The 144,179-nt window shown below is 37.7% G+C and overlaps 2 protein-coding genes across 4 annotated transcripts in view; both read right to left on the reverse strand.

Annotated features, from left to right (window-relative positions):
• Nucleotides 1-20,545: 20,545 nt before the first annotated feature.
• On the reverse strand, nucleotides 20,546-105,956 carry LOC129765521 (melatonin receptor type 1B-A-like). Of its 2 annotated transcripts, none has more exons than XM_055765921.1 (4): nucleotides 104,603-105,956; nucleotides 32,650-33,249; nucleotides 26,327-26,499; nucleotides 20,546-25,864 (listed from the first exon to the last, which is right to left on the reverse strand). In XM_055765921.1, exons 2-4 carry the CDS (start codon nucleotides 33,044-33,046, stop codon nucleotides 25,145-25,147), a joined length of 1,290 nt encoding a protein of 429 aa, XP_055621896.1. In that variant the 5' UTR covers nucleotides 33,047-33,249; nucleotides 104,603-105,956; the 3' UTR covers nucleotides 20,546-25,144. The 2 variants fall into 2 exon arrangements, with proteins under 2 accessions (XP_055621896.1, XP_055621897.1); XM_055765922.1 differs by lacking the exon at nucleotides 104,603-105,956 and adding an exon at nucleotides 65,948-66,060.
• A 19,868-nt stretch (nucleotides 105,957-125,824) lies between these two features.
• LOC129771308 (uncharacterized) overlaps nucleotides 125,825-144,179 on the reverse strand; it is a 267,638-nt gene continuing 249,283 nt past the window's right edge. For both annotated transcript variants that reach the window (XM_055774829.1, XM_055774828.1), the window contains one exon: nucleotides 125,825-127,382. In XM_055774829.1, the coding sequence (XP_055630804.1) occupies nucleotides 126,453-127,382 (930 nt within the window). In that variant the 3' untranslated portion in view covers nucleotides 125,825-126,452. The remainder of the gene's footprint in view (nucleotides 127,383-144,179) is intronic.

Here is a 144,179-nt window from a genome sequence, read left to right on the forward strand (position 1 = left end):
ATCATGTTATTTGATTACTCGAAACACGTGTTTCTAACTTTCATTCAACCATATGGCTAAACAATTCCAACATTGTTGCTGAATTTTTTCGTCGTAATATAGAGTTGTCTTCATAAACAATTTTCGTATGATACTTTTTCGCCACCTGCAAACAAAAATGTTTTTTTTCACGCTCCCCTAAACTAGTAAACGAAGCTCAACGCCGCCAGCGCGGATACGTCAAAGTGTTGTTTTTAAAAACATTTAACTGATCCGTGGACACAACAAGTACAGGATGTTCATACGAATTTTATTTTGTTTTTGTTTACATGAAAAGTGGTGACGCGAATGCTAGATTGTGACTGCAAATCAGCAGACTGCGTCGGGCGAATGTTTTAGTGCAAAACGCAAGCAATGACAGCTGATGAGAAGCAACGCACAACCAAGACGGGTGGTACTAGGTGAGGCCGTTTCGACACTAAGTTGGTTAGGGGAGCGGTATATGAAAACAGTACGGAAGAAAGCAGAAGGGGAATTATTTGCTTGTAGCGTTAAAGAGACAGACTGATCACGAGCGAGCTTCGGCACTAGCGTATTGTGTTTTGTTTACAAACAAAACACAGTAGACTTCCAAGATGGCTGAGGAGTGGTTTTAGCAAGTTGGCCCACCTTAGGATATACTTTTAGGCGCCTTGCGCACAAAGAGGCATTCTGTTTTCACCTTTACGTTCACGTTCAAGTCGAAGTTGCCGTTGCCGGTGTATGTGAATATTTTCATAAGAATTGCATGGGAGAATCATTGACGTGAATGTTTATCTTTGGGGCTGTCCACATACCACGTGGACAACTTTAGGAGGGGTTGGGGGTATCAGAATGTCCACGTTTGTCCACGGAGAGGGGGGAGGGGGTATAGACTATGTCCACGTGGACACGAAGAAAAAATATTTTTTTTAATATAATCACCGATACACTCGAAATTAAATAAAAATCGTTCCGTATTCAAGAATTTCAAAACTCCGCCCAACCTGAGTATTCCATAATTATCAATAAACTGATTGAGATGAGAGTCAGATATTTACTGAGAGACCGGGCTATTTCCTATGATCCTATGACTTTTATAGTTACGGGCTATACATAGACGTTCATAACCCAAAACTATAAAAATTAAACAATTCCATAATGGTTGAGTTTTCATGATATTACGCATATGGTTTATTCATCAAATATAATTTTCTATAGATTTTTCTCTAACTCGAGAACAGTTAGTTTAACAATGAAAATGTCTGTATAGTTTTTCATGCAAAATTACGTGTAAAACCATTTTTTTGTATTACTTTTCTTGAAAAGTAACAATTTTTCAAAGTATTGGAATTTTTCAATTTCTAGGATATATTTACATTTACGAAAGATGATTTATGCACCACTAGTTGACATAATTTCCTATGATCCTCTTATCTCTCCACGCTAATAATCTTTTGTTTACACCGAGTACCGTTATCTATTATCCATAGAAAACTGCGTTTTATTGCATGATCAAATTCACTAGACATTAAAATACGTACATAAGTAGTGTAAATTATTGCATGCGGTTGGTGGCTGAAAACAGACATACGACCGCAAAAGGTTAATGAATTGCAGAATGGTCGATAAGGATTTGAAAAATAATAGCATATTTTGATACGCTTTCAATACCCTAATTTTCCGAACTATGGCGGAAAAGGTTTCGTATTGAGCTACAGACTAAAGGTGAATCGGAAATTCAGAGTAATGATGAATCGGTATTTGCTGTGATCGATCATATTCCGGAGTGGGCAAAGATCTGCACTCAATAAAAAAAAATAAAGGACCAGAATGCAACATCGAAAATGTTGAGTGGGTTTTGGAACGCTGTAACTGTCATAAAACGATGCATTTGTCAAAGCAATAACTGGGTCTTGTATAGAACATTTCAAAACTGTTCATCGATTTGCTGTGCGATCGTTATGTCATTAAATGTTTATAATCCAAAATGAAAAAATAATTTTTCGTTAGATTGAGAATATCTCTGTGAAAAAAATTCTACTGGAATTCCATTTGAATCGAATGAATGCGAATCAACCAGGTTAATTGGATTATTACTGGATTTTCAGATGGAATAAGTACACTTCTGAAATAAAGCTGTGTTAACATTATTGAACTTAAATTAACATTATTGTATCTATGTATTCTATGTTTTTTAGAAAAAACCTGAACTAAAATTGTATTTGAAAATAATTTTAAATCCATTTTATTTTATTCGATTGGCGTTTGAAATCACAATTAGTAAATCTCCAGATTAATCTTCGAAGTTGTGTAGTTTATATTCAGATGCGGATTGTTCCTCACCTGGTCAACTGTACATTACTAGTTTCCGTGTTGGCAAACTACCCAGCAAACATTAAATCGCATAACAAGCGTATATATAACATCATATGCTCTAAAATTTGGTCGGCATATAATGCGCTTAACTGGCATATGCATGCAAAAGTGGAGGCCATATACATACATGGCAAATGCTTATCGAATTTATTTGGATGAATATGCAACTTTGACCGGCTATAATAGCGACTTTTGCCATACTCATATACGATTTTTTACAGACATAGAAAAAAAACAAATGGCGCAAAATATTTTCGTGAAATGTTTATTATAGCCTCACGAATCGCCATTTTTATATATGAGTATTTATGTTTGTAGAAATAATAATTGTTTGATTGACTTGTGTTGGGAGTGGAATATGAATGTTTGAAATGGCACAGATTGATGTTTGGTGAAAACTGCTCCGATGTGGGTTCGAACTCCGGTCGTCTGGATTATCATCCACCATCTCGCGCGGCTTTCTGATATTTAATTCAACAGCGGTTAAAACTTCCGAGTGCATCAGCATTTCATTGACATTTCAATATGATGTAATATGTTCTTTATTAGGATCTAATAGGATTCACTGTTTCATGATTTTCTTCAGCATGCAACACAATTCACTACAGTACTGAATCGATTTAAATTATACGCTTATACGACACACAAACTGCATCAGCGTAATATACGCATATGATGCGGATTAAATATTTTTTACGACAATGTGCATCATAAAATTGATGTTTATTATACCGAATTGCGACTTAATTTGATAATGGTATTTAAAATCGAGTTTTTACATCTAATGCGATTTCAAATATACACGATACATACTTTGATTGATATTATATGCGATTATGATTTATTCGGTTTTCTTGTAAGACTTGGCACGTGCAAAATTATACGATTTAATGTTTGCTGGGTAGATAGCCTGCATATCTTCGCTGATAATGGAAAAACAAAAAAATGTTTACTCACAAGTATTTTAAAATTAAATGGAACATGTGCTTTGTTATGCTACCCATTTCTCTACCGTAAAACAACAATGAGCCACAGCAAAGCTGGTACAGCAGGGTACAGCTAGTAAAACCTGAAATAAATTAAACTTAAATGGAATTTAAGCGCGATTCAGACATTTCCTTAGTTATTTTAATTAAAAAGAGAAAATGTCCACGTGGACAAAGGGGGGGAAGGGGTATGAAAATGTCCACGCTTGTCCACGGAGAGGGAGGGGGGAGTCTAAAATCGTGCTTTTTCTGTCCACGTGGTATGTGGACAGCCCCTTTATGCCCTTATGATTTTGAACGCTAGCATTAAGGCCATCCACACACTGGACAACTTATGTTGGAAATCAACTTAACGAATATCACAAAAAAGTTAAGAGCAAAATTTATTTCAATAAAGTGAACAAATATATATTGCGTAACCACGAACTAAATTTTATGAGTTTAGAAATGGTTATTGACTTGACAAACCGTTAATTGAGTGAATATCGCCCGATTTCTCCGTCAAAAACGGAACTGTGATAAATGTTCTATGAAGGTGGGTTGTACGAAGATTCAAATGCCAAAAAATAGAATGGATAACTCTGATTTGTCAATTGTTTTTTATAAATAACTCAAGTTGTTTATTTCAGCTTTGAAGTTTTGGCAAATTATCGTGAAACGGTATGTAACTGGAAAATCTTCGATTGTGTAGTGGTCGTGAAAAACAAGCGAGTGAATGACACCGAGAGAAAAAACTCTCGGCCAATTTTATGAAAATAACGCGAGATGGTGGAGCGCTCGTGAGACACGACCCGCTCGACGCTGTGGCTGAGCCACAGTTTCTCGTGCTGCTGATGCTGGTTGTCTTGGTGAACAATCATATAGCGCCATGAGTCTCACACTGTATGGTTGTACCGGTCGGAAGGTTATGTTAGTAAATAAATATATCACAACTATTCTGTGTGAATCAGACATTGTATGCAAGTGGCACGTTATTTACACCAAACTGCGCAGAGGCGTCTCGTCCGCCTGTTCAAACTGTTCACAGGACACATTTATAACATGAATGAGGAATTATCGATGGTATTTTTTTTTTGTAATTTCTATATTATCTCAAATATCCTTAGTATATTATTCATTGTGGTGGTACTCAAACGCACCGTGAAGAATGTAATCTGATAGCTATACTTAATTACATCACTCAATTCGTGCGCAACACAACCTTTACGCTTCGAAATAAGCACTAATGTCTACCGGGTTCAAACCTTTCATCTGAACCTGCCGTCAACCAAACACAGGTTAAACACAGTCAACTAGGTATGAAACGATTACTACTACTAATTTGCGTAACAATGACGTTTCAGGTTCAATGTTGTCTGCTGAACAAAACCGATGAGAACGATGGAAAATACTCACCACCGCTCTTCAGTGTTTGTTCGTAGTTGTCATCGTTCCGCTTTCTGTTTCTCTTTCTGCTTCTGACGTCATTGAAATTTGAGAGAGACCACGAGACTGCGAGAGTACACAGCACCAAAAACCCCGAGCGAGCGTGATGTAAACAAATAAACGAACAAACTCATTCAAGATTTCTGTGGATGTGGTGGTATTCTTTCGTTGATGGGTGGATTGATTTCAAGCGTTTTTATCGATTTTGTTCATTCGACAACTTGAACCTCAGCTCAGTTGGTTCAGTTGTCTGCTTACGTTTCAAAACCGCCGCTGCATTGGTCGGACATGTGGGCAGAAATAGCTGCGTACTTTGGTCTTAATACTGACAAAATTGTGGCCCAAAGCTATGATGGCGCTACTGTAATGTCCGGAGATAAATCTGGTACGCAAACATTGGTGAAACATCGGTTATTCACTGGATATATATTATCACTGCCGCGCACACGTATTGAACATGGTTTTGCTTCACTCGTGCACAAAAACAAGAAAACGTCAAGGTTTTCAATACGATCTCATCTTATGCGGCATTTTTTTCGTAGTCATCAAAACGCAGCGAGACATTGAATCAATTTATGGAGACCAAAATACCACATGTTTGCAAAAATAGTTGATTTGAATTATGCACCTATCAATGAATGTTTGGGTGAGATTTACCTTGGCGACATATGCTGAAGCTTTTATTACAATCAGAGGTCTCCACTCGTTGGACAAAACCGGCATCAAACCTTCTCCGAAATGGCTGGTCAGAATGATACTGACATTGTCTAATACAACGGCATCCGTTGAAAGAACTTTTTTTGTTGTTCGACGGACCAAGAATTATTTGCGGTCGAGATCTGACCAGAAACGATTATTCGGAATTATGATGATGACTGTGGAAAAAGATTTCCTTTATGAGATAATGCAAATGCCTTCATTTATGAGGAAATTATTGATAAGTTTGCGCTCATAGTTGATCGCAGGATTCTTTTGTTATACAAACAAACCTCAAACACAATTTGAAAAAAACTTTTTGTTATGCGGTGGAAAGGGACCGCATAAAAAAAGTTTCCTTAAGAAAATAACCCAAATCCTAATGCTTCCATTCGTGATCAACATTCGATTTCCTTTTTTCATTTTAATATGTCTTTGTTTCTACTGACACCTTGAAACAAACAAAACAAAACATAAAAATAGGAATTAGCTGACACAGTCCCTATGTAGAACGATGAAATACATATCAAAGATGGAAAAAAGACCGATGGCTTCATTTTTTTTCAAATACCGTACAAACAAGTCGCATCAAAAAAATCGCACAAAAATAATTCGCATAACAAATCACGAAACACATTTTACTGTATAGATAAATGTTGAGAAATAAAAATGTTAAAACATGTCATCGCAATACTGTTGTTTCAATGTTGCAAATGAAATTGAACAGATAGCTCAGTCGGTCACGCGTCGCCTCTGAAACTGCGACTCAATATGCGCTCCACCACGCTACGTTTGTGGCACGTATGAACCGTGTTGATAGTCTCGTGTTCGCTTACGAGCGCTATACGCTTCTCAATTTGCGCCTAGCCTCATACTGGAATGTCTTCACATACTTCATATTGTCTTCACGAAATCAAATGTCTCCACAGTAAATTAACACGTTTTTTCTTGCTGCGCATTCCATTCAGCGCGCATCAACGTTTGCACAATATCAGTGTCGGTCCCAGTTCCCAAAGATACTTATTGTATAAATAGAAAATAGTCAGCAATTTGATCAGAAAGTAGTAAATTTTGTAAAACATCCGAAAACAAACCTATATATTTTTATTTTATTTTTTTGTAACTGTCAGTCCCGGTCAGTCAGCACTTTCCTACCAAAAAGCTTGACCTTGGCCCCTAGGCACCGGCGCTGGACTCAACGTGTTAAACGCACGCCCCGGCTAAGAGGATTTGATCCGCGAGTCAAGATGTGCTGCAAATTTAGCTGTCATTGCCAAACCTATCAAACTACTCAGTGAGCTCAAGGCAAATCTATAATTGTCAAATGCTGTGTGCTAGTATATGGATGCCCTAAGGCTGGTTGAATGTCTTCAAAATGATGACATGTCTTTGAGCCTGGCATCTCTGGCTGTAGCACTTTCTTAAGAAGTACATCCAGGAATACCATACAAACATATTTTTCTGTTATAGTGCAAATTGCGTTTCAAAGGTTCCGTTTTGATTCCGTTGTAGAGTTTTAAAGAGTAGCGCATACATTCAATTTGATGCGTTTTGCAAAATTGAATACTTTTGTTTTCTAATTTCAGTCGTGTTAACAAAAATCTCGCGTAAAGTTGTTTTTTTTCAAAAACGTTTTTCATAAATGGGCAAATCAAGTGGTGAGCGGCTCAGAGCCGTTCAGCTCATACAAGTGAGCTGATCATTTTGAACGGCTCTTCAGCTCAGTTGAATTTTGCGGTTGTACACATAATTGTAACTGAATCGTAACTACCATGGGACATTGTAAAGCGTATGTTTTCTTGATAGACAGAAAGGAAACAGAAATAAACGAATTGTATTTGTAATTATATACAAAATAAGACTGATACGAATTCTTATAATATAATATACAACAAATATTGAATGTTAAAATCCAACTTTGGAGATGCTGAATTGAAACAACGGAAGAACCAGAACCAGGTTTTCCTCATATTCGTCTTCCGCATATTTCCTCCTTTCCATATTTTATTTCTATCCTGTCCTTCCAGAAATATAGTCCGGAGCAATGTTTTTAGATAAAAACTACAGAGAGAAACTTTTTTTTTACATCCACACTCGCAAGGATAATATAAAAATGTTTCCACCAATAGGCACAACGTGAAATAATTATTCACTATGTCAAAGATCACATGAAGACAGCAAATGCGAAGATAATAGTATTTGTTTTATTCTTAAAGTCTGTTTGTTTTTTTTAATATATTTCAAAATGAAAAAGACGGGTGGGTAATGTCGGGGACATAACCGGAGTGACGTAGGACTATACAAAGGGGACAGCTTTTGTTAAATATATATTTTAAATATATTGTTTTATTTTCTTCTCCTACGTGAATACCTACCTATCTACCTGAAAAATGGATTAGTTTACTGTTTACTCTTTATGAATATGTTGATGGTTCTGAAAAGAACCTTTGGTGTTGTGTTTTTGTTATCACTCGATATTCCCATCTTGTTCGGTTAAACCTTCCTGTTTAGCTATTGCGTTTGCCACTCGCCACAGCTTTCACAGTTGGAAAATTTCTTCCCATCCAGCTTGTGACATGTTGTTCAGTAAATTACATTTAATGCGACGTGCCGGAGAAACACTTTGCCACTCACTGAAACTAATTGTTGCCTTGATGAGCGCCGAACCGAAGCTGCTCTGTTCTTGATGCGGGTTTTCTGATTGTCGTGAGCAGCTTTGCAAGCCAACTCGAGCACTCCGACGGCCGAAACTCTATAATCGCTGTTAGGTATACTGGTGCTCCGGCACCAATCCGTTCGGCCTAGTTACCCTTGCGGAGCAATCAGTGAATGCGACCAACAGGGAACTGGAGACCTGCACGGTTCGAGTGAGACTTTGCCTTTCCCTTAACTTGTCCTCCTTTGTAACGTCCACGATGCCGATGCCGTACAACCACACGGGTTTACGGTTTGAAAGAAAATAAGATATTTTTTTGGGGTCCGCGTGTTTTATACTCTAGCGGTACACACTCACAGGATAGAGACAAATCGGCAGACTCAGCCAGAGGGGCGAGTCCAACGAGACGAACGAATGAGCGTTAAAAGGGAGCGATGGCAAAAAAATACATTCATTACGATTTGTTCGCTCGTTGGATTCACATGCAGGCTAAAAAGGGTCCTTTTCAGGATCACAAAATTATCTTCAATCTAAAGAGTTTATTGTTTTGTTATCACTCGATATCCCCATCTTGTTCGGCTAAACCTTTCTGTTTAGCGATTGCATTTGCCACTCGCCACAGCTTTCACAGTTGGAAAATTTCTTCCCATCCAGCTTGTGACATATTTTACAGTAAATTACATTCAATGGCACGTCAAATTACCACCACTCAGTATCGGATTGGAGGTAATTTTAACCTGTAATTGAACATTTGCGATGACAGTGGTACAGTGTCGACTTTCAATGTGGGGTCATAATTTGGACCCCGAACTCTATGTTTACAAAAATGTCCAACTAAATATGTCGCATTGCAGGTCCGTCCAATTAGCTAAATGTCGAGAAAAGTGTAAATTACTGTACTTTCAATCTAGAAGCAATTTAAGAATTGGTGAAAATCAATAAGCTCAGAACAACTGCCAAATTCACATACTCATCATATCCTGGCAAACAAATTATGAAAAAATCAATTTGTGTTTTATTATTATTTTGGATATTGTTTTAGAAAGCATTGAACTGTATATCCTAAACTCTTTTTTGGAAGATTTAATGGCCCTGAAAAGCGCCTTGTTTTATGGAATGGTTCCAATTTAGAAAACTTAGTACTCGTGGTTTTGAAAGAAACCATTTCGAACGCCCTCGATGCCGCCTTGTTCTGGATTTGCCACCAAAGCAGTTTGTATAAAGAACAAACTTTTTTCTTCTGCTACCTGATGCCGTTTTGCGATTGCGTTTGCCACTCGCCACTAGCTGCAACTGCCTGTTGTTGTCTTGATGTCCACCGAACCGAATGTGTTCTGTTCCGAATGCGGATTTTCTTTTCGTCGCGAGCAGCTTTGCCAGCTAACTCGATCACTCGATCACCCTTGCGGGGAACTCCAGATCAACACGGTTCGAGCGGGATTTTGCTTTACCTTCACTTTTCCTCCTTTACCATGTCCAGACATGGCTGCTTGGGTTGGTTTGTTGAAGTGTTGTGATGCGAACCGATGTGGTGTACGGTTTGAATGAGAATGATCGTTACGGCAGCGAAGCGAGGATTTTTAAGCTGACTGGCTGGCTCGAGAATTACGCATGTGTGAGACTGCGACCAATGTTTCGTTCATTTTTTTCTTTATCCTTTCCAATCGTGCTGCTCTGGTTGCCCGTTTTGGTCGGTACGATTTGAGGAGCACAAACTGGACCAATCAAAAATGGGCACATAATGCATTTTGACAATGCTTGATATTTCACAATTATTCAATTATTTATCTCAAGAAAAATGAAATGTTATTCGTTATGATAGATGCGTAGATATATTTCCTATCAATTGATGCAAAAACCTTTGCGATCTATTGAGAAATGCTCGAGTTATAAGCGTTCCAAATCTTGCATTTTTTCCTACTTGTTCAGTGCCTAAATTTCCATTTCACCCCCTTTATCTTCCGGTTAGACGTAGTCCTACGTCAAAAATAGTTTTAATGATAGGTGTGATAATATAACCACGCCAGAACAAACGCTCACCTGCTTCGCTTCCAAGACACATTTATTATGCCCTCATCAATAGCTACCACAGATCTATAACAGACTAATCACCACATCTCCCCTCGTTTTAGAAACAAAGACTCAAAGATTTCAATGTAATAATGATCTAAGATGTTAACAATTCAATATTTAATATAAGTCACTCCATGAATCGGCTTGGACGTTTAATCACACGCTTGGGACGAAGGTGCTCTGTTGACTTGTCTTCGATAACAGATTCCGGTGAAGTAAATCGATTTCCATCAATGTTTGTCGGTCCAGTAAAACCCGCATCGTTCTGCTTCTTCGGCTCGCCGTCCTCCGTGTTTACAGTAGTTTCGTTGAAGGACTTTTCGTTAGCATTGTTGTCAACTCTTTTCATATGACTCGAATTCCTATCATAGACTTTTCCAGACTCTTCACATTGGACCGTTACTCGTGGGCCTTGCTTACCTACAACGGTTATAACTGTGGGGTTGATGGTAGTGGCAAGTTTGTTGGTAGGCATGGAATTTTTCATTAACACTTTATCGCCCGTAACAATCTGTGATGATTTGGATTTTCGACGTTGATCCTCGGCCATCTTCCCTTTTTCCTTGATGTGCATGTCTCTATCCCTGTAGTCTGAAGAAGGCAACGCCGTGCCTGTGCTGACGTCATGTAACGATGGTATTTTAGTCCGTATAGTTCACCCAACATCAATTCACTCGGAGTTTTTCCAGTAGTGCTGTGGGGTGTGGAATAGTACATGGAGAGGTACGTTCCTAAATCAGCCTTCCAATAACTGAGCTGAGCTTGACTAATTTTAAGTCTTTTTATTAAAGGGTGTGTCACATCAAATTGCATCACGGAAAAAACGCTGTAGAAATTTAATTTTTAGGAATTATATCTTCAGCTTTCGCTTATAATCAGATCAGAGTGTATAGATCACGTTGGCCATGCTTCACTGTCAATTTTTCGTAAATTTGGAAAAATGTCGTCGAACGAAACAGAGCGTCGTGAATTAATCCTGTGCACTCATTTCGAGAATCCGGAGTTGTCACATCGGGACATCGGTAAGATGAGGGAATCGCTGCTTGCAATATTGATCAAAGTCACAAATTGTCTTCCATTATCGAGAGTAATAGTTCTCGGATATCCTAGTCTAACAAATATTTTTTCCAACCGCTCAGCTGTTGGAGTCAGCTCTTTCTAAGTATTTCGATTTCCTTGTACCGACTAAAGTAATCGATGATCAAATAAATCAAATAATCTCCTTATAGAAGCGGCCCGAGAAAGTCAATTGCCACGTCCACCCATGGCTTGTCAGGCAAAGCTCTTCTAGTCATAGGTTCTGGTCGATCTGGCTGGCTTACTAGTCTACATCCTGCACAACCATCAACCATTCGACTAATAGAATCGTCCATTCCAGGCCACCAACAGTTACATCTCAGTCGCTGCTGCATTTTTGTCTTTCCAGGATGTCCTTCATGGCCAAGTTCAAGCAATCTTTGCCTAAGACTTTTAGGTATGACTAGCTTGCTACCTCTAACGATCATATCTCCAATTGTCCCTAATTCAGCTCGAAATGTATGGTAAGGCTTCAGTATATCATTTGCGTAGTTCCATACTCCATTCTCTATACATTCTCTCAATGCTTGCGTTTCTGGATCATTAGCCGAAACTATCTCAACTTCCTCTATGTCAACAGCTGTATGTTCAATGACATTCCGGATATAAACATCGGAATCAGGATCGAATTCTTCGTTTTCCGTTGGACGTGATAATCGCGACAATGGATCTGCGATATTTGACTTCCCTTTACGATATACAATGTCATAGCTGAACGCTTGAAGCCTTAAGACCCAGCGCTCAATCCGCAAGCATGGAGATGAAGTTGGCGTAAAAATAGATTCGAGAGGTTTGTGGTCGGTTTCAAGCTCGAAACGTATGCCAAAAAGGTAAATCTGGAATCGCTCCACAGCCCAGGGCTAAAGCTTCCTTCTCCGTTTGTGCGTACCGACACTCCGTGCTCGTTAAACTCTTGCTGGCATATGCGACGACCTTAGGATGACCTTCTCGGAACTGTTGAAGGACTGCTCCTAATCCAACTGGGGACGCGTCTGCCACAACTCTAGTTTTAAGTTTTGGATCGAAATGAGCAAGTGTCTCAATGTTTCCGACCAGCCGAATGAGTTCGTTGAAAGCCTTTTCTTGGTCTTATTCCCAGATAAAAGTTGAAGTATTCTTGGTCAGTTCACGTAATGGAAACGAGATAGTTGCTAAGTTTGGAATAAACAAACCCACGTAATTTACGAGTCCTAGGAAGCTTCGGACTTCTTCACAACTTTTCGGTGGACGAAAACTTTGTATGGCTGCTATCTTGCTTTGAGAAGGTATCATTCCATTCTGATTGAATCGCTGACCGATAAATTCAATTTCAGTAAGCTTGAAAGTTCATTTAGATTGATTCAGAAGAACCCCGTATTCACTGAGGTTCTTAAGGACCTTCTCCAGAGCCATATCGTGCTCCGTTTCTGATCTGCCTGTCACAACAATGTCATCTATAAAATTTGCCGTATTCTCACAATCCGCCAAAATCTGTTCTAGAATTTTCTGGAACATTTCCGGTGCGCAAGAAATCCCGAATACCAAGCGCTTATACCGAAAAGTCCTCGATGGATTATGAAAGTGGTCAAATGTTTGCTTTCATCGTCGAGCTGGAGTTGATGAAAAGCGTCCTTTATATCAAGTCGAGAGAAATATTTGGAACCATTCATTCTCCAACGTATCTCCTCGATCGTCGGCAGCGGATGTGTTTCTCGGAGTATAGCTTTATTCAGTTGTCGCATATCGATGCACAGTCTAATGTCTCCACTGTCTTTGACGACAATGACCATCGGTGATACCCAACGGCTCGGTTCAGATACCCTCTCGATAATATCTTTGGACAGCAAATCATTCAGCTTTTCATCTACTTTTCTCAACATAGGTAACGGTAAACGACGGAGACGCTGAGCTAATGGTTCCACCGATTTATCTACGGGAATGTGTATTTTTACTCCTCGTATGCAAGGAAATGTCCGACACGCTTCTATCTGATGAATTGGTTCACGCTGACTAGGCAATCCAACGACTAAAACGCCCAGTTGCTTAGCTGTATGCTTACCCAGAAGAGGTTGTGGTCCGTTTTTCGCAACATAAAATCGTGACACAGCCTTGAGTTGTTTGCACCCATCCGGTTCGACAATCTCTGCGTCAAACATAGCAATTACTTTTAAGCAATCTGTTTGAGCGTACGCTTTGAATCTTCGATCAGAATCACGAATCTCTCCGATCACGTCCACTCCATTTTTGTTCATGGCTTCCCATGTGCGGTCATCAATGATGTTAGATTTAACCCCGGAGTCTATTTGCATCTCGACCAGTACACCACCTACTTTGGCCCAAATAAACTCATCTGAATCATTCCCAGACGAAACCATTTCAACGAGTTCAAATTGTTCCTCCTCATTTTCATCTTCAATTGCATGTATCTTCCGAGCGAATTGCGTTGGTTTCCTCTTCGTCACCAGACCCGAACCGGAAGGAATCATTTGCTCGTAAGTCCTTTTGAAGGAATTATGTCTGTTCGAATTGTTGCTACTGTTTGGTCTGCTTGATGATGAATAGCAAACCAAGACAAAATGCCCACGCTTCCCACATTTCGCGCATGTTTTATCTCGCGCTGGACAAGGTTGTTGTCCGTGTGAGCGACCACAAAATTTGCATGATATCGCGACGTATTGAAGGTTATCTGCAGACCTAATCGCTTGCAACTGAGTATTTTTTCCACCCATCTGATCGTTGGCTACACGTGATGTTTCAAATACATTAACTTGTTTAATCACTTCCTCTAGTGTAAGATCTTTCTCCTGGAATAATTTTGCTCGTAATTGATTGGGCACAAACTGCAGCATCTTGTCAACAATTGCAATGCCGCAACTCTCCGTGGCTGAGTTTCCGAAATTAAATATGCTTGTACACGCATCAGAAACTTTTCTAGGGGCTCATCCGGTTCTGGTTGCATAGTCCAGAATATAAATCGTTCATGGGCCTCATGGCGTTGGGGGGCGAAATATTCGTCTAATTTCTGCAATGCTACAACATATGGATCGATTCCCTGATCTTCATCGGCAGTCACGTCTGCTCCTGGGATACCAAAGAAAATAGTTCGTAGTTGAAGTTCGAACGAACCGCACGCCAAAAGCATATCTTTCTTCTCTGTTCCATCTGTTATTTTCGCTGCTCGCATACAAATTTCAAAACCTCTTTTCCATGTGATCCATCTGTTCCTGCGATCCGTTGATGGGACTCCCACAATCGATAACGGAGGCAGTTTAGAAAAGATTTTGTTTTCATCCATCGTTCCACAGCCGTAATGTACTGATCACTGCTGTATATGTTTATACAGCAAGTCAAATTAGCACAATACACAAATATATCCGAATTTTCTGCTTACCAGACGCAACGCAACAAACTCAACAACTTCGAACGTAAGCTGGCTTCTGTTCTCTTGACACAGAGCTGCTTGTAGACAACTGCCAACGATTAGCAAACCTCTCGATTTTCCACCGCTATCTTGACGCGGGCTATTCTGTTTACAAAACACAGAGTTTTGATCACACTATTTTTTTCACCGCTGCCTTGACGCGGGCGCTTCTGTTTACAAGACACAGAGCTTATATTTTACCTTCTTCTCGATTCTCCACCGCTTTCTCGACGCGGACCTTTCTGTTTGCAAGACACAGAGCTTTTTTTTCCTCTGCTTTCTGGAAGCAGTACCACCTCGCTCTCTCTCTCTCTCTCTCTCTCTCTCTCTCTCACACAGAGATTGTACAAGCCTTCTTCTCTGCTTTCTAGACGCAGTGCCACCTCTCTCACACACACCTACAAACAAAACGATATGAGCTTTTTCTACTGACTTGCTTTGCTGCCGAAAATTGTATTCCATTCCTTTGTCAATTATTCACTTTTACTTCCGTGAAAACTTACCGTTATTGAGAATTTGTATATGAAACGCAGATTATTGCCACAAAACTGAGAAAAAAAATCCTGTCCTCGTCGCCAATTTGTGATAATATAACCACGCCAGAACAAACGCTCAACTGCTTCGCTTCCAAGACACATTTATTATGCCCTCATCAATAGCTACCACAGATCTATAACAGACTAATCACCACAATAGGTATACTGCACATAGACGCATATTGTGCGATTCACATAGAACGTTACGGAAAAGAACGTCTACGTTCCGTCAACGTCTCCACCAATTCACACATGCAGTCAATACTTGCACCAGCACCGTCACGTCAAATGTCAAACGAATGATCTATTCAATGTTTTTCGTGGTGTCGCCATCTACAACAATTTTGAATTGCAATGCCCTCTTTCAAATCAGCATACCTAGAATCAGTCCTAAATTAAGAAAAAAAACAGGGAAAATCATTGAAATATATTATTTAAATGCCTAAAACCTGTAGTCCCGACCCTTTTTTAACAATAATAATATATAGACTGTTTTTCTCAGCTAGTCGTGAATTGATTTTAACTGAGAAATTTGAATCTGGGAGATATGTTGGCATAAAAAATGCAGCCAAAATCAAAACAAAAGCCGAGACACAAAGCCCAGACAAAAACCCAACGAGCCGTCCGTCTCCGTCAATTATTCTTTTCTACAAATCCTGCCGGTCGTTTTCGTTGAACTTATGCTGACGGGTCGTTACGTTGCCGGTGTATGTGAATGTTTTCATATGAATTGCATGGTAGAATAACTGACGTAACGGAACGTGACGGGGCGTGAACGTGACGTGGATGTTGTATGTGAATCGCACTTATAAGTCGCCACAGCAAGCCGAGAAAAAAGCCGGTAAAAAATTATTTCACCATGAAACTTTCTGGATGGAACAACCTAGTTTTGGTATTTTTCATATTGTCTGAACAAAATAGTGATTTATCTTACACATTTGAATTTGCGGTTGTTTATAATCAATTTTCAGGGGTAACAGGATGAAAAAAAATGGATGAGAATAGTCAGGAGGATACACAGGGATTGGATTTCTTATACAGTAAGTTACATTCAATTCGATATTCCGAGGCAACACTCAGTGTCGCATTAGAAGCGATTGCGACTTGTAATTGGACTTTTACGATGACAGTGGTACAGTGTCGACGTCTGGTGGCGACTTCCAATCTGAGGCGAAAATGTCCAATTATTCGTGTCGCATTTCAGGTATGTCCAATTAGCTAGATGTCGAATTAGATGAATTAGAATTAAATAAAATTTCTGTCTGGCGCATATAATTTCGCTGTTGCTCTCGTTGCGCAAGTCGGAACAATTTGAGGAGCACAAATTGGACCAACCAAAACGAGGCACATCGTGCTTTTGGATAATACTCAACATTTCACAATTATCCAATTGTTGATCTCAAAAAAAAAAAAATTAAATAAAATGTTATTCATTGTGATAGATGCGTAGAAATATTTCCTATCAATTGATGCAAACATCTTTTCGTTCTATCAAGAAATGCTTGAGTTATAAGCGTTCAAAATCTTTCATTTTTTCCTACTTGTTTAGTGCTGAGATTTTCATTTACCTCCTATATCTCCCAGTTGGACGTAGTCCTACGTAAAAAAAATTATAGCCTTACTTTTAACTTGAGAAATGGTTATTTGTTTTATAATCGCCGCTTATTATTCCATGTACTCATATTTTGATTTTGCATTATTCGATACAAAATTATTCGATTATAACTCCAGATATTGGATTATCCGAAATTATCGAACGATTAACCGACATCTCAAAGCACAAACTGGGCCAATCAAAATGTGGGATTTAGCGATTTCAGATAACGCTTGACATTTTAAAATTATTCGATTGTTTGACTCAGAAAATATAATTTTTGTTGTTATAATAGATATGTAGAAATATCTCCAATCAGTTGATGCAAACATCTTTGTAATCTATCAAGAAAAGGTCCAGTTATGAGCTTTAGAAATTTTCCATTACATATTACATGTTGAGATTTTTGACGTAGGACTACGTCTTTCATTTCTATACCGGGGTGTAAAATCAAAGTTTCGAAAACGAAAACGTTACGCCGGAGACCGAGATTTTGAGCGTTAATAGCTCCTAAACAACTGAACGAAATGGTATGATAAACACTTCATTCGAAAGATAAAATGTCTACGCGTTCTATACTTGATACTTTTTGATCCAAAAACTTGTTTCAATAGTCTTAAAATTGCTTCCAAAACAGGCTATTGAAATCACCAATCGGTATATAAGCGAGCGCCGCTCGGAAATCCACTCAGTTCTAATTGAACAGCGATTGGAGCATGTTGTCGCTGTTGTGGTGAAGCTCTTCGTTTATCATGAAAGCGCGGATGAACGGTGTCACCAAGAGCCTGTTTGTGCACCATAGGCGTGCACACTGTGACCAAATATTTTTCAATCAAATACTATTAACAGGTGGTTATCGAGTTAGTATTAACCAGGCTTCCAGTATCGAGGAAAATGTGGAAATATCTAATCGTTACTGAAAATAATCTGCCAGTTCCTCTGGGAATTTAAAAATACATTCATGTGAAAGAGTTTATTTGAATGTTTTCTATCCATGTAACACTGTGACCAAATACATTTGGTTTTGTGATTTTTCAATCAATCGCAATTAACAGGATAGCTTCAGAAGATTATTCTTCCCCATCAGTAGGATATTTCCGTATCCAATATTGTATGCCCCCGCAATCGATTATTGCTCAGTCGCCGAAAGTTCCGAGCTCAGAGAGTTCATTCCCCTCTAGTTTGCCTTCCAAATTGCCATTGTAAACCACACCTTCTCTCGATTCAATCACACACAAAAAGCATACTTAAGCGATATTCTGGTAGTGAGACACATTCATTTTTCGTGAGGACATCGACAAGACAACATCGTTGCCTAACGTGCTGGAGGAGGTGGACGGCGAAGGATCGACACATACACGCGCAGAATTCTTTCCGTTTGGATGCCATTCAGCATCGAGAAAGTTCCGGAAAGATCTAATCATTGCTGGAAAACAATCTGCCAGTTCCTCTGGGAATTTAAAAATACATTCATGTGAAAGAGTTTAATTGAATGTTTTCTATCCATGTAACACTGTGACCAAATATTTTTCAATCAAGTACTATTAACAGGTGGTTATCGAGTTAGTATTAACCACTGGTGGGCTTCCAGTATCGAGGAAAATGTGGAAATATCTAATCGTTGCTGGAAAGTAATCTGCCAGTTCCCCTTGGAATTGAAAGTTACGTTCAAGCGAAAGAGTTTATTTTAATGTTTTCTATCCATAAAATATCCATATAATACATTTGGGTTTGTGATTTGTCAATCAAGTACAGTTAGCAGGTAAGCTTCTGAAGATTATTCTTCAGAACAAGGTTTTTCGTATCCTATATTGGATGCATAAAACCTTGTGCCTCCAACGTAACGCTCTCGTTTTCGAAGTTCTCAAAATATTCATTCATTCAGAATGAATTCAGATTCAACTTCATATAAATGATCTCTAAATCAACGATAGTCCTACGTCACCCTTGCGGTTATACCATAGATATAACCCACTTCCTGTTTTTTATTTTCATTTTACTCCTCATATCTTCTTGTTAGACGTAGTCCTACGTCAACGTGAGAACATACAGTATTCTCCAATTCAGTCAAAATTGATGTGATATTATCAAGTACATTTTTTGAAACATTCATGGAGTTTTCAAACATTTAATCAATATTTTCTTTCCAGTTTGTTGGTTTTCTTGTATACAACATTTGCTTGGGCCTTAAAAGAATGTTCATGTTTTTTTACCGTTGCCGTTGAAATATCCGTAAATATTTTATTGTTCTTTTGTAAACATTTTTCTGGTCTCTTACTTTCGTTTCCATTGTTTCCCGATCAAACCGGGTGTCAGCTTCATCCCCTATAATTTGTCACGCTTTTAGGTAAAATACATGCCCTCCTCATTGTATGTTTGTATACGTGTAGTATAGATGAATTCAGTGATGATGATGACTACTACACTTCGTACGGTCTATTACATATTCGATCTTCTCAACGTTTTTCTGTTCTTTGATCATAGCATTTTACCTCACATGTTTTTTTTGTTAAAACATCACAGTTATTGAAAAGGCAATGTTAAATGAGAAAAATTGTTACATTTCAGAAGGAGGAAAACTTCAAGGACGACAGCCACAGTTGGGTGTAGCCTTGTATTGAATAGTAAAGCTACGCTCAATGTTTTTCTTCCTCCGGAAACATTGTGTTCACATTGATATTTATTTATTTTCTACTATACACTTAGACAAATTCCTTTGAAGGAATCTCAAGGGTTTTCCATATTCATTATTCCAATGGCGTCACTTTCGCAGATATTTCCTTTTGTGTATGTGAGAGTACACCAAATTGATAAATTATTCGCCCCCTTCCATGTGGTAGATAGTTTGTAAGAGGTTTTCTGCACATAGAGCTACTCAAAAGAAAACTGAATTGTCCCAAATCACTAACAGGTTAGCAACTAATTGATGATGGAATTCAGCATATATCGCAAGCCGACAGTATTTTTCGTGTAATCGAAAAAGTAGAAGATGAACACTGAGGATGTATATGAGAAAAAAAATAGTCATTCAGTGATAAAATAATGCTCCATGTGCAGACGGTTTAAGTGTTCCAACTCTACGGTACGAGTAAAACATTACACGTTGTTCATCTCACTAGCTAGAATTTGTTTTATACATTTACATTATTCGTTAGGTAAATACAGAGTGTTTGCTTACATAATAAATATTGGTTTATTGTTTTGTTTCAGTTTGCTTTCAATATCCAACGTTCGTCCGTTGTAGCGTTGGGAAGTATGGGTATAATGTTCAAACAAACAAAATCCTCTTCTCTACAGTGGTAATGAAACACGATTCGTGGTGTATGGATGCATGAAACTGGATTAGAACATTTTTTGAACGAACAAGACGTTTGTTCTCTCGTCAATATATATTTTAGGAATATTGACGGGCCTTTCGTTATTCAAATCTCCTCTTCTGCTTAAAAATGTTGCTCGTGTTAGAGAGTTGTTTTGCTCGTTTGGTATCCATTCTACTCAAGTATGATTTGATTTAGTTTTCACATCAATACACTTATGTTCTTATTGTTTGATACATTTACATACAAACCGCCATATCCGGCCCCCGATGAATAAGACGCATAAGGTTCGGTAGTAGGTTCCGTGTTGCTTTTTTGTCGTCAAACTTTGTATTTCCATGTTTGGTGATCAGTTGCTTTCGAGTAATTTCGTTGGTTTGGTTTCATTTCCACAAGCGGATGTACTTTCTTTTCAAATTAACAAAAAAAAACATTTTCAAAGTTTTATTAAAGTTTGTTGAAAACATCTTTTATTCCAGTGTATTTACTGTCCGAATTTGAAGGCTGTCTTTAGTAAATTTAAGAAAAGTTTTATTTTTCGTTCATTTTTTCACATTGATGGCTGATATATAATAATTATATGAATTAAAGGGTGTGCTAAGTTTCGTTTTACAGATTTGTGAAGCATCAAAGATAATAATGGATTTTCAGGCGGAATGAACACACTTTCAAAATAAAAATTATGAATGCTAATTAAATTCTCCGTATCAAATTAATATCCTATGTTAATGAAAAAAAACTTTTTTCTGTGGGTTGATAAAATATCTAATACGAAAATTCTCTGCTGCCTGCAGATAATTATTTATTATAACAATAAGTTTTAGTGGGAATATCAAAAAATGTATGCAAAATAAGTTAAGTTAGATCAAAAAAACATGTTTTAAGTGATTAAACAACGCCAAGTAAAAATTTTCATTAAAATTTTAGCAATTCTAAATTGCCACCGGTCTGTGTATTCTGATAGGTTTTAGTTTGCCTGTTAAAATCTTGTATCCGTACTGTACGTGCTGTACCGTACTGGTACTATTATGTCACCACGGAAGTTTATATTTCCTGTACATTTACCACTTAGGTTCATGTCAAACTGAGCGGTTCTGCCCATGCGTTCACCGCGAGAAAAACCACAGCGACGGCTCTATAATGTTATGTGATAGCCACCTAAAAGCGGTTTCACCAAGAGGCAACTAAGCGGCCATCTTTTTGTAGCATACAAAATAATAATCATAACCTAAATTTAAAATGAAGTGCTTCGTGCGATCCTGCAGCAGTGATTTTAATTGCAAATCGTAAAATAAACCTTCCGGATGGGTATCCAAACATTAAACAACTATCCAACGGAATCATTGGTTACAGACCATTGCAAATGCTGGAAATGTTTGCATTAATATTGTCTCCAAAAGTAAAACAATGCGTGAGCCCTAGCTTTATGATGCCAACCAGGAATGCCAGGTGATTTTTCAAATGTCTTCACATGGTACGAAAAATGTCTTCAAATGTCTTCACAATCATATCGGAGGAAACTAAAACTCATAACTAACAAAGTTTGATATCTTATTCAATGTTTGTTTCAATTGGTATTGTTATATAGCGCATTTTATTAAAATAACATTGAGCTTTCGAAGTTAATTTCAATAAATGTAAACAAAGAATATATTACGCAACTGCGAACTAAGATTTATGAGTTTAGGAAAGATAATTGGCTTTATAAACCGTTGATTGAGTGAATATAGTCCCAGTTCTCTCACAAAAAAACGGAACTGTGATAACTCAATTTGTTTATTTCAGCTTTGAAGTTTTGGTTGTAGATGAAACTATTTCCATAAAACTAATAATTGAAACGATATGTGACCGGAAAACCTTCGATTTGTGAAGTGGTCGTTTGAAAGATCAAGGTCAATCTATTGTATAGTATAGGGCCTTCTTCTTTTGACGGTATTTTCGACTTACGCGAGACACAAAGAACTTTCTCCTCCTAGTAAAAATCAGTGGTGGCACAAACTTCCCGGACCCATGGAAGAATTTGTTGTTTGTGTTCCATTTTCTCAATACTTGGGAGTTTTTAAAAAAATATAGGAGGTTGTGTTCAAAACACGACCGCATTGTTGACGTAGAACAACGCTGTAGTTTAATTCAAGTCGCATGTTTTTAACTGCGGATATAATTTTATAATGCTACGAAAATTTTGAAATAACCATTCTACCAGTTTGTCGCCCTGAAATGTTTTTTTTTTAATTGTAGAATCTTTTGACGATAATTGTTTGATGATTCATTCTTGTGCTCGCAGAGCAATACATGCTCGAGATAAGCGCAGCTGTCATCCTTAGTGGAGATAGTTTTTTGCTACTGGCAAGCGAAACCAAATCACATACAAAATTCCAAAAATTCAGCTCAATCCGAAACGAAGAACGATTCTGAAAGTTTGATTTTCCTTCCTTTCCTTGTTGAATTGAAGAGACTTTAAACTTCTTCAGTTCATTCGTCTCTAGCCTTCAGAAAAGGCCCTTGGAAAACTCTACTCTTTCCTCATATTACTCCTTCACCCCCATGGCCTTGAGAAAACCATTTGATCCCTCGCCGTCCAGCTCGTCCAGCAACGGTGTCCTAACGAAGAATGAAGTTTGCCTCAGCAAGATCCACTGTTTATACTCTAGGCAAATATTCCCCTTCGTTCTTCTTCTTTTTCTTTGTTCACGGAGACTTTACATCTTACAATTTCCCCTTCGTTGCTCGTCGATAAGTTGTTCGTTATTGACGTCTCTGTTCGGGAAAGCACATGTATAGCATATCAAACAAATCTTAGGGAATTTCCGATTCGTTTGGTATGTAAACGTTATCTTCATCCATAAATCTTTAAAACAAATGAAAATAAATCGATCGCTCACAATTCATGTACGTTATTCTCAGAAAACACATTTAGGAAAGAAGAATTGTTGAATACAGATTTGATTGTTTTTTTTTAATATTCATTTAACGTGTCCACGTGGACATTATCTAACCCCTCTTCTCTCACACCGTGGATAAATGTTGATATTTCCGTAAAACCTTCCCCCCCCACCTTCCTTAAAATTGACCACATAGTATGTGGACAGCCACTGATCAAAATATGATGAAACTCAGGGGCCCCAGCCCCTGAGTTTCATTATATTTCGCAATGTGCATTGGAGAATGAGAAGACATGGGAAAATCACTGGCGGGAAAGAACATCACATAAAAACATAAACAAAATGAAAAGCATAAGTTGAAACTAAGCTATAAATGATGTATAGTCTTATTTATAGAATAGACATATTTGCTCTAAAACTGAAAAGAACGGCCTGTATTTGTGAAATGAGTATCGTGACGGGTTTATGAGAAGAAAATACGAATTTAAGAATTAAAATTATGGATGAAAAATTTAATTTTCCAAATCGAATTGATATTCTATGTAGATGAAAATCCCTTTTTCCTGCAAGTGGTGAAAAAATCCTATACGAAATTGTGTCTGAAATTGATTTTATATTATAATAATAATTTTAGTAGGAATATTAGAAAATTTAGAGGAAAAAGGTTGAATAAGGCTCAGGATTGCGTGCTTCAAGTAATTAAATAATGCCTAGTAGCCATCTAATCTGATGGAGAATAGTTTGGATCCCAAACACAACAGTAAAGTGGTTTACTGTTGGGACTGCTTTTCCAACAAATGGCAGTTTCGCCGAAAAACAACTATGTATGTGTGTCGCGAACCAAAGAAAAATGCCGCTCTGATAAAAACACTATATATCGCTATCGCTAGAAAATCTTAACGCCGGGTTTCTTAGCACGATACATTGATTTACCTCTTATAGGACATACCGAGGCCCCACTCAGTGTCGCGTTAGAGGCGATTGTGATCTGTAGATGGACATATAAACAAACACAACACAATGTGAAAAACAAGTTAAAACAGGAAAATCATTGTAAATCTTACAAATAACCATTAGGGAAGTATGCAAACTACATAATCTAATGAAATGGGTGGAAAATGGTTGAAAACTCTCCTAACAAATTATCGTGTTGTAGAAACTTGCACAAAGGATGTTCACGAAAATGCTCAATTTGAAAATCAAATGTCCAATTATTCGTGTCGCATTACAGGTGTAATATCAAAATGCAGGATCACAAACAGGATAACGAAAAATTAAAAATGCTACATACTGACACGGTCACTGTGTATCGTAATTTTTATTGCTAATATAAACTGAATTGAGAAAAAACAAAAATTGATTTTTTCCAATGTTTTTTTAAAATTTTTCCAGCTATTTCAAAAAATTGGTTGGCATCTCTGGTTGAGACTGCTTTTCTACAGATGGCATTTTCATCGAAATAAAACGGTGTATGTGTGTCGCGTACCAAAAAAAAACGCTACTCCGACAAAACCACTATATGTGACATTGACCCTATCGCTTTAAAATTTTACCGCCGGATTTCACAGCGCAATATATACTGTGCCGCTGTCAACAAACTAGCTACGTATCTGCAGCAAAGCAAAAGCCCTGGTTTTACTTCACTCACGTTGCTACACGTGTGAAGAAAAATCAACAAAATTGTTTGTTCTGCCACTGAGTAGCACATGTAGAGCAAATATACGAAAAATATTACGCCGTAGACCATTTTGCAAAAAAGTTAATTGAAATGAAAAAAAAAATAGTAACAAAAGAAGTTTGATCTGCAGATCATAATCCATCTTCGAATGATCCAGGGCATTACAAATTCTTTTCAATTATAAATCCGATTTGATTTTAAGCATTACGTTAATTTACTCTCACGCAAATACTCATATCGAATCAAAACAGTTCAGCCATAAAGCTACTTTCAAGTCTACCTACATTCCAATTTCACGAATTATCGAATCGTCGTATCAATACGATACTTTGGTCAGTTTTTTTTCCCCAAAATACGATCATTCCACATTTGCGTAGTTCCACTACATTGCATAAGTAAATTAATCGAAATCGTACCGAGCTTTCGATTAATTTAGCTATGTTTCCGATCATAACTCGTGGCACTCGCGCTTTCCCCAGTGGCCATGGCTGTTTCCCGATCGCTGCGGGCTGGTGTACGAGTACATGTTGTAGCCCGGGATAATATGCACCCGGACGTCCGCCGTCGGTCTGCTCCCGTCGGTGCGCTGCCGCCTCGAAACGGCCACCGTCGTTTTGCAGCAGCAGTAGTTGAACAGGCTGACGTACGCGCTACGAAAGTGTCGGTTGGTCAGACAGTAGATGACATTGTGGAAGCAAGACTTCGAGAGCCCGATCCAGGCGGTGTTGTAGAATATCCGATTCGGCACACTTTTTGTCGTCCCGTATGCCAGAATGACGCAGAATGGCAGCCAGAACAGGACAAACACGACGAAGCTGTAGAAGTTGCTTCGCACCAACGACCGGTCCCATGTGTACGCCTGGTTTGGCTTGAAGTTGGGCAAAGCCATGTTGCGCTTCACACTCACGATGAGCCGGATGTGGGTCAGCAAGGTTAGCAGCAGAGGCAGCAGCACCATTAACCCAATCCAACCGGCTTCCGATGGTACTATGTGATTCGATTTACGATCACAGTAATCGAAGCTGATGTCGTACACGAATTGCATCCCCGAGGAGAAACTTGCGATGAACCAAATCAGCAGCAGGATAACGGTTACGTTGGTCTTGTTGAACCAGCTGCGCTCATTCTGAGCCGTGCACAGTCGAAAGTAGTTCTCGATTGCCGTCATCTGGAAGGTTGGTTGGAAGACAAGAATAAGATTAGTAATGTTAAAAGTTAATTATCGGTTACTAACATTGATCACGGTTAAGGTTATGGTTCACATCGAGCACAGTGAATAGACAGGTAATCTATAGATTTTTCGCAATGTCCTCAATGCTGTACGAATACCTCACAATAAATTTTATTTCCCTAGAAACCAATACTACTCACACTGATTCTTACCTATGTGATGTAATTTCCATTTATGTCCCTATGGATTGAACTTTGATTCTAATTCGATCTACTCATGCATTCTACAGACGCTACCGCGATCACATAATCTAGGTGCTATTTCTACACTACCATTGATTATACCATAAAACAAATCTACGCGTGATTTCAACACATTACTCATTCAAAAGCGACAGCAAAACACTCGCTCACGCTGTTGGAGGGGGGAACAGGATAATTAGTTAACTCGAATACTTACTGCTAGAGTTAAAATGCTAACCAAAAACGAGCAAGCAGCTAGAAACCACTGAAATTTGCATACTTCCGTGTCCGAATTGTCAATGCCAGCGAGGAGCACTATGGTGGACGCTGGCATCACTACGCTAGTGATAAGTAAATCTGCGAGCGCTATGTTCACTATGAATGCGTTACCTGCAGAATGGGATAGACAGATAGATATTGGTAGAGACACAAACGCTGGATTGAGGGGTTAGCGGTGTGTATCCTAGGAGGATTCAGGATAGAAAAGCGAGGACGATGTTACGAGGATAAATTCTGCCTCTTGGCACAAATAGGTAGAACGGGTCTTTTGTAACTGAACAGTGTAATTCGTTTTTCAAATATTATCGGTTTAACGGGAATGCTTCCTATAGGTGCCTGGTTCTCCATATAGATACATCAAAACATCCCAACAAATTCCCAAAGTTTCTGGGGAGTTCCGGTTAATTACCAGCTTCGGAGCAAGTACCAAAAAAAAGTCAAAAAGATGACAACAAGGATTGAACCAAGGCCGGCTGAAATGCAAGGCTGTTTTACACGACCACGATAACCACATAGCCACTGATTCTATTGCACAAATACGTAATAATATTACACCTCATCAGAGAATGAAATTGAAAAGTGTTTTCTAAGAGTAAAAAGGAGAGCATAAACGTGAATCTATATCCTTTTCTGCCTGGGCCGTGTATGTGGCAAAGTATGTGTAACGCAATGCGTGCTTATTTGCAATGTGTCTCTTGTTTCGCTCGCTCATATTGCTATTATATTGCTATAGCTTCTATATTATACAAATGCTATAGCAGTATTGGAAAGTAGCACATCTTCTGTTATTTTAAAGCTTATTCAATGTAAAATCACGTTGAAAAATGGATTTGGCATCGAGTCAGACAGCTTTTATAGTGTTGCCATATTGATTATAGCCCAACATGCCTTGAGACTGGAAATGCAGTCAAATTGTCATACGTTTGCATAGACCATCTCGGCCAAGATTCTCCATAGGTTCTCTATAGTCGATTGCAATGACTGCCAGCAGGTCATTCAAGAAGCGTAATGTCCTTCTCGGCAAACCATGACTTCGATTGCTTGGAAACGTGGATCTTTGCATAATCCCGCTGACAAAAAAAATTATAGGAGGTTGTGTTCAAGACACGACCGCATTGTTGACGTAGAACTACGCTGTGGTTTAATTCAAGTCGCTTGTTAATTGCAGATATTATTTCATAATGCTACGAAAATTTTGAAATAACCATTCTACCAGTTTGGTCACCCTGAAATTTTTTTTTTAATTGTAGAATCATTTGACGATAATTGTTTGATGATTCATTCTTGTGCTCGCAGAACGCACGAATCTCGCATGATCGAGATAAGTTGTCATCCTTAGTGGAGAAAGTTTTGCTACTGGCAAGCGAAACCAAATTACACACAAAATTCTAGAACGACATTTACTTTCTTGGTGACTAAATAAACGAAATAAACTTTATCTGTTAATCTCCATATCCTCGAAATGAGTAACACTGCTTCATTGTGATCAAGATTAGATTACAACCCTAGTTGGAAGCAGTTTTGGGACCGGCACGCGAGCCCAAATAAATTAATAACTTAATATAGTTTATTGAACAACTTGGTATTCCACAAAATTTTTTTGGTGCACAACCTTAACACCTGCTTCTTTATAGCGTCAGTTCAATGCATTGATGACAAAGAACAAACAATGTTAACTGCTTGAAAAAAGGCTGAATACTTTCCTCAGCAGAGATTCATTACTAATACCCTAGCGTAAATATTTCCCTCCCGCTATCTCCCCTCCTTGTTTATATGTATCATGACCACTGCATAAATTGCAACAGCAACCAATCGTCAATCATAGCATAAAAAAATAGGTGATTGTTGCATCGCGACAGGGGCAATGCACACGGGAGCATATACAAATGGGGGTTTAGCGAAGATGTACTATTCTTGCGTACGGGTTATGAAGCACGCACGTACGCACTAGAGATGGGCAAACCGTTCATGAACTGTTCAAAAGAATTAGTTCACCAAAAAGAGTGAATGAACGGTCGTTCTTTTTGACTGGGCAACAGTTCACATGAACTGCTTACCCAGTTCAGAACGAACTGTGTACGAAGACCGCTGGCTGAACTGTGTATACAGTTCAGTTCAGAACGAACTGTACGGTGAATGATGAACTGTGTATGCAGTTCAGAACGAACTGTTTACGATGACCGCTGGCGGAACTGTGTATACAGTTCAGAACGAACTGACCGCTGGCTGAACTGTGCGTACAGTTCAGAACGAACTGTGTATGGTGATCGGTGTATAAGAGGAAGGCGAGCGAACGTGTGATAAGCCAGCGCTACACGATGCTACGAACACTCTCGAATGCTGGACGCTCGATGAATCGACGCATCGTGTAGTCGACTGACGAGCTACGAACCTCCAATGTCGAGTGTCGAATATTCGCGTTGGAAGGTAATCTGTTCGTTGTGGATTACCATCCAACGCGAGTGACATGAGTCAAAGGATTTTTGTCATTCGTTGATTCGACACTCGATGACATTCGATACACCGCTACACGATTCGTCCGAATCTATCTTTGACAAGTTGGTTTGTTTACAAGTTTTAGGTGAAGGAACTGTGAAATTGATTCTCAAAGTTCAAAATATTCGGCGAAATGTTGCATTCTAATAATGTTGATTTGAAGCATTTTTAATTTACAGCCCGATATCAGTACAATTGCTACGGCAGCAATTTGAATACTCGCATCGTCATTCAGTTTCCTAACGTTTTCGATGGTAAATAAAAAACAATAAACATTCGATCCAAATACTCGCCGATTGCTTTGAATCGAACATTCACTTCACCGTGTAGCAGCAACATTTGACGATTCATCGAGTCAAATGTTTGAGTCCAACATTCGAGTGAAACGTTGGACGAACCGTGTAGCGCCCGCAATAGACGAATGCTGCTGCAAGGTAAATAGTCCTCAAATTAACGAATGGAAACAAACGATAGCTCCATGAAATAACAAAAATAAGATGTCGGTATTGTTGTTTTCATAATAAAACGCAATATAAAATAATTGGATTGTTCGATTATTTATCAAATAAAGTTTTAATTTCATATTTTCAAGTTGAGGGTAATAGACCAGTAAGATATGCAAATCTACCTCACAAAAAAAATACAGTTGAAAGCGAAACAACTCAAACAGTTTTTTTCAATAGTAAATAAAAATTTGTGTCGCTAATACGAAATGTTTTTATATTATATCACATTGTGCTCGATCATTTCGAGAAAGTCTTTCGCGGTTTGCTAGTTTTGCTATAGCAGTTATTGCAAAACATTGAAGAAAAGCAGCGCTACGCTAGTTTGTGCTGAAAATAAAAAAATTTAAAATCATAGTTTGATTTTCTATTCTGCTAAGATATTTTTAACAGAATTTGGACATATAATTATTGCTAACAAACAGCATTTTTTGAATGAAAAGAACAGTCCTACATAACATCTCACACTTTTTTATACATGATATGGCATATCCCTCTAATGTACGAAAGGGTGAGTGAATTGCTCAAAAGAACTAGTTCACTTAAGTGAACGGTTGGTCACTGAACGGTTCATTAAAGTGAACCATTCTGCCCATCTCTAGTACGCACACAAAATCCATATATCGATGACTTGAAGCAACTAAAAATACACACACTGATCTCCGTTTTGCGCTTTTCTCAACAGAAGCCCTTCCTATTAATATTTCCGGTCTCGATTAGCTTTGCCTTCATCCTTGGTGGAGATAGTTTTGCTGCTGTCATGTGAAACCAAATGACACACAAAATTCCAAAACAATTATTTTCTTGGTGAGCCGATGATAGCCTAGTTTAATGATTCCCCACTCAATTATGTAGTTCTGAACCTTATTGGAAGTCAGTTTGATGTAATGATTGCAATGTCAGAGACATCCGCGAGTGAGAAATTTGGTCGCGTTCACAGCTCAATCCGATACGAAGACATGTGATGACACAACACAAGGAAGAACTCTACTCTTTCCTCATACACCCATATCTCGATATACGGCCGTTCTTTATACGGCATATCGCTATAACGGCCCTCTTCAGTTCAGGTACTTTTTCGATTTTCGACCTGAAATATTTCGTTATAACGGCCAAGAAAATTTTGAGGATTGGTTCAAAAATCACTTTTGTACAGAAGTAAAAAAATATTTGAGAGACAATAACTTAAGCAACAACAAAATTAGGTATGTATACATACACATATTTGCCATGTAACATGAAATTATTTCATTTGTGTTTATAGATTATTGTTGATTTTTATGTATGTATGTTGTATGTATTATATGTTATATGTTTATGTTGGTTCCCGGAATAAATCGCCACAGAAAACGACTGCAACAGAAACCACCGCTTATAAAATGTGTAGTAGGCTATAAATATTGTGGCGCGGTATTGTATTTCAAAACAAGAATTAACCGGGCAAACGTATCGCCCCAGGCAAACGTAACGCCCCGGGCAGACGTATACCGTCCGACGCTCGCTAGAGCTCGGTCGGACATTGCTAAAGGATCGTATCCTATGTTTCAAACTAACCGGGCAATCAGTGGATCCCAGGTTTGCGTGCGAGACACCGCCGCTTCCGACGGCGGGTCGGCGGTGGACTCGGATTGCGTCATCTTGGCGGCATGGGCCGCCTCGATTCCTTATCCTCGCCAAATGGGGACTTCGTCCCCATTACATTGTCCTCAGAATAAATTTCGAAAAACGAGAACAAGAGAATAAATTTATAATAGAAATGTGAGGCACATGATGTTTTTCCCGCGCCAAATATTTCTAGCCTACTACACTTTTTCTAAGCGGTTGTTTCTGTTGCAGTTGTTTACTGTGGCGATTTATTCCGGTCACCGTTTATGTTATGTATGTTTTTTGATTTAAAGGAATTAAAATTTTTGATTCAAATAAAATAACATAAAAACATAACATAAACATAAAATGTATTTTGAATGATAAACCATGTTACATATTTAACAAATTTGGAACCGATCTGATTGAATTTGTATTAGAATACTTGATTCCTTATACGGCTTTGCGGCCAAATTTCGTGAAACGTATCTAGGCCGTAAAGCGAGGTATGGGTGTATCACTCCTCCACCCTCATTGCTTTGAGAAAACCATTCGATCCCTCGCCGTCCAGCTCGCCCAGCAACGATGTTGTTCAGTCGATTTCTTCACAAAGAATGAAAGTTTGCCTCAGCGAGATCCAGTGTTTATACTCTAGGAAATATTTGCCTAGAGTCTAGGCAAATATTCCCCTTCGTTCTTCTTCTTTTCCTTCGTTCACGGAGACTTTTCTCTTACGATTTCACCCGCGTTGCTCGTCGATAAGTTGCTCATTATTGACATCTCTGTTCGGGAAAGCACACAAACGGACAGAACAAATGTATGAGGAAATGGGAATGCTTCCAATTTTCATCAATTTAAACCATATACAGACTATGGGAATATAATGTATAGCATATCAAACAAATCTTAGGGAATTTCCGATTCGTTTGGTATGTAAATCGCCAAAATCCGTTCGCGGCAAAAATAGTTATTAACGTTAACTTTATTTCATAAAAACGTGACCTGTTTTCTGATTTGGCACCCTTAATGAAAGACGTAGTTCTACGTCAAAAGTGCTTACCATGGCGAAGAGGCGGTCATCATTTTCAAGCTCTATAATGATTGAGTGCATGAAATTTCGAGAATATCTAATGGGGACTGAAAACGATTACCGAGAACTTGTGAACGATGTGAACATGCTGTCATTGAGTAATTAATCCGAAATCTCGTACCGGCGTGATTGTTGAAGGGGAATTATGCTTTCGAAGCATTCAGCATATCAGTGTATAATGAAGTGGTGGCATCGGTGGAATTTCTGTGTGCTCCCCTCGTGAGAAGCTCTATTTACCAATGACGGAAACGAATGAATTTCAGCATGAAGCTTACGCTTCGTTGATTATTTGATGCGGTTCATCAGTGGAATTTTAGAATAAGAAGACTGATAAGAAGGAGTAAAGGACATGATGAAAGTTAAATTGAAATGGATTGATAAAATTAGAAATTAGAAATACTCTAGAGTGACTACGTTATAGATAATATAGAAATTAGGGAAAAATGCAGAAGTGAGTTGAATAAGAATCGAAGCTACACTATCCACTCGCCTAGGTTGAAAACTTTGTTTAAGAAAAAGTAAACTCACGTATCAAAACGGTATAATTCTATAGTCTGTGGTTGAACAGAACTTCTGGATAACTGTTACCTGCTTTTTTGAGGTGATCTTCGATCATCACCGACGATATCATGAATATATTTCCGACACTTCCAATGACGGAAAGGCTCGCCAGCAGCAGCAGTCTAGCCAACCGCGGCCACTCTGTTGACAGCGTGACCGGCGAGACGTCCTCATAGTGTTTTCCCCCGCCGGAAGCTCCACCCTGCTTGGACGTTAGTGCTAATGGAGTTATCAGCAGCAAACCGGTGACATTTTCGCCAGCCCAAGCATCATAATTGGTTGCACTTGTTGTTGAAAGCGCTGGTTCGGTATTTTCTTGAGATCCCGCTTCATCCACTCCTCCTCCGGCACCTGCCTCTCCCACTGCTACTATACTGAGAATCGATGCAGCCGCTAGCGCTCTGGTCAATGTTGTAAACTTCATGGTGGTTTTCCTTATTGTTCCGGTTGTTTTTGTTGACGACGGAGATGGTGTTGGGCTGTGTGACCTGCACGCCAATACAGGCGTATCAGTATCAGTGTCGACGGTGATGGCAATTGAAGACGGCGTAGGTTGGGGAATAAGTCCTGAATCAGGATGTGTTTAAAGTGTCCAGCGTCCTCAATGAAGTCGTGCTGTTCTTTGCTCTGTAATAAAATAATTAAAGCAGATAAATAGTATTAATTTCATTCATGATGATAACAATTTCGCATTATGGATGTGGAACGATATGCATAATGTTAACTTCAGTTCACAGAAGAGAGGGACTGTAAAAACCGAATCCCTATCCCTCACTTTATCCCTTCCCATTAGATTTTATCACATATGATACCACGCTGACTCTTGGTATCATCAGCAAATCATCGTAAATGTTTTGCCCTTATCTCCCTTCGCCGTTTTGAACAACTAAAATAAATTCACCAACTTGCATCGAACGGCTATAAAATCTTTCTCTATAGCCTGTTGAAATTAACTTGCGCCCCAGGTGGACATTTAAAAGTCAAGACATTTGTGGCTAAGGCGAATATTATCGTAAGATAATACTCGAGACGGGTGTCGATTTATTCACCCACTACTTTTGACTTACTCTACAGAGAACCGGCTGCTGGAGAAGATTAATGGTGTCGACATTATCGAATCTGTATATATAAAAATGTTCTGTTCGTTTGTGTATGGTTCAAAAACTCGAAAAGATCGGAATCGATTAAGCTCAAAGTTGGACACAATATACACCCAAACTAGCGTTGGCAGAAAACATGCCATCTTTGGCAGAAAAGATGCCATTTCCTGGTCATAAGAGTCAAATGCGCAAATAATGAGCTATTTTGAAGCTTAAAAATGGTTTGTATGTATGCGAGCAGACATCTCTTTCTGTTTTCTTTTCTCTTTTCATTTGGGATTGTGCAAAAAAATCCATGCGACGTCAATGGGGATCGAACCAAGGCCGGCTGGAATGCGAAGTTACTTTACACGACCACGCTATACATATAGCTGGAGCGTGATAATATTACACTTCATCATAAAATGAAGTTGGTAGGTGTTTTCTGAGCCGATAATGAAGAACATGAACGAGAATATATCTTTCTCTGTCTGGGCCGTGTATTTGTCAAACTACACGAAAAGCTTTCATTTTATGTTATCTTTCAGCTCATTTAATGTAATGAATCGGGATGCCAGAAAATGTGCTAAAAATTAACTTTGGGTGTACAATCCACTTCAAAAAATGTTGTTACGGCATAAAGAATTAAAAAAATGAAGAAAAATGATTTTTCATATAGCCATAGTGCATTTTTGAAATTGATCTTTTAATGAAAATTGACTGTTCAGTATTGAATATATGATGTGATGGAAACATATTTTTTCCAAATGTTAGAGAAGATTGTGAACTGAAATCGTGTTTTAAAATTATTTCAAATTTATTTATTTCCCTCATTTATATATATTTATATATAAATGAGGGAAATATATTTTTGTTTTGATTCACATCGTATTGTTTGTTTACTTCTGGTGTGATCTTTTTCGTAACGTTTTCGGTGTGTAATACTGTATTAAAACTTATTCGTGAAAGTTCATTAGTTCATCACTGTGATTCGCTATCGAAAGAGCATAAAAGTGAGATTCAACGGTTACTTTATGCAACAATAGCGACTGAAGTTTCATCACTCGCCACTTTGTGATCAAAATCATCGCTTCCCGTCTACCCGAACATCTATTGAACAGAGGCATACCGTTTGCATACAAGTTCATCTCGGTTGGTGTCGAATAAGGTAAACAGGGGTTAATATGGCTTGTCAGCGTTGCACGAAGAAGGTTTCGAAAACTGACCGCATTACTTGCCAAGGATTTTGCGGAGCATTGTTTCATGCTGTCTGTGTTAATACCGATGAGCCACTACGCGAGCAGCTCCGTCAATGTGGAAGTAATTTATTCTGGATGTGCAACGGTTGTGCTGAGATTTTCTCAAGTAACCACTTTCGACCGATTATATTGGATTTGAATGACAAATTTACAACGTTACCTGCTGCTGTTGAGTCGATGCAAGCAGAAATTGAAAAACTTCACTCTGCTCTGCAAACCGTATCCAAAAAAGTGGATGCGTTCATGTGATTCATGACCCGAAAATATCCGCTTCCGTGTTTTTGAGGACAACCGTGCAAAAAACGGACCGAAGATCGTCAGTTTGTCCACGGTGCTACCACCGGAAATTCAGTCTCAGTCGACGATGGAAACTTCGGAATCTATCAGCATAGAAATCTAGAAAAGATAAAAACGTCTTCAGCATCACCGGGACGCACGAAACAAAGTCCTTCGCCATGCGTGATACTATGCAAATTCAACCCGGTTCCAGCCATCCCAGCCGTCCCGGCTCCGGTTACGGGGTCCAGGAAGGGGTATTCCAGCCTGCACTCCCAGGCAACTCCAGTCAATCAACCTCTCGCTTTTTAGACATGGTCTTTCAACCGGGACGCACGTCATCGAGCATTTCGGAAGTCCCCGAGCCACCCTCTGCAGTCGTGTCCATCCAGCCTGCGCTCACCAGTCGTCCCGGTCCTGCTGAAGGGTCTGGCGAAGGGATCTTCCAGCTTGCTCAATTCGGCAAGTATGACACATCAACCATTTACTCTCCTGATGCTTCTGTACCTTCTAGTAGCCTACGCATCTATTATCGTCCGCGGATTACGTACTAAAATCGATGCTTTCTTCTTGGCTGTCAGCGATGCTGATTATGACATGGTTGTACTCACCGAGACTTGGTTAGATGATTGAATCTATTCGTCGCAACTCTTTGGGAATGTCTACTCTGTATACAGAACGGATCGCAACGCTCAAAACAGCCGCAAATCAACGGGTGGTGGAGTATTGATTGCTGTTTCGTCACGATACAGTTCCTGTTTAGATCCAACACCGGTTGACGATAGGCTTGAACAGCTTTGGATCAGGATGGAATCTATGGATAGAACCAATGAGGTACATATAGAGGTGGAGCAGTAGGCGAAGTGTATCTGCATTGGCAACCAAAATATCGTGTAATTATTTGTAATTACAGGGTTTTCCATTTCGGGCTTCCGAAAGTATACAGCCATGCCCTGACAACCGTTTGACATAGCTGTCAACCAAAGCGTCATATCGTTAGTTGAATGTCTGCCATTTTACAATGTGGATCGTTTTAGCATCGCACAACGTGTTCATATTTTTAAATTATACTTTAAAAATGATGATAAACCGGCAAATGTTTTTCGAGCATTCCGGACGGATTTTGGTCGTCAAGGACGGCCTACAGAGCACACAATCGCTAATGTAGTGCGTAAATTCGAGCAAACTGGATCCGTAGCGGATATTGTGAAACCTGTGCATTGTGCGTTCGGCCGAAAATATTGCTGCTGTTGCTGCCAGTGTGGAGGATGACCTGAATGCTTCGATTCCACGGCGTGCTCAGCAATTGGGCTTGTCAAACACATCATTGTGGCGAATTTTGCATTTGGACTTGCATCTACATCCATATAAAGTCCAACTGGTACAAAAATTAGAGCGTGGTGACCATGGAATGCGTCGGGCATACGTCGATTGGGTGAACGAACAACAGCAGCAAAATGCTGAATTTTCGCATCAAATTTTCTTCAACGATGAGGCACATTTCGAGCTCGGTGGCTATGTGAACACCCAAAATTTCCGTATATGGGGCTCAGAAAATCCACACGTGATTGTTGAGAGGCCATTGCATCCGCCAAAAGTCACTGTTTGGTGCGCATTATGGTCTGGTGGAGTCATCGGGTCGTATTTCTTTGAAAATGAGGACGGCGAGACGGTTACTGTGAATGGTGAGCGCTATGGCCGCATGTTAACCGTTTTTTTTTGCCACAAATTGAAGATATGGATACGGATGACATGTGGTTTCAGCAGGATGGCGCCACGGGCCACACAACACGACCGAACATGGCCATATTGCGAACGAAATTTGAGGGACGAATAATTTCGCGTTTTGGTGATTCCAATTGGCCGTCCGGATCATGCGATTTGAACCCGCTAGACTTTTTTTGTGGGGTTATGCAAAAGACCGTGTCTATGCCAACTCTCCGCAAACTCTTGAACATTTGAAAGACAACATTCGTGAAGTTATGACCGAGATACCGCCCCATATGTGCCGAAAAGTCATCGAAAATTACCTGTTCCGGATCAAGGTGTGCGAGGAAGCCCTAGGTGGATATTTGAATGATGTGCATAATGGCATAAACCAAACTTTAATTTGAAATAAAAGTTTCATCGAAATTCGAATTCTAACTGTGTTTTATTTCAATTTACTTTCGGAATTTAAAGTTGGAAAACCCTGTACATAAAAATGGAGTGATGTCTGTCTGTCTTTCTGTCTGTCTGATTCTTATGGACTCGGTAACTACTGAACCGATCGACATGAAAATTGGTATGTAGGGGTTTTTGGAGCCGGGGAATGTTTTCGTGACAGTTTGAGACCCCTCCCCCTCTCTAAGGTGGGGCTGCCATACAAATGAAACAAAAATTTCTAAATTTCAGCATTACTCGAGAATTAATGAAGCAAATAAAACCAAATTAGGTTTAAGTTAATTAAGGGAGGTTTAAGGGTGCAATAAATAATTCTATGGTGGTTAGACACTCCACCCCCTCTCTAAGGGCGGGCTGTCATACAAATGAAACACAAATTTCTACATTACTCGAGAATTAATCAAGCAAATAAAACCAAATTTGGCATTAGAGGTTTAAGGGCGCAATAAATAATTCTGTGGTGGTTAGACACTCCACCCCCCTCTCTAAGTGCCATACAAATGAAAGACAAATTTCTGTATTACTCGAGAATTAATCAAGCAAACGAAACCAAATTTCGCATGTGAAGATTTTAGGGTGCAATAAATGTTTTTACGGTGGTTAGGTACTCCTCCCCCCTCTATTAAGGGGGGCTACCATTCAAATGGAACACAAATTTCAGCATTACTCGAGAATTAATGAAGCAAATAAAACCAAATTAGGCATATGGAGGTTTAAGGGTGTAATAAATGTTTCTATGGTGGTTAGACACTCCACCCCCTCTCTAAGGGCGGGCTGTCATACAAATGAAACACAAATTTCTACATTACTCGAGAATTAATCAAGCAAATAAAATCAAATTTGGCATGTGGAGGTAATAGGATGCAGTAAATGATTCTATGGTGATTACAAATTTAATAGTAAAAGGTAATTTTAAAGGGTAGATTAGAAGATCAATCAATGATTAATTCTGCGATTGGACCCATGGACAGCGCTTAGTAAGAAAACGTGGATGTGATAGCGAAAAATAAATTTTGGGCGGGACTAAGTTTGCCGGATCAGCTAGTATTTAATAGAATTGGACATTGAAACAACGTTTCAGCTCTTCATGTAGCATCGTGAATTCAGGTATTTTAGCCTGGCACAAAGGATTCAATCTGTTTATCTGGGGCAAAACATACGTCGCGCCGTGCGACGCGAATCCTGTTAGACGATCCTTGTAAGGAATTTCGTCCTTATGAAACTGATCAATCATTGTATTGTAAATGCTTTTATGATCAGCAGCACCTAGCGATACTGCGGCGTAAAATTCGTCATGTACCTGAATGTTGCTTTGTTCAAATGTGAGAAATTTCACAAGTGGAAAAAATCTGTACCAATCTGTACTTTTTGACGAAAATCTGTACTCTGTACCGTACAGAATCTGTACCAAATATAACGAAAAAATCTGTACCATTCCAGATGAATCTGTACGTGTGGCAACACTGGCTAGAAGTCATATTGGTCTGTGAAACGCGGTAGTTCTGTATGCCTAACTGGAAACTGGAGATTCCAATTCATTTAGTAAACGATATTTAGAAATGTATATGAAACGCAAAACTCAATGGCCAGAATTGATTTTGTCAGTCTTAAACTATTCCCACAATTTTTCAAAGGATGACACCAGCAGCTGCGAGCGAAGACCAATCTGATTCGAAGGCAAGATTCCCACTCCAATCCGGGGGTGAAACATAAAACAGTTATTCGCTAGAGCCAAGTTTTATGAACCTTTCTTTCGCTGAAGTGCCACTTTCGTCCGACTGATTCTTCTTCGTCGTCACCGTATCCTTCCGCTTCCGTTGCAATTTTCATTAGACACCCCACACCGGAGGCTGGGTAACTTTTTTCATTAAATCACAGCGTGGCATAAGTTCCGCTGGCGGAGTGCGTTGGGGTGGCATTGTGGGCTCACCGCAGCGCGCCTACGCTGTGCAAATTCTAGGTTCCGGCCGGGGGTGCCTACAAATGGTTATGATTCCGCGCGACGCTGTCTGTATAAAAATTTGGTACGATAGAAGTTAGGAACGTCTTCATGCGTGATTTTTCCTTGCCTGGAAGGTATACATTCTTGGGAATCTATTTATTTTCCAAAGAAGACGTTTCTGCTAAATTTTAATTTTTAATTATTATGAAAAAAACGATGATTTGATTTCAATGAGAAATAATTTCTTGGTCGAGTTCGAATCGCATTTAGAAGGTTTACCTTTATGTGAACCTATGTTGTAGTGTAGATTGTATAATTACCAATACGGATACTTTGCTTCGTCACCTTGCCTGGAGGAACTAAACAAGCGAGGTTCATTATTCTATGCTACTAGAACCAACTGTATTAACCTAATGTGACACGGCAATCATGTCCCACAGCAGTGTTTTCGCCGACGACAATCAACGGCTTGAGCAGAATAAATTTTCCTGTTGCCCACACCGAAAATAACCCAATTTAGCTCACGAATGGAGCGGAGTAAACACTCTTGTAAATGGTTGTCGCTTCCGTTTTGCGACGATGTCAAGGAAATTAGATAGTGAGCTCAACAACTGTCTCAATTGGATACTGTTTTTGTTTGTTGTTTCATTCATTATGGGTTGATAATGTGGCCCATGTTTAATTCACAGGCCTTTTGTATATTTTGTTTTCTAGAAACAAATTTAGTTACATACAGAAACCACTTGTCCTCGTTGAGGGGTAGTGTCCTTTGTTAGATGTGTAAACTCTGTTCCTGAAACTAAATCAAACGGAACAAGTATTTTGCGGGTCGGAATGATTTGTCGCAGAAAATGTTCCGATGGAAAACATCGAACGTGTCACATACAGGAGGGCTTGTTACGCTGGTGGCAACCATGGGAAGCTAGTTAAAAATTCAACATGTCCAACTATGACTGGGTGGTAATTTGCATCGTATTATCGGTGAGAGATAACGCAGTTCCCGCTGCTGGGGATCAACAGGGGGCAGACTATCCTGGAATACATAAACCGGAGAATATGACAATCTCAAGGGAACCCAGTGCCACCCGCCAGGGACAAGCAGAAATGTGAAGATGCAGCTTTATGGATAAGGATAACAGGCGATCTTCATCGAATCCAACGAAAAGTAGGTCAAATGACATCTCCACCCAATGGGGGGAGCAACGGGCTGAACAATTAGCAAACGACGGTGAGAGGTGAACGCGGTGGGACCCCTTACTTGGAATACTTCTGGGCTTGGGGATAAAAATATACATGTCATCTGGTACGGAAAGCACTCGAACTAAATGGGATTTTCATTACTCGCAGCGAGGAGCTATAATTAACTTCATCAATGCATAAACCGTTGGCTCCACTGATCACATGTGATTATACAACTCGATATATTTTATAACGGCGAAATATGAATGGAAATGAAATTGTAATTAAATTTCAATATAATAATGATAGAAATTGGATTGAAAATAATTTTCCATGTCGATAGAAACATAAATTAAAACAGACACTTGTTTGCGGTAAAGTTGCTGACAATTTTCTTGTCAACGTTACTATTTTACACTCTACCAAGTTCCGGCAGACGAGAACTTGCCCTTGAAGCAGCAATTTTGGAAACGATGCCAAACAGGCCAAACAGCCAAACTCGTTGCACAGTCCGATTTGTACATTGTAGCCAAACTGCAGAATGCAGAATGCGATTCGGTATATATTTAGGCCATTGTGCATCACAATGAGCCTTGTCAATGGCATATCCTACTGCGAGCATTTCGAATAAAGGCTGCTACGAGGATGCTGCAATTTTGGCATGGCACTCATGGCATCAGGATTCGGTCCCGCAGACGAATGGGTCCGAAAGTGTTTGTTTTCTACCACAAGTGGTGCTTGGGGATTTGATTTGAATTTTATGGAATGTAGATAACGTGGTCCTACAGGTGAATTACGAATGATGAGATTTCAATTGTGTCATACTGAATTTGTATACAACAAGATAGCAAGTTTATTTCTCTCTTCATATCTCCATATTATTGTTTCAAAAATTAAAAACAATAAATCTGCGTCTTTTGATCACTTTTGATCGTTCGTAAATTTACAAATGACAACTGCATGTAAATGTTTCAGCACAAAACACAGACAGGTTCATCGATGGGGTGGAGAAAGCATGCGTCCGTAGCATCATGGGAGATTTTCCTATGATGAAACATTGTTGGGGTGTAGGAAAGTATTGATCTGCTTTTCCTTGAATCCTGCCAGCTTATTAAGTCTGGAGAGTTTAGATTTCTGTTCAACTAGCGAATACAAGAATTTAATCGCTGTGCCACATTTTGTTCTAACCTGATCAACATAAATATAGGAATTGAAGCTTTGAATCGAGTACAACTCCTTTTATTCACCTCAGTGTACCTCCTAATTTGGAATTATTTTGACGCACTGTCTATGCAGAAAGGTCACCAAATTCCTAATTCCATTTTCACTCGCAATCCTTCGGTTCAGTTGCAGTTCCACAATTTTTTCTGCAGTGTGTACATTACAATTGAGCAGCATTCCTCAATTGGCTTGAGTTACGGAGTGTTGACCGGATCCATCTCTTTTAGAACCACTGTAACGTGCAATTTGAGTAGTGCCAGCTTGCCGAGTCTGATTAGAGTGAACAATTCATCTAATGCTGCTCCAGAAACGGCAGTCGTCTATTCCATAGGCATTACTTCTGGTAAATTTATTTGTTCATGATTCCAGAAGTAATCAAGATTTGGCTTTTCAGTCCAGAACTACAGATTGCTTGCCACACAAGTAACAGTTTGAGGAATTTCGACTTGTTAATTTTACATTCTTCCGAGGTACTTTTGGGACCAACAGAGTTATGTTCGCAAGTGTAATATTTTTTCAAAGAAGACTAGCTCATTTGATTCAATCTTATATATTGAACATCAGTTCAGTTCAGTAGTTCAAAAGTTATAAATTTAAAAAAAAATCAGTTTTGGTTAACTTTGAAAAATCATAACTCAAAAACGAAAAAAAATAAAGATCTCATTTTTTATATGTGATAGTCCGGAAAAAAGGGGACTTAGGGTTAATTTTCCGATTTTTAGTTTTTAGGGCTGCGATACAAATGAAACACAAATTTCTGCAGAACTCGATAATTAATCAAGCAAATGAAACCAAATTATGCATATGGAGGTTTTAGGGTGAAATAAATGATTCTATGGTGACTTGACACTCCTCTCTTCTCTCTTAGGGTGGGCTGTCATACAAATGAAAAACAAATTTCTGCATACCTTGAAAACTAATCAAGCAAATGGAGCCAAATTTGGCATGTGAAGATTTTAGACGCGAAACGTTTCTATGGTGAATAGACACTCCACCCCCTCTCTAAGGGGAGAAGAGTGGAGGGGTCTGTCTTCATTCTATCATGTTTTCTGTATCAAACATTTATTCCATGTAACGGAGAAACATGTTATTTGCAAGTGGTTGAAAAATCTTGAACGAGAATTGTGTCTGAAAATAATCTGATATTATAATGTTTTGGTAGAAGTACTAGGAATTTTATAGTAAAAGGTAAATTCAAAGGGGGCGAATAGATGAGCAATTAATGAACAGTTCTGCGATTGAACTCATGAACTTGCGCTTAGTAAGAAAACGTGAATATTTGAAGGTATTGATAACAAAAAACAAATTTTGGGCGGGACGAAGTTTGCCGAGTAAGCTAGTTTTTGAATAAAGGGCCTGGCCGGGTAAGGGAGTAAAAAGTGCCCCCAAACCAAATCACTAGCTGTATGGCAAATATAGTAAAGGATATTAAATAAGAAATTTTGGTGGTTTATTTGAACCCCTATGTGGTTTGACGTAGGATCTATAGTGAAAAACGTACTTTTCGTTAATTTCACGCCATCCTCAAAAGATCCGAGATAAAAATTTGAAAAAAATACTGAATGTGCATCTTACTACGATGTATCAAAAAAAATTATCAAAAAAAAATTTCATCAAAAATTTTAGTACTAAAAAAAATAATGAAATCTTGAAAATTTTTTTTTTGGGATTTAGAGATTCAGTACTACTCTAATTCATATTTTAATGTGTTTCTACGGCTTTTCTAGATATGTGTGATTTTTTTCAGATTTTTTTCAGTGTTGCGCGGTATCAAAAAATTTTTTTTTTATGTTTCCAAAGAGTGGTTAGGTAAGGGAGTAAAAAGTGCCCCCAAACCAAATCACTAGCTGTATGGCAAATATTGTAAAGGATATTAAATAAGAAATTTTGGCGGTTTATTTGAACCCCTATGTGGTTTGACGTAGGATCTATAGTGACAAACGTACTTTTTCGTGCATTTCACGCCATCCTCAATAGATCCGAGATAAAAATTTGAAAAAAATACTGAATGTGCATCTTACCACGGTGTATCAAGAAAAATTATCAAAAAAATAATTCATCAAAAATTTTAGTATTAAAAAAAAATTATGAAAATTTGAAAATTTTTTTTTGGGATTTAGAGATTCAATACTACTCTAATTCATATTTAAATGTGCTCTTACGGCTTTTCTAGATTGATAAATATCGTCAAGCTGTTTTTTTTTAAATATCTAATAATAAAAATAAAATAATAAAAAAGAAAAATACACAGTACAAAAAAATGTTATAGATTTTCTGGCATTTCGAAATTTTGAAAAAAAATATAACTTTGAGACCACAAATTCGATTTGTTTTTTTATTTTAATCTTTCAATTGAAAACCACGAATACAATAAAATAATCGATTTCAAAAAAATAAAAATAATAATGCAGACGATGAAGAAAATTATTTTGTGTCACACAATGCTCTTAAAAATTCAGGAAAAATTACGCCACATGTAGAAAAAAGACACATACGAACGCATTTAAATAAAAATTTGAGCAGGAGTGGGTCTCAAAGTTATATTTTTTTTTTCAAAATTTCGAAATGCCAGAAAATCTATAACATTTTTTTGTACTGTGTATTTTTTTTCATTTTATTTTTAGTATTAGATATTTGAAAAAAAAAACAGTTTGAAGATATTTATAAATCTAGAAAAGCCGTAAGAGTACATTTGAATATGAATTAGAGTAGTACTGAATCTCTAAATCCAAAAAAAAAATTTTCAAAATTTTAATATTTTTTTAGTACAAAAATTTTTGATGAAATTTTTTTTGATAATTTTTCTTGATACACCATGGTAGGATGTACATTCAGTATTTTTTTCAAATTTTTATCTCAGATCTATTGAGGATGGCGTGAAATAAACGAAAAAGTACGTTTTTCACTATAGATCCTACGTCAAACCACATAGGGGTTCAAATAAACCACCAAAATTTCTTATTTAACATCCTTTACAATATTTGCCATACAGCTAGTGATTTGGTTTGGGGGCACTTTTTACTCCCTTACCTAACCACTCTTTGGAAACATAAAAAAAAAATTTTTTGATACCGCGCAACACTGAAAAAAATCTGAAAAAAATCACACATATCTAGAAAAGCCGTAGAAACACATTAAAATATGAATTAGAGTAGTACTGAATCTCTAAATCCCAAAAAAAAAATTTTCAAGATTTCATTATTTTTTTTAGTACTAAAATTTTTGATGAAATTTTTTTTTGATAATTTTTTTTGATACATCGTAGTAAGATGCACATTCAGTATTTTTTTCAAATTTTTATCTCGGATCTTTTGAGGATGGCGTGAAATTAACGAAAAGTACGTTTTTCACTATAGATCCTACGTCAAACCAGATAGGGGTTCAAATAAACCGCCAAAATTTCTTATTTAATATCCTTTACAATATTTGCCATACGGCTAGTGATTTGGTTTGGGGGCACTTTTTACTTCCTTACCCGGCCAGGCCCTTTGGCTATAACTTTGTAGTACGAAGTTTTCCGTTAGAATGTTGTGTACCACAATGAAGCTTACCCTTTACCCTTTCAATGAAAGATAACCAGAGAATCAATGATTTGACATTTTTCTTTCATTTAATGTCTTTATATTTCAGAATAAATTGACCAACTAATCCCAAACACGGGGTAAGTTGGTCAATAATAGGCATGTTTTTTGAGCAAATAATAAACGTTTTTCCATTAGAAGTGTCCTTCATTATAAATTTATTAATTAAATCGGTACAAAAACATTTAACTAATATAATGTAGTAAGTAAAAAATCAAATTAACGAAAATTTCAAATTAGCATCGTTGTTGAAAATTAGTCGGGTTATCTGTTCTAGCGATTTCGTCTCTCTTCAACTTTGTGGCGAACCAGAGATGCCAGGTTTGAAGACATTTGATTTTGTGAAGACATTTTGAAGACATTATGAAATATGTGAAGACATTTCAGTATGATAGCGTACGTGGATTTTTAAAAGATATTATTTCCATGAAATTCTAACTATTGGCCGAAAATATCATCAAAAAAGTAGGGCTTTAGTATCAGCGAATCAAGCGGTTTGAATACATATTGTCTCTAGAAGACATTACTTCTTTTGCGCTCGAAAAATTCGAATGAGTGTAAAATTACATTTCTGTTATTTTGGGCCTATACTATACGATAGATTAACCTAGATCTTTCAAACGACCACTTCATAAATCGAAGGTTTTCCGGTTACATACCTTTTCTACAATTAGTTTCATGGGCATGGGTTGAGTTACAACCAAACTTTGGAAGCTGAAATAAACAAATTGAATTATCACGGTTCCGTTTTTGTGTGAAGAACTTTCCTCCGATATTATGGTGAAGACATTTTCTCGTACCTTGTCAAGACATTTGAAAAAATTACCTGGCATCCCTGCGACGCACAACCGCTTGCATTCTTTCTTCCATTTGTTTTGATGACATTTGTACCGTTCGCCCCAAAGTATATAGAAATAGCCTCCAGGTATGCTACATTACTCAATGCATTATTGTGAGTTCTGATATTCAATGATAGCGTTTATTACATTTAATGGAAATTTTACAGCAAAAAATATAAATATGACAATTATATTGCAAGTGGTTTGTGTGGTGGTTGTCTCGTTTAAAATGGGTTTAGCAGTAAAACACATGCTTTCTATGTTTATTTATAGCTTGCGTGATGAAACACGGCATACCTGAAAATTTTATATGCATTGCACTCAAACGAGCAATTTGTGTGACCAACTAGCCCCTCTATATATGAAAAAGAATATTCATGAAAATTCCATAAAAATAATTTTAGAAGCGATTCCCATTAACACTTAAAGCTAATACGTACAAGAAACCTTTGTTTTACGTTTGAACCGATTTTGGTCATGGTCATTAACTAGTTTTAGAACACATGCGCAAACCGTGAATGATTTTTGGCAAAATCGGAACCATGTCCGTATTTTTTAACCTACTTAATAAAATTTTTTTCCAATTTGCTTACTTTATTGTATCAGCAATTCGCTATTTTTCTCCCATAGATCGCTAATTTTTTGGACACTCAGATTCCAAGATATCATCACTGACCAACTTACCCCTATGACCAACTAGCCTCGCCCTACCCTACTACTGAAGTACAAGCCTACCGAATGCATATATTACCAACTTCAACAAAATGCCAACAGTACCACATTTACCACGTAGGGAAAAAAGGGGCAGTTTCGGACAAGGCTTGTAAAAATAAATGGTACAATTTTAAACCAAATTCAAAATATAAGTTAGCAGCCCTTCCACCAACATCTGCCATATAGTTTGACAGCTTCTGGTCGTTTATTACTTATGAAAACAACACAGTGTACTTTTCAATGCACGTTTCGAAACTTTTCAGCTTGAATTTGTAAGTATTTTTTTAATTTTGTTTAGTTATTCCTTTGTGAACGGTTTAGAAATTTAGGTACACCATCTCATTTAATAACTAATAACTAATATGAAATGAAAAAAGTAAAAGGGTCTGAGCCTAGGGGCACAGACGGAAGTTTGACGTAGGACTAAGATTGTTCAGAACAGTTTTTTTTCGAATGTTATTCTTTTCATTGTACAGAAATCTGTTAGTTCAACTCTTTTGAAACTCCAAATAGTGGCCCTGCAAATTATATGTTTTTTATATGTACTCATAACCGTCAAACGGTTTGTAACGAACAAAAAAAAAAATTAGCTTCTGGCAGGAAATCCAACTGTCTAACTGAAAATGATTAATGAGTATCAGTGTGACACATAACAGGGTGGAATGGTAGATGAGTACATGTGAATCGATAAAACAAAAAAAAAATATCGTCATTGCTTACATTGAATATAAAGGTAAATAAATTCATCGAAAACATGAATACATTCATTCAGCTCGCGCAGTCCGAAGACATCGGTCGCAAATTTGTTCGCGTCTATTATAAAGTGGAGATTATACCGTTATCAGTTCGTGGCTGGTGAAGTTATTTCGCCCTAACGGGGTTCTCTTTATTGCGCGAGTGAGGAGAGCAGCAATCACTACCAGCGTGAGGAAGAAGTCCTCCACGGCGGACGCGGTGCGTGTGCCGTATCATCGCTGTGTGTGCTTTAGCATCGTCATCGATTCCATCATCGTATTGTGGTGCGATATACCGTTGCATCTGTGCCGAGCGATTGCCACGCGGTTCGATTGATACACCGCTTCATTTCATTCGCATTGGTGTGCGATTTAGGTATAATATATATTAGGTTTAGAAATACAAAAAAAATAAGAATTATATTATTTTATATCTGCCGTAATGGCAGAAGGTCAAGTTGACATGGAGATTGAAACTACTGTTTCCTCCTCACTAGCTACAACGGGGGCTGGGAAGTCGCTTAAACGCGTTCCCCCCTCAGAAGATGTCTCTTCAGAGAAAGAGGTAATCTACCTTAACAAGCCCCCCTCAAGAAAATTGGCAAACTTTTCCTCTTCGCCCCCTCAATCTCCCGCTCCCGCTTCCGCTCTACTTCCGAACTTGCCTCCCAGCCCTACTGATACCGCTCCCGTTCAACAATCGACCTCGTCCTCCCCCTCAGTTGTTTCCTCTCCTCGTGTCAAGGTCTATCCAGACGATGCACTTGGAGCTGGTCCATGGGTTGTTTTTTTCCGGCCTAAACCAAAAGGAAAGGCAATTAATGTCATTCAGGTTTCGAAAGATCTGGCAAGATTATATTCCTCCGTGGTCGAAATCTCTAAGGTTAGACCGAACAAACTGCGTGTTGTCGTGAGTGATCGGAAACACGCGAATGCAATTGTGATCGACGAGAGATTCTCCCTAGAGTATCGCGTCTACGTGCCCTCCCATGACGTAGAAATCTCGGGGGTGGTAACTGAAACTGGTCTGACGTGCGAAATGATAAAAGAAGGAGTTGGTAAATTTAAAAGACTCCCGTTGGTGGGTGTTAAAATTTTGGACAGCCGCCAACTAGGAAAAGTATCCCAGGAAGAGGGAAAAACTAAATTCACGCCGTCAGACTCGTTTCGAGTAACTTTTGCTGGTTCCGCTCTACCTGACTACGTCATGGTGGGCAAATTGAGATTGCCTGTGCGACTCTTCGTGCCAAAGCCCATGACTTGCCAAAAATGCAAGTCAGTTGGTCACACTTCAGATTATTGTGCCAACAAGGAGCGCTGTGCCACTTGCGGAGAGCAACATGAGGGGAAATCCTGCAGTGCGACTGAGCATAAATGTCCATATTGCGGGGGATCCCCACACGAGCTCTCAGTTTGTGAAACTTACAAGAGTCGCTGGGAGAAACAGAAGCGCTCTTTGAAGGAACGCTCGAAACGCACTTTTGCGGATATTTTAAAGGGCGCTTCTCCACTGGCCCAACAACAACAACCAATCAACACACAAAATGTCTTCGCCACGTTGCCCGTTGACGAAATAGAAGCGGACACAGCTAACGGGGGCACACCGTTCATTTTCCAAGGGAATCCCCGGCGCAAAAATGTGACCACTCCCAAAGTTCAAGGACAAGCCCCTCCGGTGATACCCCCTGTTAGCATGCCTAAAAAATCGAGTGCAGCGGACAAGCAAAATCAGGTTCCTCCTGGTTTCCGTGGGAATAATTCACCTTCGAATGGCCCAGCACTCGAGGGGACATCAAAAACCCCAACTGTCCCTGTTTTTCCGTCCAGTTCAACTTCCCAATCGGGATTTATAAAGTTGTCTGACCTTTTGGACCAAATCTTCAAGTGTTTTAATGTTTCCGACTCCATCAGAACCATTGTCATTTCAATGCTTCCAGTATTAAAGACAATTTTGCAACAATTGATGCAAACATGGCCCCTCCTTGCAATGATTATCTCTCTTGATGTCTAATTTAAATAGAGAGGTCGGAGATATCACTGTTTTACAGTGGAATTGTCGTAGTCTTATCCCTAAATTGGATACATTCAAATTTTTAATTCATAAGTTCAATTGTGATGTTTTTGCTCTGTCCGAAACTTGGCTTTCTTCGCGAGATGATCTCTCTTTCCACAATTTTAATATCATACGCTTGGACCGTGATGACAGATACGGAGGGGTGCTATTGGGTATCAATAAGTGCCACTCATTTTTTCGAATTGACCTTCCACCTATTGGAGGGATCGAAGCTGTTGCTTGTCATGCAAACATCAGAGGCAAAGACCTCTGTATTGTCAGCTTGTATTGGCCTCCGAGAGCTGCGGTTAGCCGCAATCAACTTGTTGACATGTGCTCACTCCTTCCTGAGCCACGATTGATCTTGGGAGACTTCAACTCTCACGGAACTGCCTGGGGGGAACAGTACGACGACAATCGTTCATTGTTGATATATGACCTTTGTAACAGCTTCAATATGACCGTTTTGAACACTGGGGAAACAACACGTGTACCTAAACCTCCTGCTTACCCAAGTGCTCTTGACCTCTCGCTTTGCTCGAATTCACTATCGTTAGATTGCAAGTGGAATGTAATCCAGGACCCCAACGGCAGTGACCACTTGCCAATCAAAATTTCCATCACCATTGGTTCGAATTCTTCTGAATCTATAAACATGGCATATGACCTCACAAGACACATTGACTGGAAAAAATATTCGGACGCAATTGCTCTAGCCATCAATTCCAGAGATGGTTTGCCTCCATTGGAGGAGTATAACTTCATTTCTCGTTTGATCTATGACAGCGCGGTTCGCGCTCAAACGAAACCCATCCCAGGCTCCACTTTTCGTCAAAGGCCTCCCAATCCATGGTGGGATAGCCAATGTTCCAAGCTTTATCAGGATAAATCGAACGCATTTAAAGCTTTTCGGAAACGTGGAACCATTGAGAATTTTCAAACGTATTTGGACCTTGAAAATCAATTCAAAAACTTGATCAAAGGGAAAAAACGTGCTTATTGGCGAAATTTCGTGGGAGGTTTGTCACGAGAAACGTCAATGAAAAAATTATGGAAAGTGGCTCGAAACATGAGAAATCGCTCTTCAACGAATGAAAGCGAAGAATATTCACATCGATGGATTTTTAATTTTGCACGGAAGGTTTGTCCCGATTCCGCTCCCGTGCAGAAAATTGATCGAGATATACCACAAGATAGGTGCGATCTTGATTCTGAGTTTTCGATGGTAGAATTCTCTCTTGCTCTCCTTTCATGTAACAATTCTGCTCCAGGAACGGATAGAATTAAGTTCAACTTGTTAAAAAACCTCCCTGATGTGGCGAAACATCGCTTGTTGAACTTATTCAATCGGTTTCTGGAGCATAATATTGTTCCAGATGATTGGAGACAAGTACGAGTTATAGCTATTCAAAAACCCGGAAAACCCGCGTCCGACTTCAATTCGTACCGCCCAATAGCAATGCTGTCTTGTATACGGAAATTGTTGGAGAAAATGATCTTGTTTCGCCTTGATCGATGGGTTGAAACGAATGGCCTACTCTCAGATACACAATATGGGTTCCGCAGGGGCAAGGGGACGAATGATTGTCTTGCGTTGCTTTCTTCAGAAATTCAAATGGCTTACGCCGAAAAAAAACAAATGGCTTCAGTATTCTTGGACATAAAGGGGGCCTTTGATTCTGTTTCGATAGAGGTTTTGTCAGACAAATTACACTCTCGGGGTCTGCCGCCTCTGTTGAATAATATGTTATATAACTTGCTTTGTGAGAAACAGTTGAATTTTTCTCACGGGGATTCGACAGTAAATCGGGTCTCCTACATGGGCCTCCCCCAGGGCTCATGTTTAAGCCCCCTTTTGTACAACTTCTATGTAAGCGACATCGACAATTGTCTTACACAAAATTGCAGCCTAAGACAACTTGCAGATGACGGAGTGGTGTCTGTCGTAGGATCAAACGAATCCGACCTGCAAGGACCCTTACAAGATACTTTGAACAATTTTTCAACCTGGGCCATTGGGCTAGGGATCGAATTCTCCACGGAGAAAACAGAGATGGTGGTTTTTTCTAGGAAGCATAGACCAGCAAAACCAAAGCTTCAACTTTTGGGTAAACCGATCACTCATGCTATGTCATTCAAGTATCTTGGGGTCTGGTTCGACTCCAAATGTACTTGGGGGGCCATATTAGGTATCTGAGTAAAAAATGCCAACAAAGAATAAACTTTCTCCGTACAATTACCGGCACCTGGTGGGGAGCCCATCCCGAAGATCTTATAATGTTGTATCGAACAACTATTCTCTCAGTGATGGAGTATGGCAGTTTCTGTTTTCAATCAGCTGCCAAAACACACTTAATTAAACTCGAGCGAATTCAGTATCTTTGTCTCCGTATTGCGTTGGGATGTATGCCCTCAACGCATACCATGAGTCTCGAGGTTTTGGCAGGCGTACTCCCACTAAAAGATCGCTTCAATTTATTATCTCTTCGGTTCCTCGTCCGGTGTAAGGTTATGAACCCATTGGTGATCGGAAATTTTGAGCAGCTTATCGAGCTAAATTTTCATTCAGGATTCATGAGCTCATATCATGAATTCATCTCCATGCAGGTTGATCCTTCTTCGTATACTCCCAACCGTGTTTGTTTTCCTGACTACATCAATTCCTCTGTACATTTCGATCTGTTCATGAAGGAGAAAATCCATGGAATTCCAGATTATCATCGATCGGGGATCATTCCTACGATCTTCAATGCAAAGTATGGGCGTGTCAATTGTGATAATATGTACTTTACTGATGGTTCCTCTATGAATGAGTCCACAGGATTTGGAGTGTTCAACGAAATTTTTAGCACCTCCCACAGTCTTCAGAATCCTTGCTCTGTGTATATTGCTGAATTGGCAGCAATACATTGGGCGCTGGACAGCGTCGCCTCACGACCTGTTGAACACTATTACATTGTAACGGATAGTCTTAGCTCTGTCGAAGCTATCCGTTCAGTGAGGCCGGAAAAGCACTCGCCGTACTTCCTTGAGAGAATACGAGAAATTTTGAGTGCTTTATCCAGACGCTGTTATGTCATTACCTTTGTCTGGGTCCCTTCACATTGCTCAATTCCGGGTAACGAGAGGGCTGACTCATTGGCAAAGGTAGGTGCAATTGAAGGCGATATTTATCAGCGTCAAATCGCTTTCAATGAATTTTATTCTTTAGTCCGTAAAAATACCATCGCTAACTGGCAACGTAAATGGAACGAAGATGAATTGGGCCGATGGTTTCACTCGATTATCCCTAAGGTTAGCCTCAAACCATGGTTCAAAAGTCTAGACTTAACGGGACTTTATTCGCACCTTCTCTCGACTCATGTCCAATCACTGTTCGTTAGACGCGCTACTCTTTCGTTTTAATCTTGCCGATGGCAATATCTGTGCTTGTGGCCAAGGTTACCACGACATCGAACACGTTGTTTGGTCGTGCGAGGAGTATCTTGTTGCCAGATCGAATTTAGAAAACTCTCTTCGGGCTAGAGGAAGGCAGCCCAATGTGCCGGTGAGAGATGTGTTAGCTGGTTTAGACCTTGATTACATGTCCCAAATATATGTCTTCCTAAAAGCTATCAATCTTCGTGTGTGATTGTCCTTATATCCTTATATTCTCCTTTTCCTTTCCCTTCGCGAGAAATCAAATCCCTTCTTACTAACAATAGAATAAGGTGAAATGTAAATACATGTTAGATATAAGATAGGCTTAAGAATTGAGTATGATGAATGTGAGTGCGAATGTGAGTGTGAACATTGTCAACATATCCTTATATCCCATCCTTTTCCTGAAACAAAATGTCACCCTTCTAAACTCGAGCAAGCCGCGAGTAATCGGTTCTCTACTTCATTAACATTAGAATTAATAAAAAATGTTTATATATACTTGTAACTATACAAATAGGAGTTTGGCTCCTTTAAACTTATGTAACTGAGCCTGTAAAAATAAACGATTTAATAAAAAAAAAAAAAATGAATACATTCGTTATATAAGTTTGGGCTAATGTAAACGGCTGCAAAGCAGTTATGTATCAATAATAGATGTCATCTTCAATTTTAATATTGCTTTTGTTGTTTTGCAGTCCACTCTCTAGAGTGAAATTCGATAATTGTATTGATTTTCCGGAACATATTACCAAACGATCACTGTATGGGAGGCACTTTCTTCGTTGCTTTGATGAAAACTTGCATGAAATTTGAGTGATGCATGAAATCTTGCATCTGATTACTTCAACACGTTACACGAATTATTGCACACAATTTTGTGTGGGATTCATGGGAATGAAGGTGAAAGAAAGAATGCATAATACGTGATTTACCTTCGCATCCGCTCGCAAAACATACCTCTTTTATTTGTTAAATTGCTCACTTGTTTTATTATTTGTACGATTTGTGCTAGGACAGTAGTGGGGCAAATTTGTGTTGCTTACTAACAAAGTTCAATTAGCGTAAGAACACACTGGACGGCTTCCCCGCGCGGATTTTGCAATGACAGACCGCCGCGGGGCCTCGATAATGGAATGTGAATGAGATAAAACACACAAGGCGGAGCGGATACGGCCGGTTCTAAAGTCACTGTTGTAAGGTTCCTCATTCTCTGCGGTGGCTCGATGGAGATGATGCGCCGCAACGGTTTTGTGATAGTATTAGTGTTTATGCGGTGCACATGAAGCAAGGTAATAGTTAATGTACTATCGGTGAGCCAATACGTGAAAATCACTCTGCGGTCATGTAGCTGCGGATTCTCGAATACTACCCAAATTATCGAGAAATGCAATATTTCAGACGTGTGCGATCAACTTCTTTCTCCCTCTCGCTCAAGTAAACATCCCTCTTCCGTTTTCCACCATTCTGTCTTTATATACCTCCCCTCTAATCCGCTTACTGTCCAAACAGTTGTACCTTGTACCATAGACTCGTCTTGCATCCGTCTATAAAAATATGATAATGGCCGCTAGTGAAGCCGTCGAAAGCCGCTGAATGTGTTTTTCATCGAGCTCCTGCTGCGACTTGTCATTGCGAGAATCGCGCGGGAGAGCCGTCTAGTGTGTTTCCACGCTTAGTCTGATTCTGAGGCCTAATGACGGTTCGAAACTACAAAAAGAAAACCGATAGAACCAGTATCAACGAAGATGAGATGGAAAGAGCTATCGAGCTGGTTTCGCACGGAACATTTTCAAGATACTATGCTCACAGGTGGCCCAACTGGGTCCATTGATTTTGCCAATTGTTCGACTATCGGTTGGATGACGGGAAAACTGTTTCTCAATGTCCTGGAATATTTGAAAAGGTTGCAAAAATCAACGTAGGCGAATCAATTTTGCTATTGCCCGACAATCACAAAAGTCATTGCACTTTGAAAACAATTAAATATTGCCGAGAGAATGGTATAATTGATGCATCTTTTCCACCTTATGTCACACATCGCTTACAGACGCTGTATGAAACAAAGATTTTACTTTGGCAACTTTGTCCCTGGAAAATGCCACCGCAAAAAACCATCACTCGAGGACGGAAGAAAGCAAAATCACGAATTTTGACACACTCTCCATGGCAAGCAGATTCCTTTCAGACAAATACTGATAAACAGAAAAGCGCAGAAAATGTTGAAAATAAGAGGAAATGGAAGTATTTTTTGATTTACACAAAATTTTCTAGCTTTTTCTCGTCCGAAAGTGCCCCAGGACTGACCGAATTATGGGACACATTCGGACAAAAAGGCAATTTTCAAAAAATCGAACAAACCTTTCGTAATCGCATCAATGCACACCTCTAACACGCTTATATGATACATTGATGTCCAAATAACAACCAGAATGAATTCAGGATTTTCTTTGAAATTTACAAAAAATATGAAAAACCAAGGATCTGTGATCCTAGACAAGATGCCTCCTCCTGTGAAAAAAACTCACCAATGTAATATAAGATAAATACCAATACCGAACACAATTATTAATTTTTCTCATTAGTAAAAATATGTTTCTTTAATATAGAGAAAACATATTTGAAATGGAAAAGGTAATTTTCTTTTATAATTTTTACTTTCTGAGTGTTTATTCAACCGAATGTGAATTTTAATTGGACTAACAACACATAATACTATATGTGAAACATATGGGAAATCACTTTTTCTAATATTTCTTCGCTTTTCCAATTTTTCACGCCGTTTAAACTTTCTTTGGTTGAAAATGAACACAACAAAACAGACAGCTTAAACCAAACGACCCGTTCTCGAGCGGGAACACACCTTGGATTTTATTTATGAAAATTGAAGTAAATCGTTTCAGATATCAAGTCATTTTTAACACAACTGCTACCATATACAATTTTACACTTACACTTGTGCTCAATTTTTCACAATACACGATCGGTAATTGATATGAAATCTCACGAAGCAACCAACATTAAAGTTCCATATTTAAATTTTATTTGCTAGAATCAATCGTATCACTCACCTTACTTGCAATATAAAAATGCCCCCGACTTGCATATATTTGCAATGCCGATTTCCCCTAAGCACCTTGGTTTTGATGTCTCTGTTAGGGAACACATTTCGGTGGGAACAAAAGCTTCTTCGGCGGACCATTGGAGACAACAACATCCCAATTACGAAAACACTTGTAATACTAACCTCGAGCCAACCGCGAGTAATCGGTTACATATTACTAATATAGATAATAAGAAAAATTGTCAAAGTATTGGACTCCCGGCCCCGTGAGGCTAACGCCATATGAGCCTTGATAAAAATATATATTTTGGAAAAAAAGCTTCTTCTAATTTCATGTATTTGTATTTCCCCCAGGCAGCTTGATTTTGATGTACCTGTTAGAGAACAAATTTCGGTGGGAACAAAAGCTCGCCCTACTTTTATGTATTTGGAACAAATCCCCCATGCAGCTTGATTTTAATGTCTCTGTTGGGGAACACATTTCGGTGGGAGCGAAAGTTTCCCCTACTTTCATTATTTGCAATGCCGATTTCCCCCAGGCAGCTTGGTTTTGATGTCTCTAATAGGGACCCGCCGCATGTGTCGTCAATTCGACCAATCAAAGCGGGTATTTCCGTTAGGATAGGGGTTGAGATTTTTCAATTGTTCGATTCATGACACATATTATTTTCTTCAATATTAAAATTTGTTATAGAGTGCCGAAATCGATTGACGCAAAGATTTCATCAATCCATCATGAAATGACTGAGCAATAAGCGTTTGCAATTGGACATTTTTCTCGATGTGCTCGATTTTCAATTTGTACACCAATATGTTCCCGAAAGACGTAATCCTACGTCACAAGTGTCCGATAGTGGCCCCCTCTCCCCTATTATAAACTCATAAAGTCATACTTGAATATCGAATATTATAAACGATGTAAATTACCCGTTATTACAATTCATGGAATTTATGTTGGTTTTTCTCGTAATGCCTTGATTACTTCTTCAATCAATTCCCTTGTTTGTTGCATGACTGTTCGAAACGACTCCTTTCCCATCCGAGAACCATTATACATTTTGGTTGTTCCGTTTCACGAAGATATGCTCGTCACACAGATCCGCAAACTGCTTCCCGATATTTAATTTTAAAAAATAGCCCCACCGCATACCTGTATGGGTATGTAGGAGGAATGATGGTTCTTCAACGGTCAATGAGATTGATCTGAAAACTGATGAGACTATAATCAGGCGCACATTTGGTTCCAATAGCACATGAATAGCAAAATTGAGCTTATCAACGTAATGGAACACTGCCAAAAGGTATGCAACAAAATAACGATAGCGATGATGTTAACCAACTCAAGGATAATGATGTCACTACGCTGCCTGTAATGATGATGGCGAAAAAGTTCCACATACTAATGATTGGTTTGTGGGTTATCTCGGTTTGCCGGAAGAGTATCAAAGTCGTGAATCTGTGTATCGTGAATATTTCATTCACACCGAAGAAACATTGTACCGACTCAAAGTGCTGTATCACCGGAAACAGAATGATTTATTTATAGGATAGGTGATTATATATGCGCCCATTATTGTCGACAATCGGTAGTAAATTTCGCAGTTTGATTTTAATGATCCATAAAACGGTACTTGTAGACATAATGGTATGCCTTGTGATGTTGTAAGAGAGGTGTTGTACACACACAATAGAAAGTTGATGTAAATATTTTTCCTAAACTGAATTTCAAAAATATCAGTTGTTGAAACTCCTGCATCAACCTCTCTGCAATTTACTCCGTCTTCATTGCGATTATTATAGCAATTTAAAACTTTCCTCAAACAACCATTTACCGGCGGTAAATAATGCGCTAACCTCGGTGTTGCGACGCCATTCCTTCGCGCAGAGGAAGGAACCCATCGACCTCGAGGCAAAAACCACTGAAGAAAATTGCAATGCCTTTCCAACGACCATATGTCGGATATCGAGTGCAAAACTTGCCGACGCCCATCGTCCTTTCCTCCCAAGGAAGGCAAGGAAGGCGAGAAAGTGAAAAATACCTTTTTGTGCTTTATCGTTCTGGAAACAAACTTTTCAGTTACCGAGCGGCGGAGTTAATGTGCAGAAATAATGTGAAAAGAGCAGAAAAGGTCAGAAATAAGTGGATTACGTTGGGAAAGTGCTGCGAATGATGAATCTAAGGTCGGGCAGATTAACATATAGGAAAATGAGTTGTCGATTACCTGATAAACATCGACTTCGACATCGATAGTTTATCCTTCATGCTTCCGTGGCGATATGCGCGCAGCGTGTTGAATAAATTATACCAGCATCGATGATTTCACGGCGTGTTACTGACAGCCTTCGAGCGGAAATGTTTGAGCTTGTGCGAAGACAGGCTCATCGATTTTTCTCTCGATAACTTCAGTCGAATGGAACGAACAGTTGGGTTTGATATTCAATGAAGTATTCTATCGGTGAGTATTCAGGGAAGCTTGTGTGAACAATTAGATGAATCTGTTTGAAAATAAGTTGCTCTTAAAAAAAGGCGTGTTTCTCAATAAATATTACTTTTTTTACGTGTAAAAATGTACTAGACCTATTTCAGTCTGAAAACAAATAAACGACTTAACGTGAAGAACTGAAGAAAAATCGTACAAAAATCATCCGTTTGAGAACATTTTGTAGTTGAATTCGTTTGCTATTAGTTGAATACATATGTGATGTGGCGGAACCTGAATTATTTCTATTCAGATATTGTTTTATAACCAACGAAATTTGAAAACTTTTTAGTGGAAATTGTCAACGATCACTATATTATTATCGGTCACGAAGAATTGTCTGTGTAATGTATTTTTTTTTATGATGTATGTGAAATTTTGTATGTTTTGGACTGGTGGAATTTTCGATAAATGTAGAGTCGAAATCATTGTTTGAGAATACACATGAACCGAACCCCGTAATAGAAAAAAATCATGCAACGAAAACGTTTGAATTTTTGAAAGCCGCTCACTCAGACCAGTGTTAGCACAAAATATATCATCCTTGGCAGAAAATATGCTTTTTATTGTGTTACAGCGGCAAACAAAATGTTTGTATGTACAGAGCAGACCTTCCATCCTCTCAGAATGAATGTCAGCTTGGAATTATACCCACAAAAAAAAAGAATCCCAAACGATGCCAAACTGAGATTGAACCCAGGCCGGCCGGCTAGGTTGTGAGGCATTTCCACATAACCACGCTAACCACCTAACCACAGCACAATGGTCCAGGAGATGTATTTAAGTGGAAATTAGCATTTAGAGTTCGACAGTTATAGTACAGTAAACATAGTTCGACAATGTTGTAGTCCTAGTTATTTGAGACATCTTTGTAGAACAAAGTTTTTTTTATCTCTTGAAATAACCGATATAACGCCTTTTTCTAAGTTACTTTAGGGTCACCTTGAAAAAAATTGTTTTTTTTGTTCTAACTTTTATATTTAAAATTCAACATACTTACCGTCTTCGGAAGAATTTTAGAGCTTACTAATACAAATATTTTGCGATGCATAACTTGTCAATATCTCAACTTTACTCAAAGTTATTAATATTTCTTCCCAAAAAATACGCTATCTTCAATTGTTTGTCGTTCTTTCTGGGCCAAACATAAACAAAGTTTATTAGCGGCATTTGAAAGAGCATATTTCAATTTACATGATGTGTGATTTTCAACACTATCTTATTTTTTGTGTTTGAGTAAATTAATGTGGTGGATACGTCCCTTCCGAAACGAAGCGATAGGCATTATATTTATGCAAACATAATGATCAGCACTAACGCGATCACGCCGCCCAGGCGATGAACGCGTGTGTGCTGAGTAAGCGTAAAGGGTCACGTATCCAACCCACAAGTTAGCTGTACTAAGAAAGAAGCGATAAAATATAATTTAGAATAACTCCAACTGCGGTGACGATCAGTCACTTCTTTTAATCTAAAGAGTATGAAATATCACGACCGTTACCCCGTACACAACTGAGCAAGTGCACCACATGGCGATCCTGCCATAATTTGGTAACTGTGAGAAATTTTGTGATAGTGAAAGTGATCGAACAATGGGATTTAATATTAAATATTTAAAATAAAAATTATTTTTCCCAAATCAAATTAATACTCTATGTATATGAAAATTACTTTTGCTTGCAAGTAGTGAAAAAATATGTTGTGTCTAAAGATAATTTTATATTATAATGGAAAATTTCTGTTAGAATATCTGAAAATTCATAGAAAATAGTTTATATTAGAGTCAGAACAACGTATTTCTAGTAGGTAAATAACGCAAAGAAAAAATGTTCATACAAACTTTAGCAATTTTAAACTGCCTTAGGGCCCACTAATCTGATAGAGAATGGTTGGCCTCATACAAACTAATGTCGTATCCAGATGTCGGCACCATTCCGCCGTCAACGCGAATTCTTTGCCGGATATATTGTGCTAACGGGTGTTAAATAAAAAATGAGAATTTTTTCAATCACATATAAAAAAAAATTATTTTTTTTCATCGATTTCAGTATTTTTTATTAATAACATAATGCTCGTTCAGGAACGGCAGCAGGATTTTATCTCTCTTCTCGATAGATTTGTTGGTTGATTGCCAGACCGCTCGGCTTAAACCAATGCCCCGGTCGGAAATGGCGATGTACAACATAACCTTTTTTTCAAACTTGTGCTTGAACTTGTATTTCACTTCAGACGGTGTGGATGACTTGTCGCTGGAGTAGTAATTATCATTTCCTGGAATATGCGTTTTGGACAGCGGAAAATAGCTTTCGTCGTCCAGAACGAAAACGTCCCGCGGTATTTTTTGGTCATCCACCGACACTGTGATTTAACCGTCTCAATCTGCTCCTCCGTGTACTCCGGCGACCTCGTCTTCTTCCTGCAGACGATTCCTTCCATCTTGAGGGTCCGATAGATCAATACGTGGGAGCAGCCATATTTCCGACCGGCGTCACGCAGGCTGGTTGCGTCCTTGTTGTCAAACAGCTTCTTTAACAATGTCTTCCTCTGCTTCGTCATTATCGTCACCGGACGACCACTTCCGACCTTCCGCTCTACGTTCAGGGAACCCAGGGTACGATATACCGTATTGACAGGTACATTTTCTTCCTTAAAATGTGCCACCGTGAACTTTTTTCCTTGCTGGAAATGCGTTTCGTAGAACCGTACAATGCGTTCGCGGAGCACGTGCTGTTTCGACGCCACCTTTGCTTTGACTAAATTCAAACTAGCACAACCAAACACGCCTACTGTTTCTAGGGAGCCCAAAGAGCAATTTTCTTGGAGAAAGAAAATTTTACGCTCTTTATTTGAGTTTCTGAAAGGTATTGAAAAAATTCGCATTTTTTATTTAACACCCGTTAGACAGTGTAGAACTGGAGATAGGCAAAAAAGCAAAGGACATAACGTTCTCCAACAACAAAATAGTAATCCCTTTGATGACGACATCAATTCACCTACGGAGAATGATGAACCGAATCATTGAATTTACGGAAATTGAATATGAAAAAAAGAATGAATATTTACGGAACATGGAATATAAAAAATAACGTTGCAACGATAAATGAATTAATGAAAGTCATCAATGCATTAACATTGAAATGCATGCCGAAAATATATATAATTGGAAAACACATGAAAGAGGTCCAGAACTGGAAAGAAAAATTACTTATAATGAATGATTTTCATATATTGCCAACTGCAGGCCAAGCAGGAATCAAAAGAACGCTCAACACTATTCAACAGAGATACTATTGGAATGGTATGAGTAAAGATATAGAGGAATTTGTAAAGCAGAAACTGCATTTGAAAAAGTTTATCTGGACATAGTTGGTCCAATGATTAAATCGGAACAATTTGAATATATTCTGACTACGCAATGCGAATTATCGAAATTCATAACTGCAACACCAATCCCTGACAAGAGCACTCAAACTGTTGCAAACGCTTTTGTAACTAATGTAATTTTGAAAAACGGAGTATCAAAAGTGATTGCATCTGATAGAGGAACTGAGTTTATGTCGGAGCTATTCAGTAATGTTGCAAAGATACTTGAAATACAGAAACTGAATTCAACGGCATACCACCATCAATCCATTGTAGCTTTAGAAAATTCCCATAAAACACTGAATACATATCTAAGAATACAATGCGACGGAAAACTATTCACTTGGTCTGAATGGCTACCGTTCTATGAATTCTCATATAATAACACAGTACATTCTGCCACAGGATATACATCCTTTTATCTGGTGTATGGAAAACTAGCAAATTTACCCACAAATTTAACAGAAATATCAGAAAAACCTGACTACAATTTGGATGACTACTCTACATATTTGAGATTAAAGCTACGACATTCTCATGATGCTACAAGGAAACAATTATTACACCAAAAATGCAAACGAAAAGCAAACTATGACGAAAACAAAAAACGAATTGAATTTAAAGTAGGAGAACTTGTTCTCATCAAGAACGAAAATTCCAAAAAAAACTGGAAGCGAAATATAGAGGCTCATTTAAAATACTTAATGATTTAGGTGAAAATGTAAAGGTTCAAATAAATAGAAAATCAGATATTGTGCATAAAGACAGAATAAAAAGTATAGAGTAGGTCGTGTGGTGGATGAGGAACAGAAGTAAGAGATTGAAGAAGTAAAATAATAAAAAACAGAATAAAGCAAACGAATATATATACATTTCATAGTTAGATATAATTATTGGTTATTATGCAAACGAACAATAACATAAACACTTTTATTATTAATTATACAATTTAATCTATCTTTTGAGAAGTACATGATATTCCAGCAATATTTAGAACAAAATGTCAAAATTTCATATTTGTATAAACATACATAATAAATCTTAAATCTTGTATTAGTAAACATAAATTAATTCTAAATGTACAAGAACAAGATTATGAGATAAAAAATTGTAAACCTATCACATAAATTTTTTATTTTACTAATTAGTGTGGTGGATACATCCCTTCCGAACGAAGCGATAAGCATTATATTTATGCAAACATAATGATCAGCACTAACGCGATCACGCCACCCAGGCGATGAACGCGTGTGTGCTGAGTAAGCGTAAAGGGTCACGTATCCAACCCACAAGTTAGCTGTACTAAGAAAGAAGCGATAAAATATAATTTAGAATAACTCCAACTGCGGTGACGATTAGTCACATCTTTTGATCTAAAGAGTATGAAATATCACGACCGTTACCCCGTAAGCAACTGAACAAGTCATTGCACCACATGAAAATTGAATTTATGAGTTTTTGGATAAAAAACCATCAATAACTTTAAATAGGATTAAGATATTGACAAGTTCTGCATCGCAAAATGTAAATTTTCGCCAAAAATCGACTTTTCAGACAAAAACGACCAAGTGCCGTGTTTTGTCTCGTATTCCGAGAAAACGACGGTTTTCGAAAAAAAAATTTGATGCCAAATGTCGTGAAATTGCATAAAACGTCGAGATCTTTTGTCATCTCGAATTTTTTTTGTCAAAAATCGACATTCTGGGACTTTTTTTTTCGGAGTACGAGACGAAACGTATGGTTTTAAGTGCCAATAAAAATAATTATCTCGATTTTTCATTCGGAACTTGTTGCGAAATGTTGATTTGCACGATAATATATCCTTTGCAAAATATTAGTTCATTCAAACGTCATTTATTAGTGCCACAGACGTAAAAATTTGAGTTTTTTTGAAAAATGAAGGATCGCCTAAAATCGGAGTATTCAAAAAATATCATTAACGCGAAATGTCTTAAAATTGCATTACTCGTCGAGATTTACTTATCTCGAATAAAAAAATTTGTCAATAATTTGTTTTTGCACTTGATCGTTTTTCCGTCTGAAAAGTCGATTTTTGCCAAAAAAAAATTTTTTATATAACCGTAAATCTTGATGTGCCATGTAATTTTAAGACATTTGGCATCAAAAAATTTTTTTGAAAACCCCGAATTCCGGTGATTTTTCGGTTTTCAAAAAACTCAAATTTTAACATCTGCAATATTAATAAATGAAGTTCGAATGAGCTAATATTTTGCATAGGGTATATTCTTGTGCAAATCATTACTTCGCAACAAGTTCCGAATGAAAAATCGAGATAACTATTTTTATTGGCACTCCCAGAATGTTGATTTTTGACAAATTTTTTTTTCGAAATGACACTAGATCTCGACGTTTCATGCAATTTTAAGTCATTTGGCATCCACATTTTTTTTCGAAAACCCCGATTTTCTTTACCCCCTCTCTGGTTCTATAGTTATGAAACACTGGAATCTTAGTTTTTTGAATGTTTCGCACCTGAACACAACAATAAAGTTGAAATGACCAGTCTAATAAATTAAGTTATTGTATACTACAGTATATACTTCAATTCAACCGACTTCTTACATATTCAGAAATTCAGAAAAAAAATTAGTGGTTCTATATTTAGTTGTGAAACGCAGTGTAGTAAAAATCGCAAATGACATTTTATATGATTTAGCCGGCTGCAATAAGCTGCTAACTGGCGGAGCTTAAGTTGCTTTAAGTTGGCTTCGCAATGATAATGGTTTATGAATACCTCGCCGCTACATTAGTTGCTCGTTATTAACTGCAAATAAGAAACCGGATCGAAGCCGAAAAAGTTATCATGAATATTTTGTCAAGTTACCCACAAAATCGATGCTAAATATTGACCAACTGTATATGATTCATCTAAAACTGAAGGAAGATTTCCCGAGAGAAATACCCGAAAGTTCGAACCGAGATATATTCTGATAGGTCCATGGAATTTGAATTTATTCTTCTCAAAACACGATACTGGAGTCATTACTAACTCCCATCAAATTTCTAACTTCAACACAACATTCAAAACCATCTTTCCGGGTTACCCACATACACACGGACACACACACACATGTAGACAGACGGAACCGCGAGGATCTCAGTCGCGACCGAGCTGGCCGATTGCCTCAGCAATCGCGTGATTTGCTTGACCTAAATTTTCCACGCTCTCGGGCACGATTTGCCTGCGGGTGCAATTTTACCACACGATACGCGCTCCGAACCTGGAGGACTGACTGACTGTTGTGGAGGGAAATCAAATTAGATATTATCAACGACCGTCGTTTCCTCTCATTTCAGGGCGGCGACTGCTTCGAGTGTTGGGCCTTTTGTGGAGGGGGTGATGATGAATGAATACACAGAGCAGAACAGAACAGAGCGCCGTAATTGCGAGTCGGAAATGTTGGAAGTCCTCAAGAGGTATTGGCGAGTATACGCGATTAGAAGGACGTGTAAATGGCGATGATGGCTGTGGAAATGGTACTGATGGCGATGTCGATGTAGTGTAGATTGAATTTGGAATGGTTTGCTTTCGTTCCTGGAGCAATTGCAGTTGGAGCATATCCGTCGTAATTGTGGTTGGTATTGAAAAAATATCTCGTAATTAGAGTGGCATTCGTCTTTCATTATAGCTGTAGTTTTTAATTATTATGATACTAATCGATATTGCGATAAGATCAAATAATTACAAGGCAACGCAAAAGATCTAGATGCAGTTACTCTAAATCTTAAGTTTGGACGAATATAGAATGGATTTCAATTGACTTTTCACTAAACTTATACCAATAAGCACTAGAACTACCATAATTTTAGTCGAAAGCGACAGCCGCTAGACGCTTGAAGGATTAAAATATATTTATTGATATTAGTATTCGAATTTCACGCAACCCCTGCAGTGGAGCCGTTTTGTCGACGGAGCCGAATAGCAGACGACGCTTACCAGCCACAGATATAAGTGATAGATACTACTATCTTAAACTTGGGTAGGCAGTACACTTCGTAGATGCTCTTCGTAATTATACTGAACCAGCGATATTTTAAAAAAGAACACACTGAATGATCCAGGAGGCTGAAAGTCTGAAAAATAAAGAATAAAAAAAAAAAACTCTGAATGATGCATCCTTATAGTCATCAGAGGAAAGGAGAAAATGTCAGTATGATATTCGTGGCCAGCGTGGATCCCTCTTTGGTTATAATGGAAAAGATAGTTGTTAGTGGGAAGGGTGAAGTAATTCACTGCAGGGAAATCATTTACAGCAGAACCCCGATTATCCGCGGAATAGTCTGGCTAGGTCACCGCGGATCACGAAAATTGCGGATAATGCAATTAATGACTAAAAAAGAGATACAAACACAATATTTCAGCATGATAACTATGTTTTATTCATAAAGGAATCATTAAACTATCCATCTAAAAGGTGGTGTACACTAGAAGTCAAATAATGTGAAAGTCATGAACAAAACAAAAACGCAAAATCCTACACCTCACTGATAATTTCCGGGAAAGTCCATAGCATTACTATGGAACTCGCTTTCGCGGATAAACCGCATCGCGGATCATCCGCTCGCGGGTTCCACTGTATTTTGTTTAAGTGAACTTTCAACCAATCAACGAAATTAAGCTCCGAACAACAAATTTATTGATAAACGGCACGAATTTCGGACGTTTTTAGAGCTCCGAAAAAATAAAACAAAGAATATTTTTACTGTCCATTATATCATTATTTGTTTACCTATCTCGTAACAATAGAACAAAAATTGAACGGAAAAATAAATCATAATTAGAATTGTTATAAGCTGATGAAGTGAGAAGATTTTTCAAAAAAAGTGGTGCCATGGCGTACACGATTCCAGCTCTTCTGGTCCTTTCTAGGGTACAATCTTGAATGTTAAAAAATATGAGTTTTTTTCAATTTCTAGACTAGAATATTGCCTTAAATGGAAAACTATGATAGAAAAAATTAGGAGGGTGGTGTACAAGATACGACCGCATTGTTAACGTAGGACTACGAACTTATTGCATTCAATTAGCTTTCAATTCAATTAACATTTTGTTGTATATGTTGTATATAATTATCATTTTGTTGTAACTTTATCGTAGCTTCCAAAAACAGATTTTAATTTTCATTTGGAGTGTGAGTAACATGCTTTTCACTTTTGTTTATTCTCTAGAAGCTTCAAACTTAAAAGTTCGCAAAAGTGACTTGTACGGAGCCGACCAATATGAGCTGAACAAAGCAACAAACGTATGCGTTTCAGAAAATACATCTTCTATTGGGTTCCTGAATATTCCGGATATCTCGGAATCTCAGCCGTCGACAAGGCGGCTAGCAAGGGAAGAAAATAAGTACCTTGAGATATTCCCTCTCCCCTATCTGACATCAACCGTTGGGTCCTATACTCGCGCATACAGTATTACAGGGCGAAAATCAATAATTTTGTTTAGAGGAAACTGAATTAAATGACTATTAAAACTAAATGCAGTTGAAGAAACAATATTTTCTGGAGTTTTTCCATTCAATTATATCTATTGACATAGGACTATGTCTTTGATTTCTATATGGGAGTGTAACTCTACGAAAAATGTAACGATTCATTAAGAGTTTTGTTGTATGCCATTAGACAGGAAATATATCCAGCATTTTTTTTGCTTATGACATGAACAGTGAATATAGTAGAAAAAGTAAAAAATTTGACGATTAAAACGGATATGTTATTTCAATTTTACTTGCCACTCGTTTTCCCCCATAACGCATCGAGCAATCTTTTCGCCTACAATCCGGCGTTAGCTCACAATGTGATTAGTTGGCAGAATCAATGAAGGGGTGATCTAGGAATGATTTTGAAGATGATATTGGATGGTTTCACTCCTTAACCCCTTGCCGTGCGATTTGATTTCCAACAGCACGACCAAAACACGAGCACATCGAGTCGTTTCGCTACTCTGCTGAGCGAACATCATACGCCAGAAGTTTTGTAATCATTTCACATCGATACACCACAAGTGAGGTTCGATGTGGTACGTTCTGGCACAGTCTTATCGCCACGAGTGTGGTTCGACGTTATACGTGAAGGGGTTAAACGTTGATGAAGATTTTATTAGATTGAAGTTCAGGTTGTTGTCCAATCAATTCGTGCTCAATTCACCTTTTATCGTGTAGGTCATGCTACTAACAGTTTATGTAATTATGGTCCAGGATGTTATTATATCGACCATGTTGTTTGATTATGTAAAAATGCATTTAATGAATTTTACTGACTGCTGATTTAGAAAATCGAAAGGGTATACTCAAGCATATTTCAAAGAATGTGTAACTTACTTTATTGTAATGGTTGCGTAGAAATATTTCCTATCAATTGATACAAATACCACTGAGATCTAATCGAAAAATCGTAGTGCATAAATCGCAATATTTCCTATGTCTTCTTTAATTGTCTGTGGCTGAACACATGCAACGACATGAAAATCTATTCCTTTCATTCTTGCATCAAGCTGTGTGTGTATATGTGTGTATCAGTGTCCGCTCGTTGTGATGTACTCGCTTGCTCGCTCGAGACTGTTATTTCGAATCGCGGTTGGCTTATTTATAGAAAATAATTTAAAAACATGCAGAAAAGAATGTATTCGATGCTCGTTATTGACGGTACGGGTAGGATAACCCACAGATCGACAAAACAAACGTAAGGAAAAATGGGAATGCTTCTAGTTTTCATGAATTTCAACCGCATAGAGATTATGGAATTGTAATGTATAGTATATTAATTAAATCTTAGAAAATTTCCGATTCGTTTGGTATTCAAATTATCAGAATTCATTCACAGCGAAAATAGTTATTAACGATAACATTCTTTCATACAAAACGTGATCTGTTTTCTGATTTGACACCCTGTAACGTAGCGTTAATCCCACAAACTGGCATGCGACTAGCGCCATCTCAACGTCGACGGGGAAGTTGCATAAGTTCGTTTTTGAGTCATTCCAATCTCCACTCAATCTTCCCTGCGACGTTTACGTTGAACGGAAATGCGAACCTACGGAACAAAAAAATAAAGAGGAGGACAATGAAGTGGGAAAGGGAGAAAGTTTGCAGAAAAAGAGAGAAGGAGAGGTCGAAAAGAAAAGATTGAAAAGCGGAGCACTTTTGGGGGGAGCGCCAAAGCCGTGAGTGGTGAGATTTTGAAGCGCGTGACGGAGTTAAAAAAAAGAGGTCGCCGGGTATAAAAAAAGGAAGGCCCGAGTCGGTGTCCGAGGTGTCCGTGCGTGTGATTGTGGGGAGTGTTACCCGAGTGAGTTGTGGGAGAGTTTCCCACCCGACCAGGAGGACCGAGCTCAAGGACGCAGTGTCAGTTTCCCCGAGTTTCCCTCAACTCTGAGCCGCAGCATCCGGTGACTGGCAGTCTCTACCAGAGTGCCGTGAGTAACCCTTATTCCGAAGTGATAAACTCTATACCCTCGAAATGTCGTCCTTCCCCCCTTCTGAGTTGCCTCATTGTGGGTAGCAACCCGTGAACAGTCCGCCCTGCTGGTCTCTAGCTGGACTTCTGTCTGGTAACAGCCTTCCTCGGCGTTAGTGGCTTGTCACGGTCAGGGAAAGTTCGTTACAACCCTTCCTGAAAGACGAAGTCGTACGTCAAAAACAGAAATAATACACTTATGTCAACGTACAAGGTACGAAATGCATTTTTAAGAATTGTGGACGTGATCGTGGAAAATCCAGGCCAGCCCCACAGGCCTGCGATCATGAAACAGATGGGAATCGATCATTCGACAGTGTCCAGTGTGGTGAAATCGTTCAAGGAGACCCAGACGACCCAGCGGTGCAAGCTGGCACCGGAAGAAAAGCGAAGACAACTGACCCCTTAAAGGCAAGCAAGGTGAGGGATTACTTCAAGCGCAATCCGAACCTTTCGGGACGTGGCCAACAAACTAATATCTTCCGTCTGGTTCGTCCAGCAGACAATGAAGCGGGCCGGACTTCATGTCTTCGAGGTAAAGAAGGCGCCTAGCCAAACCGATGAACAAATTGGGGAAGCTGTACCGCGAATGGTTGGTGCAGCAGAAATGCGTCGTAATGGACGTCGAGACGTACATAGAAGCGGAACACAAGCAGATCCTCCGCCTGGATTTTTTCGTAAGCAAGTCCCGCCTGGATGTTCCGGAAAAGTTTCGGAAGAAAAAGGTCGACACATTTGCCAAGAAATACTTGAAATAACAGGCGATCTGTGGGTGCGGCAAATTCAGTGAACCGTACATACTGACCGCGACTATCAACGGATAAATATATAAAACAATAATGTCTCCAGAAACGCCCACGAAGGTCTGTGTCGATCGAATCTGGCAGCGTGCCATTACGCGAAACCGTTAATGCCGATGGAGGCAAATTCGCCGAACTCGCTAGAACTTCGCCCATTAGTAAAATTGTGGTCGATGGAAGGGATATAAAGATTGAAGGAAAAATGGATGAAAGTGTGTTGACGCAAGTGTTGCACAGGATTTGATGGGTAGTGTTGAGTCCAAAGTATTTTTGTCTGTTACATTTTTTCCGAGTACGGTATTCAAATTTTCATTAAGTGATACATTCACCGTAAAATACTTAAATCGCAGAGAAACTAAATGATAAACCACATCTAAACCTCGTGTCAGTATTGAGAACAGTAGTGTCAGTTTAGTGACAGTCAATTCCGTTTACTTTCTGACATAGGTTATGTCTTTATACCGAATGTGGATCGCATTTCTTGGTAATGTCCAGAATCCTTAAATTTTGATTTTTCTAATAAAGCTATTTTATTTGTCTGATAGTTTTACTCCTTATTACTGATCGTTTTTACAACAGCTCATTTGTTTGTATTATATCGGTTCGGTTTAGGACTGAAGGGAATCGAACGGGTCTCACAAACAGGGTGTCGGTTAAAATACCGAAAGAAAATCCCTGATATTCCCTGATTTTTCAGTAATTTAAAAAAAAAACAGATTTAAGCTAATATCAAATGCCTTACTAGTTCTGTAGTTTCTGAGCAACTTCAGAAAGTTTATGGATGTTTATCGATAATTCCCAATAAAATAATTGTTTGTAATTCTTTGCTTTAAACGACAATTAGGACAATTCTCGCTGCCGTTTCAGTAACTTCGATTCATATGACGATAGAGCTTCTTTCCTCAGGCGACAAAGAGGATGAGAATTTCGAGCTTGTTGAAACAGAACCGATCCCATCATATATTCCTACCTGCATGTTTTCAAAAAGACTTTCGGTGAGAAACTGCAGATCATTCTTACGATCAGAGATGCCAACCTTCCTGATTTTCCAGGATTTCCCAGACTTTTTGGCACGTTCCCTGACATCCTGACAAACACTCAATTTTCTCAGATTTTTCAGAAATGATCCTGATTTCTCCTGGTTTTTGTACTTTTTACTCTATCAGAAAGAAAATTATCCGTAAAAAATGTACTGGGTTCCCTGTAATAGTTTTTCTCCTGGTACAAAGCTGTACCAATCTTATTAATCAATACTTCGTATAATATGATCGTTGCAAATCGACTGAATAAGCTTTTCTAGAGTGAAAGACCCGAACTATTTTCACTACCCACAAATATTTCGTGGTTTTTCAAAACAATCCAATATAGTTTCATGACAAATTCAAGAAATAATAAAGAGATTATGTTTGAGAAACAACATTACCTTGTATAATTTGTATATACAAGAAGCCGCAAAGTTGTTGATGAAGGAATGCGTTTCAGAGTGTAATGTTGCTCAAGAGAAACTTTATAAACTCAAAGCCAAAATAGTACGATTTTTTATAACATTTGATCGTCAGAATCAACTTTAATGGTGAAACTATAGTAAATATATTAAATATCAAATCGATTCAAATAATATCAAAATTCAAAAACATTCAACAATTCATCTTCTGCTTATATTCTTTTCTCATTTGATGAGTAAAGATTCATTCTAAAGTATTGACGAAATATGAATAATGAATTTTCAGCGAATCAATGTAGTGATGTTGTAGGTTTTTGGGTGGAATTTATAAACGATCAGAAGATCCCTGCAAAATTCTCTCAATGGCAAGAAAAACAAAAGAAAACAAGGGTCTCTTGGAGGATAGAATTTGAAAGCTGGGTAAAAGATTGAAGAACGAAATGAAAAGACAAAATTGAATTAATGTAAGTCTGCTTATAAAAATGATGCTTTTGTTTCTCCGAAAATCGATACGAACTCTCCAGACAACCCAATATGAGCTATCCTGATTTCATCCTGATTTTTATTTTCATTCTTCTTGATTTTTGAAAATTATAGTTGGCAACCCTGCTTACGATGGTTAAAAATTTCCGTAGACTTAACTCCGGATTGCAATCATTTCTTAAAATTGTCCACTTGTTCATTTCTCCGATCATAGTGAACAAACTTGTTGCTTTTGCGGCGATTAATTAATTCGGAATGTTGGTTCATCATAAAATCAGCTGGAGATCTATTTTTCCACGTTCGAATTGTTTTCTGTTTCTTCAAATCCTAATTGTTTTTGAAGACCTTCCTTGATTTCCGGAGCTTGCCCTTCAGAATTGCCCAGAATTTTTCTATCGAAGCATTTCTTGCTTGAAAGCCATCTCGATTCGATAACCACTTGACAGATTTTGACGAAATTTCGCACATGTAAACATTACACTCTAAACTAGTTTTACCCAAAATTTCGTGAAAACCTATATAATACCTATGCAATAAAAGCTATATAGTACCTATGCAATAAAAAGTTATGAACAAAAGAAAGTGCTGCATTTTTTTCGAGTACAATCTTTATTCGTAAATGTGAATTAGCAATTCCAATAGCAATAGCAATTAAGTGATTCCGGTAAAAATTTCGTTGTGTTTCTAGTAAAACCGTCGATCAAAAATCGTAACAATCGTGCATTTCATTTCACATAGAAAACCGTTTGTATCCGACAGGGTACCATATGGTACGAAACTTGACACTTTGTTGATTTATCGCCACATTTGAACATCTATTGAGCCTCACCAAATTTGTTCCCAGAAATCGACGCTATCATAACGCTTGACACATATGCTCACAAACTGTGAGACGTACATTTTTTATGCGAAATATCAGTCACAGTTCATGATGAGAGCAACTTGACACAAAAAAGAAATTTGAATATATTTAGTGCGGTGTTTTTATATCAAAAAGCGAATATTTTCGGGACAGAAGATGTATATTTTATGAAGATTCTACAGTATTTTTTGATAGTTAATATACTATTGATCCCCTTTATCTCTATTTGCTTCAGATTCAAAGTTTTATGTTTTATGTTGATTCACGTAGATAATAAGCAAATCTAATCTAATCTTGACACATTCAGTTCGAGAGCTGAAATTCTAAAGATTTACCATTCTCGCTGTATGGAATTTACATATACCTCATCATGTTTGATAAAAGCTTCTTTATTTGAAAATGAAAATAAAAACATCTTACACTCCCGAAAAGGTTTCCATCCCAAATCACTATCAATCAATAGCACACACAAGAAAACCATTCACCGAATCGAGAGCGATTTTCGAAAATTTTCTTCCCACGCATTATTCCAGCCATTTATCATCATCTGGAATAAACACCGATCACCGAAAGCAATAATGTGTGACAATATTTCACACAATGGCCTCCAATTTCGTTTATCGTTTTTTTCCCTTTCTGTTGCGTGAAAACATCTTAGATCCTCGGATGGCGGATGACTATCGGATGTACTTCATCGGATCGCGTCTAAACAAAATCTAAAGAAAAAAGGACGGGAAGGGGATGAAGTTATAAAAAAAAAAGAAAAAAGACGCAAAAAATGCAAATGTGTTCACATAAAGTAGCGAGTTCCTAAGGCCCTCGGTAGCGGGATGGCCACTAGCGTGGTGAGCGTCGTTTCGTTCTGTACGTGAGCAACGACGTGATATGGAACCCAAATTGTAGCGTCATTTCCACGGACACGGAAAGATACATTAGGTACTGGTGCTACCAGTTGGGGTGACACAAAAAGGCAACTTTCGCATACCCTTCCGTTTGTGTGTCTGTGTGCGCCGGGAGCATAAAAAATGTATCGAACGGAGCTGTATGCTTTGGTGAGCGCCGACAAAAGCATAAATTATTCCTTCCAATAATGTTTGGTATTGTTGAATTTTCCACATTGAAATGGTTCTTTCACTTCGAGAAGTATCAACGGCAGCTCGTACGATGGCACGTGTTCAGTGGGGTTATAGGTTGTGTTGTGATGCAAAACAAAAGTTTTCCTGTTGATTTTGTTTGGGTGTACAGCGCGTGTAGCAAATCAATTGGTGTCATTCGTTTGAACTTCTAGCTCTGGGTGATTCTAGTACACAATGAGGATCAGAGCAACGTTGTTTTTATCAAATCATTCATGTGTAAGGCTCTATTTCTATAGCTTTACGGATTGAGAACAACTGTTGTAAATATGGAAGTTTAATAACAGGTGTAATCAATTTTGTGTCTACTGTGCTATATTTCAAAAACTTGCGCAGTTATTTTAAACCATCATTACTACAAAGCGCACAATATTTTACTAGACGTATTGAAACAGTTTCCACCATTACGTGATGCTACGAAGAGATAATCCTACCATTAATACAGTATCTTCGGTAATGCGACACCGCTAGCATGACAATCAACGTCATGAATGACGCCCATAATAAATGTGCCAGCTATTTTCCAGCGATTGGCATTTCATTGTTCCTGCCAAGACAAAGCTACAGACAGATAGTGAGCAGACGAATATTTTCCTTCATTTCCTCGTCCTTCCTAGTACTGATGACGCCCACAAAATCGCTATCATCAATCTGGAACGGCCACAAAACTGATGACGCCCACAAAAACGCTATCATCAATCTGGAACGGGGCATTTCGCCGGTCGATGGAAGTTCTGTTTAAAGTTAAACGCCCGTATAAATCCTCCCCATGGCTACCGTTCTAAGCTGGCTGGAGAAATCCGATGGTGTATCGGATTCTTGACTGTTAATCTTTATCCTCATCTTGATCGCGCTTTCTCTCTCTCCGTCTCTTCATCTGTCTGGTAAGCAAGCATCGTTGTATCTGGATCTGGAACCACAAAGGCAGCCACGGGGGAAAGCGCAACTGTCCAGGTGGTATTTTCGCGTTCACCGAGGGCTTTGTTTTGTGAAATTTACACCCTCCCTTGGGGCACTCGGTTGGATGGGCGAAAGAAAATAAATAAACCGTCGGAAAGTAAGGTTACCGAATGACGTGCTTGGAAAAGTGATACTCTGGATGATTGACTTCAGAGAATGCTGAGCGGATGATCGAGGTTTCGAGAATAATCTGAAAGTGTTAACCGAAGCGATAATATTTGAATGTGAGGAAACTCATAAGAAGCAAATAATTTAACTATAGTGCGTCTCCATCGCTTGGTCCATTAGAAGAAGACGCGCTGTATATAACAATCCTCTGAAGCTTTGTTCGGACTAGAATTCAAAATGTGTTTCCGGTGAGTTTTCCCGCCGGAATAAAACCCATCAATTCTTGTCCACGAAAGGATGGCAATGAAATCTAACTTTTTATATGCTATTTCTAGGAAAACTGTTGTGTTTTTTCTCATTCTCCTTTCAGTATTATTCTAACTCAAGATGCTGTGAACTACCCACCTATCGGCAATAAAAATATCCTGTGGAAAAAATATTAGTGTAAGCGATGGTGGTAGTGCGTGAGTTTGTTGGGTATCTAGCCACTAGACTAGCTCTCATTTGAATGGGAGAAAAATTTTATCAATCGTTTTTCAGTTCTGTGCCTCTAGGTGGGAAAACCACTCTCCAAAATTTTAAGCTGATTCGGTTGGTATTGGACGTGTGAACAATTTGTACTCGATTTTTTTTTGACGTGGACTACGTCTAAACGGAATATATGGCAGGTAAAATGAAAATCTAAAGTAGTGGTAGGATAAAAATGAAAGATTTCGAATTCTTATAACTCGAACATTTCTTAATGGATGGGAAAGATGTTTGGAGCAATTGATAGGAAATATTTCTACGCATCTATCATCATAATTCATAAAATGTCATTTTTCTGAGATAGGCAATTGAATAACTGTAAAATTTCAAGCGCTATCTAAACGTCCTAACTGCCCCGTTTTTATTGGACCGATTTATGGTTTCCCCAACACAGCCATAAAAACCAAGGTGCCTTACATTATATGGCGTTGACAAATTCTTTACTTTAGCAATTGTGTTGAATGCAATTGAATTCGATTTTTTTCATTCAATCAATAATTTAATCAATACTGTTACGTTTCTCAGTACTTGATGAGGGATGTGAGCAGGTGTATCAGAATTAGGTGGAATCATAATAGTAATAATTACGTACAATAGAGAAAAGCAATGCTTTGTGGTTTGAAAGAGCTCAAAGTTACCTTTCAAATTCACTGTCTTTTTGTCTCCGTTGGTGTTCAGTTCGGCCACCGAATATTAAATACATAATTTTATATAGTTTATGTGTAAAGTTGTAGGGTGCACCCGTGGCCGAGTGGTTAGCGTCTCACATTATCATGCCGGGTGTTCGGGTTCGATTCCCGTTCTGGCCGGAGGATTTTTCGTCAAAGAAATTTCCTCCGACTTGCACTGTGGTCACGCGTATTCTAGAGCTTCCCCTCTGAATACATTCAAGACGTGTTATTTGGCTTAAGAAATCTCAACTAAGTATTAATGAATGACGCTAGTTAATGCATATGTTGCGCGAAATTAATTTGATTGTTGAATACAATGGAGCCTTCTTTCTCATTTGACTACAATAAAATTGATTTACAAATACATACTCATGGTGAAAAACTAAAAATATGTTTAATCACTTTTGTCTCAAGTGGAGGCGATCTGGCGTAGTGGTAACATCCATGCCTCTCACGCTAAAGGTCACGAGTTCAATTCTCACTCCCGACATATTCTTCCAAAAATGGAAGTAAAAAGTGACGAACCAACCAAAATGAGTTGAAAATCACTATAATACAGATAAAAAAAAAACTTTTGTCTCAACTTCCGAACAGCAGAAACGCTATTTAAAAAAATCATAATTAAACTACTGGACCGATTCATATGATCGATATATCAAATTAAAATCAATTAGCTAGTATTTTTTGAAAAAAAATATGCTCGCAAAAAAATTGGATTTTGCTTTTGTAAATATTGATTGTATTTGCTTCTTATAGTTTACAAGGTTTCGGACCAAGGGAACTATATCGGTATCGATACCTGTAAATGTTGGTAAAATGAAGTCTGTAACCCAAAGAATGTCAGGGGTTTGAATATTAAATTATTTATAACATTAAAGTCCAGTAAATTCACATTTAAAAATGAAGTGTTCTCAATTTGAATCATGCGTAGAAACCTGATTCATATTCCGAACACTAATTTTATTGAAGATTTCTATATAAAATATCATTTTATTTCATCCATTTGTTGAAGATTCTTATCATTTCTTGCACACAACATGAAAACAACAAACAAAATAGTTGAAAAAACTACAAAAACTGAAAAATGAACGATGCTTGTTTTTTACTGAATTTGCTAACGCAAACATTTTATCATTGGTTTTGACTGTCACTTTTTTGCAAATGTTTAATATTATAAATTATAGGCTGTATCAATACCTGTAAATGATGTTAAAATGAAGGCTATAACCCAAATAGTTTCAGGGTTTTGATTATTCAATTATTTATAACATTAAAGTTCAGTAAATTTACATTTGAAAATGAAGTGTTCGTAATATGAATCATGCGTAGAAACTTGATTAATATTCCGAACACTACTTCAATATTAATTTTAATGAAGATTTCCGCATAACATTTTTTTTTTTCACCCATTTATTGTGGGTTCATACATTCTCTAATATTTAACATGAAAACAACAAACAAAATAGTTGAAACCACTACTAAAACTAAAAAATTAACGATGTTTGTTTTTTTACGGAATTTGCTAACGCAAATCTTTTATCATAGGTTTTGAGTGTCATTAGCGAGCTTCAATTTGGTTGATGGGAACATTCAAGTTTATGAATAACTAGCCGACCCTGCAAACTTTGTTTCGCCCAATATGGATTTTTGTTATAAACGCTTTCAAACATCCACGTTTTCTTAATAAGCGAACGTTTACTATAAATTTCCTAGTACTTGTACAAGAACTCGTCATTATAATATCAAATAATTTTCAGACCTAATTCTTGTTTAAGATTTTTCAATCACTTGCAAATAACATGTTTCTCCCTTATATGGAATACATGTTTGATACAGAAAATATAATGAAATGATGGCATCTGAAATCAGGCGATTCCTTCCTCGAGTTTTACCCTTACCCCTATGCTCGATTAGTTCTCGAGTTATGCAGAAATTTGTGTTTCATTTGTATGGCATTTTTGGATTTTTTTTAATGAGAAAGGTGATATGACTTTAGAGGGATGAATCAAATATTAAATTCTTCTTTTATATCCAAAAAAACAAATGAATTTTTTTTGACTCGATGAAACGCGTTTCGACTCTTGTGTTATAAGGTACACCGGGGCAAGTTGAAATTCGGGGTAAGTTAAAATGGAAATCATAACTTTTACTAGGAATGATGGATTGACGTGATAAAAATATATATAGTAAACATTATCTTTCAACCCACCTCGTGACAGTCATTGCCAGAATATTGGAATGAATTTAACGCAATCCGCGCCTTCGTTTACTTTTCCTTGTTCCGTGAAATCAAAACAAACATTTTTGTGCGATGACTCAATCGGTCCGAAAACACAGATTTTTTCAAAAATTTCGCCAGAATTGCACGTCAGGTAATCAAATAGGGATAAAGTGTTATGGTTTTAAAAACAAAACTGAAGAATCTTCTTCCGTATAGCTCTGAGCATTTGAACTTACACCATGTTTTTTTCAACCCTGGGGTAAGATGAAATCAGTGAAAATCAACTATTTTTTAAACATTGCTGTGTATGTCGTTCAAATATTACGTGACGATTTTTTTTTATCATTTTAGACTCCCTCTTATTCAAATGGTCATTTGAATAAAAATGTTTTGATTTAGTGGGATTTATTCCTTAACAAGTTTCCACAAGTCATCCTCTCCTTTTTTGAGTGCGTTACGTAATGTTTGAATATTTGAATAATCCCATAAGCCTCATTAGTGGTCTTCCGAGTGGCTCTACTCTGACATGAATGCGTCCAAAATAGTATTCTTGATTTTATGGTTTCGTATATTAATTCCTAGTATGTAGTGTCTATTTTGCGTGTATTAGACTACTCCCCTACATCTCACGTGTACTAAAACCCTTTTTTCCAAATGTTTTTATGTAATTTCTTCAATTTAGTGTTTCAACCCTTTAACGGGTACTGGTAACTATATTGCCACCAACAAAAAATATTCTTTTGTTGCACTTGGAATATTCTTTCAATATTTTACTCAATATTTAACCTTCCAAAGCAGTGTTTGCCAAATGATCCACTCATTGAAAAAATCGCTTTCGTTCGTTCAAATATGATCTTTCAGGAAACATTTCCCCCAGCGGTATTCTATTGTTGTTATGTGCTGCAAATCACGACACAAAAGAGAACGAGACAACTCTGCATCGGCTCGCACTTCATTGCACACCAGCATGCAAGCAAAGCTATCATATACGCTTTCGGTGTAGAAAGCTTATTTTCTTCTTTGCCTCTAACATATGCATACCGACCTCTCCATGCATCATGAAACAGCAGGATCGCACGGACAACGCAAAGCGAAAGATTCATATTCAGCTAATGTAGCAGATCCTGATTTTTACGTCTCAGAGAGTGCAAACTATATGATTATTTAGCACGATAGAGGCTAAGGGAAGGGTAGTCAGATTATATTTTCCATTTTTAACGCCTCTATCCCTTGAAATGTGTATATTCATATAGACCGCATAGTTTTACTAGCAACACCGCTCCAGTGAGAAGCAAAAACTCTCGCGTTTTATCTCTTTTCCTATTCGCTGCTCTCCGCAAATGGTGACGTAATGATGACGTAATTTTTCTTGTATCATTTATTGCTTTGCACTTGTCTGTGCAGTGGGTTTCGCTATAGTAAAATGGGACGATATATGCGGTTCAAACTTGTATGCAGGCTTCGAAAATGGTATGCGATGTTTGATACAGATCGGATATGCAAACAGTCTTCGTTCCTCTCTCAGTTTAATCACTAAATATTACACAAGTGATTACTGACATTCATACAAGTATCTGAATGATCCTCTCATATTTGGTTATATGTTCGTGAGAGTTTACTTGCATGACACATTGTGTATCATTCGATTTTGATCGAAATCCAAACACTGTTCTAAAGGTATCTGGAAATACCCCAAATTTTTTTGGACTGCTAAAAATGTACGATAATCATTTAGGAGTAATTTTTATGCAACAAATCCTCGATTTCAGAGCGCCGGCAGAAAATTCTGTTTAAATTTGTTGAAAATGCAACAAATTGAAAAGTTTTTCACTGTAAACGTACTAATTAGGATCTACTGTGTAAGATGATGCACTTTTTTCAATTAAATAAATGGTGAAAAAATCATTTTTTTTTAAACTCTATATAAAAAAACAGGTTTTTTCGTTGCACTAGAAATAACTAGAATTGTAAATCGCTGAAATAATCGGTATCGCTACACTAAAAATATTGTTTCGATTTTTGCATAACCAAAGGCGCAATAAAGTGAAGTGTTTCTGGGGTTAACGGGCAGTGGCAACTAAAGGTAAATATGTGTTCTTCCTCATGTAAGGATTATGTTCTCTGAAGTTGAAGTCGATCCCTTGCCTAGTTCTCGCGGCCCGTTAAAGGGTTAAACTCCCGATAGTTCCGCGTTTCAACTTATCCCGCTTTACGAGACAAGGTCAAACAATGGATATCAAAACAAAACATTTTGAAAATTGATATTTTTCAGAACATCCTGAGGAATCCCTATTGTTTATCGAAAGTCATCTGTCATACCTTGTATATGCTGCAAACAGATTTCAATTAAGTGGTTTAGTGATTTTTTATGATAACTTTCAAGTTGAACTTTCTGTAAAACTAAACGAATTAATAAAAAAGTCACAGGAAGGTTGTGTCCGAGACACGACCGCATAGTTGACGTAGGATTCCGTTAGGCTATGATGTTGGATATGTTGGAAAAATTACATCGGTAAACTCTTCGATAATGATTGGTGGTCCTGAAAAGGGCCGTTCTCTTTGGTTGTTGGGTATTTTTTGTTCACTCCACCAGTGTTCACCGAGTGATGATTGCAGAAGGATGGTTAAATAATAAAAGATACCGATGTGGAACGAGATATGATGAAAAACACCCTCTGTGATCCTAGACGAGATGCCTCCGGTGTTATGTATGGATGAAATAAAGAAAAAATAACTGACCAATGTAATATATGATAATTATCAATACCGAACACAATTATCATTTTTTCTCATCAGTAAAACCTTTAACATAGAGAAAACATATTCGAAATGGAGGAGGCGATCCGGCGTAGTGGTAACATCCATGCCTCTCACGCTAAAGGTCACGAGTTCAATTCTCACTCCCGACATTCTTCCAAAAATGGAAGTAAAAGTGACGAACCAGCCAAATGAGTTGAAAGTCACTATAATACAGATAAAAAATAAAAAAATAATAATATTCGAAATGGAAAAGGTAGTTCTTTTATAATTTTGACGTAGGACTACGTCTAACCGGAAGATATAGGGGGTGAAATGGAAATCTAGGCACTGAACAAGTAGGAAAAAATGCAAGATTTGGAACGCTTATAACTCGAGCATTTCTCAATAGATCGCAAAGGTTTTTGCATCAATTATTTTTCTTGGGATAAATAATTGAATAATTGTGAAATATCAAGCATTGTCAAAATGTACTATGTGCCCATTTTTGATTGGTCCATTTTGTGCTGCTCAAATCGTACCGACCAAAACGGGCAAGCAGAGCAGCAGCGAATAGAATGAAGCACGATTGGAAAGAAAAAAGAAAAAAATGAACGAAACATTGGTCGCAGTCTCACACATGCGTAATTCTCGAGCCAGCCAGTCAGCTTAAAAATCCCCGCTCCGCTGCCGTAACGATCATTCTCATTCAAACCGTACACCACATCGGTTCGCATCACAACACATCAACAAACCAACCCAAGCAGCCATGTCTGGACATGGTAAAGGAGGAAAAGTGAAGGGAAAGGCAAAATCCCGCTCGAACCGTGTTGATCTGGAGTTCCCCGCAAGGGTAGCCAGGCCGAGCGCGTGAGTACCAGTGCACCAGTCCACCTAGCCGGCGTTATATAGTTTCGGCCGCCGAAGTGATCGAGTTAGCTGGCAAAGCTGCTCGCAACGATAAGAAAACCCACATTCGGTTCGGTGGACATCAAGACAACAGGCAGTTGCAACGAGTGGCGAGTGGCAAACGCAATCGCAAAACGGCATCAGGTAGCAGATGAAAAAAAGTTTGTTCTTTATACAAACTGCTTTGGTGGCAAATCCAGAACAAGGGGGCATCGAGGGCCTTCGAAATGGTTTTTTTCAAAACCACGAGTACTAAGTTTTCTAAATTGGAACCATTCCATAAAACAAGGCGCTTTTCAGGGCCATTAAACCTTCCAAACAAGAGTTTAGGAAATACAGTTCAATGCTTTCTAAAACATTATCCAGAATAATAATAAAACACAAATTGATTTTTTCATAATTTGTTTGCCAGGATATGATATGAGGATATGAGTATGTGAATTTGGCAGTTGTTCTGAGCTTATCGATTTTCACCAATTCTTAAACTGCTTCTAGTTTGAAAGTACAGTAATTTACACTTATCTCGACATTTAGCTAATTGGACGGACCTGTAATGCGACATATTTAGTTGGACATTTTTGTAAACATAGAGTTCGGGGTCCAAATTAAAGTCTGCTTCATTTAATATTGGAACACAAACAATTGCGTGTAGTTCAGTCATTTATTAACGAATTCATAATTTGTTTTTCATACAAATGTAGCATTTTCTTTACTCTTTCATAAAAAATTATTCATTGCTGTTTCGAAGAAATTCTCGTACTTTTCCCGTAATACGGCACATTAGGCGGCGCACACCCTTTTCGTCCACCGTTTTGGCGATTTGATTCCACCAGTTCTTCATTTGAGTCATGTTCCTAACAAGTTTTCCCTTTGCCTTAAGCCTCCGCTTCGTGATTGCCCAGTATTTCTCTATCCGCAAACACGAACTTAAATTTTGCAGGTACATCCCCCCGAGCCGTCGCCAAATAAAATTTTTGACCTGGGATTTGCCCAATCCCAGTAGGTCTCATCGTCCATCAGAATACATCCGTCGAACTTGGTCAGCACTTGGTCGTACAGCTTTCGAGCACGGATTCTGGTCACATTGTTCTGCTTCAGCGTCCGATTTGGCTGTTTGCTGGCTCGGATTGACCTTATTCCTTCCCGGAGACGAATTCGTCGCACCTGGAACTTATTGGCCAAATCGCGGTCTGAAAGATTGGAATTCCTCTTGACGGCCTTGATGACTTTCCCACGCAGTTTCCGGTCGACAGTTCCACTCCGACGCTTCGGATGCGGCTTCCGAGCCGTCGTCAATGTTTCCTTGTACTGCTTGATAACACGCCATACGGTATTTCTGGGCATTTTAAGCTGTTTAGCTAGCTTAGATGCCGACAACAATGGATTTTCAAGAAAACTGTGCACAATTTTATCTCTCCGTTCGGCTTCCATGGCGGTTGTTTACAAAATGCTATCGTTTGGTGTTATGACATAAATACATGGTGAAAGGTAATGAATTTCCCGACACGTGGGTGAAAAAAGTTTCCAAATCCGTCCACTAGGAGCGCCACAATGAGCAAAAGAATTTGTTCCAATATTAAATGAAGCAGACTTTATGACCCCACATTGAAAGTCGACACTGTACCACTGTCATCGCAAATGTTCAATTACAGGTTAAAATTACCTCCAATCCGATACTGAGTGGTGGTAATGCGACGTGCCATTGAATGTAATTTACTGTAAAATATGTCACAAGCTGGATGGGAAGAAATTTTCCAACTGTGAAAGCTGTGGCGAGTAGCAAATGCAATCGCTAAACAGAAAGGTTTAGCCGAACAAGATGGGGATATCGAGAGATAACAAAACAATAAACTCTTTAGATTGAAGATAATTTTGTGATCCTGAAAAGGACACTTTTTAGCCTGCATGTGAATCCAACGAGCGAACAAATCGTAATGAATGTATTTTTTTGCCATCGCTGCCTTTTAACGCTCATTCGTTCGTCTCGTTGGACTCGCCCCTCTGGCTGAGTCTGCCGGTTTGTCTCTATCCTGTGAGTGTGTACCGCTAGAGTATAAAACACGCGGACCCCAAAAAAATATCTTATTTTCTTTCAAACCGTAAACCCGTGTGGTTGTACGGCATCGGCATCGTGGACGTAACAAAGGAGGACAAGTTAAGGGAAAGGCAAAGTCTCACTCGAACCGTGCAGGTTTCCAGTTCCTTGTTGGTCGCATTCACTGATTGCTCCGCAAGGGTAACTAGGCCGAACGGATTGGCGCCGGAGCACCAGTATACCTAACAGCGATTATAGAGTTTCGGCCGTCGGAGTGCTCGAGTTGGCTTGCAAAACTGCTCACGACAATCAGAAAACCCGCATCAATAACAGAGCAGCTTCGGTTCGGCGCTCATCAAGGCAACAATTAGTTTCAGTGAGTGGCAAAGTGTTTCTCCGGCACGTCGCATTAAATGTAATTTACTGAACAACATGTCACAAGCTGGATGGGAAGAAATTTTCCAACTGTGAAAGCTGTGGCGAGTGGCAAACGCAATAGCTAAACAGGAAGGTTTAACCGAACAAGATGGGAATATCGAGTGATAACAAAAACACAACACCAAAGGTTCTTTTCAGAACCATCAACATATTCATAAAGAGAAAACAGTAAACTAATCCATTTTTCAGGTAGATAGGTAGGTATTCACGTAGGAGAAGAAAATAAAACAATATATTTAAAATACATATTTAACAAAAGTTGTCTCCTTTGTATAGTCCTACGTCACTCCGGTTATGTCCCCGACATTACCCGTCTTTTTTTTTTTTACTTTCTGAGTATTTATTCAACACAATGCGAATTTTAATTGGACTTACAACACCTATACTATACTACATGTAGACCATATAGGAAATCACTTTTTTTAATATTTGTTCACTTTTCCAATTTTTCTCGCCGTATAAATTTTCTTTGTGTGAAAATGAACACAACAAAACAGACAGTTTAAACCGAACGACCCGTTCTCGAGAGGGAACACACCTTGGTTTTTATTTATGAAAATTGAAATAAATCGTTTCATATATCAAGTCATTTTTAATACAGCTGCTACCATATACAATTTTACACCTACACTTGTGCTAAATTTTTCACAATATACTTTTTGACATTGAAATGAAATTTTAGGAAGCAACCAACATTAAAGTTACAAATTTAAATTGTATTTGCTAGAATCAATCGTAGCACTCACCTTACTTGCAATATAAAAATGCCTCGACTTGCATATATTTGCAATGCCGATTTCCCCCGGGCACCTTGGTTTTGATGTCTCTGTTAGGGAACACTTTCCGGTGGGAACAAAAATTTCCCTACCTTCATGTATTTACAATGCCGGTTTCCCCCAGGATGCTTGGTTTTGATGTCTTTGTTAGGGAACCGCCACATGTGTCGTCAATTTCGACCAATCAAAAGAGGGTATTTCCGTTAGGATAGGGGTTGAGATTTTTCAATTGTTCGATAGTTAGTTTCATGACATATATTATTTTCTTCAATATAAAAAATTGTTATGGAGTACCGAAATAGAATGACGCAAAAATTCCATCAATCCATAATGAAATGGCTGAGCAATAAGCGTTTTTTTTTTCGACTTTCAACCGTCGTTGAGTGCTGACCGGTTTCACCAGCGCTCCAGTATATTTTTAAGTAACTTTTTTTTATTAGTAAACATTCTTACTTTTTTACGACGTGACCCGCGCGCTCCACTTTATTTATTTACATTTTTTTTATCGACGCGAGTGTAATGAAGTGCGGAATAGTGAATTGTGCGCTCAGCGACAATCGCTTTTTGTGGCGTTGCTATGGAACCTGCAACCGCCAATTTCACGCCGCCTGTGTGGGAGCGCAACGAAATCATGAAGAAATTTTGCGATCCTTCATGCTGCCACTATGTCAGGACTGCAAAGAAGAATTCATAACTAACCTTCGCATGAAGTCGCTTGTGAAGCCACTAAAATCAATCAACGAAAACATTGGCATGACACTCGAAGCCAACCATAAATTACTAAACAACTTCAAATCGCTCAGTGCAACACACGATGAAACCCTCTCGAACATAGAAGAAATGCTGCAAGATATAAAAAAGAGCGTCTCGCAAGTCTTCAGCAACACAAAAACCAGCACTGCGGAAATCAAAAATGCCATAACATCGCTATTAGAAATAGCCCCAACGGACAACAGCGCAGCAGTAGAATCAGCAGCGAAATTAGCGGCATCAGTCGCAGTTGCAGAAATGGAAATAAAACATTCAACAACAACAAACTCCATCGACCTTCTGCCCCAATTATTCGAGTCCCTAAAAACTGACTTGACAGACTCGCACATCACACTGGCGTGCGAAGTAAAAACACAAATGGAAGAAATGGCAAGTGCTTTGTCTTCCTCTAGTGTCTCCCACACTATCAAGCCAACTGTAAGCTTAGAAGAGGAACTATCTGAAAGCCGCGCATCCATCAAAACAGTTCATACGAAGGAAGACCACACTTCTCCAGGATGGCGCCGCTTTGACCATAAATGGCATTGGAAACCGGACTGGTCGGAATTTGATGCCAAACAACGAATTCGTAGGCTTCAAGAAAAAGCAGCCGACAAAGCAAAACTCAACAGAAAGCGAAGAAAGCAAACTGCACGCAACAACAGCCAGCACATTCGCAACAATGCGAATAACAAAAATCAACACAGACGCGCCGATAAATCGGATAAGAAACTGCTGGCCTCAGCAAAAGTGCAGTTTGCTGGCCCACCATCAAATACCGACCATCCAATTGCTGGCCTCTCGATCCCGAAATACATCAATTTCAGGAAGGGCGAAACAATCAACCCGTACCGAGCAGAAAATCAGCCGCATTGCAACAGCACCCAATCAACGTCAAACGCAAATTCCACTCCGCTAACACTTGTGGAATCGAATTCAGCACCTGGAGAAGGCTCTCCTCTTCTGGACCCAATGCGACCTCCTATAATAAGAATTACGGAGCAATCTGCTGCCGGCGACAGACGCTTTTTGAAGGCACGCCTACGGGACTCGAAAATAATGGACACAGTGAGGACGTATCTGTCCTTCCTCCACGACCAAACAACGGCTGTTTGTATTCGTGGAATTACAAGAACTAGTGCATCAGTAATGCTCGCAGCTGAAGGTCTACCAACAGACACAAACCTTTTGCGTGAAATTTTCCTGGAAGTACACGAAGAGCTGGGAGTTTCACGCATTGACGCCTTGGCAGACCTCACATCACACCGAGCATTCCTGTCCAGTGAACACACGCAACGGCTACAACATGCTAGGGAAGCATCTACAAAGTTCTACAGTCCGCTAAATTTTCAACGACGTTGACGCGCCCCTTAGAGGGAAATAGTAGTCGAAAAAATCAAAACAGTAAAGTAAGTAGAATTAGTTTTTCAAAAACTTCTCCGCTTTCTCAACAGAATGTGACTGAAATTTTGATATACTGTCAAAACTTCAATCGCATGAAAAGCCCAGCAAAAATGAAGGAAATTCATCAAAATCTTTTACCCGCTTCTTTCAATGTAATTCTTGCAACTGAAACTAGCTGGGACGAAAGCGTAAGAAGCGAAGAAGTTTTTGGAAATAATTTTAACGTATTCCGGCACGACCGCAACTTATCGTTATCTCAGAAGAAGTCTGGAGGAGGGGTCCTCATTGCCATTAATGCAAATTTCACTTCTGAGGAACTTATAACCGAAAAACATAAAGAATTTGAGCATGTATGGGCAAAATTATCTATAGCTGGCGAAGTACACATATTTGCTTCTGTGTATTTCCCACCCGAACATGCAAATAAAAAGTCGTATGAATTATTTTTTCAGACGGCAAATCGAATTGCAGAAACACTAGAACCAGAAGTGAAATTGCATATCTATGGCGACTTCAATCAAAATAAAGTAGACTTCATTCCCGATAATGATAATGAATGCATTCTACTCCCAGTCGTCGGGGAAAATGAAACCCTACAATATATATTTGACGAAATTGCACATCTCGGTCTTAACCAAATAAATCATGTAAAAAATTTCCAAAAATATTATCTAGACCTATTATTCACTAACATCACCGACGACTTTTGTGTGAATGAGTCCATGACTCCTCTTTGGAAAAATGAAAAATTTCACACAGCAATTGAATACTCAATCTTTATACATAATAGAAAATTGCCCATCGACTGGGAGTATGAAGAAGTACCGGAATATAACAAGACGAACTTTGAAGCAATCAAATGTAGCCTACAAGGCATAGAATGGCAAACTTTATTAAACAGCGAACGAGATGTCAACTTAACTGTACATATTCTTCACGAAATTCTGAATAACATAATATCAGAATTTGTGCCGAAGAAAAGAAGACGAAGAAATTCAACCAGCAAATATCCTATTTGGTTTAACGTTCAAATAAGAAATCTAAAGAATAAAAAACAAAAAGCACATAAAAAATCCAAATAGACAAAAGTCATCAAAATTTGCTTGAATATCAAAATATTTCCCAAGAATTACATTTTGCAATTAAAAGTGCACACGAAGAGTACAATAGAAAGGTCGAAACTGAAGTCAAATCATGCCCGAAGAAATTCTTTAATTACGTAAAGTCTAAGCTCAAAAGCAATAACTTCCCATCGCAGATGCATCTCGATGAGGATGTGAGGAATTCTTCGAACGAAATTTGTAATCTCTTTGCAAATTTCTTTCAGGAAGTATATACCACATTTTCCGAAGAAAATCGCGATCGGAACTACTTTTCATTTTTACCGGATTATCCATATGACATATCGGTGAACTATCTTTCACAACAGGAAATATGCCATGCACTAAAAAAATTAGACGGAACAAAAGGACCAGGACCTGACGGAATAGCACCTATATTCCTAAAGAACCTGGCTGAGGAACTCACCCTTCCCTTACATTGCATTTTCAATATGTCACTACAAACTGGAATATTCCCAGAAAAATGGAAACAATCTTTTTTGGTACCTATCTTTAAATCAGGCGCTAAATCTGACGTACGTAATTATCGTGGAATTGCCATTATCTCTTGCATTCCTAAACTATTCGAAGCAATAGTGAATGAAAAAGTCTTCCAACAAGTAAAGAATAGAATTACGTGTATGCAACATGGCTTCTTCAAAGGCCGTTCAACTGCAACTAATTTGTTGGCTTTTGTGACTTTTATTTTGAATGCAATGGAAAATGGCAAACACGTAGAAACTCTTTACACTGACTTCAGTAAAGCATTTGACCGCATCGACATTCCATTACTACTCTTCAAATTGCAGAAAATAGGAATGGAACAAAGACTCTTAAACTGGCTCAATTCTTATCTATCAAACCGTGAACAAATTGTTCATTTTCAAAATTCTCTTTCAAATCCAGTAAAAGTCACATCGGGAGTCCCACAAGGCTCTCATCTTGGTCCTCTTCTTTTCATTCTGTACGTTAATGACATCTCCTTCGTTCTCAAGCGTATCAATGTACTTGTGTATGCCGACGACATGAAGCTTTTCGCGGAAATTGGAAATGAAAACGACATCGAAGCATTTCGAAACGAAATACATGTATTCCATACTTGGTGTGATAAAAATCTACTAACACTGAATGTGAAAAAGTGCAACTCTATAACATTTAGCAGAAAAAAACATGTACCAAATATTGTAATATGTCTTGGAAATCAAAATGTAGAAAAATGTGAAATAGTTAGAGATTTAGGCGTCGTCCTGGACTGTAAACTCACATTCATAGAACACTACAACTCTGTAATAAATAAGGCAAATAGTGTGTTAAGTTTTGTCAAACGCTTCTCACATAACTTCCAGGACCCATACACAATAAAGCTTTTATATATTACATATGTAAGGCCTATTCTGGAATACTGTAACATCGTTTGGAACCCGTATATGGTCGTACATGAAGAACGCATTGAGTCAGTCCAGAAACAGTTTCTTCTATTTGCACCTCGTAAACTCAACTGGACCTCATTTCCACTTCCTTCATATGAAGCACGTTGCATGCTCATAAACATCCAAACACTAAAAGAACGCCGTGAATTTGCAATGCTTTCTTTTGTTAATGACCTAATTTCGCAACGAGTACAGTCAGCTGAATTACTAGAAAAACTAAATTTCTATGTACCTGGGCGTCAACTAAGAACGCGAAATTTGTTTCTAACCAAAACATCCAGAACAAATTATGCAAATAACGCCCCTATCAATCGCATGATGCGTATATACAATCAGCACTGCGAAATAATTGACACAACAATGAATAAAAAACAGCTAAAAAGAAACATGTACCGCAAAAATAATATTTAACCTAAGAAAACATTGTAACATTAGTGTATAAGTGTGTAGTCTACATTTGTTTGACGAAATGAATAAATAAAATAAATTGGACAATTTTCACGATGTGTGCGATTTTCGATTATCATTTTGTACCCCAATATGTTCCCGAAAGACGTAATCCTACGTCAAAAAAGTTGAACTTCGAAAAAATCGTTCAACTTGCCCTGGTGTACCTTACTCAAATTTTTTGTGCTGCTTACTAGAATTGGGCGATCTTGGATCGTTCTTGAGAAGATCGATATTCTCCATTTCGATTTCGGATTTTTTGGATCGATTCTTTGCACTTGAGAAAATCGAAAAAATCGTTTCTTTGTCTTTCGATTTTTCATCTTACCAAAACTTTTTTTTTGGTCTTCGTAATTTGTAGCGTGCCCGCTTCACCATACTACGATCATGAGCTCACAGCTATGGACCCTCTAAGGCTAAGGTATACTCTCACGCTAAAAAGGGCTACTGTGTAATATACAACAAAATTATCGTTATGTACACGAATAAATTCGGCTCTGTTACAGCTGAATTGCTAAATGCGCCTAATAAAACAAACAGATGGGATAGAAAAAACTTTATGTAAATTTCTTTTTCAGTGTACATCGATTCTAATCTCACTAAAGACCACCTGAAAAAGTTCTAAACAAAATGACAACATTTGGTTCGCTTCATTAAGCTTGCTGACAAAGTCAGTCGATTCTTCTACGATACACTTCAGTACAATTTCTGACAGGATTAGATATAGCAGTGGCTCATATGATCACTAAACTGAATGGTGACTCAGTTTCAGCTGAAAGGCTATTTTCTAGAATTGACGCTAAACCAAGAATCTGGTTCGACTAAATTTCCATGCGTATGACACGGTTGACTTTTATAAGATCCGTTGTCAGCTGAGCTCTGGCCAGATACCAGTTGTTGAATTTGTAATAATGCTTTTTCAACTGATTTATTTAATTAAATGGTTCCATGATGGCATAAGACGGATTGCCCTGGAAAATAATTTGTTTACTTTGAAGTTTTTTTGTAGACTTCGTGCTGGAAAATAGAAGAAAATTCTTCTGATGTTTGAATAAAAATATGAAATTTTTGTTCACTGTTTAAAGGAATACTTTGGTTGAACAGTAGACCACTATTAACGAAATAACTGTTAAATTTATCTGCAATAATTTGGTCTGACTGTTCTTCTGACCCTCCGAAAACTATGGAACGCGGTATACTATTTTTAGAATTTAATAACGTTTTTAATATTTTTCATAGTCCTTTGCTATTATTTTGATGTTCATCGATTTTCCTCTGTATATGTATAGTCACATCTAGTCTTTTTCAAGGCCTGTGAATATATGTTTCGCGCCAAGGTGTACATATTCCAATCATTTTCTAAATTAGTTCTTAAAAACTTTCTGTACTTTTTGTCTATTTTGCGTTTGAGTTGCAGCAGATCCAAAAAGTATCAGCTGTTCGAATTACTCAAATCAATATATTTTCCAATTACTAATTTATTCGTACACTCTTTCAAATTATTAGTTAGAATAGCTGCTTCATCATTCAGATGTCCAGTAGTTGCTTCAAAATCCAGGCTTGCCGACACAAGTTGAGACATAGCTTCTCGAGAATATTGTTTCCAGCATTTGATCTTTAATTTGTTTCTATCACAGTCCTTCTGTCCATTATCAATGTAAACAAAAATTGTCTCATGGTCGGTTAATTTAAATTTGGCCTCTGTCGAAGAATGAACAGTAGCAAAATTTGAAAAGATGTGATCAATTAGAGTTTTACTATGTTTAGAAGTTCTGGTAGCTTCAATAATCGTTTGTTTCAAGTTAAAATAATGCGATAATTGTTTCAACTGATTCGAATTTCGTACATTAAGCCAATCAATGTTAATATCTCCAGCAATTACATTTAATTTACTGCAATCAACGACATTTTCCCACCAGTTCTCCAAAATTTCAATAAAACGCTGGTCACTGGAACTAGGGGAATGGTATACAATTCCATAATTTCCCATCTGCATGCCTCTTTCAACTGAAACAGCCAAGAACCAATTATTTTCAACAGATTCGTTTAACCGGATGTTGAATTTAACTGATTCTTTTGCATAAATTGCAACACCTCCAGTGTATTTGGAGTGGGACAAGCAAAAAGCAACTTTATAACCCGGTATGTTGTACTGGTCAAATGAATCTTCATTAACTATGTGAGTTTCAGCAAGAAATACCATTTGAGGTCGCATGTTTTCTACAAATAATCGCATTTCTGCGTAATTTGTAAAAAGCCCAGCTATATTCAAAAAGATTATTGCTAACTTACTTTCACGTGTACTTTTCTAAATTGCTATTTATTTGTTTTTGTTTTTTAAAATTTTCTAGTATCATCACTTTTTTCATTAGACTCAACTTGTACAGATTGCGAAGTTGAAAATTTTAAGTGATTTTTGACATGCTGTAACTTCGTGGAAAATCAACGCCCTAACGGGCCCCAAAAACACTGTTTGAGGCTGCCTTGTAAACTCACTTTATTCCCTCTTCGGTTATGCAAAAATTGAAACAATATTTCTAGTGCAGCGGAAAAAGTTTTTTATATAAACTTACAAAGAAAAAATTAAAAATTTGAGGGTTAAAGGGGTGACAGCTCCAACTTTCACTTTTTTTTAGATATTCTTAGTACATTCTTTTATATTGGTGTATGTAGGTGTAATGGACAACAATATCGGAAAGGGAGAAAAAATAGTTTTTTTTTCATCCCATCTGTATGCGTATACTTTTCGCGAAGTTACAGCATGTCAAAAATCACTTAAAATTCTCTATTTCGCCCTCTGTTTTTCTAAATTTTTGTCGAGTGTGTACTCTTGCTTTACATAGACTAAATAATATCAGTTAACAAATGATTCGAGCGGCCCCATCCTTTGGAATCAATGTGAAGATCTCAAAATTATGTTCATCGAAACGTTGCAAGCGTTACATGATTTCAAAACTGTTATTGTTATAATCATAAACAAATCTGTAAATCTGCACCTATCTATACTTCTTTACAAAAATCTGTAGTCTAAACCGTATAGAATCTGTACCAAAAAAAGTGAAAAGATCTGAACCTTTCCAGATAAATACATGTGGCAAAGTCTTCAAATCCAATTCCTCAGCCATTTTTTACTGATTGAAACTGGAAAATACTGACCTTTTTTTTCTGATTAGCGGGAAATTGTAAAGCCGGTTGTATAAAATAGGATTTGATTTTTCAGTATTGATTAAATTCCTATTCCTATTAATTTACACAACTATGGTTTTTAAGGTCTACGAAGATACCCTCGGATGATTATGTGGCAGTTAACGCAAATATGAAATTTGATATGTGGTTTTCTCGAAACGATATTCTATAATAATTGGCGTGAATAGATGCGGAATCGTAATGAATTCTCAGAAACTTTCAGCAGCCAGCGATGAGCCTCTCGAAATAACTTTCAGGCTCATGCGCCTGTTTGGGTAAGTGGAATTGAGAAATAGTTTCCATAAAATATCATGCATTATATATTATAAATACGCTATCTTGAAACATCTCCGTACATGTCGATAATAACAGTCTAATTCAAACGAAATAATTGCAAAACCACAGTCATTTGAATTTCAAACATCACTCGAATATGATGCTTCAAGGATGCCTGCCTGTTCTTCTACGCGAAACAGTGTACGAGTATCGATCCATTTCGGCGGAGAGTGTGCACAGCATGAATGGGCTGCGCCCTCGAACTAGTGTCAAGTTCCAAGAAATCTGAAGGACATTATTCCTCCGTTACTTTTGGAACCGATCCAGCTGTAGCTGTAGATGGTGATGATCTCATCCCGCACTGTGCAACAAAGGAATGGTTGTTTTTCTGTAGAATGGCATAAAATTAATATATTGATGATGTTTAGTTTTGAATACATACTTATATTGTGTTCTTTTAAGGAAATGGAATATCGATAACAACATCGAATCAACATATTCAAGCAACGGATTCCCGATACAAATTTCGTAGTCAAATAATCATCATTCACAGAAATCCTACAACAGCAGTTATAATCGTTCCTCCGTTGCAGAAACATGCGCACCATAAATTCGAGCATAAACGTATGGTGAATTATGAATTATACATCATTAGGATAAATAGCGAGCCGACGAACCAACAATAAACCATAAGATACAACGTTTGGACGCAAATAACACCGGAAGGATTCTCATCACGGCTCACTTCGGCTACGGTACGACACGCAACTGGGTGGTGACCGGTTGCCTGGGTCGTATTCGAGCGAACGAAACTATGCAAATCACAAAAGCGAACAAACTACGAACCCTGTTCATTAATTTATATTTATGGCTGTTGCCTAAGGCGTGGGTTGTAATAAAATATATCCCTCACAACTTAAACGTTATAAAGGAAACACGCGTTGCTCACCTGTTCCCCGTCCGGAACACTTCCTGTGCCCGATGACGTGGCTCGTCGGATGGCGGCTTTGTTTCACCGATTAAATTAATTTGAGCTCGCTCGAACACATGGCTCTCCATTGGGGAGCTTTCGGTGACGTTGCATATAAAGTGTATATACGTCATCGCTTGCGACAAAATGAAGCAGTTTGGTGTTTTACTATGCTTGCGAACGCCCACCCGCGTTGGAACGGATAGCGACGCGCCAGACATTCTACTCCCACACCGAGAAAGTGGCGAGAAAGGAAATAGAAAGAGGGTGATTTGGGAAAAGGAACAAAAAAAGCTTCCATATTGCTGTGTGCAGTCAACAAACCCCCGCCATAGTAAACAGGACCACCCCCGCTGTGAACGGCTCAGAGGTAATGGGATGGCTTAGTGGGAGATTGATTCTCGTTCGATTTTTTCGCCGATGAGGTTTGTCTTCGGTTACAACATATGAAATTCAGACCTATCCTGGTGTCAGCAATCGACAAGACGAGTGTGGGACACTGTGCATAAATTGTTGGCTAATGCGAGTCAGCAGCTCACCAGCGTTGGAGCGTTGGAGCTTGTAATCACGTCAAATATATTTTCACATTATTTTGGCCCTCGTGATCAAGTGGTTATCGTCTTACACACCGTCACACCGGGAGCTTCGGGTTCGATTTCCGTCACTCACGACTAGAGGATGTTCAGTAAACGAAGGTTCCTCTCACTTGTACTGGTACATACGTATCCTGAAAATTGCTGCTCAGAATACAATCAAGGCATCTTATGTCGAAAAGAAATCACAATTAAGTACTGACGTGAGCAGCACTACGTTGAGGCGAAGAAGTTTCTCTTGAAACGTCAGTGTTTATAGAGTTGAAGAAAAACATTTATTCCGAAGACGAGACAGGCCACAAAAGCGTAGTTTTTGATATCATTGCACACTTCAAGTGGGTTTTTGATGATATAATAACCAAAATATAGGAATAAACAGTTTGAATTCCGATTCCGACTTCCTTGTATTGGGTTGGAGGAAAAGTTCGAAGCGTTTTTACCGAAGACTTTCATTTAAAAAACAACACAATAATTATATCAATAAGTTAATCAATGATATATTCGCTGTTGCTGTTTATAACCTTTTCCCATCTTTCGATCAATTTGCCGATGCAATTCCGGCAAAAATGGCCTGGTCTTGTGTCAAAGAAGTTTGTTGAGCAAATTTTCAAGGACCTCATTGTTATCGAAGGTAACGCCGTTCATATGGCGTTGACAGGGAGCGGAAAAGATGGTAATCGGCCGGTGCAAGGTCCGGAGAATATGGCGGTTGCTAAAGGACCTCTCATCAGGGTTTCCATAGTAAAATCTGTATTTTTGGTCTCAAAAAATCTTTTTATCTTAGTTTTCTCTCGGAAAATCTGTATTGAATCTCAATTCAATTTTGATGAATAATGTTAGTTTTAGTATCATTGATTGGCATAGTTATCATGAATTTGATGATTTGGTGGTATCCATGTAGAAATTCGCATTCACTGTGCTTTTGTACACCCAAAATTAATTTTTAGCACATATTTTGACATCCTGATTTATAACATTGAATGAGCTTAAAAATAACAAAAAATAATGTGCTATCCTGCCATACTGGTACAGCATTTGTGTAATATATATGCCATAGCAATACAGTGATAGACATTCGTTTAGCCGCACTTGAAAAGAAACCTGAAACACTTACAAAACAACTAGGAATGTTCTTTTTATCGGGATACTTATTTGCTGTAGTGATAGTATATTTGAGTCACTTTTATTGCAAGGATGTGCGTTACAATCACACACACAAGGCGGCATCGGTGGATATAAACATTCAAACGTCGTTTTTTTCCCGAGACATACGTTTAGCCGCAGGGTTTCCGCATAATCACCAAGCCTTTATCTGTGGTTTTTGAAAGAATACTTGGGAATGATCAAATTACAATATAAATATTAGATGTGCAACGTAAGAAGTTGGTCAGATTAGTGATCTACGTAGAATTTAAAGCGAATAGTGAAGGTATTCTATTGACGGAAGAGGGGCGGAAAATAATAAAGATATTCAGTGAACAAAAGTTATCTAATCGCTCGATCGTTACAAAAATTGGTCTATCTGAGAAAGTGGTACGGAATTTCTTTAAATAGTGCTAGAAATATGGGATATAACGACCAACAAATGGGAACACCAAAGTTACTTTGCGTCTTAATGGTCGAATAAGACACGAAGCAACCAGGAAACGATGTCCTGCTCTTACATTAAGGCAGAATCGGTTGTTCCAGTAACGAAGAGGCATATTACGCGCCACCCATAAGCAGAACCATCTCATTTTCGCCCGACAATGGAATGGAAACTAGAATGGAGAAATGTTGTATTTTCCGGCGAAAAAAGTTCAATTTGGATGGTCCAGACTGTTACAGTTGCTATTGGTACAATTTAAGTCAACGGCATGTCGTGAGATCGAAGCGAAACTTTGGGGGCGGAATTTTGACAGTGTGGGGAGCCGTTTCCTATCACAGCAAGCTTCCCATTTGTTTCATTTTCACCCGAATGAACTCGGAAAAGTATCTTCAATTACTGGAGGACGTTTTGATTGGCCATATTGAGAATAACGCTACCGAGGATGTCGTTTTTTCAGCAGGATTATGCATAGATCCAGATTTCCAAGCAATCGAAGGCATGGTTTGCCGAGAAGGACTTTCCGCTTCTTGAATGACCTGCTGGCAGTCGATTGCAATCCCATAGATAACCTATGGAGAATCTTGGCCGAGATGGTCTATGCAAACGGATGACAATTTGACAACATTTCCAGTCTCAAGGCAGTAATTCAGGAATGTTGGGCTATAATCAATATGGCAACACTTCAAAAGCTGTCTGACTCGATGTCAAATCGAGTTTCAAAAGTGATCGGAAATGGAGGTGGACATACTAAATATTAGCTACCGATTGGACTCGAAATTTGCCGCACAAATTTTCTTTTATTGAAATATTAGGATGCGGCTAAACGAATGTCCACCCTGAATATACATATTTGAATTACTTAGAAAACAAAAAGTTAATTTATACTTTGTTTTAGAATGAATTCGATGAAAATAAACAATAATAGTCTTTTATGGACAAAACTGTACAAAGAATTGACTTATTTTTACAAATATTCTGGAAAAATAGGGTGTGGCTAAACGAATGTCTACCACTGTATAAGAGCAATATCAGAGAGCGAAACAAGAGACATATTGCAAATAAGCACGCACCACCGACCGAAAAGAATATAGATTCACGTTTATGCTTTTCTTTTTACACTTAGAAGACATTTTCCATGCATTCTTACAAGATACAACTTCATTTCATAATGTGGTGTAATATTCGTGCAACAGCACCAGTGGTTATGTGAATAGCGTAAAATAGCCTTACATTCCAGCCGACCTTAGTTCGATCCCTGTCCTGCTTGGCATTATTTGGACTTTTTTTCAAGCTGACGCTCAGGCTTAAAGATAGGTCTATTCCCATACATACAAACAAATTCTTGAAAAAAATGCCTTCAGCACACGAAAGATTTTTTTTCTGCCGAAGATGATATTTTTTCTGCCAGCGCTAGTTTGGGTATAGGAAAAAAGATTAACAGTGTTGTTTATTGATTGTAAAGCTAACCGATGACACAAGCTTTTGCACCTTTTCGCCTTAGGTTGAACATGAGATACTGCGTTGCATATGGATGCCAAAATGTCTCTCATTCATGCTGAATCAAATGCTACATGAATAAATTTGGTGAGATGGGAAAAATATTATTGAGATCAAGCCATAACTAAAATTGGATCGTTATTCTGGAAAATCTGTAAATCTGTATGAAAATCTAATAAATCAGCAATCTGTAACTGCATATTCTTGGTTTCAAAAAGTCGGAAAAATCTGTATAAACACAGATTATTCTGTAGATATGGTAACCCTGCCTCCCATTCGAGTTCTTCGGGTGCGACTATGACGCCTTGTATAACATGGGGCCTGGCATTGTCGTGAAGGAGTACGGTAGCTCAACGTAAACAAATGCACCCTGGTAAACGTATAAACTTCCATTACAACATAGTAATTCTCGTCTTGACGATCATAGTGCGCTGACTTGCAACATGCTTTGACAATCAAAACACTCTGACAAACTATTTAGCATCAAAGACTGAAGGATTTTGTTCTGTTGCACGTCGTTTCGTGGTAATGTGGCAATGATCGTCATAGTAGCCCAAATATATGCAGTGACAGTAACAAATTGCAGCTCTGGTATTAAGTCGCTTTAAGGTGAAGGTGGAAGCTAGCCACAAATGGTTGCCACAATGGCGCTCCCTCACCCCTCGCCCGAAAATCAATAATTTTGCGAAACAGTGTGAAGAAAATGATCGTTTTCGCACACTTCCCATCAAGTAATATCAACCAAACTCTAATCGATTGTTCACAAGATATTAAATTGGGGGTCTCCGTAGCCACATTGGTTGCGCGTTCGCTTAGTAAGCGATCGATCGTGAGTTCAAAAACTCAGGGCCCTCATTGACCATCTTTGTGTTGTTACAGAATAGCTACGTCCACGCAACAATCATCAGCGATGGAGATCGATCCACGGTCGAAATAAGATCGATTCATCCATACAACTGCTCTGCTCTGCAAGACACATCGGGCTGCTGTTCTATAAATAACTCAATAATGATCAATCAACTGTCTCCGTTGTCCGGTGGTCCAACTGGATAATGGAAGAACAGAAAGAATACTCTTACGCCTAAATGGCTACTGTGTGAATGTACCATATGTAATGGTAAAAGAAAGAATACTGGCGAACGGCAACTGTGTAATGTGCTAATTATAGATATGATAACCATGTGACATGTACACGATTAAAATTCGGCTCTGTCACAGCTGAAATGCTAATGAGCCTTAAATAAATAAATGGGATAAAAAAAGATATTAAATTTTCATCTGCTGTCGCACTGTATAGTGAAAAACGTCGGAAAACTCGAGCTAATGCTCTGAAAGTGAAAATTTTCGTTTTCGATTTTCGGCAATAGTTTTGTTTGGATTGGTGAAAGCATCGTTATTTTTTCGACACTGATGCCAGACAACATCATCGAAACAGCTATAAAAACCACTCAATAAAATGTTATTCCTGAGGCAGAGAAGGGTTAAGGCTCTCCAACGTGAATATGTGAAAACAATACGATCAATGAAGGAAAATATTAATTATCAACATCGAGTTACTATGCGGAAGAACCAACCAAAATTAATACCAAAAGAGCCCCATTTTGCATGTGTTATAAATTTGAATTTTACTTCATATGCAAATACACCTTCTATATATATTTATATTTGCAATTGTTCATCGGAACATATCGTTCATACATTTTACTTTAGTATTGAATTATTATTTTTTCAAATGTATTCAAAAACTCGTTTCAATGAAGCGCCACACAATCTGATAAGAGAATTGATCTATTTACGTGTTCTTTGCTCTTTTCTCACAAACACTATTACCCCATTTTTACACGTGGTTTTACCTATACTACTACATAGTCTTGCCACCTTCACCTTAAGCCACCAGCGTTAGGCTTCGTGTGTGTTGCTTGTTTTCGTTGCTCGAAACTTTTGATTTGTTCGTATTCTGGACGTATAAATAGTGTACCTTCGCTGCTTTTAGTTGCCATTTGTATTTGTTTCTTTTGCATCGGCCCCGTTAATGCTACTAGCTTTGTAAACGGTTTTGACCGATAATTCGAGAAACTGTCATTCTAGCAATGTCTCATTTTTATCGATGCATCTGTGTGTTAAGCCGGCGCTACACAATTCGTCCAACGATTGACTAGAATGTTGGACTCAAACATTTGATTCAATGAATCGACAAATGTTGTGACGAATGTGCTGCTACATGGTGATGTGAATGTTCGATCCAATGCATTCGGTCCAAACTATCTACGAGTATCGAATGTTTCTTTTGTTTTTATTTACCATCAAAAACGTTTGGAATTTGGATCATGATGCGAGTATTGAAATTGCTGCCCAGGGCTCGGCATAGCCATAGTCAATTGAGGATAGTCAGCCGACTATCTGACTGACTGTATCTGTATTTAGTTGGAAATGACTTTTGGCTTCTTCAGTTTCCATTTCCAGTCGGGCGTTTAGTCGCTTTCCCCCTCTACGACTTGGCTATCAATTGCATTTTGAAGTGTTCCGAATTCGTTCCTCTCTCTCTCCCCCATGTGTCACATATGCATGCATCGATGGTCGAGTGCAACGTGGTTTGACATATACTACAGGCGAGCTAGATTTTTTAGTGTCGTACACAAAAATTACTCACACGTATAAAATAGGGTGCAGTGTGTGTGCGCCATTTTGCATGCTATTTACTAATATTAAAGCGAGGACCTTTATAGCATACCTGATAACTGTCTAAGTTCGTTGGATTGAGTTCACGATGGGTACACAATAAACCGTCTATTAATGGGGTAACTACTTTTTTGCACCAGAAATCATGTTTTCGTTCCTCTTTATATGGACGTAAAAATAATATTGCGTACGCGAGTAATAGTTTCGTTCCTAGGGGGGTAGAAATGCGGATTGAAGTCGGTTGAATGAAGAGGCAGATTTATATTCATTAGTTGCATCAATTAGAATAACCACTGACTGGACTAGTTCATCAGCCATCCTCGCTAGTCAACGCTAGTCAATTCATTCTCTAGTCAATTCACTTTCTGTTGACGGCGACTGCCGAAGCAGTTCTTGTCGAAGCGAAGCTACTGAAAGTGGAGTCGGTCTACATTTTTCACCTTTGAAGATTTCGGGCCCTGCTCAAATATACACATTATTGATGAAATGGATAGTAGTTTGGCCGGATACCGGATACCGGATATCAAACAAGCTTCGAAATCATATTGTCGAATATCCGGCAACTGGATGTTCGGATCATTATTTGCGAAAACGAAGCTGAGAGAAAGCATATGTGCATGAAGGTAATGAAATTACCTTACATTTTATGGAGAAATGAACATATTTTTACATAAAAAAAATGAACGATGATTAACTTTTCTATTAAGGATAAATATCCTTTAAGGATTCTCTATTACAATGATTTTCGTGGATATATTGAAACAATTTTAATACTGGTTGAGTGAGAGTAAATACTGCAAATTCTAATAAGCAAAGAACATCAATCATTTATTTTCATTCAAAAAACTTAGAACTGTCTTCAGGGATAACAATCTGAGAGATGGCACGACTTCTTTACTACAAATCAAAATTTTCATAAGGAGTTAAACAATCACTAATTCAACGACACAACATTGGAGCAGTGGGATAGGCTCCTGAAACCGTTTGAAAAAATAACAAAAATTACAAGTTCTGGCCTTTCGTGTATACCCGATGTATTTTCGCACGATGCTGCCTAGAACACAGAACTTACCTCGCATGAGAGCATCCTCAAACGCTTGATGGGGAAGTCATTTGAACTACTATGGAAAATATTCAAATTACCCAATTGCAATCGTTTTGGAATCGAGGTTTATGTCAGACTATTTTGAAGTTCTTGAAATGGAAACAACCCGACAGAAAATCTTATATCGGATAATTACCGGATATCCGTGTCATCTCTAATACACATCATACAAGATAATGTTGTTCCTCAAACATAATATCGTTATTATTTCTTAAATTTGTCAAATATTCAGTGCCCCCGTGGCCGAGTGGCCGAGCGTCACACCTAACATGCCGGGGGTTCAGGTTCGTTTCCCGTTCTGGTCGGGGGAATTTTACGTCAAAGAAATTTCCTCCGATATGCATTGTGGTTAAGCATATCCTACGTTGAGACGGTGAAGTTCCTCTAGGAACGTTAGGGTCATTTATGAAGAAGAGGAAGAAGAAGACATTGTAAAATTTTCTGGTTGAAATCAAATGATCTAGCACTGTTTTGAAAAGCTTCGAAATATTTGTGCATAAGAAATTAATTCGGGACTTTCACTATGAAAAGGCCTAAAAAGTCAATTTACAACGATCATACATATTGATAAATAAGTTTCGTACGACTTTGTATCAGGAGAATGTAATTTGATATAAGCATTACACACGTGTGGATCGGAGAGCTAATCTGACATTCCTCATTTCGAACCACGAAAAAATTGACAGGGATCCCAATAAGGGGAACTTCGATATAACGTACCCTCGTTATAACGTATATTTTACCTCGATATAACAACACATTTTCAAGATCCAAAGGAATAATTTTTGGAATATTTTTTTTCCTGAAAGAACAATAAACTACCAATATTATTTTGATACTAAATCTTGTTTTGTACCTTTAACCAATCCCGAAATACAACTGTTTTGTCAAACAGTAACACAATAAACTAATATAAACTACGTTTCTGAGTTCTTTATCATGCTTCGACATAAGCTATAATTCGATACAACGTGCAATTTTGAAAGAAAAATGTACGTTACATCGAAGTTAGCCTGTATATTTTTTACGGAAAATTTTCATAATGATATAAAGGAAAAAATACAACAATCAGAAGAACTCAGGATAATTTCTAAAAAATCAGAGAAATCCAGAAAAATCAGGAAGGTTGGCACTTCTTGTTGTTATGATAAGGATATTATTTTAATTAAATACGTTACTTAAAAACATTGAATATGAACTGAATTTGAACTAAATAATTCTTACTGTTTCTGAAAGAGAAAATCGCTATCGTCAGCTTCATGTGACTATTTTTTGTTTACTTAATTGAAAAGGATGACCCGGGGAAGGATATTTCATTCTGATGATGATGTTACATCATATTACACGATGCCTCTATCTTTGAGTGACATTTACAAATGTTGTGTTTCGTGTTTTTTTTTGACATAATGTTAGTTTCCTTTGTCGGATCAATAACTTTTTAACTCGATTGTGCAAACTAAAATTCGCAGCATGATATGGAACAAACAAATTCAAATGGACGTAGTGTTGTTCGGTACACTCACATTGCCTTTTATGAATATCAATGCGATCCAATCTTCTGTGAATGTAGCTCAATAAATTACATTCTCGATGGTACCATTTGAAATAATTGTATTTCGGTTTCAACAAAAAAAATTGCAACGCACATTTATTCCCTCTGAGTATCCTCGTTCGAGCGAGCGTAAATGACGGTCGCAATAGGGTCTATTAGGCCTCACCTATGTTTTGTGTCTCACTTGGTAACGTATCCATCGGAATAATTTCCCCCTATTCATCCCGTTTTATTTTGCCTATAATCAGCGGTTACCATCTGACCGAGGGATGATATACATCAAATGACAGGCTGAAGTTTGAAACAATATGTTATGAATTATGGTATGTCATGCAAACGCTAACTCCGTGGCCTGGGGATTGTTGTTCAAGCCACTGGCGAAGAGTAATGAACGAAATGAATGAGGAGAAGCAATGATCACCTGGGAATAGAATACTGTAAATTAATTGCTAGACTTACATTCGTTTGTTGCTCGACAGATTCAATACACTTCGCTGCAATGGAAATGTCGGCGTTTATGTAGACGTTTCCAAAATAGGGCCTGGACGGTGCATATTATAACCCGATTCTGTATTCACCCAAATTTAGTCGAACGATTAGTTTCAGCATATTCAGAAACACAGATTCACTTCACCAATCAAACTGTGAGCATATGTAATTTTTCCTTCTGGAACCGTGAGGAGTGTGACCGAGGGACGAACCGTATGCAGAAGAAACACTTGTTAGCACAATTTTGATTATTCTTCTTCACTCCACCACTTGCAGAACTGCCTTCCGGTTCTGTCTCGACGGACTTGGCCGGTCGTGCAAAACGAATACACAGCGGACGAAATGAAATTATCACTAAACTAATAATAGCTTCCTAATCGAGATTTCTGCGTTTGCTGTCTGACCAGGCGATGAAAACCATTCTCACACATCCTGACGCTGGGGGGGGCACGGTTCGTTTTGAACTCAGACTGGGAAAGACTCGCGTGAGCTGTGGGTTTCCACCGGAAGGGCAGCTCTGAGAAAGAGAGATGGAGAGAGATTTATATTGAGCGAGTTATTGCGTTCGGAGCTGGGGGGAGCGTATCCTTTTAATATGCTCGAACAGCCGGATTCACGGTGGGTTTGTTTCCATAGAGACTGGCAATCGAACATAACGCTTCTTTAATTATTCATCGAATTGATGAATCGATGCTTGACACTGATCCGAAGTCATTCGAACTGTCCTTTTTATTAATGAATCATATCGATGGAGACGCAATGTGTCTCATAGTTGATAGTCCCATAAATATTGTAGAGTCTAGTCACGGAACAATCCTCATCACATATACAGTAACACAAATAACACACATGGACAATAACCATTTATCATTGTTTGAATTTGTTCATTTCACATCCACTAGAGCTTTATTGGATATTAAATTGGTCTGCGGGATTCTTCACGAAATTACTTCCAAAACATCATGTTTCAGATTCCTTCATTGTTTTGTCCCCACCGTGCACCATTTCCGTACATCACGCATACTTCTTCAGGTGTGTGTGTTCGTCCTACTGCTGACGGCTTGCATGCAGCCCAAATTTCACTGGAATAACCCTGCCTGATGTGTGGGTGGTTAGCGTACGCAGACGGTTCATGTCAAATGACTCGCAATTATAGTTGGACGCATCCTTTACTGTCCGCAATGTTTACTGCTCGATAATTATTTCTACTCCACTTCACGGTGCCAGTATTCACGGTATCGTCACTGAATTACAGATGCACAGAGTAAAATGGAGCGCGATGAAAGTGCGCCTCATCCGGCGAAACATGACCGTGCAGGTCAAACGAAGAGGACAAACTGGATGTTTGAGTATTATCAGAGGCCAACAGTTGATGACATCGGTGAGATAGAAAGCGTAATGTCTACAGAGAGCAGACGGTCAAAGCTTTCCTCCTTCAGATGGCATATGGCTTGGCGTGCTTCGATTGTGTAAGCGACATGAACGGAAAGCTCACCAACAGTTACAAAGGACATGAGAAGCGAAAAGCTGTGCTTGGATTCGGAAAAGCTTCCTTGTGTTCCGTTATTGGTCGATGATGAAATCAGAATAGTTACGAATTTCAAACATTTATTACGACATTTCAGTAGTACAGTACATTTAATTTTTTTGCAGCTATCTTATTGTTTTATTTTATTCACTCATCTACTTTTTTATTTACTTAATCATTTAGTGTACCGATTTGTTTCAAATTCCGAGCACTCAAGTTTTGTTGGCCATTAAACAGAATCTCATTACACAAAACGGTACTGTTTCGCAAAATTAAACTGATTTTCTGAATACAATAAAGCCTTTTTTCAATTGAGTACAATAAAATTGATTTATAAATACATATAAATACATAACTCAAACTATGCTTAGTTACATTTGGCTCTAATTCCGAACACCAATTCCGATTTTGTCACTGATTATTACGGCCACTTTTGTCTTAAATTCCGAACAGCAAAAATGTGATTTAAAAAAAAAATCATTACTAATAACGATTAAAAAAAACACTTACACCCCTTGCATTCTAAGGCTCCAAAGGCCTTTTAAAGTTAACCGATGGTCTTACATTATCAAACATTAATACTATTTTTTTAAAAAAAACAAAGAAAAAAATGTTGTTCGAAAAACTTTTTCCATGTTAATGTGCCCATCTTCTGATGTATGGGTGACATGTTGGAAATTTTGAGGGCTATTTATATCCATTTTTTTCAGAATAAACAAACATATTTTCAAGAAAAATAAATTAAAATTTTCAAAATATTTTTTTTTCATTGAAATTCCAAAAATTTGTTTGATATTTTTCAATGAAAACCTAAATAATTTCTTAAATTTAATTCTCTGACCAACTTTTTGTAGACCTTATTGTTTTTAAATTAAGATTTTCGTTGTTTTGAAGTTGAAAAAAATGTATAAATTATCGCAATTTTCATGCTCTACTAACTTTTCTCTATTTAGAAACGTGTCAAGAACATGTCAAACGTGTGAATTTACATACAAAAATGTTACGAGCAAAACATTAATTTTTTTTCAGGAGTCTCCATACAAAAATGACTTATATTCCAAAAACTGTAAAAGGTAGAAAGTTGATGTCTTCGACAAAAGTTCCTATTTTAATAAGATCTAAAACTTTGTCGAATACACTATATCGCTATCTTGACCTTACACAAAATTAGGATTAGTTGTACTATTTTTAAGGAAAACATGAAAAAGTTGTTGTGAGAAAAAAAATTTCCCTGTAAAAGTGCCCATCTTCCGATGTATGGACGACTTGTTGGAAATTGTAAATTGTAAGGGTTATTCATATATATATATATATATATATATATATATATATATATATATATATATATATATATATATATATATATATATATATATATATATATATTTATTTTGGAATTTCAAAAAATGCGTTTTTGAAAAAATTAAACTGATTTTCTGAATACAATAAAGCCTTTTTTCAATTGAGTACAATAAAATTGATTTATAAATACATATAAATACATAACTCAAACTATGTTTAATTATATTTGTCTCTAATTCCGAACACCAATTCCGATTTTGTCACTGATTGATATTACGGCCACTTTTGTCTTAAATTCCGAACAGCAAAAATGTGATTTAAAAAAAAATCATTACTAATAAAGATTAAAAAAAAACACTTACACCCCTTGCATTCTAAGGCTCCAAAGGCCTTTTAAAGTTAACCGATGGTCTTACGTTATCAAACATTAATACTATTTTTTTTTAAAAACAAAGAAAAAAATGTTGTTCGAAAAACTTTTTCCATGTAAATGTGCCCATCTTCTGATGTATGGGTGACTTTTTGGAAATTTTGAGGGCTATTTATATCTATTTTTTTCAGAATAAAAAACATATTTTCAAGAAAAATTAAATAAAATTTTCAAAATATTTTGTTTTCATTGAATTTTTTTCCAAAAATTTGTTTGATATTTTTCAATGAAAACCTAAATAATTTCTTAAATTTAATTCTCTGACCAACTTTTTGTAGACCTTATTGTTTTGAAATTAAGATTTTTGTTGTTTTGAAGTTGAAAAAAATGTATAAATTATCGCAATTTTCATGCTCTACTAACTTTTCTCTATTTAGAAACGTGTCAAGAACATGTCAAACGTGTGAATTTACATACAAAAATGTTACGAGCAAAACATTAATTTTTTTTCAGGAGTCTCCATACAAAAATGACTTATATTCCAAAAACTGTAAAAGGTAGAAAGTTGATGTCTTCGACAAAAGTTCCTATTTTAATAAGATCTTAAACTTTGTCGAATACACTATATCGCTATCTTGACCTTACACAAAATTAGGATTAGTTGTACTATTTTTAAGGAAAACATGAAAAAGTTGTTTTTAGAAAAAAAATTTCCCTGTAAAAGTGCCCATCTTCCGATGTATGGACGACTTGTTGGAAATTGTAAATTGTAAGGGCTATTCATATATATATATATATATATATATATATATATATATATATATATATATATATATATATATATATATATATATATATTCATATATATATATATATATATATATATATATATATATATATATATATATATATATATATTTGGGAATTTAAAAAAATGCGTTTTTGAAAAAAATTAATGTTAATGTTAACTTTTTTTCAGCGAAATTTTTTTCTATAAATTTCTGGTATTATTTTGTGAAAATTTAAACAATTTCCTACATTTCATCTTTTGACAAGAATTTTGTAGGTGCATAGTTTTAAGGTTATACAATTTTGTAAAAAAATAAGAAAAATTTTTTGGCTTTTTTCTAAAAGTAGCCTAATTCTTTCTCGAATATTTCAGGTATGCAAAGTTGCTTAAATGACCAATGTCTTTACACCCACAACGTTTCACTACTATCTGAGATGGTGCTGCCAACTACTAAGACGAATTGGTTGTTTAGTCGAAAATATGATCTTGGTTTGTCCACTTTTGACGTAGAACTACGTCTTTCATTAAGGGTGCCAAATCAGAAAACAGGTCACGTTTTTATGAAATAAAGTTAACGTTTATAACTATTTTTGCCGTGAACGGATTTTGGCGATTTACATACCAAACGAATCGGAAATTCCCTAAGATTTGTTTGATATGTTATACATTATAATCCCATAGTCTGTGTATGGTTTAAATTGATGAAAATTGGAAGTTTTCCAATTTCCTCATACATTCGTGCTGTCCATTTGGGTGCTTTTCCGGACAGAGCTGTCAATAACGAGCAACTTATCGACGAGCAACGAAGGGGAAATAGTAAGATGTAAAGTTTCCGTGAACAAAGGAAAGTAATAAGAACGAAGGGGAATATTTGCCTAGAGTATAAACAGTGAATTTTGCTGAGACAAACTTCATTCTTCATGAGGATATCCACTGGACAACACCGTTGCTGGGCGAGCTGGACGACGAGGGATCGAATGGTTTTCTCAAGGCAATGGGAGTGGAGGAGTAATATAATGGATAAAGTAAAGTTTTCCAAGGGCCTTTTTGAAGGATAGAGACGAATGAACTGAAAATTTTAAAGTCTCAAGCAAGGAAGGAAGGCAAACTTCCAGTTTTTATTCATAGCAATGAATATCGCTTGTTCTTCCTTGTTTTGCGTCATCGTATGTCTGCGTTTCGGATTGAGCTGTGGACGCGACAAAATTACCCACTCGCTGATGTCTCTGGCATTGCAATCATTGCATCAAACTGATGCCATTGCATTAATGTTTTGAGCTATAAAATTGTGTGGGGAATCACAATGCTCACCAAGACAATAAGTGTTCTGGAATTTTGTCAGTGATTTGGTTTCGCATGACGGTAGGAAAACTCGCTCCACAAAGGATGACAGCTAAGCTAATCTACACTGACAATATTAACAGAAAGGGCTTCTGTTGAGAAGAGCGCAAAACGGAGATAAGTGTGTGTATATTTAGTTGCTTCAAGCCATCGATATATGGATATTTGTATGCGTACTTGCGTGCTTCATAACCTGTACGTAAAAATAGTGCATCTTCGCTACGCTGAAACCCCATTTGTATCTGCTCTCGTGTACATTGACCCTGTCGCGATGCAACAATCGCCTAATTTTTGACGTATGACTACATCTTTCATTTCTATACCGGGGTGTAAAATCAAAGTTTCGAAAACGAAAGCGTTACACCGGAGACCGAGATTTTGAGCGTAAATAGCTCCTAAACAACTGAACCAAATGATATGATAAACACTTCATTCGAAAGATAAAATGTCTACGCGTTATATACTTGTTACTTTTTTATCCAAAAACTCGTTTCAATAGCCCTAAAATTGCTTTCAAAACAGGCTATTGAAATCACACCAATCGGTATATAAGCGAGTGCCGCTCGGAAATCCACTCAGTTATAATTGAACAGCGATTGAGATACCATCGCAGGAATGAATGGATGTTTCCCTAACACAGACTTCAAAACCATGGAGCATGGAGAATTGGTATTGCAAAATGGATACAAGCTGCGGGTACTTTTGTACTCATTTGGAGGACTTCAAAACCATGGAGCCTTGAGAAATCGGCATTGCATAATAGATGGAAGCAGCGAATACTTCTGTACTCGTTTGCGCGTTTGCAAATCGGAATGTTTCCCTAACAGAGACTTCAAAACCATGGAGCCAAGGGAAATCGGCATTTCAAAATAGATACAAGCAGCGGGTACTTCTGTACTAGTTTGCGTTTTTGCAAATCGGAATGTTCCCCTAACACAGACTTTCAAACCATGGAGCCTGGGAAAATCGGTATGGCAAAATAGATGCAAACAGCGGAAACTTTTATACTCGTTTGCGTTTTTGCAAATCGGAATGTTTCCCTCCTAACACAGACTTCAAATCCCTGGGGCTGGGGAAATTGGCATTGCAAATGAGATGCAAGTTGCGAGTACTTTTGTACTCGCTTGCGTTTTTGCAAACCGGAATGTGTTTTCTCAACAAAAATTCCGAAACCAATAAGTTGGGAAAATCGGCATTCCAAATCTCGGCAGTACCTTTAATACCCCCATGCATTTTTACACTCCGGAATGCGTTTTGCTAACACAGTACAAATGTACAAATGCACATTTGTACACAAATGTACAAATGCACTTTGGTTCGGTTATTCAAGACTACATGCCCCTTTATGTCGCCAGCTCACTGAACTTCTACGCATACCGTTAGATCATTAAGCAAAATGTTGATAACTATTTGCTGCGATAACCACTACCATAATGCATGAATTGACCTAAATTGGGATTTGTTTGCAATTGAATTCGTAAATTGTTTCATTCATTCACTAGTTCAATCAATAATTTAATCAACAGCTCTGCGCAGCGACGATATCGTACCCAATGAGGAACATTCGAAGTGCTATTGCTAATTGAAAAAACACAAATGATTACTAAGCCAACGGCAGTCCTATGTCAACCTTGCGGTTATATCATAGGTATAACCCATCCATAGTTTTTATGCTATGATTGACGATTGTTTGGTGTTGCAAATTATGCAGCCCTAATGATCAATATAAACAAGGAGGGGAGATAGCGGGAGGGAATTATTTTCGCTAGGGTATTAGTAATGAATTTCTGCTGAAGCAAATATTCAGCCTTTTTCCAAGCAGTTAACATTGTTTGTTTTCTGTCATCATAAAGGTTTCGTTGGTGCCTTTGACATTGCATCAATGCATCGAACTGACGCTATGGTGAAGCAGGCGTTAAGCTTGTGCACCAAAAAATTATTTGGGGAATACCAAATTATTCAATAAGTTATATTAAGTTATTAATGTATTTGGGCTCGCGTGCCAGTCGCAAAACTGCTTTCAACCAGGATTGCATTTACGCTAATCTTGATCATAATGAAGCAGTGCTACTCTTTTCGAGGTTGTTGAGATTAACAGATAGAGTTTATTTCGTTTATTTAATCATCAAGAAAGTAAATGTCGTTTTGAAATTTTGTATGTGCCAGTAGTTTCGTTTGCCAGTAGTAAAACTTTCTCCACTAAAAATGCCAGCTGCGCTTATCTCGAGCAAGTAGTTTTCTGCGAGCACAAGAATATACCATCAAACAATTATCGTCAAATGATTCTACAATAAAAAAACATTTGAGGGTGACCAAACTGGTAGAATGGTTCATTAAAAATGTTCGTTGCATAATAAAATAATATCCGCAGTTATAAACAAGCGACTTCATTGAAACCACAGCGTAGTTCTACGTCAACAATGCGGTCGTGTCTTGAACGAAACCTGCTATATTTTTTTTCACAAAAGGGACTGCAAAATGCTCAAATTTATGTGGAGAAATGCTTGAAGATGAAATTGCTTCCACTTTGTAGAAAGCACGTGGTTCCTTCTCTGTTCTGGCCGAATTTGGCATCAGCACATTATGCCAAATTCACTCTACAGTGGTTTTCGGAAAACAACATCATGTTCGTCGAAAAAGACCCCAACCCACCTAACTGTCCCCAGTTGCGGCCAACTGAACGTTACTGGGCAATTGCCAAGGTGAACAATTCCCCCGACCAGAACGGGAATCGAACCCGAACCCCCGGCATGTTAGGTGTGACGCTAACCACACCTAACGGCCACGGGAGCATGTAAACCTAATATTCTTCAATAAAATTCACTTTTTTTGTCTCATTTTGTCTCATTTTGTCTCATTTTGACTCATTTTGTCTCATTTCCGTCTCCCCTCGAGATGCGAACGCGACCGAATATTTCACCCGTTGTGGATCTGGCATTGCAATCAACACATCGAGCCAAGGCCATGTAGGAAAATCGAGCTCGGCTATCATCGCCGGCTCACAAACAGCAATTCCAAATTAAATCGTCCTAAAAATGCAGGTTTTAAAAACTTGTATTTTTGATTCGAATTGAAGTGTGCATTCCGTTTGGGTTGGAGGAAATATGAGTTTTCCACAGCAATTGAGAATTTTTTGACTCATGCGTAACTTTTGAAAAGGGCGTATCGATTTGAGTAAGAGAAATCTTTGATAACTTATATCTCAAAAACTATGGGTCGTACCGAAATAGTATCTTAGAAAGAGTTATAGAGTACACAAATTTGTGGAACATCGAATTTTTAGGAATTTTCGTAACTTCGAATTTTTGTATGTTAGCAGTCATTTTTAGCCACAAATTATGAATCCTGATGTGATTTAAAACAAAAAAAAGTTTTTATCAATCTCCTTCTAAATGCAGCCATTCTCGAGTTTTTAAAAAAATATTTGTAATTTTTTTTTATTAGTAAATAAGCTCTTCAACTATGTTTGTCGTGTTATACCATCATGTTCATGAGATTCTATGAATTCGCTTATAATTTCCAACAGCTTTTCAAATACATCGTTATGGTAGAGACATATGTTTAGGAGTTACGTTACGAAACATTCGAAGACATGTGGGTTAATACAAAACGTAGCGAAAATAAAAAATCTTTTTTATTTTAATACAAAATTCAATCAATCAAAAAAATTGTTGGAAATTATAAGAAAATTCATAAAATTTCATGAACATGACGGTATAACACGACAAACATATTAAAAGAGATTATTTACTATAAAAAAAATATAAATTAGAAATATTTTTTTTTAAATATCTCGAGAATGGTTGAATTTAGAAGGAGATTGATAATAACCTTTGTTGTTTTAAATCACATCAGAATTCATAATTTGTGGCTAAGAATAATTGCTAACATGCAAACATTGCAAGTTTCGAAAATTCCTAAAAATTCGATGTTCCACAAATTTCGTCAAAAACAGTCTTACCATCTTGGGCCCATTTTTTAAATTTTCTACATGACTTCTATTTTATATGAAAAAATTGAAAAAAATATAAAAAAATACATATTTTTTGATATAGCAAATTAAAATTTTATTTTGTAAATAAAAAAAGAGTACTAATTTTTCTTCTCAGTGTATATTTTTTTCGAATTAAGCCAAAAATACTCTATAACTCTTTCTAAGACACTATTTCGGTACGACTCATATTTTTTGAGATATAAATTATCAAAAATTTCTCTTACTCAAATCGATACGCCCTTTTCAAAAGTTACGCTTGAGTCAAAAAATGAACCATGATAATGTTTTTGGGAAAGTTGTTGGAAATTTTAAGCAAATTCATAAAATTTCATGAACATGACGGTATAACACGACAAACATAATAAAAGGGATTATTTACTATAAAAAAGACAATAAATTAGAATTTTTTTTTAAATATTTCGAGAATGGCTACATTTAGAAGGAGATTGATAATAGCCTTTTTTGTTTTAAATCACATCATGATTCATAATTTGTGGCTAAAAATGATTGTTAGCATACAAAAATTGCAAGTTTCGAAAATTCCTCAAAATTCGATGTTCCACAAAGTTCGTCAAAAATAGTTTTACCATCTTGGGCCCATTTTTAAAATTTTCTACATAACTTCTATTTTGTATGAAAAAATTAAAAAAAAATTAATAAATATGTATTTTGGATATTGCAAATTGAGTTTTTATTTTGTAAATAAAAAAAAGAGTACTAATTTTTTTTCTCAGTGTACATTTTCTTCATATTCAACTATCAATACTCTATAACTCTCTCTAACACACTATTTCGGTACGACTCATAGTTTTTGAGATATAAATTATCAAAGATTTCTCTTACTCAAATCGATACGCCCTTTTCAAAAGTTACGCTTGAGTCAAAAAATTCTCAATTGCTGTGGGAAACTCATATTTCCTCTAACCCAAACGAAATACACGCTTTCATTCGAATCAAAAATACTCATGTTTTGTCATTTGTCGATTTCATTTGGAATTACTCCAAAGAATTATTCTTCTGCTGGAATGACAACAATCTCCTGGCGTTGTTAACGGGTTTGACGGAGAATTCGAGAAACGGTCATTCTCGCGATGTTCCAGCGCGTCATCATTTTCGCTTCTCAAATTGAACTTCTCAATTCGAATGTACTTCGTTTTGTTTCGGTTCGACTTTCTTTGATCCGGGCTTGTTCCGGGTTGGGTTCGACATGATTCGAATCTGTTTTCGGCACGTCGGCAAGCCCGCACGTCCACACTTAAGTGCGATTCACATACAACAACCACGTCACGTTACGTCAATTATTCTTCAATGCAATTCTTATGAAAACAGTTTTGTTTTAATTAATTTTTTTTAAATTTAAAAAAAATTCTTTTTTTAAATAAACAAACTGCACGTATTTTACTGTTTCAGTATCGGCACCATAAACACCATTCACAATTTCACCGGCCTAGCTTACATTTTTGCATTTATAAAATAAAAAGTGTAAAATGAACCGAATTTTCTCTTTGTTGACCTCCGTCCCTGTAACTCACAACTACATGGAACAAACAAAAAACAGCAGAGGAATTTTTTTAGTGTGAGATGTCGCCTTTACAACAATCCTAAACTTGAAATTGTATGATGGGAATTACGCGAGATATTGATTACTAAAGCCAGCATACGAGAAAATAATGGAGAACTTTTTCCCCAACCTAATATATTGAAGTAGTTGACGAATGTGGAATAACGGTGGGTGCTGGTGGAACAAATATTTAATCGCATATGAACGAGTGGGTGTGTCAAATGCGAAAATGACCATTGGGAGCGCGATGAATACTTAGTGAAATGACAACATTGACATGAAGAAACAAATTGTGACGTACAGTCAATCGAGAAATTGTGTATACCTTAAAATTCTCCAAACTAATTAACCTTTTTAGTAAGATCTTTGCGAATAGGCATACTTTTTTTTTCGGCAGTTTGTGAAGCCAACATCAAACCACTGCTTGGGCAGTTTTGTGGTTATAGACGTGGATTTTTGTTTTTTGTAGATGCTTGAAAAAGTTTTTTTTAAATTGGCAAGTAAGAGGAACGAAAAAGATATTGTTACACGTACAATGTAAATAAGTAAGACTTGTCGAGGAAAAACATTACTGGAAATAGCAGCTGCTGGCGGAAGAACCATCTCTACAGTAAAGAAAATCATAAACAAATGGAAACAGGGAGGAACCATGGAATGGAAACAGGAAGGAAAATGGAAAATCTCCCGGTGGAGAACGCAAACGGATCCTATCTTCCGATGATGAACGGGTAAGTGTTCGAACGTTGCGAAAGAACCATAAAACAAACATTCCTAAATTGACTACCGAAGTAGTCGGCATCATTGGGAGACCTGTCTGCGCTGGCACTGTCCGGAGATCATACGAGCATACAGGAACAATCTGAGAGGTCGTGTTGGCCGTGAAAAGTATTTCATCTCGAAGGTGAATATGAAAAAACCACTATAGTTTGCTAAAGCAATATGTAAACAGACCTAAGGAATTTCTGGTCTTTTATACGGATGAGCCGAAAACCAATATCTTTTCAATCGAATGGAAGACAGATGGCGTGGAGGAAACCAGGATCGGTGCTTCAGATTCAGAATTTGGTTCCATCTCCTTCAGAAATTCGGTCTCCCTCGTGATTACTACTTTCAACAGAATAATGACCCGAAGCAAACTGACTTCATGGTGCTGGAATGGCTGCTCTAAAGGGTGTGTCACATCAAATTGCATCACGGAAAAAACGCTGTAGAAATTTAATTTTTCGGAATTATCTTCAGCTTTCGCTTATAATCAGATAAGAGTGTATAGATCACGTTGGCCATGCTACACTGTCAATTTTTCGTAAATTTGGAAAAATGTCGTCGAACGAAAAAGAGCGTTGTGAATTAATCCTGTGCACTCATTTCGAGAATCCGGAGTTGTCACATCGGGACATCGGTAAGATGCTGGGAATCGTCCAATCCACGGTCAGCAGAGTACTAAAACGATACTTCGAGAACCTAACCATCGACCGGAAGGTGAAGAACGGCAAAAATGGATGCTCCATCAGTGAAAAAGATCACAAGCGCGTAGTTAAGCAGTTTAGACGTGATCCGAGAAGTTCGGTCCGGGTTGTCGCCAATAAGCTGAATTTGTCAAGTTCATTCGTCCAGCGGACCAAGCAGCGGGAGGGCCAGCGTACATACAAGGTTCAGAAGGCTCCTAACCGCGATGAAAGGCAAAACATGGTGGGGACGTGGTGGCTGACGAAGCCGCATTGCCTGGTAATGGTCGACGAAACCTACGTCAAAGCGGGCTTTCGTCAGCTGCCGGGCCTGTTGTTCTTCTCCGCAGAGGAAATATTCAGCGTTCCGGAGGAGATTCGCAAGCAGAAACTATCCAAGTTTGCCAAAAAGTACATGGTGTGGCAAGCGATCTGCTCTTGCGGAAAGCGGAGCGCCCCCCTTCGTGATGACCGGCACGGTAAACGGGCAGGTTTACCTTAAGGAGTGCCTACAGAAGCGCTTACTACCACTATTGAAGCAGCACGAGGGCCCGACCATCTTCTGGCCGGATCTCGCTTCGTGCCACTATTCAAAGGACGTGTTGGAGTGGTACGAAGCCAACGGGGTCACCTTCGTGCCAAAGGAAATGAACCCGCCCAATGCGCCGGAGCTTCGCCCAATAGAGAAATATTAGGCGATTATGAAGCAGGCCCTCCGGAAGAACCCAAAAGTTGTCAAATCGGAGGCGGACTTCAAGAGAAAATGAATTTCTGTTCAAAAAAAAACTACAACCTGACGTTGTACAGAACCTTATGGACGGGGTAAAGAGGAAGGTGCGAGCATACGGGCTTGGGCTCGAAGTATGAATAAAAAGAAAATGCCAAAAGTTGTTTAATAGTTTTTATTTTACTGTCTAAAATTTTCAAAAGGATCGGTCTACTGGGCGAATTTCTACAGCGTTTTTTCCGTGATGCAATTTGATGTGACAGACCCTTTATAATGTCCCAATGAACTCAAAACATCTCCGCAATCACCGGACTTGAACACTATCGAGCATCTATGGTGGGAAACCAACAACCGTCTGAAGAATAGAAATCCAGGGAACAAAGCGGAACTCAAAACGACGATTAAGGAGATCTGGGAGAGCATTCCATCTGTCGACGGCTTAATAAAACGAACAAAATCCTTTTGACTTCCAGGACATCAGCGGACGCAACAGAGCCACAGGTAAGTGCTTTGTCTCCTTGCAGGTAGTTAGGTCCGATCGCAACAGGTGCGATTCTCAGGTAAGAATAATAAATTCTTTTTCACAATTACTTTATTTCAGCTATCATAATTGACTACGACTAATTTTAATTTTAATATTACAAACGGAACTATGACATTTGACAATGGTTGCCTGTCTGTACTACTGCTTACAATCAAAGCGACTGACTCAATAGAGCTCTACTTCAACAATGGTCTCCTTCATATCGAGGGGTCCCGGAAACCAGATTAGCGGCAGGGATCGATACTGAGAAACAATGCCATCGGTGCCCAATACAGTAAGCGCTCGATTTTCGCGTACCGTACACTGTTGATCGGCGCGTTGATGCTCGATTCGTCGTATACGAACACCGTCCACAGTGAACAGAAATCTCGGCCCGGCGCTTGCGAAAGGAGTTCATTAGGGGATTGATTTTTGTTATCTGTTAACATTTCTAAACTGAATTTTCTTTATAAGAGAAACTTGAACTGCGCACTCAATTTGGCCACGTCTGATTTTTTTTGTTTGAGTTCATTCTGAGAGCCGCGTAAGATTTTGTACTTCTTGTACGATTTGCATCTAAATGCTCCTCTAATTTACTCCAAAATTTGAAAAATCAGCTAGAAAAAAACGCTGAACGTATCAATATGAAACGTTCATAGATGTTTAGGGAATTTACCAGGATAAAAATTTGCCTGCAAACATTAGAACTTACTGCGATATTTGCAGAATCATAGTGGATTTTAGAAAGCACTGTAAAAGTCGTGTTGAAACAGAGAAAAAACCATTTTTCATTTCTTTCCGATATTATTGCACACTACACCCATGTACACCACGATAAAAATATCTGCGTAAAATATTCTAATACCTGAAAGTTGTAGCTTCAAAATGATGTCAATCTCGTAGTATTTTGTATGATATGCGTTGATTTTTCACGAAGTTACCGCATGTCAAAAACCAATTAAAATGTCCGACTTCGCGCTCTGTTCCTATAATTTATTTGTCGAGTGTATTTTGGTATCACTACATGAGAGTAGAAACGATCGATCTTACGATGAATATAAGTCGCTTTTAATTATTTACTTTTTAACCCCGAAAAACTGAAAAATAACAACCAACACGGGGTGTACAATCAATTTTGCGATTGACTGTACGTAAGTTGCCAGGAAGAATGTAAAATCAAGCAGTTCAAAGTCCTCGAAACGGTTCTTGTCTAGCAAGCAATCTGCAGCTATGGACTGAACAACGAAACTTTCGTTACTTCCGAGACCATGTATTGGCAAATTTACTACGAGAACTGTCTACGGTTGAGACGACTGTCTTTGCTGGAACAGTAACAGCAACGAGGTGTGTTTTTAATTCTTTTGAGAGTGCTCTGTTGGCTCGTAGTATCCGAAATGTCCTTCCTTTGAAATATTAAATCAACACTTTTGTTTTTGAATGTTTTTGAATGTGCGTTCCGTTTAAATTGTATTTTAGGCTCGCAAATTGGGAAATCTCTCGAAAGTGAACAACAAAGGCGCATGAAAAAATAACATGCAAATCTTAAATCGGTATTACTTTCCAAAAATGAAGCGTGAGATACAACAATTCATTAGACTGCCTTTTCTGGAACAGCACGAGCTGAACTGCCTATTCTAGTTCGACTTTGCAAGCTGACACATGATCGAGGGTATGATTCCGGCCAATACTCCGGAACTAAGGTCAATATGATCTTATAGTATGACTATGTATGATAGACTCTTGCACCATTTTTTCAACCAGATTGCGTGGTACATGAGTTCAAATCAAAATATGGTGGACCCAAAGCGAGTTATGTGTTATTTATCTGTAAACTTTGTGGGAGAGATTTTCTCAATTACCGTGATTTGCACACTGCATAAATTGAAAAGTGGTCATTTGGTTTTTTTTATCGTTTTTGAGTTATTTTTTTCAAAGTTAACATAATTTAGTCTTCGTTCGATATTCCTATGCGACTAGACAAGAGCTATGCGAAAAGGATTCCATTTTTTTTTGCAAATTGAATAGTTTTTCAAAGAAGACTAGCTCATTGACTTAAATTTAATATGTCGATTATCCAAATCTGTTAGGTAGTTCAAAAGTTAAGAATTTTTAAAAAGCGTCATTTTTGGAAAAAAAAGGGAAACATGAGTTTTAACGATTAACTTTGAAAAATTATAATTCAAAAACAAAACACAACACATTTTTGATTTTTGGATATGTTATATAAAAATGTAATATAATAATCGAGTTCGACCTGTTACTTCAGGACCCCGGTTTTGATATTGTGGTTTTAGTTGAAGACCTGGCTAAGAAAATCAATTTTACTCTCGTTGGTTTGCAATTGCGACCTGCGTTTTGCAAGGAAAGAGCATGCATTTGTTAACAAATACTCTTGTCATACTGTTGCACCAGAATTGGTTTGTCCTTGTACCCTAATTTGTAAACTATCGTTGTATTTGCCGGAAAATAGTGTACAAACATTTTCTTTCGGAATTCGATTCATGCGTCGACACTTGATTCAAATTACGAACACTCCTTTAACGTTAATTTTAATACAGATTTCTTCATAAAAGATTCTTTTTAACAATTCATAGTACATTCGTAACGAAATTCTTACTGAACGAATAAATAAACAGCAGTTAAAATACAAAAATCGAAAAAATCACGATGCTTGTTTCCGCGGAATTTACTAATGCAAACTTTTTATCACTGGTTTTCGATAGTCACTTTTTTTGTAAATGTTTAATATTATAAATTATAGGCAGTATCTATACCTGTAAATGAATTTTAAAATGAAGCCTACAAATCAAAGAATGTTAGGGTTTTCATTATGGAATTATTTATATAAAGTGACCAGATGATCAGAGGTCTAACGCGGGACACAAAAAACAAAACGTTATGTATATACGTTATGTGAACATAAACCATAGTTTAGCGAGTCTAAACTGATCAGTATTATTTCTTTCTAAGTATCGGAACTCAGTTGTGATTTTTCGGTAGTTAAGATTTTGTTTACGCCCGAAAATCACTCGCTCAATCAGATCATTTACGCCTGGCAAGCACTATTCAAATTCTACAATTTTCTTCAAATTACCGAATGGAATGCTCGAAAATTCTAATTAATTTTTCATCGATTTTAGTGTTAACGTATGCATTCAAAAAAAAAAAAATGGACTAATTTGGGATGGCGATGAAAGATAATTTATACGAACAAATTTTCTTTAAATCATATGTTTATTAAGTCTACAACAAAAAAGATTCAAGGCTGTTGATTCGCCTAAACGGACATTTTTATGCGGAAGCGTCAGACGAGACCGGCCGTATCTGAGCAGCAGGCAATGACCCAGAAGCAGTAGCTTGAGGTACTGGTGAAAAACTCCTTTCCGGCGAAAGAAATGAAAAACTTCTATTCGTACTCATAATGAAAGACGAGACGTGCTTGATGCTAGAATTCAACGAATGGCAGGGGACCGGGTACTTTACGTTCCCCAGGTAAGCGATGACGTCGAATATATCATTCACATCAAGTTCTCGAAGAAGGTCCTTCTCTGACAGATGTGAAAGGAATGTCCAAGTCGCTTTTCTTTCGAGTCATATGGTTAACGGGGAGATATATAGTACGAAGTGCTTGCCGGAGTTGGGAAGGTGATGTGGTCTTTATACCGAACCTGGGATCAGCCCATTATGCCAAAAGATCACTGGAGGATGGTTCGGTTGGAGATAAACATTGTCGCGAAGACCACCAACCTTCCCGACATTCCTCAGCTGCGCCCAATAGAAAACTTTTGGGCGAATGGTCAAAATAGAGAGACAGACGACCACCAAAGCCACGAAAAGATAAAATAACACGCCGATATACATCATTTCATCGGCCATGGTTCAGGATCCGGCCAACTTCCGTAAGACAGCCCAACGCTTCATTTACGATACTTCATCAAACAACTCTGCCTCTTCCTGTCGAGTACACACTAGTTCTTCCGGCTTATTTAAAACGTTAAGCCCTGACCGAGCTAGGGGACCAAAGAGCAACTTTTCGTCTGACTCACGTTGGTCCCTGCGGATCAATAGGGGACTTTTATAAAAATCATTTTCCAATTTTGTTGCTGTCGCTTCCAGTTGACACTCTCTAAACAAAAAGCCCAATGTCGGTGCGATGAAACCAACTCAACGTATTAATCTTTGGATGCATTAGAAGCGCTTTTGAACAGTCTGCCAAATAAAAGTTTTTTTAAGGTTCATCCATTCAAGAAAATCAACATGATCAAATTGTGATATTGAAATATATTGATATCGCGGGACATTTTCGTTTCTTTTGGCAAATGCGGGACGTTTCGCGGGACGGAATCTTATGCGGGACATTTTGTTGAAATGCGGGACGTCTGGTCAGTTTATATTTATAGCATTGAAGTTCAGTAAATTCTCATTTAAAAATGATGTGTTCGGGATTTGAATCATACGTCGATATTCGATTCAAATCCCGAACTGTACTTCAATACTAATTTTAATAAATATTTCTGCAAAAAATATCATTTTTTTTCATCTATTTAATGTAGATTCTTACTTTTCTAGCAATTTATATAAAAACAGCAAACAAAATAGTTGAAAAAACTACAAAAACTGAAAAATAATGGCGCTTGTCTTCTATGGAATTTGCTAACGTAAACATTTTATCATTGTTTTTGACCGTCACTTTTTTGCAAGTGCTTAATATTATAAATTATAGGTTGTATCGACACCTGTAAATGATGTTAAAATGAAGTCTATAACCCATAGAATGTCAAGGCTCTCATTATTTAATTATTTATACCATTAAAGTTTAGTAAATTTACATTTAAAATGAAGTGTTCGGAATTTGAATCTTGCATAGAAACTCGATTCAAATTCTGAACATTACTTCAATACATATTTTGATTAATTTTTCTGTAAAAAAATATCATTTTTTTGCAAGTGCTTAATATTATAAACTATAGATTGTATCGACACCTGTAAATGATCTTAAAATGAAGCCTATAACCCATAGAATTTTGATTTAAATTCCGAACACTACTTCAATACTAATTTTAATGAATATTTCTGCTTAAAATATCATTTTTTCATCTATTTATTGTAGATTCTCACCTTTTCTAGCACATAACATGAAAAAAGCCAACAAAGAAATTGAAAGTACTACAAAAACTAAAAAATTAACGACGCTTGTTTTTTTTACGCAATTTTGCATTTTATCTTTGGTTTTGATTGTAACATTTTTTGCAAATGTTTAATATTTTGAATTTTAGACTAAATCAATGCCTGTAAATAATGTTAAAATGTAGCTTATACCTCAAAGAATGTCATGGCTTTCATCATTCAATTATTTATAATATTAAAGTGTAGTAGATTTACATTTAAAAAGTGTTCGGAATTCGAGACTGTTCGGAATATGAGACAAAACGGTACCTAAACCAGGCCTTTTTGAAAAAAATCTCCCCAAACCATACAAATCCCATCTCCAAAGCTGCGGGTCCAAAAACTACAGTGGAAGCTAATGCCATTTGTTTCACTATTTCAGGAGAACTTCTCTAATAAAAAGAAATCCAACTTGAATAGAATTTCCTCATACTGGAAGAACTTACGGAACGTGTCATATAATTTTTCAACTCTTAACTTTGCAAGCGACAGTTTGATGGCTTGAGGAAAATATTTCAAAACGGCCTGGTTCAGATAGCTTTTCATCAACACCAATGTACAGTCAGAAGTGCAATGAAGTACTTTAGTATAATTTACTTCTATTTTGGCATCAAAAACACCGTGATAATTGGGTAATTTGGCATCAATTCATAACATCCGGAAAGTCAAGACATGGTTTATTGAATAGGGGCTCCAGATTCTGGACTGGTCAGCTGGTTTACCAGATCAAAACCTTATCAACCCATAAGAATAGTAGATGCAACTTACAACAGAATGAGTGATTTGAAGAGCTTAAACAAGCAGTATCCTCTGCGTAGAACGAGATACACACTACAACATGGCGCAACTTGGTCAGAACCACCCCGAATAAGTTATTTGAACTAATTGAGAACTAACTCGAACTGGGAATTAGAAACTTATTGTAATTCATGTGAAATTGACGTTAATTTTGTAAAGGAGTGAGAGTTCTTTCCATCTGGTTCTATAGTTATTAAACACTGGAATTTTAGTTTTTTGAATGTTTCGCGCCTAAACACAACAATAAAGTTCAAATGGTCAGTCTTTTAAATGAAGATAGTTGTTATGTCATACTCTATATACTTCAATTCAACCGTGGGGGCCTCCGTAGCCACATTGGTTGCGCGTTCGCTTAGTAAGCGATCGATCGTGAGTTCTCGAAACTCAGGGCCCTCATTGACCATCTTTGTGTTGTTACAGAATAACTACGTCCACGCAACAATCATCAGCGATGGAGATCGATCCACGGTCGAAATATGATCGATTCATCCATACAACTGCTCTGCTCTGCAAGACACATCGGGCTGCTGTTCTATAAATAACTCAACAATGATCAATCAACTGTCTCCGCTGTCCGGTCTAACTTGGATAATGGAAGAACAGATAGAAAACTCTTACGCCTAAATGGCTGATACTGTGTAAATGTGTACCATATGCAATGGTATAGAAGGGAATACTTCTAACGCCGAAAAATGGCAACTGTGTAATGTGCTAATTATAGATATGATAAATATGTGACATGTACACGATTAAAATTCGGCTCTGTCACAACTAAAATGCCAATGAGCCTAAAATAAATAAAAGGGACAAAAAAAAAAATTCAACCGACTTCCGACATATCTCTGAAAAAAATGAGTGGTCATGTAGTTGTGAAACGCAGTGTCGGGGAGCGTCAAAGAATAATTGATTTTCAGGCGGAATGAATACATTTTGAGAACTAAAATTCTGAATGAAAATTAACATTTCCGGTTAAAATTAGTATTCTATTTGAATGATAAAAACTTTTTTTTGCAGGTGGTGAAAAAAACACATACGAAAATTGTTTTTGTCGACAACTTTATATTATAATGAAAAGATTCAGTAAGAATTTCAGGAATGTATAGACAAATGGTCAAATAAACGCGTTTCAAGTAATTAAATAACAGGATATGAAAACTTTCATTCAAATTTTAACATTTGAAAACTGACTCCGTGTCTTTTAGTCGGATAGAGATTACACTAACGAGTTTGGGACCCAAATTATGCTCCTTAGTGGAAGTCGCCACGCATATGAAATAGGACGAAAATAAATTGCCTGATTACGTGAGTGCGGATCAAGAATAAAAGATTAGATCATAAAAGTAGAGGATGTGTCTCTCATTGCTCTTATTATATTTCTTTTGAAGATATACTTGGTGGATTTGCTTCATGGAATCCAAGAAAAAAACTCTTCAAGAAACTGAATGTTCATACTCTTGCAATTTCCTTGCAATTGCAATTGAATTTCAAATAATCAGTTATTCGAACACATTTTCACTGTACTTTAAATTTCACATTCAAATAAACAATAAAGCGCCATTTAATGATATTTTTGCCGTTTATCGTGAATAATTCAAGGATTTTTCGAGAATAATTCAAGGATTTCGTTCCAGAAAAAGCAAGCATGTATCAGGTTAGTACCATTGCAATTCAAATTATCGCCACATCAGAAAGTCTGCGAAGCGCTATCATTTATTTCAACATCAAAGCTCGATTTGGTGATTCCTAACCTAGTGACAGAAATACACACCATTGTTGTGCGATAAATATAAACCTTAGACACTCAATTACGTCTTGTTTACTATCCTCAACTGTTTTCGATGTTGCTTGTGCAAGTGATTAACCGTAAGAGTGAATGCGGGGAATCAATTTTGCTTCCGCGGAAATAACTAGCAACATCACATTTATCGCAATTATTGCTGCCTAAGAGTAGGCCGAAGCTCTCTTTAACTATCTAGAAGTTTTGTGCTTATGTTTCATTGAACTGGTTCATTTTGAATTGTTTTCACCTAGGCTAATATTCATATTCTACCTGAATGCTTATTCTACAATAATCTAATGAAAAATAATCTTCCTTAAGTCTAGCAGTTTAGAGTTTCCAACCTTTGGTATTTAAGTTCAGTATAACCTAGGCGATTAACTGATTGTACTGACTTGTACTGACAGTGCTGCATTTGCTCATTCCGAGTGAACCAACTTACATTCTATCTCAAAGTACTATTGCTATTGCGAATTGTTTTCTTTTTCTCTCGCTGTTTTAAATCAGCTTCGGTAATGACACAATTTCATTGTCTAGCCACGGGTTGTAGTCTAGATTAGCAAATATCGGGAAAATATCGCTTTGCCACAGCGAGTAGCTGTCCACCACTGCTGATGGAGGCGTCTGATAGTTGGTAAGTATATCGAACGAATCCTGGTTTTGAACCTCGGGAAAAACGGCGAAATCTAGTGATGCCGGCCACAATGCTGGGATGTCATCTAGGTCCGTTATTAGATCGAGCAGTTTGTTATCGAGGATACGTTGCTTGTCTGTGTCTTGTTCGTTGCTGCTTTGCTGCAGTATTGGTTCTTCCAGTTTTATGGACGGGGATCTTGTGAAGGATCGATTGTTGAACATAACAAGGTCGTTCCTATCAACGGTTAGGAAAATTGTGGCATTGGGGTGAATGTCTCCCAAACAGATAACTTCAATGAATATAGTTGAATTGAACATTGTTTTGAGCAAACAATAGTCATCCTGTTTCGTGCACAGTTGTACATGGGAACGCAACCGTTCATCAGAACACAATTTTTTAAATGCGATCAGGAATTCTCTTCGTTCACGATTGGCTCTGAGTCGCAGATTTTTGGATATTTTAAACCGCACACCTTGTGTGGACAACTTTTTTCGAACTCGTACTTTGCGAACGCCAGCGGATAGTTCTTGTTTCAGTTCGGATTTTTCCTCCTCTGGAATTGGTGGCGACAAATAGCAATATGTGTTAATTGACGATAGATCGATTTGTTGCAATGTTCCAGAGATGGGTTTTCCTCTCCCGTTGTTCACAACCATTGAGTTTGAGCGTATAATTTTTGAGTCAGTACAATCAGGTAAACACAGTTCGTCATCGTCACTATCCAAAACGATGATTGAATTCGATTCGGTTTTGACGATTAGCACGTCATCGTCGTTCCATGTTTTGGCGACCTAAAATTATAAAAAATAGATGGTTGTGAGACAAATGTTGTTTATCGGGTTATGCTTATTGGTACATGATACACTGATTTTGTTCGGTAATCTATGTCTGATATAGAGTAGTGCGGGGCAAAGGTGCGCATTTTGAAGTAAACGGGCATAAAATTTCGACAACAGTGTAGTCGTATGATACATTTTTACACCAGCAGTTCACAAATATAACAAAAGATACATTTCATGAAAGCGGCAAAAAGTTATGAGGTAAAAAGAGTTTTGCGATGATTTGATCTATTTTTTTTTCAGTTTTGGAGATAACGATTTACTTACCTAAAATAAGTGGAAAGTTCGAAGCTACACTGTCAAGGAAACCTTCATTCTATAGTGGATGATAGTCTTCTTCTTCTTGAATGGCATTAACGTTCCCAGTGGAACTTTTGCCTTCTCAACGTAAGTATTACTTGCGTCATTTTTTTTTAGTAGTACTTAGTTGAGATTTCTATGCCGAATAACACGCCTTGAATGTATTCTGGAGTGGCAAGTTCTAGAATACGCGTGACCACAGTGCAAGTCGGAAGAAATTTCTTTGACGAAAAATCTTCCGGCCAGAACGGGAATCGAACCCGAACCCCCGGCATGATAATGTGGGACGCTAACCACTCGACCACTGGAGCACAACAAGTAGATGATAGTGTGAGTTAGCAACGGAGGTACCCGGGCGGCGACAGCAACAATTTGCTGACAACAACATTGGCGGTCGTTGGCAATCGAGCCAGCAGAACGGGGTCATCGAAGTATGCTGACGACAACTTTGGATCAATAAACTTTGGCAGTTTTCGGCGTGGATAAGCAGAGACAGGAAACTGCAACTTTGCATTATGAACTGTAGCAAAATTTAATTAATCAAATAAAAGTTAGTTAGTGCTAGGCTATCGACAAGTGTGGTCGCGTTTTTTAAAAAGATTATCACGTCCGTGAAATCTTAACTGGAGGCTCCGGCGAGATCCTCTTAAGCGGGAATTGTATAAAGTGTTTAGTGTAGTGCAAAACTCTTAAGAAAAAATTAGTGCAACCAAAATCTTGATTAAAGTGTTTTTATTGGTTCAAAGAGCCAGGTTGTGTTCGAATATTACTGGTTCAAAGAGCCAGGTACTACACATCGCAAAAGCGAACTACAAGACACCGAGGACCTGATCCCGATCGGCACCGCTGGCCCGGAGTAGCGGAAGTAAAACGGATACCCAAACGTGCCTGCTTGTAGATCCCCCGTTTACAGAGGACAGCCACCGAAAAGTCCAACGTGTGATGTTGGCCATATCCAGGACTAGGTCCTTTATGTAAGTTATTCTTCTATTTTCTATTTTTATAAACCTAAGTGTAGTGATTTTTCAAGAAAAAGTGAAATTTTTAATTCATTTCTCAACCAAAATAGTGAACAGAGTGATTTAGTTCTTCAAGAGTGAAAACAAAAAAGCTAATTGCGTTCCCAAAAAAATAGTTATTAAATCGTTTTGTAAAAATTAGTCGAAAAAAGAGTAGACTCAATTTTTATTTCGACAGAATAATGTCAAATCCAGGAGGTGTACCAATCCCTGCACCAGCTGTTGCACCTTTAACGATGCAACAGTTTATAGATTTAGGTAGGTTGCCAGATTTTATCCGTGATCTGCAACCATTCGACGGAAAGGCAACCGAGCTTTTAGCTTGGTTGATGGATGTCGAAGGCGTTTTTGGTATGTACCGAGACGCCGGGGCAACCGCAGGCCAAATAAATTTAATTGAACGTTCCGTGCGTAGAAAAATAAGAGGCGAAGCCGCCGATATTTTAAACGCAAATAATATTAAACACGATTGGGCTGACACTAAAAAGACCCTTCTGCTATATTATAGAGATAAACGTGATCTCAAAACGTTAGATTACGAACTGACCTCCATTAAGAAGTCAGGCAATGAAAGTTTGGGAAGTTATTATTCAAGAGTTAATGAACTCTTATCTTCGATTATAGCTCAAATTCAAACAGAAGAGAAATATTTTCTACACATTGATTCGCATATAGATTTTTTCAGAGAAAAATCTGTAGATGCATTTATTAGAGGGTTGGAGAAACCATTGTGCCAACTTCTCAAAACATTTAATCCACAAACCATGAACCAAGCATATCAATTCTGCTTGGATTATTATAATATGGATTCACGATCAGCTCCATTTCGCAATGAACATCCCATACATATCCCCAAGCCGAGAGACTTTGATGTTTCAAAAATCCCTCCTAGACCACCTCCCAGGAAGTTTGCTCCAATTCCGACTCCCAGAAATTTTCAACCGTTCCAACACTTCCCATTTGACAGGCAAAATTTCCAAGGATTTATACCTCAATTCCCAACTTCTCCTCAAAATTTTCAACCACCTCCTAGGCCCTGGTTTCCAAAACCACTACCTAGACCCGAACCAATGGAGGTTGATCACAGCATCCGATCTCGCAACATAAACTACGGTAACAGACCTCCTATAGACAACAAAAGACCGCACCCACATTCAAATCAGATACACAATTTCAAGCGTGTTGCACATCCGCTTGAATACACGGACGATCAACACTATTATGATTATGAACCTGAATATGACCATTATTACAATCATTATAAAATGGAAGAGGAACAAATTCTAACTGATGCTCATTGTTCTGGTGAGCCAAGTTCAGAGGAAACCGCAGCTGAGCAGGAAAGTGAGCCTCAACCCTCTTCATCACAGACTAATTTTTTAGAATGGAAGCCGAGTTGGTAAAGCCAATTCTACCGTATATTAATTTGAAAACTAACATTGGAGAATTCCCATTCTTGATAGATACTGGAGCGAACATTAATATAATTGAACCAAAATTAGCCTATTCGTATAAAATTTCTAAGCCATACAATTTTGAAGCAGATAACATTTCCAGTGCAAATGGTACGTTCAGAGCAACATCCGTAATTGATATAATATTCTTTTACCCGAAAATAAACCATTCCGCTCAATTATTACTTCATAAATTTCACCCATTTTTTAAAGGTATTATTGGAACAGGTATTTTGAAATCTTTGAATGCAAAGATTGATCTTGGAAATAGTGTCATACATTTGAAAAAAGGCAACGAGACATTGGAAGCCCCACTTTTGCAGTACAGCTCAATAAATTCAACATCAAATCATTTATTCAGAACTGACCACTTGTCAGCAAATGAAAGCAGTAGACTTCTGAAAGTACTTGATGCACATAACGAAGTTTTTCATCAACCAAATTCCAAACTTACATATGGAACAACCGTTGAATGTTTGAGCAATACCACTGATAACATACCTGTTCAACAGAAGGTATACCCTTATCCTGCAGCCTATGCAGAAGAGGTTAAAAAACAAGTGGATACATTATTAGCTGACGGTATAATTAGACCTTCCCGGTCAGGCTGGACATCACCAGTATGGATCGTGCCGAAAAAGGCAGATGCTTCCGGTGAAAAAAAAATTTAGAATGGTGATTGACTATCGGAAACTTAATGAAAAAACCGTTTCCGATCGTTATCCAATGCCTGAAATTGGTTATGTGATTGACCAATTGAAAGGACATAAATATTTCTCAACATTAGACTTGGCATCGGGCTTTCATCAAATAAGAATGAAAGAATCCGACATTGAAAAAACGGCATTTTCAATCAATAATGGCAAGTATGAATTTACTAGAATGCCATTTGGTTTAAAGAATGCGCCCGCAACCTTTCAAAGGGCAATCGATGATGTTTTAAGAGAACATATCGGAAAGATATGTTACGTCTACATCGATGATGTAATAGTTTTCGGTAGAGACTTAGAAGATCATCTTAAAAATCTTGACATTGTTTGCAAAACTCTGAATGAAGCAGGATTTAAAATCCAATTAGATAAATCTGAATTCCTCCATCAAGAGGTTGAATTTCTTGGCTACATAATAAGTTCTGAAGGAATTAAGCCAAATCAGAAAAAAATTGAAACTATCAATCTTTATCCAGAACCCAAAAACCTAAAAGAACTTCGTGGATTTTTAGGAATGATGGGTTATTACCGTAGATTTGTCAAAGATTTTGCAAAAATTGCAAAACCCTTGACAAACCTTCTAAGGGGGGAGAGTGTACCCTCATCTAACAAGAAAATTTCATTGAATGACAAGGAAAAGCAATGCTTTCACAAAATGAAAAGCTTACTTCCCTCTTCTGATATTCTCATTTACCCGGATTTCAATAAGCCATTCATTCTCACGACTGACGCTTCTGATTTTGCAATCGGCGCAGTCTTGTCTCAAGGAGAGATGGGAAAGGATAAACCCATACATTTTGCTTCCAGGACTTTGTCTAAAACAGAAGAGAATTGCTCAGTTCCAGAAAAAGAAACGTTAGCGATTTTCTGGGCACTTCAAACTTTTAGAAACTATCTTTACGGTGCAAAATTCAAGATTCTAACGGACCATCAGCCTCTCACTTTTGCTTTATCGCCTAAAAACACAAACGCAAAACATAAGAGATGGAAGACTTATTTTGAAGAGCACGACATTGAAATCATTTATAAACCGGGAAAAACAAACGTAGTCGCTGATGCTCTGCCGAGAATAGCGATGATTTTTACATTATTTCGACTGAAGCTCCGCTCAACTCCTTCAAGCATCATTTCCAAATTATACTAGGGTAGATATATCATTATCCAATATTAATGAAGCGTCTATTTTACAGGTACTCAAAAATCACTTTAATATCTCCGTAGTAAACGGATTGTCAACCGATGAACCCTTTATGGGACAAATACAGGAAGTTTACAAAAACACTTTGGTAATAAGAGATCGTCAAAAATTCGTTTTTGTCAAAAAATACTTCAAGATGTTCAACAAGAAGACGACCAATGGGACGTTATCCGAAGCGAGCATTATCGTGCACATCGTGGTGCTGAACAAAAAAAGTTACAACTTTTGAGGAAGTTTTATTTTCCAAAAATTTTTCAAAAGTTAAAAGATTTTGTTACCAATTGTCAGATTTGTAACGAAAACAAATATGACCGAAAACCAATCAAATATCCACTTCAAGAAACCCCAATTCCAAATGCTCCTTTTAAAATCGCCCACATAGATATCCTATTCCTTGAATACGGCCACCTAACCTATGTCGACAAATTCTCTAAATTCGCCCAAATCAAACCCATAGATTTAAGAGCCGCAGTTGACATAGTTCCTGCAGTTAAAGAAATCCGTTTAAAATACAATCCTCCGGAAATATTAGTCATGGACGGTGAAAAATCCTTCATGACTGGATATCTGGTAAACTTCTATAATACCCATCATATCGAACCGTATGTCACAGCAACAGGACGGAGCGAACTGAACGGAATTGTCGAACGTTTCCACTCCACTCTTTTAGAAATTTACAGAATAACCAAGCACGAGAATCCAGAAAAATCCGTTACTGACCTACTTTTCCTATCACTGAATAAATACAATTCCACCATCCATAGTTCCACTGAACATATACCCCTTACGAAGTTATACTTCCTTCCTCAAGAACTCCAGAAATTATAGAAAAAGTTTACAAGAACATTTCAGAAAAACAAAAGATAGATTTAAAATACCATAATAAGTTCAAGAAAGCCGTGGTGATAGAACCTAATCAAGAGATCTATGAAAATGCCAGACAGAGAATGAAACATAAAAAACGTTACAAGAAAAATAAAGTTAAACAAGTTAACAAAAGCACCGTAACTATGGATGATGGAAGAAGGATACATAAAGATGATGTTAAGATTAGGAAAATATAATCTTGTTTTATTATTATTTCTAGTTACAGAATTCTAATGTTCTTAAAAATAGTAATAACTGAAAAGATAGACGTTAAGAGGATAGATCATCTTCCCATTATTGCATTCAATTTAGGTACCGCTAGAATTCAACAAACATCTCACTATTAAAGGGTGTGTCACATCAAATTGCATCACGGAAAAAACGCTGTAGAAATTTAATTTTTAGGAATTATATCTTCAGCTTTCGCTTATAATCAGATAAGAGTGTATAGATCACGTTGGCCATGCTTCACTGTCCATTTTTCGTAAATTTGGAAAAATGTCGTCGAACGAAAAAGAGCGTCGTGAATTAATCCTGTGCACTCATTTCGAGAATCCGGAGTTGTCACATCGGGACATCGGTAAGATGCTGGGATTCGTCCAATCCACGGTCAGCAGAGTACTAAAACGATACTTCGAGAACCTAACCATCGACCGGAAGGTGAAGAACGGCAAAAATGGATGCTCCGTCAGTGAAAAAGATCACAAGCGCGTAGTTAAGCAGTTTAGACGTGATCCGAGAAGTTCGGTCCGGGATGTCGCCAATAAGCTGAATTTGTCAAGTTCATTCGTCCAGCGGACCAAGCAGCGGGAGGGCCTGCGTACATACAAGGTTCAGAAGGCTCCTAACCGCGACGAAAGGCAAAACATGGTGGGGAAGACGCGAGCCCGGAAGCTGTACACCGAAATGCTGACGAAGCCGCATTGCCTGGTAATGGACGACGAAACCTACGTCAAAGCGGACTTTCTTCAGCTGCCGGGCCTGTTGTTCTTCTCCGCAGAGGACAAATTCAGCGTTCCGGAGGAGATTCGCAAGCAGAAACTATCCAAGTTTGCCAAAAAGTACATAGTGTGGCAAGCGATCTGCTCTTGCGGAAAGCGGAGCGCCCCCTTCGTGATGACCGGCACGGTAAACGGGCAGGTTTACCTTAAGGAGTGCCTACAGAAGCGCTTACTACCACTATTGAAGCAGCACGAGGGCCCGACCATCTTCTGGCCGGATTTCGCTTCGTGCCACTATTCAAAGGACGTGTTGGAGTGGTACGAAGCCAACGGGGTCACCTTCGTGCCAAAGGAAATGAACCCGCCCAACGCGCCGGAGCTTCGCGCAATAGAGAAATATTGGGCGATTATGAAGCAGGCCCTCCGGAAGAACCCAAAAGTTGTCAAATCAGAGGCGGACTTCAAGAGAAAATGGATTTCTGTTCAAAAAAAAACTACAACCTGACGTTGTACAGAACCTTATGGACGGGGTAAAGAGGAAGGTGCGAGCATACGGGCTTGGGCTCGAAGTATGAATAAAAAGAAAATGCCAAAAGTTGTTTAATAGTTTTTATTATACTGTCTAAAATTTTCAAAAGGATCGGTCTACTGGGCGAATTTCTACAGCGTTTTTTCCGTGATGCAATTTGATGTGACACACCCTTTATATGCACCATTTAATTGTCACCTCTTTGAAAACACATGTAGAAATTCTTAAGATACAATTCGAGCAATTGAAACCCAATCAGTTTACAAGCCTTACAAAACAAACATTCGAACAGATTCATCAAACTCTAGAAAATCTAGCCCCTTCTCGGCGGCAAAAACGTTGGAATAGTCTAGGAACAGCCTGGAAATTTATAGCCGGAAATCCGGACGCAAACGACTTGAAAATTTCAAACTCCTCAATTAATGATCTTATCTCCAATAATAGAGCACTTAATTTACAATTGAAAGAACTGGTATTCAAAACTAAAGACGCAATAGAACTGTCGAATTCAAAATCATTAGAAATATATTCAATGAACATTTTACTCAATTTGAAATATTTAGCAAAAAAACTAGAACAGATAGTTGATAGCATATCGTTAGCAAAAGCAGGAATCCTTAATGAGAAAATACTTAGTCAAGATGAAATTGAAATTTTATATCACGATGTATTCAAACAAAATATTACGGTTCATAATGCAGTGGAAGCCCTCAACTTTGCAGACACAACGATCGCAACGAACGACAAGGAATTGACTCTCCTGATAAAAACCCCCATCTTAGATAAAAGGATATTCAATAAGATTCACGTTTTCCCTGTTACTAACAATCACAAGCAAATTCATCTGACAAACAGAAATTATTTAACTCATGAAACCGGCAACTATATGGTCAATACACTACAACCAACAATATACAAAACCTACGAAGTAGTATTCGACAACTCAAGATGCATACCAAATCTACTTTTTGGGAACCAAGCAACCTGTAACTACACCATGAATCCGCCAGAGGATCAAATCACCATAATCAATGACGAAAATATCATCTTAAACTCGGATAAAAACATTTCCTTCACTTCAACCTGCGGACTCAAAAATCGTACATTTACCGGAACATTTTTAATAACGTTCCACGATTGCGAAATCAACATCAACAACATATCCTATTCTAACGAAATACAGAACATGGTTGGAAGCCCAATCCAACTACCATTGGATGGAATTACAATACAAAAGCAACTTACAATAGCAAACCTAAGTTTGGAACATTTACACCACCTACACCTGGAGATGAGAAAGGAGATGGAATATATTCGATTGAACAACACAAGTATATGATGGCCAGCTTGGTCCATTATGGGTGGAATCATTTCATTCCCCTGCATGATAATAGGTATTGTGATTCTTTTGAAAATCTTTTCCCACAGATCAGCTACAGTCAAAATAAAACAAATACCCATTACTACACCAACACAGGAACCATTGAAGGACATTCAACCAAATCTCAGACCCATGACGATTAGAGATGTGATTCGGACGGAACCTCATCTCTAAAGGAGGGACGAGTTAGCAACGGAGGTACCCGGGCGGCGACAGCAACAATTTGCTGACAACAACATTGGCGGTCGTTGGCAATCGAGCCAGCAGAACGGGGTCATCGAAGTATGCTGACGACAACTTTGGATCAATAAACTTTGGCAGTTTTCGGCGTGGATAAGCAGAGACAGGAAACTGCAACTTTGCATTATGAACTGTAGCAAAATTTAAATAATCAAATAAAAGTTAGTTAGTGCTAGGCTATCGACAAGTGTGGTCGCGTTTTTTAAAAAGATTATCACGTCCGTGAAATCTTAACTTGCATATTCGTTTTTGTGAAAAAGTTCAAGAACTTTTTTAAAAAAATTCGATTAGTTCAAAAATTGCTTGTGGGGCAAAGGTGCGCAGTGGCTGTGGGGTAAAAGTTCACACAAGCGTTTTGCTCTGAAAAAAAATTATAAAATGTTTTCAACAAAATTTTCAACGGGACCCACAAGAAAAAAACTGATTTGTAGAAATGTATTCCAGAAATTCTCAAATGGCCCAACAGAGGCTTTGGAAGGGAGTCTCGAAGTGTCGGATTGCGGCAGACCTCGGTATTTCTGAATCAGCTCTGAGGAAGAGGCTCATATCAGAAAGTGATTTATGATTTGAATCTCCTTTCATTGACATTTCTACTTCTGCTTGAATGTGTCATCGAGCACCTAGTGCGTTTCAGATAGGTATTTACAAGTGAGCAGTCTGAGGATCTGCAGGCCACTGGACAAAGCTTTCTATGGTATGACTCTCAAAGTTTTACGGCGCATGGCGTTCAATTTTTCGGAAGTCAACAACCTCCAGCACGAATTCAACAAAGTTGCAAAACTAGCAAGAAGAGATTGGGCTTCCAGCTTCATGTGGAACCACCGACTGCCTCTTCGAACCCCACAACAGCGCAACCAAGCAACAACGCTCCAAGGCAAAGCGTTGGAATCCTCAGAACCGAAATCCAAGATGAGGGATAAAAATAAACAATTGCTTGAAAATACAGTGGAACCCCGATTATCCGCGAAATAGTCGGGCTAGGCCATCGCGTATAATGCAATATAAGACTAAAAATGAGGTACAAACATGAAAAATATACATTTTAGAATGAAAACTATGTTTCATCTCTCTCTCTCTCTCTCTCTATATATATATATATATATATATATATATATATATATATATATATATATATATATATATATAAGTTAAGGAAACATCTGTGCAACTGGCTGTTAACAAAGAATGGGAATATTAGAAGATGCATGCTCTCAACGCATTCATGACAAGGATCATGAGATAGGCCAAAGATTGCAATAAGGACTCCCACGACGAAAGCGAGAATGCAGGAATCCTAAACAAACCGATGAATATGGAAACTGGAGGAACACAAACAGAAGCGCAATACCACAACACCGGAGGAGACGGAGATAAGCATGTTGGCGTGGCAAGAGAAGAAAAGGTTGAACGTTGTAGCAAATCTGTAAATAAATTAGTCTTAGTCCTAATGTCGTAGAGTAGAGTACTCTTTAAATCCGAAAGTCCGGATCGGGTCTTTAACTGGCGCAGTCGGTAGTTCCGGCCGCGAAACGTTTAAGTGTTTTTTTTTATCGGGGGAATACCGATGAACTTTAAGAACTGATTGAACTGTGGTGTGTGTTAAACATTAAACGTGTAAAACGAGTGTGATATAGTGAGGAAAATACATCTTTCGCCTTCGCCGGAGCACCAAGTAAGTAATATTTTATATATTTCTACTATTTACTACTAAGACCAATAAAAACGTGATCCAATTTACCGCATTTAATGCGTATTCAGTCTTAAAGTTTTATGCTTTTTTTATACAAATAGAACTAGCTTAATAAACGGATGATTACTCGCAAAATGGCGGAATCAATCCAAAAACAAATAAAGGAAATAATCCTTTTGATTGAAAAACAGCATATGCGACTTTCGAATTTGGAATTACCATTAGTGGGTAATCACTCCCAGAACGCGGTTAATAACTTTGATAAATTAAGGATCCCTGATCCTATTAAAATGATCCCAAATTTCGCGGGAGAGCCGAAAATGCTAGTTTCATGGCTAGAATCGGTGGATCAAAAAATCCAATTCATCAAGAACATAATTAACAATGAACAATTGATTAATGATGTAATGCCTTTGTGGGTGAGCATCATCAGAGACAAAATTATAGATAAAGCTAATGACGCTCTTGTAAATAGTCATACAAAATTAGACTGGTCGGCAATTAAATCTGCTTTAAAAGATTCTTTTGGCGACAAAAGAGATCTTTCCACACTTTGTACAAGTATCCCTTACTTGAAACAAGGTTCAAAAGATTTAACTTCGTATTATGAAGAGTGCCGAAACTTATTAGCTGATATAAAGGCGAAAATTTTGTTGAACGACGAGACAAAAGTATGCGCTGTAGTTCTTATAAAAACATACGAGAGCATGATTACAAATGCTTTCATAGATGGCTTACATGCGAATTTATCGTCATTAACTCGCATTTATCGACCTGATAGTCTTTTAAAAGCCTACGAAAGTGCTTTAGATCAATACAACGCCATACAAAGACGACGTGAAAGTTTTCCACAAAGAAAAACAACGAAACGAAAAACGAAATTCATTTAGAGAAAAATCACAGCAGCAATCATATTTCATGCACAAAAAACCTTTCAGAACAGATCACAAACAAAATCGGCCTTCATTGATTAATACTAATCAGTTAGGTTCTTCGCGATTCATTAATCAAAAACAACCCACAAAAACAAATTATAATCAACGTTCTACCCCCAATTTCCAACCTTTTCAAAACAATCGAATTCATTACCAAGAAGAGATCCAGAATAGGGAACACGTAGGTAAAGTATCTCCTGACAGTAATGCCATTAACTATAACGAGTATTCATTAAATAAATCCGCTATTACTCAAAACACTCCTGAATTAAGGGATAACCTAAATTTTCAGTGGGATCCATACCCCAACCACAAATATATTTCATCTGGCCTCAAACAAAACCATAATTTCTCAGAGCAAAATCTAAAATTTTCAGAGGGATTCAGACCTCTTTCATATGATAAAGAAAACAGTTTTCTCCCATATCTGAATATTAAAACACAAATTGGAAATCTAAAATTTCTTGTCGACACTGGCTCTAATAAAAATTATATTTCACCAGAGCATATTCACCCCACAATGAAAATTAATTGCGTACCTCATCTAATTAAAAACATTTCCGGATCGCATAATATAGACAAATTTAGTGAGCTCAATATTTTCTTCAACTATAAATCACTACCAAGGCAGAAATTTCTTTTATTTCGATTTCATAAATTTTTTGATGGTCTAATCGGATACGAATCTTTAAAATCATTGGGCGCTATCATCGATACCGTATCCAACGAGCTACTAATAGGAAGTTTGAGAATTCCTATGAACAGAAAAACAGAAACGGAACTGAAACGAACTTTCAGATCAATAATATTCATGGCGGAAAAACACTAATATCGAACAAAACACAAAATTCTTATACTGATCACAATGTTCAAATCGATCCAAGCATAATTAATACGAAAAATGTTTCATTATTCAACCCGAGTAGTAATCCAGTTATTCTAGAAACTGACTTACACAACAAAATGTATTCAAGCAATCGAACAAATCTCCAAAACAAACAAGAGCATAATTATAGGAAAGAGCGAATAAATAGAACAGTACAAACGGGAATCAATCAAAATCACGCAGAAATTATCGAAAATTTTACTTATACGAAATCCAGAACTCAGCAACCCTCACATAAACTTGATAAAAACAACGGAAGCGATGGAACCGTTGAAAGGTTCCGCTCAACAAGCAACGAAATATCTCGTTGCTACAGACACAAATTCGGAAACTTGACAACTAATGAAATGTTTTTAAAATCATCTATATTACATAATAATACAATATTATCTCCCCCAGATTTCAAGCGTCTAGAAGCTCCTTACGATATCAAGGATAGTGAAGAAAAATCATTCAACTTGGCAAAATTATTTTGATATCGAAACGAATGCGATATGAATGTTGTGGTAAAATAAGACAAATCTCAAAGTAAAACAACCATCACAATAAATGCGAACCGAACACATCTAAAATGTTAAGTGAACCAAACATTACTTCTACCATAACAATAATCATATTCTTTCCCTTTCCAGGAAATTCTAAAATTCTTTCTGCCCGCTTCTATCAACTATATCCATACAATCCAATGATTCTAGTAGAAATTCTGGTCTACTAATCATAAAAAAGCCCCAGCGATATAAGTCAATAAAATGTGCCCTAAAATCGACTAAAAAAACTCTTCTAGTACCTTATAAAATAAAAATAGAACGGCAAATTTAAAAAAAAAACATTCATGTTTCAATTCACATTCTATTGCCAAAAATAGAACAAGATCAAAATCACCGAATTGTATAAGATCATAAACTGAAGAAATAATAAAACATCTAGATAACAATAATTTTAGCGAAATCATAAATAGTCTAACAGACTGAAAGTAGTCTTCTGAAAAACAATGAGTAAGTTAGGTTTAAAATTATTCCTATAAGCATGAAACAAAAAGAAGCAGAAAAAGGGCTGATTTTTTTGCCGAATTTGAATTATTAAATTTGACTGAATTATTTAAATTATTTTCAATTGAGTATTCCTAGAGTCGTACAGCATATCTTCCAAACATATAATTAGTTAAACTTCGATTTACCTGACAATTTTTCCCATAAAAAAACTGAATTTCGTAACAAGTAAAGTAAAAAAAAATTTTTTTTCTAACAAATTTAGATCAAATCTATGAGTTCTCAAATCTAAATCCATCAGCATTTCACGATCATATGGAAATTTTTCGCATTGTATCGATTCTACAATTAGATAGTACGAGTTATAATATATTTTTTGTTAAACCTTTACAAGTGAGAAACACAACACTAAAAATGCCCGCCACCATCGCCATCATCAACAAAACCGGACGAATTTTCCCACTAAGAAGTGTAGCCGCATATCCGATAAGAACCGTCTTGAAGATTTCACCAAGAACGAGTGTTTCCCTAACTCATCAACTAGAGCCGATGATTGTACCGCTCAGGACTACTCTACACGAGCTGATGATTGTACCGGACATTCTGCCATGGATTTATATTGAGTCCGACTTGAACTTGTTTGTATTAAAGAGGCATAACACTTCGCAGTCAAGAAATGATGAAAACGCAGTCAAAACCCTACTGAAACGGGACGTTTCAGACTCGGAGAAGGGAGAAGTTAAGGAAACATCTGTGCAACTGGCTGTTAACAAAGAATGGGAACATTAGAAGATGCATGCTCTCAACGCATTCATGACAAGGATCATGAGATAGGCCAAAGATTTCAATAAGGACTCCCACGACGAAAGCGAGAATGCAGGAATCCTAAACAAACCGATGAAGATGGAAACTGGAGGAACACAAACAGAAGCGCAATACCACAACAACGGAGGAGACGGAGATAAGCATGTTGGCGTGGCAAGAGAAGAAAAGGTTGAACGTTGTAGCAAATCTGTAAATAAATTAGTCTTAGTCCTAATGTCGTAGAGTAGAGTACTCTTTAAATCCGAAAGCCCGGATCGGGTCTTTAACTTATATATATATATATATATATATATATATATATATATATATATATATATATATATATATATATATATATATATATATATATATATATATATATATATATATATATATATATATATATATATATATATATATATATATATATATATATATATATAAATGTTCTGTGTACGCGTCAAAAACTCGAAAAGTATGGAACCGATTGAGCACAAAGTTGGACACAATATACAACCCACTTCAAAGAGTGTTGTTACGACATAAAAAAATTGGAAAATTGAAAGAAATATGATTTTATATATGACCAGAGTGCGTTTCTGAAATTGAGCTTCTAATGAAAATCGACTATTCAGTAATGAATATGTGTTCTATGTAAAGGAAACATATTTTTTCCACGTGTTTGACGAAATCATGAACTGAAATTGTGTTTCGAAGTGATTTAAAATTTATCAATTTCCCTCATCTATCTCTATATATATTAGGCTGTCAAAAAAGTCCTGCGGTATTTCCGCGAGGTGTCGTTGTCAGCGCGTAGTTCTAGTTGTATTCATTGTATCGAGTCATACTATAGCTTGTTGGAAAGGTATTTGTGCGCGCTATAATATAGTCCTTGACAGTGTTTTGTTTGGTTAAGTCGTTCGTGAGTTATAGTGTCGCAAATATGGAGCAAAATAAAGAGAAAATCCGACATATTTTACAGTACTACTCAAATGCATCTGCATCTCAAACTGCCAATAAAATTTGTGCAGTTTATGGACCCGATACAGTTTCCATTTCCACCGCACAACGATGGTTTCAACGTTTTCGTCGGTCGTCGTCGAAGATGCGCCACGCTCCGGAAGGCCTGTCGTCGAAAATTGCGACAAAATCCCTGAATTAGCCGAGAAAGACCTGCATAGTAGCAGCCGTAGCATCGGCCAAGAGTTGGGGATAAGTCATCAAACCGTTATTAACCATTTGAAATAGCTTGGATTCACAAAGAAGCTCGATGTATGGGTGCCACACACGTTGACGCAAAAAAACATCTTTGACCGTATCGACGCATGTGAATCGCTGCTGAATCGCAACAAAATCGACCCGTTTCTGAAGCGGATGGTGACTGGCGATGAAAAGTGAGTCACTTACGACAACGTGAAGCGCAAACGGTCGTGGTCGAAGCCCGCTGAAGCGGCTCAGACGGTGGCCAAGTCCTCATTAACGGCCAGGAAGGTTCTGCTGTGTGTTTGGTGGGATTGTCATGGAATAATCTATTATGAGCTGCTTCCCTATGGCCAAACGCTCAATTCGGACCTGTACTGCCAACAACTGGACCGCTTGAAGGTAGCACTCATGAAGAAGAGGCCATCTTTGATAAACAGAGGCCGCATTGTCTTCCATCAGGACAACGCCAGGCCACACACTTCTTGGGTGACGCGCCAGAAGCTCCGGGAGCTCGGATGGGAGGTTCTTTTGCATCCGCCGTGTAGTCCGGACCTTGCACCAAGTGACTACCACCTGTTTTTGTCCATGGCGAACGAGCTAGGTAGTCAGAAGTTAGCCACAAAAGAGGCCTGTGAAAATTGGCTATCCGAGTTTTTTGCCAATAAGGAAGCGAGCTTCTATTACAGGGGTATTATGAAGTTGACATCTCGTTGGGAACAAGTCATCGAACAAAACGGCGCATATTTGACTTAAAACAGATGATTGAAACTAATTTTATGAACAAATGAAAATTCAAAAAAAAATCCGCAGGACTTTTTTGACAGCCTAATATATAAATGTTCTGTTCGTTTGTGTACGCGTCAAAAACTCGAAAAGTACGGAGCCGATTGAGCTCAAACTATGATACAATATAAAAAACAACCAAACACATCTAGGATTGTTGTTACAACATAAAAAAAAGAAAAATTCAACTCAACCATGCAAACACAATGTTCCACAGCAAAGCGTGGCAGGGTACAGCTAGTCAATACATAAATTATTGATCTATCAATCTGTAAGGTCGTGTACATCAGTGATCAGATAATGTGAAAGCCATGGCCAAAACAAAAAAGCAAGATTCTACCATTCACTGACAAATTTCGGGGAGGTTTATAGATTTACTAGGGAACTCACTTTCGCGAATAATCGAGGTTCTACTGTAATTCAAAATGAATTTCAAATGAAAAATGTTTTTATTTTCACCATGCATTGAATTCAGTAACAGTTAAGTTTCGTTTATGCTTATGTTTTCACAATGAACTTCAAATCAATATTGTTTTTTTTCAACTATTAGTTTCAAATAAATCAAGTGAAGGTAACAATGTATTTATAAACTTGATCTATAAAAATCAAAATGATTTGGTGTCCATTTCCTTCCTCATGATTTGACTCAAGAACGAAGCCACGGATTTGAACAGTCAGTATCAGGATTGATGCGTCTTAATCTGCATCAGGTTTATATGTAAAAAAAGAAATTATATACCGCGAGTATAGATTACGTACATAAAAATAATTTCTGTGTGAACTTGAGTGTTCGAAATGATTTATATCAATATATCAATTG

The sequence above is a fragment of the Toxorhynchites rutilus genome, chromosome 2, assembly GCF_029784135.1.
Source record: "Toxorhynchites rutilus septentrionalis strain SRP chromosome 2, ASM2978413v1, whole genome shotgun sequence".
NCBI lineage: Eukaryota > Metazoa > Arthropoda > Insecta > Diptera > Culicidae > Toxorhynchites > Toxorhynchites rutilus.

Excerpts from the sequence above, each read along its gene's own strand:
- LOC129765521 (XM_055765921.1), bottom strand. The coding sequence starts at position 33,046 with ATGAAGTTTACAACATTGACCAGAGCGCTAGCGGCTGCATCGATTCTC. Across the intron at positions 26,500-32,649 it reads AGATCACCTCAAAAAAGCAG|GTAACGCATTCATAGTGAAC; the intron begins GTAACAGTTATC and ends CCCATTCTGCAG. Across the intron at positions 25,865-26,326 it reads TTAGCATTTTAACTCTAGCA|ATGACGGCAATCGAGAACTA; the intron begins GTAAGTATTCGA and ends CCAACCTTCCAG.